The following is a 144,179-nucleotide window of genomic DNA, read 5'->3' on the forward strand; positions in this document are numbered from 1 at the left end:
TCTAGAAACATTACTGCTCTAGTACAGGAGCGAAAGACTAAACGAAATCACACCCACTTTGAAAAAATCACGTTTGACAAACCATAGGATGACGAGAATGGGATTCTTTGGTTGTTTGAGTACATAAATCAAAGACACTGCGTTCAGCATATTCACATCAGGCACTTGGACAGAGATAAACCCAGAGAAAATCTTCTCACATTTTAATCTGTAACTGCAGGATTCAACAAATTGTTAATTATTTCAACTTCACTTACAATTTTTAAACAATTTACAAAGCCCACAGTGGACGACATTTGGCTCCTCCACACAACAGTTGCTTGGAATACCATTGTAATATTTAATTTGCTTTCCCGTCACACCACTTTTATTAATAATGAAGTTTATCAATACACGTTTATTTAAAACATGTCATTTATTATTGATAGAGTTTCATTCTGTCTTAATTAGGAGCTGTATCACAGCTAATGCATGTAAAGCCTTCAGTATGCGATTGTGAGAGTTCAGTTATCCCAGGGAGTGAAGAGAACTGAAATTTAGTAAATCCATATTTTAATAGAGTGTAAATCTTCAAAGTGTTCTGTCACTACAAAAGCAAATTATAGGAGCAGGGATTGAACCCACATAAACATTTGCCCATTGGGCCTTAAGTCCAACACCTTAACCACTCAGCCATCCTGGTCAACAGCTTCAGCTGCTCGATTGCTCAGCCATCCTGGTTTCACCTTTCCAGCTCTGTGTTACACAGTTCATTGAATATATTTGTTCATTGAATATATCAATTTAATATATTTGTTATATTTTTGAATGGAATGAGACTGTACACTGGTGGTTCCCAGGGGAAAACAGGGTTATTGAGCCATTGGGTATTCTGAGAATAAATTGGGTGGGTGAATGTAACCGTGTGGTAAAGTAAAACAGTCCTCTTAGATGAAGCGCTACAGATGCAGCCCCTGAAAATGTATAAGACTTACATTTATAGTACTGCTGACACAAATGGAGCCTCAACATCAGACCGAAATAGCGATGTGTTCGCTTAATTGTGCGTAGGATCTCCTCGTGAATCTGTCTCATTCATCAGTGGAAATAGAAGCCATTACAATACGATATATGTTCACTTTCAACCCCGCAGCTGCCGGACGTGCTTGTTTTGGGACTGTTTGCAATGAGTACCGAATAAAGAGTTAGGTGTTCTTACTGGTATCTTTTAATCTGTGAGGGACATTGGGTTATATACAAACGGGACAGAGACACAGTAATAATCCTATATTAACGTGTCCTGCATTTTAATTTACTGATCAGATAAATTGAAATGTTCTGATTTGTGCTAATTATAACCACAACAATACCCCTGAGTCCTGAGCACCGCACTGAGCACACGTTAAGCTGGGCTCTGAGTTTGTTCAGCACGACTGCTTGTTGCAGTTGAGCTCAGAGCTGGAGATGATCTCCATATTCTACTGCACTAACTAGTCCGAAACTTAGTACACAGTACACACTTTCTAAATGAAGTCAGGTTGTTAAAAAATTTAACCAGCGCCCTGTCACAGAAACGTACCCCGGTCTCTCGCGCGACAAGCGAGGTTACTCAGAACTGTACTAACGAGGAGCGCTTGTTCGCAGCTGAGGGTGAGCTCCGTTTACTGTCAGCAGATGAAGTAATTCATGTCAGTTTGAAGTCTGTCTCTGTTGCCTCAGCTCTTGATGAAGAAAAGCCATGCGTGGGAGACTCCCTCTCTGAAGAACTTTGCCGTCACCCTGCAAGAGCGAAGAGCCATCAATCACCGAGGCAACCACTGAGACAATTAACATTAAACACGTGAAATGCGAGATGTTGTGATTTTTTTCCCACTTAAGGCTTCTATTGTTTCTACTCTACCAAGAAAAAGAGTACTCATTAGAAGTATGATTTGAACAAACGTCTCCAGAGGAAACTGCGACCTGAACGCCTTAGACCACCAGCCATCTTGCCTGTGGTTCATATAATTAATTAATTATATATTTTATTTCTTTCTCCTCGTTGATCATGAAATCATGTAATTAGAGAAATGTCTTTTTTCATGAGGTAAACCAGCACAAGCAAATATAAAGTTTAGAGCAGCACTCAATAAAAACGATCAGAAACCGAAAGCGCTTATTTTGCGGATCAGTATATTCCGATACCGCTGGTTCTGCAGAAGAAATAAGAAAAGCCGAACTCCTAACACTGTGTTGCCATTAAGGCTACTTAGTTAAAATAAAAATGTATCGTCACCTTTCTGAACGTGATTATTAGACACCTGTTGAGAGATCGTTCAGCAAGCGAGTAATAAAAAATTACTTCGCTTCCAATCTCTGCTGTCACTGTAAACTCGGACATGATGTTCTGCAGATGTGCAGTGTGCCTTTCCTCTTGTTGTATTCAAGAGTACTCACTGTGTGAGCTCCTCACTGCATTTCCTTTTCTTTTCCTGTGATTATCTACGTGGAGTGCGGTGACAAAATAGTCTTGAACATTTTCGGTTTGTGAAAGGAAACACTAAAGAAAATACAAGTGATGAACTTTTAAAATATCGACAGTACAGCTAGAAGAGTGGAAGATAGAATACGATTTATAATGAAATTCACAATACACTTAAGGAAAACACAACTGCCCGAACAGGGACTTGAACCCTGGACCCTCAGATTAAAAGTCCAATGCTCTAACGACCGAGCTACCCGGGCTCTGGACAGTGAACAACACGTGTCAGGATCCTCGCAAGTCACATGTCTCTTCTTGTGCCGAAGCGCAGTCATACAGTACCTGACCCGTCTGGAATGTCTATTGACAGACTTTATGTCAGGAACAGTTCTTTCCGGGCCCTATGCGGACGACACGATCCGAAAGGTGAAGAAACAATAGGGAAAAATATCATGCAGGAGTCGGTCAGGAGACAGGGGGGCGTGTCCAAGGTGAGCTGGTGTCCAGGGGAAGTGAGTCCGGGGCAAACAATCCAAGCATAAATCCAAAAAGGGAAATCCAAAACGGGAGGCGAAGTCCAAGACCAGGGTATCCATCCGAAATAACTAAAAACCCAGACAGAACCGGGTCGGGACCGGCGGGACAGGGAATCAGGAACAGGAAACTAAAACCATAACGGAGCCAGACGCAGCAGGACCCCGGGTTCTCACGAAACGGGATTCAATGAGAAGCCCCGAGCAATCGCCTGTGTCTGGCTTTAAAGGTGGAACTAAAGAGGGGCTAGAATAAGAAACAGGTGTGGAGACAGAACGAGGAAGGGCTGGAGCGCCCTTAAGAGGAGGAGTAACGATCGTGACACTTTATCCAGAAGCGACGGCACCACTCCCAGTAGAATGAGAGAGAAATACAGCATGACATGGGGAGGTAAGGGGCTCCCACAATTCCTCTTTCCTCACATTACTGATTTTTTCAATAGCATTTTGACCTTTTTTCACATTCAGATTTTTTCGCATTTAATAAGATCTTTTAATCAACAACATTAAGAACGAAAACAAATGGAACATTTTTTGGAACAACAATTAAAAAAACTTTCAATGCCTTGGTTCTATAAGTGTGCACACCCTTTATAAAGGGAGTTGTAACTATGCTGAAATTTAAAGAGCATTTCTGTAGAGAAAAAACATTTTCTCTGCCTTGATGTTAAGCTCAGGGAGCCTGCCTTTTAGAAATTCTATCTCTAAACACCTTGCGCAGCCTCCCGAGAGACTAACAAATATTGTTTTGAGAAACTGGCTCACACACCGGAAGGCACTAACGTTTCTCTTCGTTAAAGTATGTCAGTAACTGTTTAACCAAAAATGTTTGTAATTGTGATTTTGTTAAAATTCAATAAATAGTCTATCAGCAGCAAGACATTATTATGAAAGTAAGATTTTTTTTAATATCATAAACTGTAAGACACGAAGAGAGTTTACAGGTCATATCCTTCGCTTTGTCTTTTAAATTAAGCGTTCGGGATTCAAACCTGTGTTCGGACGGTTGTGTTTCTTGAGTTTCTTGTAATCATCAAATGTCATTGTTTAGTCCATCAGTTTTTTTCTCGGTTGTACAATGGAATTCGTGCAGTTTTCAGCTCAGTGTGGAGTCCAGAGGGAGGACTCGCTCGCTGAATGATCTCTCAAGAAATCCCGGGTGAGATTCAAAAGGTGTCTTCTTCAACAGCCACGACACGTCTGAAGACCTCTGGATTTCCTGAATATGACATAAAATTAGTTCAAATCATTTGGTAGTTAACAGAACTAAATGCTTTAGAGGTACATTTAAAACAGCAGAGCAACACCGTAGCACTTCGAGTGTACCTGAGTTTAATTGTGTGAACTTGGCTCTCTATGAACACGAGCAAAGAGTTCACATTTAACAGAAGATTGCAATGTGAGCACAGTAATATAAAGCACCTGGAGATGCCGGGACCTTATACATGCGAAGCATGCGCTCTACCACTGAGGTATATCCCCAACAGACTTATTAATGGAACTGAGATGTGCTGATGCTCTCTTAACACAATCCACCACTAACGAAGGATGCCTGCAGTTTCCCACTTTTGCGTTTCCTCTACTACAGAGTAAATTCATAGGAATGAAGAAATAAGGAAGGAAAAATAACCGCATCGAAGCTTCCAGAGATTGGTTAAAATGAATCCATTATTTTTATATCCAGTCACACGGGCGACGATGATTGATTTATCAATGGGGAGTGCTTTTTTACCTCCTCACTCGACTACCTTGATTAAACTACGCATAGAACAACAGCAGTACTGATGATTTTCATGGACCGACTTGTTTTGTACAGCTCGACTGATAAAGTCCTGTCTGCAAATATTGTAGAAGAACGAAAAAGGGCGAAACAACGCTCCAACCACAGGAATGGTAACAGGAAGTATCATGTTATTTAATATGTCCTTTGGAGATGCCTTGTCAACGCACACAGGCGTTAGAGCTGTAATTGATAGTGGTGTTTGTAAACAATCATGGAACATGTTATTTCTAAACCAGGAAGAAAGGAGCAGACTTAAACTTTAAGAGACAGAAACGACACCTTATCACAGCTAACATTAATTAAAATGACATCACAACAAAAGAGCGGAGCCTTGAGTGAATCAAATTTGTTTTCATTGGACGTCTGTCTCTTCATAAATTTGTAGGTGAGAGGGAGGATTGTGGAAATTCGCAGGTGTTTCTCAGAAGTGCGTTGGTGGTATAGGTGCCTTCTAAATAATTGAGCCGGGTTTGAATCCTGGTAAGTGCATCCCCAAATCTTTTCAAGAAAATCTGTGATCCGGTAACATATCTTTTGAAACTAGCATTCAAGGTAGGATATGTGTTCTTAAACACCAAAACACTGTATAAGGAAAAAACAGATCTCTGTACACAAGACGGCAGTGCGATCTTAGAATGCCTGTCTTCTTGACAGATTCAGACTCTTTGTTAGTGGTCATTGCTTGCCAAATAACTTTGCAGCTGAGGAAGAGCACCACGGAAAATACCCAACACAACCAGCGAGCGTGTTGGTTGCTCTAGCTCTTAATCCAAGGAGCTGTTTTTTTTAATCATTATTAACCAAAAACAGCAGCACAGATAGGTCGCATTTATGATTATGTCACTTCTCTGCTTCAGCAAGGTCAATAAAAGACTCTGAAAGTAGTAAAGCAAAACTGAACTCAAAATCATATTAGGAATTCTGAGCGATATATCCATACAGGTAATCCAATAAGAATGTTGAAATATTTGAATATCATCTCTCTATATATTTCGCTGCTTTTTACCCGGAGTAAAACTATTGGATTGAAGGAATGCTATCTGCTGGGTTAAAATGTATAGTTGTTATTTGGAGAAATCTGTAAACTCATGATCTTATATGTTTTAAAAGACAGCACAGGAAAAAACGACAGTGCTGATTATTTTCCGGAGACAGAGCACTGATGACCTATCCGAGCTGATTGATAAAGCCCACCCAGTGGATACTCTAGCAGAACGTCAAAGAACATTCACCTTTGTATCCAAAGAAACCACAAGAACAACATCAGGAAGCACAATCAATTCCCCTTTTAAATCTTTCCTGTAAGGTATGCTATGTGAATTCATGAAGTTAATCCTCTGATCTCTTTTGATCACGAACAAAGTATTTCTGATGGAGCGCTATGAGCAAAGATTTAAAATAAGCTTTACCCCTGCCAACGATTCGGCGTGACTAATTAAAAGTTTCACAGACAAAAGCAGCTCACCACCACAGCCAATATTCAATGTACTTGCCGGTACACTATCATGTGCACTGCCTCAAAAGTGATCTCGGCAGATGTTGTTCCCTACATGAAGCTGAACGTGCCAAAGAGAATTTCTGTTGAGAAAACAAAATATTTTTTCTGCCTTGATGTTAAGCTGACAGCCTGTCTTTTAGAAATTCTATCTCTAAACACCTCCCGCAGCCTAACAAAAAGCGCTTTTACTGATCGTATTGCAGGTCTTAAAATACTGACATTGGGCAGCGGTGGGATTTGAACCCACGCCCCCAGAGAGACTGGAGCCTAAAATCCAGCACCTTAGACCTCTCGGCCACACTACCTTCCTCCATACCCATCTTCCTCACATTGCTGGCTTGGACTGGGGGGGCTTCAGCTCTTGTCATCGGATCTAATGATATCATAACATGTGGAAGTGACTGCACCTTCATCTTCTGAGATGCTTTCAATAGCACAAACGCTACTATCACCGGCACAAACATAGCAATAACAAAGGAAGTGGGATTCATCCTTTGTGCTGTTTGTAGGGGTGCAACTCTATGGCGATCTACTGAGTTGAAGAGCAAAAATCAAAATCCTCTGCTATTACTGTTGCTTTTTTCATAGTTTCTTCAAATCCTTCATTTGAACGTCGATTTTGAAGGATATTGATGATAATACCACATAAATTGTGGTTTTCTTGTGATCGCAAATTTTATTCAAATACCAGCCTTTTTTACAGTTCCTTGCATGTTTCACAAGGTATAATAGCCCCCCTCGCATCCTCAGCTAACATATTTTAAAATGAAAATAGATTATACAGCATGCATGTTAACATTTATATTAAAAATATATAAATAAAATAAAGTAAATATACCAAATAACATACAGTGCTAACCCAATAATTCTTGTCAGGTTCTCCAACAAATCTGCGTTGTTATTTTAACATGTTTCAGCTGAGGGTGCAACAGGAGTATAAATGAATTTTCCCGCCAGCCATTCAAAGACCAAATTCCATGAATGAACATTATTTTCTCAGACGTTGCCGGCATTGGACTTTGCCGGTGGTATTGAATTATGTCCACAACTGTTGTAGTAGTTCCTTCTTGAAGTTCGACACGTGCAAAGCACTCGTAATATCATAGGTGTTAATGTTCGCTGAGTCTATTCGAGTCATGGTGTGTATCCTTGCCTATCATTGGGAGACGGGTAGCTGTTTTACACTCAGATTCCAATCTTCAATGCTTTGTGTGAGAGCTTACATAACTTTCATTTTCTCACATTTTCTGACGACTGTTCCAAAGGGGCACCCTGTCAATTCCGAATACTTTTCAAAAATCTGCCTGCATGTTTGATTATTGTCATTTCATTTAGAAAAAGTTCAATATTGATCATAACTAAAGAAAATAATGATCACGAACAAAAAAGGGATAAAGATGCCAGTCGATCTTGAATCACAGCTCGGTGACACGGGCTTCTGTTCTGATATGGTTGTGTGAGAAACAGGAGGAATCACCAATCTCCTATAGAACATGAGTTGAATCAGGAGTGAGACATTTTGTATACTCGTGCATATGTCAACGCCTGACCTACATCGTAAAACTAACATTAAGTTGTCAGAGACATTCATTTATATACAAACAAGAGACAGACCAAGTAATAATTCTACAGTAGTTCAGGTGGGTAAACCTGAACTAACTAACTAATAAACCTATTAATAATTCTACATTAACGTGTCCTACACTGATCAGACTAATTGAAATGGTCTGATTCAGAGCCTGTGCAGTTCGTGCTAATTACAACAAGGACAGTTCTGAACCCTCATCACCGAACTGAGCACAAGTTCAGCTGTTCTCCAGTTTTGTTACGCATGGTTTTTCATTGCAATTGAGTTCAGAGCTGGAGCTGATCTCCAGACAGTACAGTGTTTTGGGTAAGTTGTCGAAATTCGCATGAGGCTGCAGACAACTTACCCAAAGTGTTTTCTATAGCTTTCAGGTGCAGTTTATTTATATAAAAGAATGTAAGTGGTATAAACGCAACAAGCCAGACGGCAGTCGAATCGATCATTTTCTGACGCGAGGCCTGACGCGTTATTCATTACGCCACTGACCCTGCTATTGTAGTGCTAAAAAAAACACGTTTTCTACATTTATGTCTGTTTAAAAATCACTCTAAAAAAGACAAAGGGTTTGTGTGTCGCGCTAAAATTCCGCTTCATTTCGAATGCAAATAAAAACCGTTTTGTTCCAAGAAATCATAAATTTGTCACATCCTTCATACTATACTTCTCTCTTGTATTAGTAAAGCATTTTGATTTAAACTGAACAATATATGAAAGGTTTCATCTATACACTTACACATAATAAGTACACGAATAAATACTCGGAAGAAGCCGCAGCTCAGGTATTAGAGAGATTTAAAATCGGATCGGAGGATTTAGAGTCCAGACTGCAAACCAACAGCAGACACAGGTCTTTTATAGAACCGTTTTGATTTCCTATACTTTGTCCCCATGACATCATTGTCCTGCTCCCAGCCGAGCCTGACACACGTCTGGTTTCTGTCGCTGGGCGCACATCCTGCGGTCCATGCGGGTCCTAATACCCCAGTACAATGACGGGGACACGAAACTGTAAACAGGTACCGTCCTTTGGCTGAGACGTAAAACCGAGGTCCTGACTCTCTTTGATCATTCAGGAGAATGGTGGTGGTGGAGGGGAGTCCCTATTACCTGTAAAGCGCATTGAGTGGAGTATCCAGAACAGCGCTATATAAGTGTAAGCAATAATGGGTGCCTTCATATCGCCCGTAGCTGCGAGAAGGTTAAAAGCGCCCAAGTGATCTGTAGACGATGTTCGGGGAAGAAATAATTCTGTTTTCAGCACAGGGAGTGAGAATGAGCTCAGTCCGGCTCCCAGCAGAACCCATCCTGGTTTGGTTACAGTGCGTCTGAGGCTCTTTGGGTCGTAACGTAAAAAAAACAATTGCTCACATCGTGTGACTTCCACGACAGGAAGGAAAGATATCACTTAAAAAAATCAGAACTGAAGATTTGGATCCTGGGCCTCAATTTGATCAAATTATTAAAATAATAATTATCAAAATATCAGATTGTGTTTCTGCAACATTTCGTGCACAGTACGCCATTTTAATCTAAAACATTCACAACGAGGGCTTTACACGCAGTGTGGGGTATTTTCCCCTTTTATATTTTTGCCACTTTATATCGAACTTGTTATACTCCCAGAAGTGCACAGTAGCTTGTACTTAATAAAAATGTACAATTCACCGCTGGTATAAACAGATGTGTGCCGTGTTTGCCTTTGTAAGCATTTGTTTAAAAAATAAGTTCACAATACGATAAAAACACAGAAAGTACAAACTTTATAATACAACGATACAAAATCAATACCAAATCATTATGCCAATTAAGTACCTATCCTTTGAAAACAGAGAACACCTTTATATCTACAAAAAAACTGACATTTGTATGTATTTTTGAATTACAAAGCAGACAGTGTAGTCCCTTAATTCAAAGATCAGATCTTGGCCAAAACAAGACAATCAGACGTGGGCTGAATTCGGAACAGGAACCTCTACTTCGTCGTTGATTGAGCTTTTGATCAATGTCTGAATGAAACAGATTCGCTTTTTTAACTCTTTGATTAAATTACACAAAAAGCACCTTTCTTCGAGCCGGAATCGAACCAGCAGCCGAAGGATTCCCTACTGATTCCACTACACTCCTCCGCTCTAACAACTGAACTATCGAAGGGATATCAGTAGGCTCTTTGGCACATACTGCCCAATGTAGTGAAATGTTCCGGATGATTTAAATCCCACTTCGACATCAAGTTTCCAACTCGAACTTGAACTTTATTGCCATTTGTAACCGGTACTAGTACAATGGAATTCTTACTTACAGAAAGTCTCTCGATTGTAAAACAAGTGTAACAAACAAAACAAAGTGTTTTTTACTCTTTTCCTTAGTCTTGTTTACCTTGAATTTAAGCCACGAACCAGGATTCTACTGTATAAACTTCCGGGGATATTACAAAATGTTTGATGGGGCATCAATCATTCCAGGCGGAAATTGACTCCTTTTTTTCTCATATTAAACATATTATCATATTAAACATTTCATTAGGATGGAGAGAAAGATCACCATGAGACACAAAACAAACAGCTTCTTTCTGTCTTTATTAGAAAGTAGCGTTTGTGCTACATTAATAATATTTTCGTATAAATGTTGATTGTTGTAAATATTAAAATTTATATTTGAATTGAAATGTGGGTTTGAGTTAAATATTAGCGTGTTCATGTAATTAGTTTGTGTTTGTCATTACTATATGTATATTGCCATGTTACTAGAATTTGTAACTGAAGTTTACTAGTTGTGGTTTTTATGATGATTAAATTTGTTTATTACAACATTGTATATAATGTATAATTTGAACTACATATTTTTCAGGTGTGAATAATTGTATATTTTCAGAATAAATTTCTAAAACAAATCATTGGCTTGATTTACTCGTTTCTACACCTATAACATCTATCTTTGATGTATAAAAGAGCTTTAACCATTGTAATGTTTCATAGCCGTTCAGGGACGCCAAATATGTAATCATAGCCATAGCCAAAATGTAATGTAGTGGCTCTCTGAAGGCACCAGTTCTGTAGGGTTTGGGCATTTACTGTGACAATTATTAATTGTAGCAGTAAATCACAAAATTGATTCTTGCGATGGCTTTAGAATCCAACCATGCGACATAACTCAGACAACGCACACACACAGGTACTAATACACGAGGATACATTTATTAATACATAGAATATGCATATAAACCTAACAGATCTTATCGAGAGGGTTATCAGAATACAAAAGGTATAGATTCAATCAGTTACGAAGTGTTACACATATCAAGAGGACATACGTTCAGTATATCATTCATTTAGACCGTTTCATAAATGAACTTGGTTATAACTTCTACATTAGATACTTGAAACAAGTACATAACTCTTAGGAATTAAATTGATATCAACTGGTTTGGATAACAATTGAATTCTCGAGCTGTAATGCATTGAAGTTGAATACTCATCCAATCTTTGGGGATTCAGATCTCCTGCGGGCACAAAGAAACAGTTGCAGGCTGTTGCTGTCCAATCCGCGCTCTCTGGCTCCATGCCAGGCTGTGCTGTGCGGCTTGCGACGGTGCGCTGCAGATGCTCACTGACCGGCTAGTTAGTGTTGGCTTTAACTAGCAAAGTTTGTGCACAGGAGAAAAGATGACTGTGGATCCCAGCAAGTCAGGAAGAGGACCGGTTCGTTCCTGGTGAAGAGCTAGTTCTGAATAGTGATTCAGCTGTCCACAGTTCCGACCTGTTCACGAGGCTTGCTGCTGGTGCTAACCTCGGGTGGATCCTCTGGTTATTCTCTGGCAACCTCCGCTCTAGACTCTTAGAACAAAGGAAAGTCTGGCACTCAGACACACTGGCCGTTCCGTGGTTGTCCGGGCTGAGTCTCGGGATGGTCAGGAGGCGCGCTGCGAGAATGTCCTGCCCTTGGGAGCCTTCTGCTCCTGGGCCGTCCTGCCCTGGAATTCTCCTTTGAATTCCCTTTAGAACAGTCCACAGAATCCTCTCCAGAATCTTACTGAATCTCCCGAATCTTAATCTCTCAGGCTCTCTGTGTTGCCTGTTTTTACCTGGAGGAACTTCAGCTCATTCATTGGCTGAAAGTTCCATGGGCATCAGAGTCCCACGTGGGTTACTCGGCCCTACCAGTCCCTGATTGGTTGACCACGGTGAGATATGAGTCACTTACTCCTGACACTTAGGAATGCAGTCCAGATGTCCATCTGGCACTCCCTAGACAGATAGGCGCCAATGGATGACCATTGATCATGATAGCCAGACTTAGCTAAGTGCATCCCCCTTTGGGAGCTGTCCTAGGACCTTAAATCACCCTGCACTAATGGTCTCTCTGTGGCTGCACCACAGAGATGAACAGAGAAATGGGGCCTCATTTGGGAAGCTCAGAAACACTTAATTCTGCCTTATTATTAAGCCTCGCCGCTACACCATATATGTATAATAGTCCTCTAAAGTTATCCGTATAATAGAACTCCAACCATATATGTATAATGAACATATAATCATAGATCTAATTGACGTATAACGATATACGCATATTAGAATTTCATTCTAGACGAATTACGGACCACATTTATATGTCTAATATATGAGTTTAATAGACATATATTCTACAACTTTTGCCCACTACGATGTCCTGATTTTAATTGCACAAAGCTAGATACACATTTTCTAATGCAGCATTAATTACAAGACAGTTTATTTCTCGAAAGCGTGCTATGTAAAAAAGAGAAAAACGAAAATATATGAATGACAATCCTTCAAAGCTGAAGATTTTACTTTTGAAAAATTGACATTTTATGTATGCAGTGGCATTCACTGGTTTTAGACCTTTGCTGTGCTTCCTGAATCATTTTCAGTGTTATAAACTGGGTGTAGAGGGAGCAATCTCTTTGTAGAGCAGTTGATAGGCTGGAGCTGTTCAGACTACTCTTGTTATTTCTCAAATACTTCCATCATTTTTCTTTCACGCTATGACGCGAGTGTGTACATGTGTTTGATTTTCGTTTTACTGATTCTCATTGAAGATTTGGGAATTAACGACGATAGAATCAGTTTCCTCAGAAAGCAGAAGCTTTGATTACCAATGATCTTGAAGACACGCCCATGTAGAGCAGCGGGTGATATTTGTACTATAGAAGACCAAGTGCTCACAGTGACATCTGCGTTTACCGTTTAGACTTTTCATCTCGGGCGCACTTTTAGAAAGCAAAGATAGAGCAGTTGTGTTGAATCTCTCCACAACATCTGTTAGCAGAGTGGCGCAGCGGAAGCGTGCTGGGCCCATAACCCAGAAGTCAATGGATTGAAACCATCCTCTGCTATACACGTTTTACACACGATTGTTCAGCACACCATCAGTTTAATGAAGTAAATAAAAACTGATTTTTTCTCTCGTGTGTGTGCAAGCTTCACACTTACTGTATTCGTTAATATTTACCAATAGCAGATGTCCAAATGTATCTTTGGTTGTTCTGAGATCCTTGATAGTTTCCTAAAATCCTTCAAATGAACATCCATATCAAAGCAATTATGTTTATATTTATTACAATTAAGTTACATATACAAAATATCAACGCACATTTGTATAATGCTCATTTAATAATGATTGTCAAGGATTGTCAAGTTCTCCAACAAATCTGTGTTCTAATTTTAAAATATTTTTGCTAAGGATACAACTGGTGTATAAATGAATTCTCCCGACAGCCAGTTGAAGATAAAATTCCACACGTGAAAATGGTTTTCTTGGACATTGACTTAGGTACTTAATTGTTTACTTGTAGTTCCACACGAGTAAAACGCAAAATTTCCTGCAAAGTTCAAGAGTGATTGCGAAGAAATCCCATCAAGTTCTAGCAGAGATTATGGTTACAGCAGAACAATCTGAAGCTCATCCCTGAGCTCACTCCCATTGCTTTTCACCATTCACACGTTTGTAGATAAAGAAAATAAAATACTGACATTTTCCTGCCAGCCGGCAGTATTTCTCCTGCAGTGACCATGAATAACCAATAGCTTTATTTCATCTTTCGCAGGCTGTAATTTACAGAAAAGGAAGTGAATACTTGTATTAAGCTAAATCAAGCCGATGGAAATGCACTGCCGTTGTTTTTCTCCACTTTTCGTTAAAAGGAGAAAAATCACTGGCATTTTCTTGCGGTATTTCTTCTGTCCTGATAAGCAAGATTTGTATTTTATTTTCAGAAGTTGTATGAATTTCTTGAAGTTCAGAAACAATTTGTTCCAGAAAGGAAATGAACACTTGCTTCAAAGTAAATCAAGACGTATGTCTCTCTCGCTGCGTGTGCTCTTATCTGTCCATCTCTCTCTCCTCTTCTCTCTGGCAGTCTGTGCAGAGTATCTGAAGGGGATGTAACACCACTTGGCAAAGAAGAAAAATTCTGAGGCAGAATAAAAAAAAAAACATTATTCTCTTCTCAGTCAGATTCACAGCTCAGACTCACAATCAGACAGAAGCTCAACTCCGTACTGCTCTCTATCATCACAATCCAGAACCAGAACATTCAGACAATCAGTGCTGCTACATGAACAATATCAGACAGAACAGCCTGGACTCAAGTCACATCTCCCCCTTTTCTCCTTTCTCCCAGCCCTCTTAGAGACATAAAAGAGCTCCTGGTTCTCCTCTCTGTGAATTGGGCTCAGGGGTCACTGATCTGGCAGCTGTGGGCTCTGTTCCAGGGCAGAAGCAAGAAGCTTCTATTAACCCTTTCCAGGACTTCCAGCCCTTCAGTATTACTTTCTTTACTGTACAGATGCAGCCATTCAAAGTGCGCGGTACACACACGTACCGGAGGTAATTGGCTACGGCGTCGCGCATTGTGACGCACGATGACGCGCGGTACTGCGGTACATGATTGGTTGACCAACAGGGGCACTTGTGGTCCGTTGGTCTGTCGTAGAAAGATTTACAGTAAACGTCTTTACTGTGCCCGTTGTAGTATTGAATATTTATATGGAATTTTACCACTGAAGGGAAATCTTAGTACCTGAGCATAAAAAGAATAGGAGCATACTGCAACGCCTGTAAAGGCCATAAACAATATTAATTTTGGAACTTAAACATACAGTATATGGCTGGTCTCGGTACTTTAAAAAAACATACACACCAGTATTCCATTTCTCCCTAAACATTTTAAGCATCGAAGTCTTTAACTAACGTGATATCGGAGTCAACAAGCATACTTTTAGAATTTGATTAAAAGGGAATATAATATGGAATCGCGTATCTAAAGAAATTAATAACGATATAATTATATTAATGTTGCAAAAAAACTGCAACTGACATAAAAACTCCCTTGCTTTTAACAGAGTGTTCCATAATTTCTAACTACGTAAATTATTTAAACTGCGACACTTATCATTCAACCAGAGCTCAAAATATCACAAGGATCCTCTAGAGCACAGCAAAGACTATATTAAAAGAATCGGGTATCTAAAGGAATTAATAAGATATAATTATATTTGTGTACTGTGACAGGGCTGTGTAGGGCTGTTTCAACTCTCTGTTCATGTGACTCCATTCAAAAGCCATTTAGCAAAGAGGGGATGTGAAGAGTGACAAACTAGTATACAGTACTTTAAAACATTAATAAAATAATAATAATAAAAACAGTAATAAAAAACATTGCCACACCCAGACCGTTAAACCAACGCATTAGCACGTCAAAGCCCATTGAGGAGCCGGGCACAATAACTGTTTTGTCCCTTGATTTACTGATCTGCATTAATTACAGAAATCGAGTTCCTGCTCTTTGCAGATGACCTGGTCCTGCTGTCGCCCACAAAACAGAGGCTGCAGCAGAACCTGGGACTGCTGGAGCAGCACTGTCAGACCTGAGCACTGACAGTCAATCTGGACAAGACCAGAGTTATGGTTTTCCAGAAAAAAAGCTGTACCTCCAGTAGTCTTCCTGAAATCGTCGGATTATGAACAAATAAAAGCATCTTATTAAAAACACGTTTGCATTGTTTGGGAGCCATATTATGTATTTTTCATATGTAAGATATAATGATGTGTTCCCGCTTACACATCGCACGACTTTAAAAGCTAGAAAAACAGGTTTTGATTCATATTATCTGGTGAGCCTTGTTTTGTCAAAGGACAGCACAAAAAAAAACAGACATTGTGTGGTACAGAACGGAGCTCAGTCAAAAAAACTGCAACGGACATAAAAACTCCCTTGCTTTTAACAGAGCGTTTCATAATTGCCAACTACGAAATTTATTTAAACTGCGACACTTATCATTCAACCAGAGCTCGAAATATCACAAGGATCCTCTAGAGCACAGCAAAGACTGTATTAAAAGTATACTAGTGACAAACTAGTATACTTTAGATATTTTTTTCTGAACCGGGGAAAATCTGATCATGTTTCTCTATAACAATAATAAAAACATTATTTTACATATCACCTTTATGTGATATCACCTTAAGGACAGCACATACAAGGGTTAATTGCACAATGGACAGCGCAAAGAAATTTAATATAGTCTTCTTTAGGTCTTTAGGTGTGAGGGCAGGAGTGGATCGCAGATCGCACTCCTGCCCTCACACCTAAAGACAAGACGAGTCTTTAGGTGTCTTTACGAGACTTCTGCGAGTGGATCGCAGAAGGCATAATCAGCAAATTAGGAAAACAAAGAACAGGACAGGTGAGACGTTTATCCAGAGAGCGAGTGATCAGAAAAAGGAACAGCTGTTACGCCCAGGTTTTAGCTCTCTCTCTGCTGAATGAATAAAAGCATTTTATTAAAAACGCCTCATTTTGAATTATACGATTGTATAATCAAGGCAACTTGGCTTTATTAATACCGTTCAGGTTCTGCTGCTGCTGGACCTGCATCCCTCATTCTGCAAGCCTGCTGACCTTGTATGTCCATCCCTTCTCATCAAAACTCATATTTTCACAGGGTACCCTTTAGTAATCACTGTACAGAATGAAAAAAATCCTGCAGATCTCGCCCGCTGTCGGTTTTTTTCCTTTAAAAAAATGAATCTCCGGAAACTCACCGAATTTATCAATTTCACAGAGACCGAGAAGTGGTAAGCTGTACTTGAGTCTTTGCGGCTCGGCTTTTAAATGAAAGCATGGTGGTTTGAGCCTACCCATGGATACTGCAAGCCTTTTAATGAACACACCCTCCTCACTTCATTTCTTCAAGACCGGTCCTGTACTGTAATCAAATACACAGTTCGCCGGGGGCAATAGGCTTGCAAATATTGCTCACTGTATATAATGAAGAAGCGGACGTTAGTTTTCCGTCTGCATGTTGCAGAGGGTAACGCAACTCAAACCAACAGCTGGGGTCTGATCCCTGCACAGGCTATTAGTTGAAAGGCCATTATAAATGACATGTAAGAGATTTATCCAGCTGGCTTTTGTGCTTCACACTAAATTGCGATCTTGAAACCAAAATTAGAAATATTGAAAACAACCTTTGTTCCCCAGGAAAAAAAACTGTTTTACACTGATGGGACCCGGTTTTAGGTAATCAAGATTGGGAAGACATCTGCGCCCTAGCAAAGGAAAATGTTACACAAACTTTGGAAAGCACACTCTGAATCCATCCGTATATTTGATTTCCAAGATCTGTTCAAGGCAACTTGGCGCTTTGCAAGCAAATCATTTCAGGGAAGAAACTCAGTTTAGTCAACTACTGGTGCATCCAGCACACCTTTTAGTGCTTGTGCTAGTCAGGACGGCTGAGTGGTCTAAGGTGCCCGACTCAAGGACATGTGTCTTTCTAGCTTGCTTGGATGTTTTGGTCTCCAAATAGAGGTGTGAGTTCAAATCCCACCCCTGACAGCTTCTGTTTTTACCTGTCTTGAATTGTTCCAGTGCTAGCCGACAGTGAACGACTGAAATATAAAAGCAGCAGAAGAAAGCAAGCAACTCAGTGCAATTTGTGAGTATTCGGCGGGTTTTCATACTTTTTTGGAATTCGTAGCTCAAGAAGTGACTCCTGTTTCATTTTCGATTCACCAACTCAATTTGCATTATGCCCTTCACACGTCACAACAGGATAACAAATGGCTTCATAAGCCACAGGATTCCCATGCAGATACAGTTTGCACTATGAATTAGGTGACCCAAATGAAATAGTTTAGTGTTGTCTCAAATGTAAGGAATTTCATGAAACCTCAGAATGGAACACTTGGAGAAAATGCCAGCAATTCAAAGCATGTAGGCAGCATGAACAGACCAAGGCAGCTCTCAGTTAAAGCGATCTGAAGCCGCAATTCCTTATTGCGCTCGGCAGTGCTTTCCGAGTCGACGGCTCTGCATAAGAAATGAGAAATGCTGGACTCCAAATACGATCTTGCCATTACTGCTACTCCTGCTGCCGTAACTTAAAGCTCTAATCAGTGATCAAAGTTGTACAAGGGCTAGACTACTTTGCCCCTCCAAAATACCATTATGTGAAATTAAGAAGCAGAAGCATTGCAACAAAGTGTTGTCTTCAAACAGTAAATGCTCAGATGTTTATACTTACTCGTGAGCAGATCACCCTCGATTTAGAAAAACCTTTGCTTGCCCCTTGCTTTCACAGCAATATCTGAATTGAGCCCCAAAGCAGTAAGAAAGCTGAATTACACAAAGCTCATAAGACATTGGGTTGTCACTGTACACTATCACGTCCTGCTTGCACTGTTCTACTAAAAGATTAAAGGGATCAGAAAAGACACAAACGACCCTTGAATCCACAATTCTGAAATTAAGGGTCGCCAGCTCTACCAACTGCGCTTCTCTTGCTCCTTTATCACAACAGTGATATTACTAGCGTTGGTTGAACATGGTATCGTAGGCTGACAGCTGAAACACGTGACTCACATGCAGTGACAGTGCCATTATTAGATATCGCTGCACCATATTGCTTTGGGAGCAGGAGTAAATTTACCGTGGAAACACGTGTGCCTCCATTTAGGTTGAGCTGGAGCTGGTTTTACTGGAGCACGAAGGCACGGTGCCAAGTGGTAAGGTGTCACCAAAGATCGAAGATCAATGAAAAAGAAGATTATGGGTTTGAACCCTGTCCGTGTCTTCTTCATTCACTGCCACATTTCTCTAGCTAGGTCTTCTTATAACTTGGCAAAACGTTAGTTCTTATAACTCTTTCTCATAAGCAGAAGATTGTTAGTTGAAGTTGCGCACTTCTCGTGATTCACATGTAAACATCATCTCTGCCAAAACTCAATTACTTTTCTCTAAAACATCTTGATTTTTTGAAGAAATGCAAGTGTTTCGCACATTTCTAGCTACAACAAGTAATCAGTTTAGTACCTAAGTCAATACCACCTGGATTGATCAATAATGACCAACATCGGCAACTTCCAAGAAAATCATTTTCACACATTGAATTTGATCTTCATACTCCTTTTGTATTCTCAGCTGTAATATTTCACAAAAACTTAAAATAAACAATTTTCTAAAAATGATCTCATGAAGTATTGCCAGGATCTACATTTAGCGTTTGGTAGCAATAGCACTGCTGATATTGATGGAGTAGAAATGTATGATGTATTGACAGCTTTATCTGAAGTGAGAAGTCCTAGAATGCCGCCCATAAAAAGTGTTAGGATTCATATGAAGAAATACCTTTTTCCACCTAAAATGCTGCTATTATGTGAACATTACCAGTTTCGGTAGCTTCTGGCCGTGATTTTCCAAAACTGAAACTAATAACAAAATTATTGCACCATGTTCTAAAACTGTATATCACGACTAGTAAGAAGACAAGATTTAACAGAAATATTAAAAAAACTATGCAAGCATAAAAAGTAGATTTTTTTGTTTTTGAGAACTGGGTGTGCACACACCGGAAGACACTAACGTTTGTCTTTGTCAGAGTGTGTGTATAACAGTTTAACCTAGAAGGTTTGTAATTGTGATTTTGTTTAAATTCAATAAATCATCTATCAGCAGTAAGAAATAAAGAAATTGTTTTATTTCATAAACTATAAACCATGAAGAGATTTACAGGTCATGTCCTTCGCTTTGTAGGTAAACAATCAGTCTTTTAACTTAAGTGTTCAGCATTCAAGTGGATGGTTGTGTTTCTTGAATCTCTTGTGATCTTCAAAAGTCGTTGTTTTGTCCTTCAGGTTTTTGAATTGTACCATGGATATTTTACACGTTCTCTTTATCATTTTTCTTCCCATACAGAACAAGTTCAAGGTGTTCTTGTCTCTGTGCTGTACGTAGATAATCTACACGAGAGCACATGTAACAGTACAGGACACGCAGTGAGGAGCATGCGCAGTTTTCAGCTCAGTGCGGAGTCCAGAGGGAGGACTCGCTCGCTGAACGAGCTGAGATTAAACAGGTGCTTCTTCAACAGCCAAGACAAATCGGAAGGCCTTCTGTGGCTTTATTGTGGATGACGTTAAATTAGTAAAAATCATTTGGTAGTTATCAAGACTAAACGCATTGGAAGTACCTTTAAAGCAGTAGAGAAACATAGTAGCACTTCGAAAGTATCGACATTTAATTGTATAAACATGTCTCTCTATTAACACAAGCAAAGAGATGTTTGCTATGTGAGGGTGGTAATACAAAACACCTGGAGATGCCAAGGATTGAACCCAGAACCTCATACATGCAAAGCATGTGCTCTACCACTGAGCTACACCCCACCACAGAGCTAAGATTTAGAGACATGCTGAAACTCTCTGCACAAGCAGTTCACCACAGACAGAATACCTGCAGTTTCCTGCTTTTACTTTTTTACTACAGAGTAAATTCATGGGAATGAAGAAATAAGGATGGGAAAAGAATCGCATTAAAGCTTCCAGTGACTGGGCACAAATGAATCAGTTATACAGTCATTGGATGTCTGTGTCTTCATAACTTTTAAGACTTTAACTTTTGCTGTATCCTAAAATATTTACCATTTGTAGCGACTCTTTCGTGTCAGATATTGTCAGTTCCTCATCACCGGGATCACTTTCATAATGGACAGAAAATCTGGAGTCCATCTGGGTTGATGCACTCTCTGGTGTCTGCTAAAAAGAAATCCAAGTGTTGAAAATTACAGACACTAAAAATAGATTGAAACAACAAACCCTCATCAGAAAATATTGTAATAATGTACCACTTCAGTTTCCCCAACAATGTGTTCTTCATTCAAAGAAGCCATGTTCATAGCAGCCAGTGGCTGGTCCTGACAGTTCAGTCGGTAGTTGATGCTGCACACCCCAGCTAGTTTTAAGCATAAACACTTTTAAATTGGTTGGGGTGCTATAGAACACCCCAACCACAAACCCCATGATTTGGGGGAAGAAAAAGAAAATTATGTGCAAAATTATATCAGATTAAAAATGTAAAGCTTTTGTGGAATGTGTAGATCTTTACATTTTACTGACAACTTCTCTGCAGTTGGAACTGCTAGGTCATAAAAGGGTTAGGTTCATATCTCTAAAAAATACATCTCTCAGAACTTTACGGTTTCGGGCGTGGACAGTGAAGTGACCTAAAAACCTACATAAGGACTTGGCTTGCAGTGTCCGAGTCTGTCAGTCTTGGGAGATCTTTGGACTTCAGAAGAATAGAACAGTGGCACGCAAAGAGCAGATACAGACAGTAGAAGACTCCCTTTTTTGAAGCCTTGCACTGCAGGACTTGATGGATGACGATGAATTTTTCTTGGGTATGTACATTCGTCTTTTTGAAAATGAAATTACAGCGTTGTTTGATGCATCCATATCGTTTCCATTACATGCAGCAGATATACACCCGACACAGGCGACAGGCTCAACAGGGAATAAATCTGTGGTGTTGGAGTCGTCAGAACTCTCCGGCATCAGTGTTCTTTCTTCTCTTTCTGAGTCTGGGTATAAGCCAATGGCTGTAGCGAACATAAACGGCGTCACAAGTGTCAGCTTCAGAGAACTTAACACCATTGCTAACAAGAGCATGTCCATTAGATGCTCCTGTTATACAACTGCAGCAGGCAGCAGGCTTGACGGGGAATTAATGTGTGGAAGAGAAGCAGAGCATTTCTAAATAATCTTTGACAAATGGTGTGTATTACTTAAGAGTTATCTGTGATGCATTATAAAACACACTTGTAACAATCACATTTAAAGGGGAATTTAACTAATTAAAAAATGTCCTGCTTACATCCGTTTTCTATTTTCTTGGTAATTTGTGATATTAGGTATCATAGTCAACAGCTAACACCCTTTCTTTTCTTATTTGTAAAGACACTGCTTCAAATAATGTTGGTGGGGCCCAAAACGTAAGGCACAGCACAACCATGAAAAAAGGTTAGTATTATTTAAGCGGTGCCAAGTTGTATTGTAAAACACCTCTTTTATCAGTTGCAATTAAAAGGTTACCCAAAAACAAATATGAACTTGGGTCCAAATCACTTAAACAGTTACTTCTTTTGGAGGAATGTTAACTAATTAAAAGTTCCTAGTTAACGCAGTTTTCTGTTTTTGATGTATTCAGCATTGCTGACTAATCCTTAATACCCATTTCTTATTCACACAGATGCGGCATCTTCGAGAGTGGAAAAAGATGTGGGAGAAATGGGGGAGCAGATGCTAGGCCCAGTGGAGAGCATTTCATCACGGAAGGCCGTAGTTAACAAAACGCTGTCTGGATCAAAACATGTCAGACCTTTGGATAGAACTAATACTGCGTTTAGAGACTTGTCGAGTGGTAATGTTTTAAAGTGTGTGAGCTACATAGCTCAGTTACTAGCTATGGGGAACACTAATGAAACGGATAAAAAGAGAAAATTAGAGCGCCAAAAATCTGTTTTTGCCGATGTACAACCCGATCTACCAAAAAATGTCCAGTCTTTTACCACTTTCCTTTTTGACATAACTTCAACTGGGGATTTAGCTCAAAAGGCAGCATTTCGCGACCTGGCAATGGGATTTTATGGTACAAATGCGCCGAACGCTGATGGATGTAAATGACTAAACATGCGATTTTAAAAGTGGTTAAAAGACCGACCCCTTACCAACATCATGCGTCAGTATGTTAATAAAAGAATTAAACTTGCAAAAGCATTTTTGTTGAGACACAAAAGATTCAGAGAGAGACACAACATTCCACATGACCAACCCGATCCACACAATGAGAATGCTGGAGTAGAAAATAATGTAATGGTCAGGGGTGCTGCAGTAGAACCTGATAACGATAACTTTGAAAACTGAGAGCCGGTTGTGATGAATGATGAGAATCATGTTGGTGGCGATGCGAATAGAGACCTCTTAGTTTTCCTGGAACTCGTGCAACGTTATGACAGTACCGATACAAATTTTAGGGCATCAGAGCACTATAAAGAATTTCGTTTTGTTTATCTTGACAAAGTTGACTCATATGTAGTGGCTATAGACACTGTACATGGAGCAGTCCAAAGAATACTGGATGAAATTTCACCAAGTGTAGGTCCTAATGACTTTGTGCAGTTGTGTTTGTCTTCCAGCAGGTTTAATGACCTGCTTTTCTCGCTCAGAAGGTGTCCCAGAGAATTAAATGAATTAAATGATTTTTTTAAATCACATCTCAGACCTCTTACAGAGCCATACAGATGTTCTAACAGATGACACCCTCAGATTAGTAGTCACAATATAAAGGAATATGGAGGGCGGTGTTCACAGAAGGTTTAAATCCATTTTGTACAGTAGGGTAATTGAACGGAAGGTACACCTTGTCGACTTACATTATCTGGACAGTAATCTGGATTTTGCAGGCTGTGAGTACGGCTTAATGAATACTCATTACGTGAATATGCGATAATGAAAAGTGGCTAAGCAATTTCACCACGATTTGTCTTTTTCAGAGAATCAGAAAATTAGCTTGTCAGATTTTGCAGCTTTTGAAAAACATTTAAAGGTGCTCATTAAAATTTTGTACCATGATCAGGGTGAGTAGAAATATTTTACATCGGGCCCCATGCCGCCAGAATCTAAAATACTTTTTGATCAATAAATAAATGAAAAAGTATATCTTTTTGTGTGTTATTTGTTTTTTTGGGTTCTCTTTATCTATTTTTATGACTCAGATGAAGATCTGATCACATTTTAGGTCAAATGTATGCAGACATTCAGAAATTTTAAAGGGTTCACAAACCTTCTAGTACCGCTGTAGTTATTTTATTTTTATTTTGTTGTGTCCATTGTTCCCCTGCCTGCCTGGCTCTTGACCTGTGACTGTCTGAACGCACACAGGAGACTTTCAGGCAGGGGGTTTGTCCTGAGCCTCTGTGAAAGACCCACACACTCTCATGAATAACTGCTCCATTAGCACATCACTGTACAACTAAACCACTCTGCCAGGGAGAGCCAGGACTGGACTTCAGCCCTGAACCATCCCCCTCACTGCAGCAGGGGCGCAGACAAGATACTGAATCCATCTTTTCTCCAGAAAGCAATGGCCTCACTGCCATTTCTTCCAATCCAAGCAGCAAGTTACAACAGCACCATTTTCAACTCATCTGGGAGTTCCCACTGCAGTATCGACACAAGCCAGTGGACACTGATTTGGGCCAGAGCTGCATTGCTCCTGGTAACTCAGTGCTGCTTAAGAAAACCGGGCCTGCTCTTGTGCTGGGCAGACCAGTCACCTGTGGTGATTTGCCTTCACATGAGGGTACCATTCATGGATCCCTGTTGAAAAGGACCAACCAGTGACCAGCTTGATACCCCAGCAAGAAAGAAACTATACTGATCTCAGGTTCTGTTTTATGTGATTCTGATTGCATGTTAGATAGCAGTTTTTTGTTGTTTTAACAGCTTCTATATTTTAACATTTTTATGTCATAACATTATTTGTTGTTGTTTTGCTTATAGTGTGATATACTGCAGTTCTGTTGTTGTTTTGTTTCAGTTTTTATATAGGAACTGTTTTGCCATTTTTTTATTCTTCCATGTTCCAGTTGAACTGTTTTTCTTAAACCATTTAATCTGACTCAGTTTTGGAATATTCCTGAATGCTGCATTATACAACAAAGGCAGAAAAAAGTTTCCAAAATAAAATTTCCAGATAGGAGAAAATTGTCACCTGTCCAAAGGTTCCCTTTGGCACCCAAAATCCAGCACTGAGTGAAAAAAAATGTATAAGTATAACTTTTTACAGATCATCACACTGAGTATTGGTGGTTCAGTCGTAAAATTTTTGCCTGACTCGTGGGAGGCCTGGGTTTGATTTTCAGCCAACGCAACAATTTTTGCAGCTAGCTGCTTCATCACCTTGCAACTCACAACAAAAAAGGCACTGAACCTGTGCAGCTGTGAACCTGGTCAGTACCTGGATGGGGGAGACCTCCTTTGAAAAACAACATTTGCTGCTAGAAGTGGTGTAAAGAGACTCTTAAGATCTTCCAGAGGTGCCTGTCTAATAGTATTAGTTTCCTTCAAGATTGCTCAAGAGTGTACCTTTCACTGATGCACAAATATTAATGATGGGGGTGTACCTTCAAGGTGCCTTACAACTGTAGACACTGATAACCCACTGATCACTGATCAATCCCTACTACACATCATCGGCTCCCCTGTGGAGACAGCTAGAAGTACTAAGTTTCTAAGCATATCACAGATGACATCACTTGGACATTCAACACCAGCTCCCTAGCTAAAAAAAGCACAACAACTTCTCCACTTCCTGCGGCGACTGAGAAGGACAAACCTCCCCCCCATACTATCCACATTCTATAGAGGTACCATCGAGAGCATCTTGACAAACTGTATCACCGCAAGTCCCTGCAATGAATTGTCAATACAGCAGGAAACATCATTGGAGCCTCCCTTCCGTCCATTCAGGACATCTACCACAAACGCTGCACACACAAAGCCTCCAGTATTGATGATGATCCCTCCAACCCCTCCTGCAACCTCTTTGCCCTCCTACCATCTGGTAAAAGGTATTGCAGCTTTTTTCCACAGGCTGTCAGGCTCCTCAACACCCTGGTACCTACTGCACCTACTCCAAATCTGGAAACCTAGTTCTTTTTTGCCAAATATCAGATATACTGTCTGATGTATTCTTTGCACAATTCTGTAAACTAAATTGCACTATGCACATTAAGTACCCTGTACCCTCTCAGAAATGTGTATGTCTACATTGTCTATAGCATTGTCTTGTCAGTGTCTTGTCTGTATTCGCACCGCAGACCTGGAGAACGATATCTCACTCCTCTGTATACTTGTATACGGCTGACATGACAAATAAACTTGAACTTGAAGTTGATCAGAGACAATTCGTAGCGTGTGATCATTTTCACATACTCCTTGTGTCGGAATGGTAGGATGAAGTAAAATACTGCTTTGACATGTAACGGCGTTATATTCAACTGCAGGACTGAAGGGGTGTTTTTTGTTTTTCATCAACGGCAATTCCTTAATCTAAAACTAGTTAAAATGCTATTGAAACTGCAGCGTGGTGCAGCTTGTAAAATCCTTGTACAGATTTCTCCATTACTGATGTTTTTTTTAACAACGTTCCATTTTCATGTCTAAACAGGGAGACTTTATCATTCTAACTTTAAGCCACCCTTAAATTCTCTGAGGCCTGTCTGTCTGCTCGCATGTATTTTGTACGTTTTGTGGCCAAGTGGTTAAAATGATGGATTTAAACCCGCTGCCTTGGAAATAAATTCTTCAGTGTCTATGAACGACATTTTGCAGGTGGAAGCAGATGATGCTTTTTGCATTCACGTGTCTTGTGCCCTACTTCCAGCCTTTGAAAACCGAATTAATTATTGAAAGAACCGACTCCCTAACTGTTTGCAGTGCACGAGGAGGAGCAGTGACGATAACAGAGGAGGAGTGAGGATGGCACAGTTGGAAACACGTTTTCATGTGCTCCACTGGAAGGAATGAAAATAAATGCTGAAACCCGAAACAATAGTAACCATAAGAGGAAATGCCTCCAAGCAGCAAGCAAGCACCCCTTGTTAGTACAGTGATGAATATCCCTGCTTGTCAAGTGGGAGACTGAGGTTCAATTCCCCCACAGGGAGAGATGTATCTTTTCTTTTCTATCAGATTCCAATATCTCATACATTGAGAGAGCTTATGTAATTTTCCTTTCCTGTCATTTTCTGACAACTGTTCCACAGGGGCACCTAGTCAACTCTTAACTGCTTTTCGAAAATCTGACAATGTGTTTGATAAATTGTTTTTTTTAAAAAACGAAGTTCATTATTGATCATAACAACCTCCAGCGGGGGAAAAAAAGGGATGAACATGCGAGGCGTTCTTGAATCAGAACCAGGTTATGCAGGTTTCTGTTCTGTGGTGGTCAGGACACATTTGTACAAGAAAAAGGAGGAATTACTTCACTCCTATTAAGCACGAGCTGAAACAGGATAAGAACGGGAGATTTTGTGTGTTTGTACATATGTCAACGCATTATCTACATTGTAGTGCCTTTCTCATTTGCACAATACTAGAAGGACCATAGAGCAAGCTCTTTATCAAGGGTAAGATTCAAACCCATGCCTCCAGGGTGACACCACTATTAAAAGCTTTGGAAAATGTGTCAGCTTTTATAATCCATCTTATTTCTGGAGTGAATGTTCTATTTGAGAGAAAAGCTAAGATGCTCATGAAGGTGGGCATGACATAGGTTCTGTGCAGGATCTGTGAATCATTTCATATAAGAAAATAATATTTAATTGCATTAAGTTTATGTGGCTGTTCAAGTGTATATATATATATCGCTTGTCCTCTCCGGATTAAACCAAAAAATAGTTGCATTGAAAAAAACAAAACTTAACATATAAAAATATGGAATTAGTAGTAATGGTGCCAAAATAGATTTTCTTATTAGGACAGATTTATACAATATCTCTTGATTCTTTATTATTTCCCTCTTTATTGGATATATATTTCTTGCATTTGATATTTATCCTCTCTGGGGATACATACACTTTAGATTGTGCAACAAAGACTTTGAACTTTTTGGTAGAATTTAATGAGATTTGTGACTTTTTTTCTTAAGTGTGACAGTTAAGGATCCTAATCTGTTTTATACATGTTTATTGCTTGGTAAGTTAAACATGGTACCATGTTTATAACATGGTAAGTTAAAAGCTGTTACACAATTACAAGCCTATCCAATGAGAACAGTCTTAACTGTAAATTAAACAGGACTAAACTTAACATCCCAAGACTACAAAGAAATAAATAATTAATTCAATTTAGATTTAATTTTAAAATTGTATAAAACTAAAAGTTGTATACATTTTATTATACATATAAATTAAACTTCACGACTAGAACTAATTCCATTTTAGTCAACCATAAGTAAAAGGAAAAATTTAGTTACAAGTGATCTATACTAAATCAAAAGTGGGTGACTACAAAGTGACTATGACTAATAAACATTTTAGGAACAAGTAAAGGTTTATTCCACACTGAAAAGAAAAAAAAGGCAACACAATGTTTCAGCTGTGAAGCTTTCTTCGGATATCACATGCTGACACAGCTACCTACTTGAACTAATAGACATTTTAGTTGACTTGACTAAAACTATGATTAAATCAAACTGGTGACTAAATTGGTGTGTTTTAAGTCACTGGATAAAGACTGGATAAAACTTCCCATTGTGACTGTAGCTGAATGATCTTTCTCCTGTGTGACTGCACTGGTGGACTATGAAGGTCTCTTGTGAGTGTGCTGGTGGCTTTTTAAGTTCCTTAACTGACTAAAACATTTCCCACACTGACTGCAGCTGAATGGTCTCTCTCCTGTGTGAACACGCTGGTGAGCTCTTAAGGTACTTGAGTCAATAAAACTCTTCCCACACTGACTGCAGCTGAATGGTCTCACTCCTGTGTGAATACGCTGGTGAGCTCTTAAGGTACTTGACTGACTAAAACTCTTCCCACACTGACTGCAGCTGAACGGTCTCTCTCCTGTGTGAATGCGCTGGTGGGTTATTAAGTTACTTGACTGACTAAAACTCTTCCCACACTGACTGCAGCTGAACGGTCTCTCTCCTGTGTGAATGAGCTGGTGTCTTCTTAAGTTATTTGAGTGACTAAAATTCTTCCCACACTGACTGCAGCTGAACAGTCTCTCTGCTGTGTGTATGAGCTGGTGTTGTTTTAAGTGGTATAATTGACTAAAACTCTTCCCACACTGACTGCAGCTGAACGGTCTCTCTCCTGTGTGAATGCGCTGGTGAGCTCTTAAGGTACTTGACTGACTAAAACTCCTCCCACACTGACTGCAGCTGAACGGTTTCTCTCCTGTGTGAATGCGCTCGTGAGCTCTTAAGTTACTTGAATGACTAAAACTCTTCCCACATTGACTGCAGCTGAACAGTCTCTCTGCTGTGTGTATGAGCTGGTGTTGTTTTAAGTGGTATAATTGACTAAAACTCTTCTCACACTGACTGCAGCTGAATGGTCTCTCTCCTGTGTGAATGCGCTGGTGTCTTCTTAAGTTATTTGACTGAGTAAAGCTCTTCCCACACTGACTGCAGCTGAACGGTCTCTCTGCTGTGTGAATGCGCTGGTGTCTTTTTAAAAAGCATGATTGACTAAAACTCTTCCCACACTGACTGCAGCTGAATGGTCTTATTATCAAGCCCTGTTGGAGCTGCTGTTGTTCCTCCCTGTTCTGACTCTCCTCTGTGTGTTGTAACTCAGTACTTATCTTATTAACAGGTGCATCAGGCTGCTGGCCTGCAGGGTCAATCAACTGGGGCTCCATGTCCTGCTCTGTAAGATTAAACTCACCCAGTTCTTCACTGTGCTCTTGTACAGACACACAGCCAAGTCCACTACAACCTTCTGTAATATTGTATGGGTCCAGATTGGTAATCTTCTCTATAAAATCATCAGATAGTAGGAATCCAGGTGTCTCACTCTCAGGCTCTGTCTTCATCATGGGCACAGAGTCCAGATCCTCCACTCTCTGTCTGCTCTCTGTGGGCTGCTCATTGAGTTTCTCTTTCCCTTCTGCAGAAGTGAGCTCTGTCTCCTGCATCAGACTGGAGCTCCACTCCTCCTCACTGTGCTGCTGTTCAAGAGGAGCCCTTTCCCCAGCGTCAGGGAGAGCACTGGCCTCTAACCCTGCAAATACAGGACACAAGGACAAGACCTTTAACATGGGATGAAAGTAGTATTTAAAAAGGAAATAACAACATGGAGATACAAGAAAACAAATGTTACAATATAGGGATTTTTAGCATCTATACAGACCACCACAGAATACTAAAACACCCCAATGTTCACTTTATCCTTTCATAGTACACATTTAGTCGACAGTGTTAATTTAGTCGACAAAAATTACGACGAAATGTTTTGCAATTTTAAAGAAAATGAAACACTAAAATAATCCACAATGATAGTGACAAAGACTTGATTGCTTTGCATTTCTGCTTCAGTGCACTAAGATGAGACAAAATGACCTACTGGAGTAAAACTCATAGTGAAATTAATTTTGCAACATGAGATTCACCATTTGTGTATTTACTTTTGTCTGGCAAAAAGCAGGCTGGCTGCAACAGGTACAATCTTAAGTCTGAGGCTGTGTGTGGACTGTGCATTGCCTAAGGGCTACGGATGTGTAAGAATCGCAGTTATCAGGATCTGCCATTTTCTATCTTCTTCTGTTTTACAACTGTCTCCCATTTCTGGATGGTCTTTTCAACACCTCCTGGCATGAATTCTTATTGTGTGTTAATTGACTGCCACAATGAGATGTATACACTAGAATAAGCAGATTAAAGAAAATTGAAAACTAGAGAAGAAAGACATGCTTGTGGTTCTCCATGCTTTCAGCTGGAAAAAAAAGATCTGGAGTCAGGAAGTATTTCATGTATAATCAGACCAAGAAAAACTCTTGTACAACATTACTGAAGATAAACAGAACTCAGCCACATTATGAGTTGAAATCTGCAATAGATCTGAAGTGCCATCTGAGCTACAGCACCCAGACACTGGGATTAAGACATCTCTTTAAAGCCCTGTCCAAATCCAAAGACAGTACAGTTAAAAAAAACTACACATTCCTGTTAACATGGCGGTGCATGTGATCCTTGCCTTTAACCAACGAAACAGGGTGAAAAGTCACATGGCTTTGGGGCCGAGTTTTGAAAGCTTAACTTATCGGCAAAAAAGTGTAACTTACATCATAGGGACCTCAAATTGTCAGTTACACAACTCTGTATGTCGCTTAAGCCACTCCTATTTGCCTTTTTAGTTATGGAGTCGGGAAGACAGAGCTCTGGGGTGCAGCTAAAAAAGGTCCCGTCACCCACAGAATGTAGATGATCCTGAAGACCAGAGTCAGATGAACAAAGGTTGCAAGGTGGGGAGTAGATGGATAATAAATCAGACAAGTACTGAATAAGGATGAGAAAGTTAAAGCTGACTCGAAACCTGATAGGAAGCCAGTGCAAGGACTTGAAGACAGGCGTAATGTGATTGCTTGCTTGCAACCCAGTAAGGATTCTGGCTGCCAAATATTGGAGATTGCTCAGTGTGGATTTAATTACCCCAGTGAACAGGATGTGCATATATTTATTCTAGAAAAATCCCTTTCTTAGTTTGTCTTGTGCTCTTTAAAAGAAAGGGAATCAGTGCGATATTCTACAATGCAGAGTGCTTCTACCAGTATTTACATATGATATTCGTTAAACAAATTAATACAAGCAGTTTTTGAGGATTTATTTGCAGGATGCAAAACTAGAGATGTAGGTAGATAAGAGATAATTTTGGGAAAGTTGAGAAATGCGCTAATAACAAGAACACTTACTAAAAGGGTTAGGCAAACTTTTGACAAATTGACAGGAGATGTTATAGACTGTGCCAGCGGCCATATCACCCTGCAGCTCTCAACTGGCAGCCCACTGAAGCTAAGCAGGATTGAGCCTGGTCAGTACATGGATAAGAGACCTCCTGGGAACCTATGGTTGTTGCTGGTAGTGCTGTTACTGGGACCAGTGGGGTGTGCCCACCTTGCGGTCTATGTGGGTCTTAATGTCCTAGTATAATGGCAGGGACACTACACAGTAGTGGGCACTGTCTTTCAGATTTGACGTTAAACCGAGGTCCTAACTTTCAGTGGTCATGAAAGATACCAAGACATTTCTCGAGAAGAGTAAGAAGTTATCCCAGTGTCCAGGCCAAATTTCCCCCTTAGCCTTTACCATGGCCTCCATACTATCCCCATGTATGATTGGCTCACACTTGCCCTGCGATGGACTGGCTGCCTGTCCAGGGTGTACCCTGCCTTGCACTCGTTGCTTGCTGAGATAGGCTCCGGCTCTTTCCGCAACCCCGAATGGGATAATGCGGTTAGGAGGATGGATGGATGTTATAGACTGCAGAGGAAGATGATGAAGTTAAGAGACAGAATGTTTACACAGCTACTGAAATGAGGATTGCATTTTAGATTTTTTGTAGTTGCTAGCATTGAACTGTGTGTTGGATGCACGTGAACTGAAGGAATGTGCAAACATAGCTGATAGCTGATCCATGGAGCAAGGATCTTAAGATGTTTATATATAGAGTCAATTTGTTTAAATGACTAGTTATGAATATTGATGTGCCAGAGAGGTGGAAAGACTGTTTCCTTAAGCTAGCACTATAAAATAATTTATCCTCAGTGAGATCCTGCGATCTCATAGCAGTTTTTATCACTATGTATAGAGTTGTTACAGTGCCGTTAATCCCCTCCATTTTCTAATCTCTTTATCCAGTACAGAGGAGCTGGAATCTATCCCAGCATGCAACAAAGCACAAGACAGAATACACCCTGGACATAGCACCAGTACATCACAGGGCAGACAAACAGACACAAACACACACTCACAACAGGATCAGTATTCCCATAAGCCAATTAAATCATATCACCTGAAGAAAACCCACGGAACCCAGAGAGAACATGCAAACTCCACAAATATAGTACCCCAGTAATTGAACCTAGGGCCCCAGTGCTGCAAAACAGTAATGCTAACCACTGCACCACAATTAGAAATGGATGAATAGCTTAGTCATCTTTCTAGTTCAAAGAATTGCATGCATAATTTAATTTTGAAAGCCACTGAGACATCTGGTGCTACTGTTGTATTTGTGAGAAAACATGCAAAAAGATTGCTTATAACAAGTGATATGGCCAGCAGCCATATCACTCTGCAGCTCACAACTGATAGCCCCCACTGAAGCTAAGCTGGTGTGAGCCTGGCCAGTACCTGGATGGGAGATGTCCTGGGAAAAACTGAGGTTGCTGCTGGAAGAGGTGTTAGTGGGCCCAGTAGGGGACCCTCACCCTGCGCTCTGTGTGGATTCTAATGCCCAAGTATAGTGACGGGGACAATATACTGTAAACAGGCGCCGTCCTTCGGATGGGACGTAAAACCGAGGTCCTGACTCTCTATGGTCATTAAAAATTCCCAGGGCGTTTCTCGAAAAGAGTAGGGGTGTAACCCCAGTGTCCTGGCCAAATTTCCCCTTACCAATCATGGCCTCCTAATTATCCCCATCTATGAATTGGCTTCATTGTGTGTCTGTTTTGTTTTTAATGTCTGTATCTTGTTCTTTTTGTAATGAAATTGTTGTACTTGAAGTTGTAAAACTCAAAACCTTGGTTTACCAGGAGACTTTAATGTGATTTCTTATTATAACATGCATCTGCAGTTGATATGTTTATATTTCACTACATTTACCCATAATCATTATGCCAGCATAGGTTAAAGCAAAAATGGACACTAGACTCTAGAACCCAGTAAAATAGCAGATAATTTGGATTTGTTGATTCCTTTTAGGATTTTGAACACTTGATTCAGGCCCCTTCATAGCTTTCTCTGTTCAAGCTAAAAATAAAAAGGTTCAGTGTGTAGCAAAGAATCACCAATAGATTGAATGTGGAAAATAAGTCTCATTCTAAGTTTCTTGCTTTTGAGAGCAAACTTACCCAGATCTGCAATATTTTAAAATATATGCCATTGTTTAATAAAAATATCAATGTCCAGTTATATGCTTGAACGAGACAGAAAAATTACGATTATGACCTACATATTAACACACTGACCAGAATAATTGAAAAGCTTTGATTCAGAACCCCTGCAGTTAGTGTTAATTAGAAAAACAACAGTGCTGAAACCTGAGCACAAATTCAGCTGCTCTCCAGCTTTGTTCTGCACGGCATTTTGTTACAATTGAGCTCAGAGCTGTGTGCTCCTTTTGAAAGTTTGTTGCAATTACTCTACTCTCCTCCCCCATTGAAAGCTGGAGTGTGGTGAGCGTTCTTGCGCACTATTCCACCATTGGTGGTGGTGGAGGGGGGTCCCCATTACCTATAAAGCACTTTGAGTGGAGTGTCCAATAAAGCGCTATATAAGTGTAAGCAATTATTATTATTAACAACTGTGCCATCTTAATCCTTAGTTAAGACATTTGATTTTTATGAACAGTTAACATTGATTATTCATTCATTCATTATTCAATCATTTGGAAGTACAATAGGCTTCTGCAAAAATAAATTTAGATGGTGAGAAAGATGTGTAATGATACATCTATACATAAATAAAATACTGACTTAGAAGTCAAAGAAAATTCACATTGTTTAGTTTTAAACACTAAGTTATATATGCAGAAGCAATGGGTGCCATTTGCACTTTAATAATAATTGCTTACACTTATATAGCACTTTTCTGGACACTCCACTCAAAGCGCTTTACAGGTAATGGGGAGTCCCCTCCACCAACACCAATGTGCAGCATCCACCTGGAGGATGCAACGGTAGCCACAGTGTGCCAGAACGCTATCAGTGGGGAGGAGAGTAGAGTAATGAAACCAATTCATAGATGGGGATTATTAGGAGGCCATGATTGGTAAGGGCCAATAGGAAATTTGGCCAGGATGCCGGGGTAACACCCCTACTCTTTTCGAGAAATGCCCTGGGATTTTTAATGACGACAGAGAGTCAGAACCTTGGTTTTACATCTCATCCGAAGGACGGCGCCCGTTTAACTTTGTGCTATAGAACGCTCAGACTGTATTGATGAGCTCGCAACTCCTCTCTGTCTTGGTACTACCTTCCTCCCTGAAAGCGCGCAGAGGGCAGTGCGCTATTTTCCCAGCCTCTGATTGGAAACAAAAGACCTGATGATCTGCTTCACACCACAAGAAGAGAGAAGAATGTGATTTTGTCTGCATGAAACGAGTGTTGCATTTATGAAATTCAATCATTTTAAATGTTTAATTAAAAAGTAAAAAACCTACAGCATACACAAATTTTCTAAGCTGATCATAAGGAAGAAAACTGACCCATTGGTTGCACATACAAAGTGTTTTTTATCTAAACCAATTATATAGATTTTAAAGTCATGCAATGTTTAAGTTAGGCAGGAACACATCATTGTATATTATTTTTTAATCATTTTCTTTTTTATTTTTAAAAAATTGCTTGCCCAGCATGATAAAAAGCACTGTTATAGACTGAAACACAGGCCTGCCATAATACTTATACTTAACATAATACTAGCACAACATGATTAACACTTACACTACTCTTAGACTATGGCAGTTTTTCAACTGAATTATTATGGCATCAAAAGACCTAGTTATAAATAATATCAGTGAGATAAAGAATATGTATATTACTTTTCCTGTTCTGTGGTAATACTTTAAGTAACTCATGCAGTAATTACCCTATAGTTATTACAAATTCAGTATTGGTGGAAGCCTCTACTAAATAAACTGAAAATAATGTTGCTTTGAAACTTAGAAAAAAACTTCCTTTGAAAACATAATTTCAACACAATTTATAGAAAAGTACAAAATTATTAACAGTGATGTAATAAATAGATCTTATTAGGAAAGATTCATACGATGTCCCTCTATAAGATTATTTATTACTTATCAAAAATAAATTACTTATTGTACTGATATTTGACATTTCTGGGGATCAATACTCTTTAGACTGTGCAACAAAAACATGTGCTTTTTGACAATCTTATAAAATGTGTTAAATATTTTTTAGACATACATTTTATTATTTATTGCAATTTAGTATTTATAATACTTTTATACATTTTATTATACAAATAAATAAAAAGGCTTAAAATGTGACTAATTTTGTTTTAATCAGTTTAATTAAGTTAATTAATTAAGACTAATTATAGTGAAAATTGAGTTGACTGGACTAAATTAAAAACGGATGACTAGAAGGTGGCTATGACAGACACTTGACTTGACTAAGACTATGACTAAATCAAAAACTGGAGACTAAATTAACACTGCAAACAAGTATACAGAAAAATAACACACAGAATTAACAACTTTTCTAAACACACATTACATGTGTTGGTATCATATACCTCTAATTGACAGCAACAATCAGCACTGACCAGCAAAGTCTTTTAATAACCACGTTAAGGTTTAAATGTGAAAACGGCATGGTGATTGGTCAAAGCCCAAGCATAGTCCTCAGTGTGCTGTTTAAGGTTGAATTCTAGAAGCAGTAACTGGCTTAGACAGTGAATTCAGAGAGTGGGACAAATGGACCAGGCAGGAAGGGAGACAGTCTGATACAGAACAGTTTAATTACAGAGAGGCTCCCAGCTGAAACAGAAAGAGGGGAGCTGGTGATTCAGAAAAAAAAACAAAGAGGGGAAAAAAGGCAAAAAGGCACAGAGATAACCAGTGGGAGAAAATGAGACCGGAGATGATTTTCCACTGAGTCATTACCTGATATGATAAGGGGGGAAAGGGTTGTTTTGAGTTTACTTGCAAAAAGGGAAGAGAATGCTAACACGAGTGTAAGACACTCAATAACAACAACAGTGGATTGAATCATAACAATAAAGTTTTCTTTTTATTTTATATAACACCTTTAAAAGGGGCTTCTCAAAGTTCTTTACAGAGGAAAAAAGCCACACAGTGGGAGGAGGCAGCAGAATTAAACAGGTACAGTGAGGGTTTGGAAGGGGCAATAAGGAGTTTGATTAAACTGATTGAGATCTAGATTGAGATCCTCATTGAAAAACGGGCAGTCTGAGAGAAAGGTGTCCCGATCTGTTTGGATGGTAAGAATGTGAGAACTCTCATGTTGCCCCTGGCAACTACAGGACACGGGTCGGACCCAGTGCAGGCATGACACTACAAATTCGAGACCCCCCAAAAAAGCAAAGATCCAAACACACAAATGATCTGAACCTGATTCATTACAAAGTGGAGAGCATAGATTCTAAAAAAAACTCCTGGTTATTGTCAACATTTCAAGCTTCACAGCAAAGGGGATGCTCACTGGGATGTGGAAGCCCCAGATTCAGTGATCAAAGCAATTGTAATATTTACCTTGGTTTACATTAGTTAATTCAATTCTGGGTAAATGATTAAGTGTAAATCAATAGTCCAGGAAGTCAGCATAAAAGAAAGGGACAGAGATAAGAACAGAGGAGACAAGAGAACATGAAGGTGAGAGCTCCTTGTTCCAGATCACCTGGAAAGAGCAGACTGGAGCCAAGTATTTGAACCTTGTTAAGATAGCCTGTTATTCCGTAATTTTTAGAGATCTCCGATTGCCAGAGTAAAGGATGTCTTGGTTAAAAACACCTTCTCCTGATTAGTGGGTGTATTTTGAGAATAAGCAGGTAAATTGCCATTAATTTGGTAACATCAGGGTTAAGAGGGGGAGAGAGATTTAACTGCAGGTAACATTGTTTTTAGCTTGGAAGGCAGTTGATCTGCTGGTCTTTGTAGGAGCTATTTAAGAGTTGAATACTTAGCAACAGTCAGGTTTTTCTGGGTAAATAGGAGGTGGGCCTCTGGGTCACCTTATTTATAAATTGCATAACTTGCATGTTGTATGTTTATTGTGTATGTAGTTTAGTGTGTGTATTGTCACTGTTAATAAATATTTGTTAGCCCAGTGTGTCTTACTTCTGACTCTTTTCTGTGTCGGAGCACAAAGAACTCAAGTGTTTGTCAATCTAATTATTTCTATATATGGGGGATATAGATATATAATTTAATTGTTGATTTACCCTCTGGGCCATTTCAGGCTGTTCCTCTAATTTCAAAACTCCCTATTTGTAACCATTGGTGTCAACAATATTCTGTGATGGTATCCTATGCATGGTGTATCCCACACTGTGCCACTTGCATGCTGGGATTGGCTCCGACTCTACCGTGACCCTGTACTGGATAGAGTAGTGAATTCAACTGAGAGGAAACGACTCTCTCTAAAAGACTCATACACATTCTACTGTGTGCCTAATCCAAAGAGGTCAGGAAGAAAACAGTGGACATTACAGTGCTGGTACTCAACTGATCAATAAGAGCAGACAACACTGACCAGACATTGTAGCACAGAAACACCAAGAGAAAAACCCTGGGAACAGAGATTCCTTCAAAATCCAGGACACTCCTCCAAGATCAATGAATACAGCAGAATCCCCAAACTTAAAACACCCCAATATGCTGCAGCTCACCAGAGACAATCCAATATTCACTTGCTCCTGCACCTCAAACCCCTGACAAATAGAAAACATAAGAATGCATATATCTATCGACTGATTGACCATTTTTATTCTGTTTAAAATGTCACGTTTACTTCCAGATTTTATTTGCTTTTGTAAAACCTAAATCACTGAAAAAACGTTTGGCCAAGATTATATTAAAAATAAGTTAAATAAATTAAAAATATATTAAACATATCTCCAAAGATAAAAAACACTAAACAAGCAAGATACCAATGTATTCTGTAACAATGATGTAAATGCAGTAGCTCATCATTTTTTACTCCAGTTACTGAATGATATAGACTAAACAACGTCTAAACAATGTGTTCTCGGCCCTGTTACTGAAATACAGGTGAGGGGATGAGGAGAATGAGGGGTTAATACAGACACAATAACTGGACACTACAGTACATTAACACTGCACTGATAGAGAGAAGGATTAATACAGACACACTGACTGGACACTCCAGTACATTGACACTGCACTGAGAGAGAGGGGGGTAATACAGACACTCTGACTGACACTACAGTACATTAACACTTCACTGAGAGAAAGAGGGGTTAATACAGACACACTGACTGGACACTCCAGTACATGAACACTGCACTGAGAGAGAGGGGTTCATACAGACACACTGACTGGACACTCAAATATTGTATTTGTATTTGTATTATAATAATTGTGTAATATTATATACTGTATATATATTTATTTCCTAATAACATCGGATTACACACTGATTTAGAGAAACAGATGCTGAATCTGAACGAGTTGTTTTTAGCACCATAACCGGATTATAACAATTTCAGTTTCCAGTAAAGCATCCTGTCGCTATATCACACAAGTCTTTCCACTTCCGTATCTCCACTATATTCTCACCAGTGAGAAAGTTAAAGACACTGTTTTTAAACACACACACTCTGACTTCGTACAGGTCACCACACTGACCTGACAGCTCCAGTTTCGTGTCCATTTCTTCCTTTATTCCTGCAGGGACTTCACAGGGAAGCATGTGTCCAACACGATCTGTCTGTCCCTGATCTCCTCCAGCTCCCGACTCCTTCTCCCACAGCTGCAATCTCCACTTCAGGCTCTCGTTTTCCTTCTTCAGCTGCGCCATTTCCCTCCCGACACTGTCCTCCACACACTGTGTGATTTTAAACACGGCCCGTCTCACCAGAGTCTGGGAGACGCTGCGGAGTTTATCTTGTAACTCGTCCTCAAAGTCAGACATCCTGTTTCTGAAAACGTCTGAAACTTCATACACGATCGATTTGAGCAAAACCTGCATGAAAGAGTGAAGCTCAGTTTGCAGATTCAACAAACACTCCGTCATCCTTCTTCAGAGTCGGTCAGAAACAAAGGCTAAATTGTGGAGTTTAAACGGAAAAACGTTCTTATTTTATTCTACACAGATCCTGCATTCAGGCCTGTATTCCGTTCAAGCATTCCGTTCAACACAGCTGAAAAATCGTAGCATAGTAAAAAACAAAATAACTTTATTCTTGATTATTTAGCTAAAACAACTGACTCAATCACTGTCGCGTGGGTGAAATATCTGTTGTGTTGAGTCGCGCAGTATGATGACGTCATTCTTTAGGGCTGCCGTAGCTTCAAAACAACTGAGGAGAGGAATTTTGAGACAGAGGTATTTCTGCAACCCCTGCAACAGATATAAACCTCACCACACCTGCTAGCGCCATCTAGTCAGGAGGAGTGAATCACCTGCGAGTTACGCAGTGTGAATTTTGTGAAACAGAAAATGTATTTCCACGTTTTACTTGCAGGACACTATAATGTACATTATTATCAGCGCAGGTTTTCATGCAAAGCTATTTTTAAATCGAAACACACATCACTAATCACCTGCCCTGCTCAGTTTTGTGATATAATATTAAATGCAATCTCTGAATAAGTCACTGAGTCAGACCAATTGAAAGGAAGGAATGCAGAAAATAACTTAACAGATTTAATTTTTTATTCTTCTATTGCCCCTCCACAACCCACCCAAATTAATCTTTTCTAATTAATACATTTTCCCTCCTTTCATTTTCTTTATACACCTCTCTTTCCCTTCCTTACTATTTTTTCCAATCTTTTTTCTCTCACATCTCTCTATACTTATAGCTTTGTTTATCTTAGATTAAATATGTCTCAACAAGGCCACATACTTGTTTAAATGGAATTTATTTTCTTCCAGGCTATAAACAGTGTTTTCATCTTCAGTCTGTCCAACAGGTTGATTGGCCCCATATTGTTAATCTGTTTCTACAGAACAGCTTTTCCTCCAAAATTTAAGCGTAGCCAAATAGAGCCTGCAGAAAGGAAATATGCCTATTGTAATAATTCTAAGAATTGTTCTAGTGCAAGAGCTTAACCAAAACTGTACCTGTATTTCTAGGTGTTGTACCAGTTCAGTCATATATATATTTTGTGATCAGTCACCTTGGAGTCTGCTTAACCAGTAGAAATCAAATACAAGTTTTTCTTGTTGAGACTTAAACTGTTCATCTTCCGTATCAAGTAAGTGTATAAAAAGTCAGCTGTAACACTTCTTGTCAGAACTTCTCTCCTGACTGTACGGAGGATACTTCTTCTTGGTCACGTATTCAATAAACTCCTCTTCTACTTAACAAAAATGTCTCAAGTGGATTTTTGTTCTACATCTCCATTCACAGGTTTTTGGTTAAATATATCGCTGGGAATTTCTTGCTAGCGGGCAGAATTCCTTCTGCACTAATGAGCAAGATTTGTATTTCATCTTTCACAAGTTGTATGCAATTTTTGAAAAACAAGTTGTTCCAAAAAGGAAATGAATACTTGCATTGAACCAAATCAAGCCATATTTGATTATCAATAATTATGATACCTTCTATAAGACAAAACAGGAATGAAGGCACGGCAGGATTTCAGAAACAGGATCTCCTGTTTATTGAGAGAAGCTTTAACAATCCAAGAGTTTTCGTGTCCAAGGACCTCAATGTGCTTTCCATATGCAACAGACTCAGAAGCTTGGCATCTCCCAAGGAATATGTTGAAATAGCAGGTGGAAGAGGAAAATGACCCTCAAGTACAGGGAAAAGGTGATCATCTTGATCGTGCCACCTCATGACTGGTCCAGTGGCAGTGCCCTGACAAGGTGGCTGAGTGGTTAAGGTGATGATTGCTAATCCATTGTGCTCTGCACACATGGGTTAGAATCCCATCCTTGTTGTGTTCACTGTTCCTATTTTAAACTGTTTAATACGTGTTCTTTGTCAATGGTGTTCCTTTACTAGAGAGCTTCCTCTATATTTAGTTGAGTGAAGGGGGGGGAAGAGGGGGGGGGGAACCGTGTATGTACAGCAAACAATCATCGAATTGATGTTCTGCCCCACATAAGCGATGTCTGAACTTATTGTTGGTAACCTGGAGACCAGACCGACCTCTTCAGTGATGTAAAGGACAGGACCTGCAGTATGTAACATACAGTAAAGTAAAAAATTTCAGTTTTCTGTGGAGCAATTCATATGAAACTCTTAATCCCAGGGTTGTGAATTCAAGCTCCATGCTGGTGTAGCGGCAAGGCTTATTAATAATACAGGAATTAAGTTTTCTTCTCCCTCACCATCGCCTGATCAACGAGTGAACTATGGTCAGAACTGTCAACAGCTGAATCTCATTATTCAGGACTAGCGCTACACCAGGAACAAACCAGTCTTCTTCCCATCAAAAGAGTGTGACTTGCTTGGACCCACAGTCACTTTTCATGTCCACAATCTCTGCTAGTGGAGCCAGGACTAACTAGCCAGTCTTCAGAGAGTCACTGCCAGCACGCTGCAGCAGGAATCTCTCCCTCCTTCTCCCACACCTCACACCGGACCAGGACTGCCTGGCACTGGGCCAGAGGATGCTGATTGGACACTGCTACAGCCTGTTACTGTTCTCTTGTGTCCGTGGGAGATCTGAATCCACACAGATTGGATGAGTATTCAACATTCTGCATTACAGCTCGAGAATTCAATTGTTACCTCAACCTGAGTTGATATTAATTTAATTCCTATGAGTGATGTACTTGCCTTTGAGTATCTAGCATAGAAGTTGTAATCAAAGTTCATTTACAAAACGGTATAAATGAATGGTATACTGAATGTATGTCCCTCTTGGTTTGTAACTCTTTGTGATTGAATATATACATTTTGTATTCTGCTAATACTCACTTAAGATCTGTTATGTTTATATGCACATTTTATGTATTAATAAGTGTATTAGTATCTGTGTGTGTGCATTGCTGAGTTATCCTGCAAGGTCGGTTTTCTAATAGCCATCGAATCATTTTGTGACTTACTGTACTGCTACAATTAATAATTGTCCCAGTAAATACACAAAACCCCTACACATGCATGGAAACCAATATTTACCTGATAATCCAGAATGCAGCAGAGAACAGTTGGACAGAAGGTTAGTATTTGTCGATACTGCATCACAGAGGTCAGTCTCTTCCCCCTCGTTATGCAGGCTGACTTGTTCACGATGAACTGTCCTCCAGTGACAGTCAGCTGCAATCACTGACTCAGACATGGTGTTGATGCACTTTGGCTGATTTGGTTAACATGCTTTCCTCTTAAACAGGAGATCCTGAGTTCAAATCCCAGTGGTGCCCTTTTTCCTGTCTTGTCTTACAAAATTACGTGCGGCTTGATTTGGTTTAATGCAAGTTTTCATTTTCTTTCTGGAACAACTTGCTTTTCATGAAATTCATACAGCTTGCGAAAGATGAAATACAAATCTTGCCTTGTATATTGCAGGCTGGTAAGAAAGAAGCATTATTTTCTTTTTTTTAATCAGAAGCTTGAAAATGGAGAAAAGGGACACACGTGAGTCTCTGTTAAATGAAAGGTTAGTGGTTTGAGCCCACCCAGAAATGCACTTCTCATTATTGCGATGTAAACCTCATCTCTACTTATTTGGATTTCTTAGCAAAACTTTAACCCACTTGATATTTGCAGTAAATTTGAATGTTTTTGTTAAACAATTAAGTACGTAAGTCAATATCACTGGGAATGGCCAATAATGACCAACATTCAAGGACATCATATTCAGCCATGGACTTTGATCTTCGAATGGCTGGCAGGAGAATTCATTTATGCTCTCGTTGCACCCTTAGTTAGAATATTTAAAATTACAACACAGATTTGTTGGAGAACTGAGAAGCAAAAAAGACAGTTGGACAGCATGATTATGTTAGGACTATACATTTTTATTTTAATACTTTTGTATATGTATCTTAATTTTAATATACATGTAACCATAAATGCTGTTCTATGCAAATACATTTTGTTGTATTTTATCATATTTTAGCGGAGGGCACAAGGGGGTCTATTATACCTTGCGAAACTTCCAAGACAACTATAACAGAGGCTCATATTTTAATAAAATTTGCTTAAAAGTAAACCAAAATTTGTACAATATCATCCCTCAATATCGACGTTCAAATGAAGGATTTGAAGAAACAACAGCGATAGGAGAGTACATTGATTTTGGACCAATGTTTGCATCTGAACAATCCTTCCTCCTGGAAAGAAGAAAAAACAGGTCTGTTTTGAGTCTCATGATGATGCTCTTCTGGATCCAAAAAAAGCTGTGCAAATTTGTTTCATATGTATTTTGGATAAAATTATAACTGTCATCGAAGAGAAATTTGATCAGTTGAATGCAGTCGATACTTTCGACTTTTTATATGATGACAAGACCTACATTTAGGGCTCAGTATCGATAACAATGCTGCTATTGATGGAGTTGAAATAAGTGATGTATTGGTAGTTTTTTTTCTGAGGCAAGAAGTACTAGAACACCTCCTATAAAAATGTTAGGATTCAGAGCAAGAAATATTTTTCCACCTCACCCAATGATATTGCATTAACGAGGCTGAAGTTGGCTTCTTATTCGCCAGCTTCTTCTTCTGCCTTAAATTCTGCTGCTGTGATGTTATGACGCCTTTCGCCTGTAGATAGCTCTCTACAGTAATTTTTAAAAGTACTAATCGGAATGGATTACTGTACTTATCCTCAGTAAAGGGGAATATGTAAGTAATGACTATCCAAATAGCATTTTTGTGTGAAACAAGTTTCAGAAAATTGAAAACCAATTTTCAAAACTCACAATAACACAAACACGATAAGTAAGACAAAGGCAAAACGTAAGTTCACAGGCACTTTCTGCATATTTACCACGACCTTGCCTTCTGATCATAAGAAGTCTTAAAATCTTGCATTTTACAAGAAATTGTAATATAAATGGGACATTTAACCGAGGATGAGCAAAGGGTGATTGCACTTTCTGCTTATTGCTATAAACCTACCCCCTGGTTATAAAAACATCTCAAAATTCTGACACTGAGGTGTGAGAGACAATGGAACAGACTATCAAAATCCTGAGCTTTAGGAAATTTTACTGTTCCACTTTTTAAATATGACCCTCTGAACATGGCATGAGAGAATGCATTGGGAATGCACTTTCTGTTGTATTGCTATGGCCCTCCCTCTTGATTATGAAAATGTCTCAAAATTCTGACACTGAGGTGTGAGAGACAATGTAACAGGCTCTCTTAATCCCGAAGTACAATAAATTTTACTGTACCGTTTTTTTTAAATATGACCCTGTGAACATGGCATGTCCCTCCTTCCTCATTACCAAACATCTCAATATTCCGAAACTATGTACATTTGTAATTACAACACTTCACTGTTGCATTTGTTGTTGTGACATTGTGAACATAGCATGTTAAAGTATATAGAAAATCTAGATCAGTACAGGCTAAATGCAATTCATAGTGATTTATCATTTTCTTACTTTCTAAATGAAAACAAATATTTTTTCAGTGATTATGACACTTCAGTATGACATAAAATATGCTTCAATGACAGAATAAATAATCATGGAAAAAATACCCACAGTGGACATTCATATTTGTGATTATAGGAATGTTAAATATCAGGTGAGTAGCTGCGTCAGCATGCGTAGGCTGCAATGGAACAATTAAAGGATTACTCCATGCTGAAAAGAGAAGAAAGGAAACACAATGTGTTGGCCCTGGAGCCTTCTTCAGGTGTGAGAAAGACAGGGCAGTAAGCAAAGATAATTTTCTTTATCTTTGCTTACTGCAGTTTATCTTTGATGACAACATCAAAGACATTAAGTATTTTTTACCGCTAACAGCTCAACATCATCTTCCTTTTCTATCTAACCTCATCAGATCTCTCAACTCCCAACTCTTCCAGTTTCTCACTTCAGAGAAGGATAAAAAACTCAATCGTCCTCTACAGAGAAAAACCATCAACACCCCTACCACCTCCACCAATCCTAACCTTGTTGTTACTGTACCCTCTGACCTTTCCCTTTCACCCCTTTGCATCCTCAGCTAACATATTTTAATATTACAACACAATTACAATAGATTGTACAGTATTTACAGTTTAAAATTAAGGTAAATATGTCAAAATATCAAAATCCAACTGCACAGTGCTAACGTAACAATGCTTGTCAAGTTCTCAAACAAATCTGCATTGTATTTTTAAAATATTTCAGCAGAGGATGTGACGGGAGTATAAATGACGATTCGACGATCATTTTTCTTGGGTGAATATGGTTTTCTGGGGAGTTGCGATGTTGGGCATTATTGGACATTTTTGACACGTGTTGAACAGTCGCATTTCCTACAAATATTAAAATGGCTATGGTTTAGCTGAGAAATCCAATCGACTTATGCGAAAACAATGTTTACATCGCAAAAGAAACCCGTTCCTGGGTGGACTTGAACCACCAACCTTTCGGATAACAGCCGAAACCGGGGTAAAGTTGGCTTGAAGTTCGAAAACGATTTTGGCACGCCTGTAGCGCTTTCACGAAACCTCTTAGAGTTGCGAGAATGCTTGCTTTGCGTATAAAATACATTGTGAATGCTTTCTCAGCCTTTACTTTTTCGTTCTTATGACATTTTTTGGACCAAGCACGAATATTCTTTTGTCCATATCTTCGCAATGGAAGCACAGAACGCCGTCAAACCAAATGCATTTTAAAGACCACGACTTGTGGATATTTCCACAGCCTTTACATCAAACTATCAGTGAGCTAATTATCTTTTTTTAAACCTCCGATTTTTCATCGATGCGTAATTACGCACGAACTGGAACCCGGGGGACCGCTGTGTGCACACGATCACAACGAGAGAAATACTGTTCAACATGGCTTTGTGCGAAAAACCCGTATATGACCATAGGAAGCAGAACAGCGCAGTCTCCAATTACCCAGACTGTAAGCACGGGAATAAAGCTTTGTTTGATTTCTGAAACCCCTCCTTTACGTCCTGTTTTCATTCAGGTAAGGGTCAACTATATTGACAATACTACTGACAGCAGGAAGATTAAAATATTCTTTACTCAGCGGCTTATTAAAAACAGCTCCCATGATGTTCCAAGAGACTTTTTATACAGAACACTGACACAGCTTTGTGTTCTGAATCTTTTTCTCGTGCTTTTATTTAATGTGGCACAATGCACTGGGATAGGGGTATTCTGTTCACAAACCAATAGCATTTAAACCACAGCACCCACAATGCTGCAAGTAAGTGTTTTGCACACTAAGCAGGTCCTCTGACTTTTCCCAGCTTTGTTTTGGGTTGTGGCCCCTTTCTTTATTTTTTTATGTTTTTCTGAAGATAACACTACAGGTGATACACTGGGATAGGTGGGTCTTCTTCATGGCTCAATAGCAATTCAAATACAACAGCCACACTGCTGAAACCAAGTGTTTTACACACCAGACAGGCCCCCGAACCTCATACAACCTTGCTGTGGCTGTGGCCCCTTTCTTTATTTTGTAATGAGTTTCTGAAGATAACACTACAGGTAACACACTGGGATAGGTGGGTCTTCTTCATGGCTCAATAGCATTTCAAATACAACAGCCACACTGCTGAAACCAAGTGTTTTACACACCACACAGGCCCCCTAACCTTATACAACCTTGCTGTGGTTGTGGCCCCTTTCTTTATTTTTTTATGAGTTTTTCAATATGGCACCATTAGACAGGCGGTACATGGGGATAGGGGGGTGCTCTTCACGAGTCAATAGCTCTTCAAGCACAACAGCCACAGTGCTGCAACCAGGCGTTTTACACACCAGACAGCTCCCCTAACCTTATACAACCTCGCTTTGAGTTGTTTAACATTTCTTTCAAATCACTTGGGTTCATCAATCATTTGATCATTTTTCAGCGTGGAATAAACCTATTACTTGTTCCTTGGAGATTACCATCTGCTGATAAGATATGATCGCTATATTGACCATATACAATTTCTTGCATAAGGAATTCATATTTTGCATACACCGATCCCCCCGGAGTCCCAAGTGATTCTGGTTTTGGAAAGCTAAAGGACAATGAGCTTCACGATACCAGGGGGACAGTGGGTGGTCAAGTCTCCCCTAAACAATGTCTCTTGTCAGATTATGATGTCAGTGCATTTAATAATGTTGTTGAACTCTCTTTAGCCCAAATACAGAGGAGCCCAGACCCAGAATGTTACACATACTGACAGAGAGTGGTCTCATTATGTGTGTTTGGATTTTAACAACTATTATTATTGTTTGCTAGAACCAAAACAATCTATGTTAGACATTTTCATCTTCAGCCCAAAATACAAACCGGTGTACGTAGTGTGGTGCAGGTTCTTGTCCCATCCTGCTCTTGGTCCAGGTTGGAGGGTTGCACCGATTCTGAGTCTTGTTAGATGGTATGGATGGGTTTGGGGGTGTTGATACCAGAGTGGTCCAGGAGGGGGGTGCAGGTGTCTCGGGGGCATTCTTGTTTTTCTATGAGTTCAGGTTGATTCTGTTGGTTCTGTCACGAATCTCCCTCACGCAGGCAAGCGCTCCCGCATTCCCTCGAGCTCTCCCCATACCAAACGTGCACGCGTCAATCAGTCCTCTACTTAAACCCTCATCTGTCCCCCGGTCATTGCTCACGATTGAGATTCTCTCCCGGAGCTTACCTACTAACTACGCCTTTGCCTTACTATGACTTCTCCCCTGGACCTCGACCCCACTTTTCCAACAACCGCTTCAGCCACTCGATTTTGTACCTTCGCCTATTTAACGCTTTCTCGGATCCTGACCCCAGCCTGTCTCTTCGTTTACGCCTCTGCCTACCGACGCAACTTCTAGCCCTTCCCGGACTCCGACCCCTGCCAGTCCCTCGACTACGCCTTCGCCTGTCGATTCTGTGCCTATGCCTGTACTACGCCTTCCCGGACTCGGACCCCTGCCTGATTACTCCGACTACGCCTGCGTCTCACGCCAACCCTATCAAGGGCACCGCATTGGACCCCTATCCTCAGCAGTCAGCCCCTGCGTGACAGGTTCTGAGTGTCTTGGTTACATCCGTTTGTGTGTATAGATGAAAAAGCTATTGAAGAGCACCCCCAAACCCCCCACCCGTCTCGGTGGAAGTTGCCATGTTCAAAAAATCCTATAAGATAATTAAAGTTGCACACAACAAAGCATGACTGTGAAAGGTCAGGAGGCCTACCTAGTTAGCACAACACTTGATTACAGTCAAAAAATCATTAAAAAATAAAGAAATGTTCCACAACTCAAAGCGAGGTTGTATAAGGTTAGGGGAAATGTCTGGTGTAAAACACATGGTTGCAGCACTGTGGCTGTTGTGCTTGAAATGCTATTGAGCCATGAAGAAGACCCACCTATCCCAGTGTATCACCTGTAGTGTTATCTTCAGAAAATCATTACAAAATAAAGAAAGGGGCCACAGCCACAGCAAGGTTGTATAAGGTTCGGGGGGCTGTCTGGTGTGTAAAACACTTGGTTTCAGCAGTGTGGCTGTTGTATTTGAAATGCTATTGAGCCATGAAGCCATGAATTTGTTCAAATTATTTTTTTCTGAATCTGGTTTACATCGCCTGGAGGCAGCAACAACAATAAAAGGGATACTTAACAAGGAGATATGCTGTAGCAGTGCGACTCCAACAGATGCTCCTTAAGAGACTTGAGGTTTAAGCCAGCTCCTTAGAGCACTCGGCCGCGTTACTCTCAACAGCGGCTCTTCAGCTCTTGTTGTTTGACCTAGAGGTTTTATAACGCGTGGAAACGACCGCAACTTCGTTTTCTCAGATGCTTTCTCTCACGTGGTGAAATCTCGACCTCTTTGGCATCTCTGGCTTTAGTTCTTCTGTAGAGCAGGCTTTCACACCTCTGCTTATAGTGCCCTTGAAGTCATTTTATTTTTACAGGAAGACACATTGCCTAACGGTCTCTCCTGTTTTAGAAATGCTTCATAAGATGTGTTTGATTCAACGGACAAACAGTATACCAATTGTACAATGCAGATCTAGGCGGCATTCGTACTGGATTTGACTGGGATTCTGAAATACTTCTTGCAAAGGTATTCAGACTTTCTTGAACCTATAATAAAAACACAGACCTGAAACTCCCTACCTTCCAATCTCTGATGTTGCTGTCCTTAAACTCGGACGTGATGTTCTGCAGACGTGTGCATAATGTCCTGTTTTCTTACAGTGTAGACATTTTGCTGTTCACGCTCCGCATTCATCTGCTTTGTGCGTTGTTAGTTCGCACCTGTAACATGTAATGTCAGCCGTCCCCTGTTCTTCTATATCTCTAGCATGACTGCGTCCTGCTGCTCGGCTTTTGTTTGTAAAGTTTGAGCGAGCGCCCCGTTCAGTGTCACTTTGTCACTGTGGTCAGAAAGCATTCTTGATTCTGCTTGAGCTGCTTCATGAATTCTAGCGACTGTAAGAGCTCTTTCTAAAGTCAGCTCTTCCTCCTGCAGCAATTAATAGTCTCTTATGTGCACATTTTTCCACAAGTTGATCTCTTAACATGTCAGTTTCCAATACTCCAAAGTCACAAGATTTAGCCAGTTCTCTTAGTGCAGTCACAAAAGCAGCAACAGATTCGTCCTGAGACTAAGTTCTCTGCCTAAATTTATGCCGTCCCAAAACCACATTTCTCCGCGGTGTAAAGTAAGCGTCTAAGGCAGCTACAGTCTGTTCATATGTACCTTTTTCTCCAGGGAGGTTGACGAAAATCCGCTGCACAGGAGCCCCGATACAGTGCAGTAATGTAGCACGTCTCACGGCATCCTGAGCTTCTGTAGATCCACTGGCTATTTAAAAAAATCTGTACGACTCCATCCATATCTTGTATTCCGTATAAAAATCTGGAGCTCCGAGGTTCAGTAGAAGCGGTGGAAAAAGCTGGGCATAAGCAAAGCTTCTCGGCGCGGCTGCCATATCTTCCATGGCGCAAACTAAACGAAAAGTCCGAAAATTCAGAAGCTCGTTTCTACCAGCAAGAGAACTAAAATTCTGCTCGCTTTGAGTCCGTCAAGCACTCATCTCTCGTCGCCATAAATGTTGTGTATCTTAATAAAGAGACGTTTTTATATTATTTTATCTATTTTTTTAACTACACAGATCATGCCCTTACACCATATATTCCCGCCTTCTACTCTCTCGTTCTGTTGTCTCGCGATGTCTACTCACTATACTACATTTAGCATGACTTCTTGTTGCAGTTGAGCTCAAAGCTGGAGATGATCTCCATATTCTACCGCAGTAACTAGTCCGAAACGTAGTACACCGTACACACTTTTTTAAGTGAAGTCAGGTTGTTAAAAAATTAAACCAGCGCCCTGTCACAGAAACGTACCCCGGTCTCCCGCGCAACAAGCGGGGGTACTCAGCACTATACCAACGAGGAGCGCTTGTCTGCAGCTGAGCGTCAGCTCTGTTTACTGTCAGCAGTCATTTCCTCATTTCCAAAGACTTTTTCACCTGCTCAGCTTTTAAAGACGGTCATAAACGCTCAAGAAGTAATTCATGTCAGTTTGAAGTCTGTTTCTGTTGTCTCAGCTCTTGATAAAGAAAAGCCGTGCGTGGGAGACTCCCTCTCTGAAGAAGTTTGCCGTCACCCTGCAAGGGAGAAGAGCCATCAATCACCGAGGCAACCACTGAGACAGTTAACATTAAACACGTGAAATGCGAGATGTTGTGATTTGTTTTCCCGCTTAAGGCTTCTATCGTTTCTACTCTAACGAGGAAGACCTCTTTATTAGAAGTGAGATTTTACCAAACGTCTCCAGGGGTAACTGCAACCTGAACGCAACGCCTTAGACCACCAGCCATCTTGCCTGTGGTACTTATAATGAAGTATATATTTTATTTCTTTCTACTCGTTGATAAGAAAAAAAGTGAAATCATGTAATTAGGGATATGTCTTTTTTTCATGGGGAAAACTAGCCCGAGCAAATGTAAAGTTTAGAGCAGCGCTCAATAAAAATGATCAGAAACCGAAAGCGCTTCTTATGCGGATCAGTATATTCCGAGACCACTGGTTCTGTAGACGAAATAAGAAAAGCCAAACTCAAAGCACTGTGTTGCCATTACGGCTACTCCATCTGCAGCTGCTTTAAGATTACTCACACTGTGTTGCCATTAAGGCTACCTAGTTAAAAAAAACTTATCGTCACCCTTTTGAACGTGATTATTAGACACCCGTTAAATCTCAACCGAGGTTTCTTGAGAGATCGTTCAGCGAGCGAGTAATAAAAAACTACTTCGCTTCCAACCTCACTGTCACTGTAAACTCGGACGTGATGTTCTGCAAATGTGCAGTGTACCTTCCCTCTTGTCGTATTCAAGAGTACTCACTGTGTGAGCTCCTCACTGCGTGTTCTGTACACTACTGTGATTTAATTTAGATGATTTCGTGGAGTAGAGTGACAAGATCTACTTGAACATTTTCGGTTTGTGAAATGAAACACTAAATACACTACTGTAAATACAAGTAATGGATATTTAAAATAACCACAGTACAGCTAGAAGAGTGAAAGATAAAAGACTATTCAGAATGACATTCACAATAGACTTAAGAACAGCACAACCGCCCGAACAGGGACTTGAACCCTGGGCCCTCAGATTAAAAGTCTGATGCTCTACCGACTGAGCTATCCGGGCTCCGAAACGAAGTCGACACTGTCGGGATCCTCGCAAGTCACGTGTCTCTTGTGCCGAAGAGCAGTCATACCTGACCCGTCTGGAATGACCACTGACAGACTTTATCCAGAAGCGACGGCACCACTCCCAGTAGAATGAGTGAGAAATACAGCATGACATGGGTAGTTAAGGGACTCCCACAATCCATCTTTCCTCACATTACTGATTTTTTTCAATAACATTTTGACCTTTTTTCACATTCAGATTTTTTTCACATTTAATTAAATCTTTTAATCAACAACATTAAAAAGAAAACAAATGGAACAGTTTTTGGAACAATAATTAAAAAAAAAACTTTCAATGCCTTGGTTGTATACGTGTGCACACCCTTTATAAAGGGAGTTGCAACAGTGCTGAAATTTAAAGAGCATTTCTGTAGAGAAAACAGCATTTTTTCTGCCTTGATGTTAAGCTTAGGGAGCCTGTCTTTTAGAAATTCTATTTCTTAACACCTTGCACAGCCTCCCGACAGACTAACGAATATTTTTTGGAGAAATTGGCTCACACACCGGAAGACACTAACGTTTATTTATATTAGAGTATGTAAAACTCAGGCTTTAACAGATGTTCATGATGTTTCACACGGGGTGTTACCTGTTGTAGTGTTTCAAAAGATGTGTTAGGGGACCACAAATTATCTTGAAAAGATTTGGGTTTGTACTGGCGGATTCAAACCCGACTCAGTTATTTGGAAGGCGCTTGTACTACCAACGCACTTCCGAGAAGCACCTGCAAATTATCACAATTCTCTCTCTCACCTACAAAGTTATGGAGACACAGACGTCCAATGAAAACTAATTTTATTCACTCAAGGCTCCACTCTTTTGTTGTGATGTCATTTTAATTTATATAAGCTTTGATAAGGTGTCGTTTTTGCCTCTTAAAGTTAAAGTCTGCTCCTTTCTTCCTGGTATAGAAATAACATGTTCCATCTTTGTTTAAAAACACCACTAAAAGTAAATTATTCAGCTCTAACGCCTGTGTGCATTGACAAGACATCTCAAAAGGACTCATCAAATAAGAACACGATCCTTCCTGTTACCATTCCTGTGGTTGGGGCGTTGTTTCACCCTTTTATGTTCTTCTACAATATTTGCAGACAGGGCTTTATCACTCGAGTTGTACAGAACAAGTGTGCATCGGTCCATGAAAATCATCAGTAGTGCTGTTTTTCTATGCATAGTTTAATCAAGAGCACTTAATAGATGCAAAAAGCTTTCAAATAAAACAGAATTGAAAGACAGTCGAGTAAGGAGGTAGAAAAAAAGCACTCCCCCGTCTGGGAATTAACCACCGTCGCACGTGTGACTGGATACAAAAATAATAGATTAATTTGTGCCCAGTCTCTTGAAGCTTCAATGCGATTATTTTTCCTTCCTTATTTCTTCATTCCCATGAATTAACTCTGTAGTAGAGGAAACGCGAAAGTGGGAAACTGCAGGCATTCTTCGTGAGCGGTGGATTGTGATCAGTGAGCATCTGCACATCTCTAAGTTTGTTCCATTCACTTTTCAATCGGGGATGTAGCTCAGTGGTAGAGCGCATGCTTCGCATGTATGAGGTCGCATGTATGAGATCTCCAGGTGCTTTATATTACAGTACTCACATCGTAATCTTCCGTTGAGTGAGAACTCTTTGCTCGTGTTCAGAGAGAGCCAGGTTTACACAATTAAATGCAGGCACACTCGACGTGCTGCAGAGTTGCGCTGCTGTTTTAAATGTACCTCATTTAGTTCTGTTAAATCCTAAATTATTTGAACTAGTTCAAATTCAGGAAATCCAGAGATTGCTTCACACTTGTCGTGGCTGTTGCAGAAAACACCTGTTGAATCTCACCCGGGATTTCCTGAGAGATCATTCAGCGAGCGAATCCTCCTGAACTCCGCACTAAACTGAAAGCTTCACGAGCTCCTCACTACGTCTCCTATAGTGTTACAAATGCTTTCAAGTAGATGTGAAGCACAGCCATAAACACACTTTAAACTTTTTCCGTTTGTTAAGGAAAATGCAAAAGAGCATGACAAGTATTGATCGTATAAAATTTCCATGGCACAACTCGAGAAAGTACTGAAGGACTACACATCGACTTTTGATGATTACAAGAGATTCAAGAAACACAACCGTCCGCACCTGGGTTTGGATCCTGAACGCTAGAGTTAAAAGAACATAAGCGACGGATATGACCTATAAACTCTCCTAATTGTCTTACAGTTTTTGAAATAAAACAATTTCTTAATAATTTCTAACTGTTGATAGACGATTTATTGAATTTTAACAAAATCACAATTACAAACTTTTTCGGTTAAACTGTTATTCACATACTCTACCGTAAATAAACGTTAGTGTCTTCCGGTGTGTGAGCCACTTTCTTCAAAAAATATTTGTTAGTCTGTCGGGAGGCTGTGCAAGGTGTTAAGAAAAATAATTTCTAAAAGACAGGCTCCCTAAGCTTAATATCAAGGCAGAATCCCGAGGATCCCGACAGGGTCGACTTTGTTTTAGAGCCCGGATAGCTCAGTCGGTAGAGCGTTAGACTTTTAATCTGAGGGCCCAGGGTTCAAGTCCCTGTTCGGGCGGTTGTGCTGTTCTTAAGTCTGTTGTGAATGTCATTATAAATAGTCTTTTATCTTTCACTCTTCTAGCTGTACTGTGGTTATTTTAAATGTCCATTACTTGTATTTACAGTAGTGTATTTAGTGTTTCATTTCACAAACCGAAAATGTTCAAGTAGATCTTGTCACTCTACTCCACGTAATCATCTAAATTAAATCAAAGTAGAGTACAGAACACGCAGTGAGGAGCTCACACAGTGAGTACTCCTGAATACGACAAGAGGAAAGGCACACTGCACATCTGCAGAACATCACGTCCGAGTTTACAGTGACAGCAGAGGTTGGAAGTGAAGTAGTTTTTTATTACTCGCTCGCTGAACGATCTCTCAAGAAACCTCGGTTGAGATTTAACGGGTGTCTAATAATCACGTTCAAAAAGGTGACGATTAGTTTTTTTTAACTAGGTAGCCTTAATGGCAACACGGTGAGAGTAGATCTTAAAGCAGCTCCAGACAGAGTACCCGTAATGGCAACACAGTGCTTTCAGTTCGGCTTTTCTTATTTCTTCTGCAGAACCAGTGGTATCGGAATATACTGACCCGCATAAGAAGCGCTTTCGGTTTCTGATCATTTTTATTGAGCGCTGCTCTAAACTTTACATTTGCTCGGGCTAGTTTTCCCCATGAAAAAAAGACATATCCCTAATTACATAATTTCACTTTTTTTCTTATCAGCGAGTAGAAAGAAATAAAATATATTGTAACGCTTACGGCCGTCAGGTACTGTGTAAGAGCCGGCGTACCAGAGCAGGTGACGTCACCGCCCTTCCCTGTGATAGCAGGACTACAGCTACTGGGCTGTAGAGAGATCTCTCTTTAGCTCACGGGGCTAGGTCGCTGCAGAGAGACGCGGAAGTCCCGGGTTCGAGCCTCAGTCGGGATGGGGCCGACCAGATGCGGCAAGGGCGCCCGCCGGAGCCCCCGTTGCGTTACATTCTACACAGGGCACTCGAATTACTAGGACATTATTTACACAGGTAGGGTCAGCCGCTGGTCATCGTGCTGACCCTCATACTCTCCCCGGCTACCACTCCCAGCATGCCCCGCGGTACTACGAGCGCCTAGGGGCGCTTCCTCCTCACCACCAGGCGAGGGCGTTACAATATACTTCATTATAAGTACCACAGGCAAGATGGCTGGTGGTCTAAGGCGTTGCGTTCAGGTCGCAGTTAACCCTGGAGATGTTTGTTAAAATCTCACTTCTAATAAAGAGGTCTTTCTCGTTAGAGTAGAAACGATAGAAGCCTTAAGCGGGAAAAAAATTACAACATCTCGCATTTCACGTGTTTAATGTTAACTGTCTCAGTAGTTGCCTCAGTGATTGATGGCTCTTCTCCCTCGCAGGGTGACCGCAAACTTCTTCAGAGAGGGAGTCTCCCACGCACGGCTTTTCTTTATCAAGAGCTGAGACAACAGAAACAGACTTCAAACTGACATGAATTACTTGTTGAGCTTTTATGACCGTCTTTAAAAGCAGAGAGCAGGTGAAAAAGTCTTTGGAAATGAGGAAATGACTGCTGACGCTCAGCTGCAGACAAGCACTCCTCGTTAGTATAGTGCTGAGTACCCCCGCTTGTTGCGCGGGAGACTGGGGTACGTTTCTGTGACAGGGCGCTGGTTTAATTTTTTAACAACCTGATTTAACTTAAAAAAGTGTGTACTGTGTACTACGTTTCGGACTAGTTACTGCGGTAGAATATGGAGATCATCTCCAGCTTTGAGCTCAACTGCAACAAGAAGTCATGCTGAATGTAGTATAGTGAGTAGACATCGCGAGACAACAGAACGAGAGAGTAGAAGGCAGGAATATAAGGTGTAAGGGCATGATCTGTGTAGTTAATAAACTAGTTAAAATAATATAAAAACGTCTCTTTATTAAGATACACAACATTTATGGCGACGAGAGATGAGTGCTTGACTGACTCAAAGCGAGCAGAACACTGCAGATTTTAGTTCTCTTGCTGGTAGAAACGAACTTCTGAATTTTCGGACTTTTCGTTTAGCTTGCGCCATGGAAGATATGGGCGCCGCGCCGAGAAGCTTTGCTTATGTCCAGCTTTTTCCACCGCTTCTACTGAACCTCGGAGCTCCAGATTTGTATACGGAATACAAGATATGGATGGAGTCGTACAGATTTTTTTAAATAGCCAGTGGGTCTACAGAAGCTCAGGATGCCGTGAGACGTGCTACATTACTGCACTGTATCGGGGCTCCCGTGCAGCGGATTTTCGCTAACCTCCCTGGAGAAAAAGGTACATATGAACAGACCGTAGCTGCCTTAGACGCTTACTTTACACCGCGGAGAAATGTGGTTTTGGGACGGCATAAATTTAGGCAGAGAACAAAGTCTCAGGACGAATCTGTTGATGCTTTTGTGACTGCACTAAGAGATCTGGCTAAATCTTGTGACTTTGGAGTATTGGAAACTGACATGTTAAGAGATCAACTTGTGGAAAAATGTGCACATAAGAGACTATAAATTGCTGCAGGAGGAAGGGCTGACTTTAGAAAGAGCTCTTACAGTCGCTAGAATTCATGAAGCAGCTCAAGCAGAATCAAGAATGCTTTCTGACCACAGTGACAAAGTGTCACTGAACGGGGCGCTCGCTCAAACTTCACAAACAAAAGCTGAGCAGCAGGATGCAGTCATGCTAGAGATATAGAAGAACAGGGGACGGCTGACATTACATGTTACAGGTGTGGACTAACAACGCACAAAGCAGATGAATGCGGATCGTGAACAGCAAAATGTCTACACTGTAAGAAAACAGGACATTATGCACACGTCTGCAGAACATCACGTCCGAGTTTAAGGACAGCAACATCAAAGATTGGAAGGTAGGGAGTTTCAGGTCTGTGTTTTTATTATAGGTTCAAGAAAGTCTGAATACCTTTGCAAGAAGTATTTCAGAATCCCAGTCAAATCCAGTACGAATGCCGCATAGATCTGCATTGTACAATTAGTATACTATTTGTCCGTTGAATCAAACACGCCTTATGAAGCATTTCTAAAACAGGAGAGATCGTTAGGGAATGCGTCTTCCTGTAAAAAATAAAATGACTTCAAGGGCACTATAAGCAGAGGTGTGAAAGCCTGCTCTACAGAAGAACTAAAGCCAGAGATGCCAAAGAGGTCGAGATTTCACCACGTGAGAGAAAGCATCTGAGAAAACGAAGTTGCGGTCGTTTCCACGCGTTATAAAACCGCTGTTGAGAGTAACGCGGCCGAGCGCTCTAAGGAGCTGGCTTAAACCTCAAGACTCTTAAGGAGCATCTGTTGGAGTCGCACTGCTACAGCGTATCTCCTTGTTTCCAATAAGAACGTTGAAAACTTTGAATATCATCTCTTTATATATTGTGCTGCTTTTTTCTCGGAGTAAAACTATTGAATTGAAGGAATGCTTACTGCAGGGTTAAAATGTATCGTTATTTGGAGAAATCAATGAACTCGTGATTTTATATGCTTTAAAAGACGGCCATACAAACAGGAAGAACGACAGTGCTGATTATTTTCCCGAGACAGAGCACTGATGACCTATCCGAGCCAATTGATAAAGCCCACCCAGTGGATACTCTAGCAGAACGTCAAAGAACGTTCAGATTTGTAACCAAGGCAACCAGAGGAACAACATCAAAACGCGCAATCAATTCCCCAGTTAAATCTTTCGTGTAAGGTGTGCTTTGTGAAAGCATAAAGTGAATCCCCTGATCACTTTTGAACATGGACAAAGTATTTTTGAATGAGCGCTATGCGCAAAGATTTAGCTTTACCCCTGCCGATGATTCGGCGTGAAGAAGTAAAAGTTTCACAGATAAAAGAGCTCGCAATCACAGCCAATATTAAATGTACTTGCCAGAACACTACCGTGTGCCCTGGCTCATAGTGATCTCGGTAGACGCTGTTCCCTATGTAAAACTGAAAGTGCCAAAAAGCATTTCTGTTGAGAAAACAAAACATATTTTCTGCCTTGATAGCTGACAGCCTCTCTTTTAGAAAGTCTATCTCTAAACTCCTTGCACATCCTCTCGAGAGACTAACAAAAAACGCTTTTACTGATCATATTACAAATCAGAGGAAAAAACGTCTTAAAACCGGGATATACGGGAGTACTGGGATTTAAACCCAAGACTCCGGAGTGGAGCTTAAAAAAAATTCAGCTACTTACAATGCTCAGCCACACTACCGTTGACCTTAACACGCTTCTTCACATTTCTGCCTTGGACAATGCTGGGGGGGGTCAAACTGTCTTCAGTTTGAGTGGTATCATGACGCGTGGAAGTGCGTTGTAATTTTAAAATATTTCAACTGAGGGTGCAACGGGAGTAAAAATGTTTTCTCCCGCCAGCCATTCAAAGACCAAATTCAATGGATAAACATGATTTTCTCGGACATACCATTTATGTACAATAGCTAAAAACACAAAACCATCCTCTTCTGGTGAAAAGTAGCTGTTACAGGAGGCTTTTTATGACTTTTAGCTCATAAATTCATCTTACATTTCTACTCCATCAATATTACCAATGTTATCTTTACCTAGCACTATATGTAGCTCTAAATAAATGCAAATTGTAAAATACATTTAAAAATAAATGCTATTCCATATATTGTAACTTTGTGGTATTTAGAATTTTTTATCTTAGGATGCAGGGGAAAGTATTATACAACTGTGAAAGTTGTATAATACTTTACTTTAGGCTCGAATTTTAATACAATTTCGATCAAAAGAAAACCCAAATCCGTATGATTTTACTGTCAATATCCCTCGATATTGATGTTCTGTTGAAAGATTTGAAGAAACTCTCAAAGAAGCAACTGCAGTAGTGGAGAGATTATTTTCTCAGTTATTTCAGTTATTCTTATGTTTGTTGCGTGTTAGTATGGTGAAGAGTTCCAGTCCCTGTAGGATATGGCTAGTTAGGAGAGGGGAACAAAGCTCCTTCTCCCAGATTTTATCCGAGAGGGGACCATCTGGGACAAGGAGAGCACTCTCCTTCCAATGACTAAAACCCTCCCGGTTTTTCTGATGTTCAGGTCTTGTGTAAAGATAGTATTAAGTCTTTTGATCCACTCCCTTTCCTTTTTCTTTCTTTCTATCTCTGTCCAGTTGGGGTTGCTTTCCAGTCCCGTGGTTCCTGATGTACCTGTGTTATGTCAGCTGGGTTCGGATGGAGTTACCCGTTCCCCCCACATAGGTCACCCCGCACTTTTTGCACTGGATGCTGTAGATGGCGTTATTGATGTTTTCTGAGAGTGCCCTTTGCAACTGGAAGATTTCTTTAGTTTTGTTGTTTTGGATCGTTGTTTTCTGTTATGAAATGTTTGGCTCTTGGTGTATATGATCTGTTGTGTACAGGTTTTAGCTTGCTTTGGACTAATTAATGCTGAAGGTTTTTGTTTTTTTCTGTGTGCAGATATGATTTTGTGCTCCCTCAGTATGTTTGTGTTCTCTAATATCATGGTTTTTGGTTGGTTTTTATGGTGAGTTGAGAATATGATGTGTTGAGGGATATTTTCTGTCATCTGGAGTTTTTCTATTTAGAAATGTTTGTGCCATATTTTTGAGGAAACTTTGTGTGTATCTTCTCTGGCATAAAGCTTGGAAGAGTGTGTATTTGGCTTCCTCAAAGTCTTGTTGTTGTGTACAGATTTTGTGGAAGTGTAGGAGTTGTGATTTTACCAGTCCTTTTAAATTATGTTTTGGGTGGAAGCTATCCTTGTGCAGTAAGCCGTGTGAATGTGTCTTTGAAAAATACCTTGATGTCCAGTTTGTCTGTGTTGTTGAAGGAAGAAACCTTGTATGTGGTGGTGTTTAGGAGGTCTATCAGGCTACCATGCTTGGTGTATTTGAGTTTAATGGACCTGTGGTGTGTGTTGAGGGTGTTAATGATTTCTTGTAAGGCTTGATATGTGCTGCCTATATGTTTATTTTTTATATCTTTTCCCTGGGATGGACTGGTGTCCTTTCCAGGGTGTAGCCTGCCATGTGTCTATTTCTTGCCACGTTTTAAAGTGGAGTTACAATCTTACTATTTTTACAGTTTTAAGTTGACATTTACAAATGTATATTGAAGCAGTTACCCACCTGAACTAAACTATGTCAGCATGTGTAGTCTGCAAAGGAACAAGTAATAGGTTTATTCCATATTGAAAAGAGAAGAGAGAAAACTCAATGTTTTGGCTGTGAAGCCTTCTTCAAGTGTGAGAAAGACAGGGCAGATTACAAAGATTAAATAGCACAGAAGAACAAAAGCTGGGAGAGGGGAGGAGGCAGGAGCAGCAGAGAGGCCACTCAGGAAGTGCAAAATGGAGAGAGGTGAAGAAAGGTGTGAAGTCAAAACCTGCAAGAGAATAGAGAAGATTACATTAAAATAAGTCAGTCATTGAGAGATCCTGGCTATTTGAGGTGAAAAGAAAAACTATGGGCTTGGAGAAATCTTTAACCTTCCCAGCCCTAATATGTTCTCTGAAGCATTCTCCCTAGTCTCCTTTCGGTTTCCCAAATGTAGATAGCTGGGCATTTTTTGCAAGAGATACAGTAAATGAGATACAGGATGTTGTCAGGGTTATCCGGAATTGTCCTGTGATGCCCTGAATGTCGTTAGATATGTATTTGGAAGTGATGCAGCGAGTGCTATTGCAGGGGAAGGTGCTGAGTGCGAGGGAGCTGTGAACAAGAAGCTTATGTGGTGGTCAGCGATAAGAGATGATTGGGCGGTCGGAAAAAAGAGTACCAATGGAGGGATCGTCCTGTAAAATGTAGTCATTGTTAATGATGGTCCTGGGGATAGAAATTGGGTTAGGGTGGTAGGGAAGCACCGAGGGAGTAGAATTAAGCAACACCTTTCATCAAACTTTTTGACAGGTACCACGCCCCCTTTTTCAGCCAATGGGAGGCCGCCATGGGCAGATGTCCCGCCCCCTCCAGAGCCAATGGTGTGTCATAATGAGTGTTGTTGTCCCGCCTTCCACCCCGAGCAGCCCCAGGCCTCAGGGTCCAAATGCCCACCACCGCATCCCCTTCGATTTATAAATAAGTGTGTGAAAGCGTGTATTAGCGACGAGGGATGGAAGGTGATCATGTCTGCTGCAGGATTGAATGCAATCTATTATAACCCTAGGGAATCGGCGGTGTGGGAAGTCTGGTGAGGGCCGCGAGTTTCTGGGATGTGAGCACACACACACACACACACACACACACACACACACACACACACACACTGACTGACTAAAGTGTCACAGAAAGACACTTTAGGACAAATAGCATGTGAAATGTGAACCACTTTATTTCATCAGTAGGTTTTAAATTACAGAAACATCCCAGTATACACTTTTAAACTTTTCACACACATTACAGACTACTACTTGCAATCGCCAATTAAATGTTGGTGCAGAAAATTAGTTGTCGCTATCGCCCCAACATTGTTCAGAAACTCAGCAGAATCTGAAAAAGCATTCATAACGCCCTTTCTCTCGCCATTTCTATAGCCGTGAACACCGAACTGGGCGACCCTAACAGAGCAAAAAAATTAGCCTGAGTGATCAGAGGGAAGGTGTTACCACAGGTTCTATGTAAAATCCGTTGTATTTTGGAATACACACCGCTGAATCCGCCAGGCTTCAGTTTCTGATCTGAAAACATCAGAATCGCAGCAATTTCACTCATGTTCTTTACATGCACATCTATCTCTTTAACAAATTCAAGGACATTAGCATTCAGTTAATTGATTTTCATTTCAAGCTTTGCAGAAAGAAGAGTGTAAAGCACTTTTTGTAAGAATTCTTACGTATACATTCGAAATTTTTCATTCTTCTCACGATGGCACACCTGTGTCTGTAAAACAGAGTGAAAGCTCTATTCACATTGCGAGTATTTCACAGCCCTGGTTTTATATAGATCTTTTTTCTTTTCTGTAAAAATAAGTATAAATAAGTATAAAATAAGTTTTGCAACGCACCAAAAGTCACGTGTAGTATTTTTCCATCTACCTTTACAAGTAAGGAGCGTACATACTCATATGGCGAGCGGTCGTCAATTATTTTTCTCAGCAAGTGCTTTATACTCCGCTCAGTATCATCTGTAAAAGTATAGGCACCCAGGCCACTGGTGATGTACAGAACAGCCGATAAAATTCGGGCTAAACTGAGACACTTATAAATTTCTAATGCGGCAAACAACACATCTTTGTACTGTAACATGACCAGGGGAAGGGTCATTCATAACAGGTATTTTCGGAATGACCTACTTAAAATACTAGATATGGACCTTAGCAAAATGGCTGCCAAAAAGAATCAGCTGACCGGTAAATGGAAAGGGTCTACCCTGAGAAACAATGAGACACAGCTGAGCCGCATCAGGAACCGAAATATAAGTGCCCCAGAGGCAGTGAACAGGGCGGAAGCCGATAAGGTGAATGCGGTTTGGAGGAAAAGAGAGGAAAGAGGTGTATGTTAAAGATCGGGCTAAGGAATAACGGACTACTGAAAGGAGAAAAGGTTTATGGTTTTTGGATTATGGACACTGAATAAGGATACATCGCGGATTGGCTTTATTACGGACTTTTGGAACTCGGATCGGATCAGGATTAAGGGAACGGATTACGGACTGTATTTGGAAGATAGTTGGAGGAAGAAACGCCACGAAACTCAGGAAAGAAAAGTGTGGTGTGAGTACTACTTTCATTTACATAAACTTTCCCCCGGAGACACCACAGTACCCATCCGCGCACCCGACAACTAGGCATGTGTGACCCCGTTGACTTGGATGATTAATCAAACAGGCTGCGCATTCATCAACCACAACCCCCTTTAAACAATGGTTGAAGGTGCAACATACCACCGACTTTACAATCTGATCCATAGCATCAGGCTCATAGAGCCATCGTTAGCTAAACTAGGTTGAACATCATCATTAATCACATTTTGGCGAGCACACATGAACAGACATGAAACATTCAAGCTTGATGGTAGTTTGAAGATTGATGCGTCGACCTCTTCGTTATTCTATTAAAGGAAAAAAGAAAAGGAAGGCTTAACAAAATAAATAGGCATGCTTTTTACCTAAAATATTTACAATTGTAATGTCTCTTTTGTGTTAGAGTTTTTCGTTCGCTTCGAACTTGCTGTGGTTTAATATTTACCATTTGTAGCAACTCTTCATCAGTCGTTGACGGACCCCCAACACCTGAATCACTGTCAGAGTTCACATGACAGCCACTATCACACACCACTGAGTGCTGGGTCAGCTTTTGCTAAAAAGAAGACAAAGTGTTGAAAACGAAATACGCTAAACGCAGATTGAAACAACAATTCCACTATCAGAAAAAATATTTTAGCAACCTACTTCTTCAGTTTGCATAGCAGAGGAATCCGATGATTCAGTACTCAAAGAAGCCATCTTCGCAGCAGTCAATATCGGGGCCTGACAGCTCAGGTGTCACACTTCAAAACCGGCAAGTCGGCTAATTTAAGCATAAACTCCAAATTTGTAACCATGCCTACATAGCTCAAGACATTTTTCAAATGGTTGTGATGTTTTAGAACGCCCCACCATATCCCCCCGCCCCAAAATCACACGTGTTTTATCGAGAGTGAAAAGTAATAACGTTGAATTAAAATATGTCAGCTTATTTCAATGACAAATTCTCAACAACTTTTCAAAAGTTTGAAATGATTTTCCACGTAACGTGAACGTAAAGTCTTTAAACCTTAAAAATATTAACATGCAACCCAAGCCTCAAATGATGTGTGTTTCTCTAGAAAAGAAATTACATTGAATCAAAAAATGTAAAACTTATTTTATCTTTTGAGAAGAGCATTGTAGGGCGGGTCTTTATATTTTAGTGGATAGGTCATAAAAGTGTTAAAATAATTGAATAAGACACATTTAGCAGCGATAACTTATAAGCACGAGCAAAAATTGATATTTATAATGCTTATAGATTTTAACAATATAACAGACTTTACTAAAATGTTTACTTTAAAAATAAATATTACATCACAACATGTCCACACCCAGGCACCTGCCGTTAAAGGTTATGGGATGTGGAGATACAGTATATAAGGTTCATGATAAGAATAAAAAACGCTCATGCTAATACACAAGCACCTGTGTCTCACCAAAGCTGACAAATAAAAAGCCAAAAAGCCGCACTGCACGTGTGAACAGGGGAATGAGCGAGCGAGCGGGGATAGGGCGCCTCCTGCGCTTAAAAGCTTACAGCACCTCGTATTCCCAGGCGGTCTCCCATCCAAGTACTAACCAGGCCCGTCCCTGCTTAGCTTCCGAGATCAGGCGTGCTCAAGGGGGTGTGGCCGTAAGCAAAAGCAGGGCTCAATGGCACCCTTCTTATAGAGAGGACAGCTCCGTCACCTCTTTTACGACGCTGCTTTTTTTCCCTTGCGTTTTTCTCTTCTTCCCACGTTCTCTCTCTTCACTGCCTTCGTCCCTGCTCTATTTCACTTCAGCCTTTCACTCTTGCTTCCTTCCAACGAGGACGGAGCTGCGGGATAAAGGGCGCTAAAGAGGATCGCTGTGGAGAGCTGCTGCTGTGCTTTGACATCTGAGCTCTGTGGAAAAGGATCTCAATACAATTCTGAAAAACACGACTCCCAGAACGCCAGGCGAACAAGTCTCCACAGCCGAAGCGCTGTGTCTCTTTTCAGCTGGCGATAAACCTTTCCTCGATCCTTTGCGGACTTGTAAAACTGTTCATGATCAGAATAAAAAACGCTCACGGTAATACACAAGCACCCGTGTCTCGCCAAAGCTGACAAATAAACAGACGGAAAAGCCGCACTGCACGTGTGAAAAGGGGAATAAGCGAGCGAGCGGGGATAGGGCGCCTCCTGCGCTTAAAAGCTTACAGCAGCTGGTATTCCCAGGCAGTCTCCCATCCAAGTACTAACAAGGCCCGTTTCTGCTTAGCTTTCAAGATCAAACGAGCTCAAGGGGGTGTGGCCATAAACGAGAGGAACATTCACTGGCACCCTTCTTATAGAGAGGACAGCTCTGTCACCTCTTTTACGACACTGCTTTTTTTCCCTTGCGTTTTTCTCTTCTTCGCACGTTGTCTCTCTTCACAGCCTTTGTCCCCGCTCTATTTCACTTCAGCCTTTCACTCTTGCTTCCTTCCAATGAGGACGGAGCTGCGGGAGAAAGGGCGTTATAGAGGATCGCTGTGGAGAGCTGCTGCTGTGCTTTGACATCTGAGCTCTGTGGAAAACGATCTCAATACAATTCTGAAAAACGCGACTCCCAGAACGCCAGCCGAACAAGTCTTGAAGTGGAAATCTAATAAGTAAATTGATTCTTAAAATGTAGAGAGCTTTGCAAAAAAATATATTGGGGGTTTTAGATAATATATTTCAAGGATGTAATTGCTGTGCTACAGTACGTGCAGAATTTTAGAAAACAGTGCGTCAACAAAGTACACTGTTTAGGTTACTTTAGAAGACAATGTACCAAAACAATATATGCTGTCTGGGTCGTTAGAATTAGCTGAAAGTAACTGATAAGCTTTGAATAACATATCTAGTACTTCTTCTCTCGCTTTTTGATGTAATCTGTTTTCTCTTAGGGAAAGGGGAAGTTTTAGAAGGGACAAAGCGCTGAGCTTTTTTACAGCGCAACGTCTTATAAAAACCCTGTACTGCTTGTAACAAATTGAGTCTCTGGTTGCACTTTGCGAAGTGGCAGCAGGGCTCGCAATTTTGAAATAAAGACCTTACTCAAGTGAGAAATCTCTCTTGTGGCTTCCTTGATAGTTATATTTCCATGACACCGGTTTTAATGTCTGTAGATTGTATCTTATTTTTATTTTTTGTTTTGTTTCATGTTCATATTATGTGTTTTCACCCAGTTGACTCCAGTTAATAACAGTTCACCCAGTTAATAGCCACTTTTTATGCGCGAAAAACGGGTGATCTTTCTATCTCGTGATCAGCTTAGTATCTTTCTGTAAGTTTTTTTCTTCTTAATTAAACGTTTAAAATACATGAATTTCATAAAGACAACACACGTTTCGAACAGAAAAAATCATATTCTGTTCTCTTCCTGGTATGTATAACAGATCAGCAGGTCTTATTTTCCCAATTGCTTTTTTCCACTGTATTTATCATATTGGCTAGCCAATGTCCGCTCTTAGCTAGGTAATGTTACTTGTGGATGTGCTTCTGCGTTGCGTAGAAGCACATGTATCCATAGAAAGTGTATTATACTACTATTTGAGCTACAGCACATAAAAATAATTATATCGTTATTAATTTCTTTAGGTACGTGATTCCATATTATATTCCCTATTAATCAAATTCTAAAAGTATGCTTTTGTTTACTCCGATAACGAGCACATTCACAGAAAATGTTAATATATTATGACTTTTCACAAAGTATATAAACTTAAGATGGTCAGAAGGAGCATGTAAAAACGTTTCCGAAACGTGGTAAAATCTTACCACATGTAAGACTTTGATGCTTAAAATGTTTAGGAAGAAAGTGGAATACTGGTGTGTATTTTTTGTTTAAACTACCAATACCAGCCATATACAGTTTACACTATATGTTTATGTTCCTAAATTAATATTGTTTATGGTGGTGTATTGTGGTTGTAGAGGTTTGATGGGTTTACTGAGACAATTATTAATTGTAGCAGCAATCACGAGGTTGTTCGTTTGGGCTTTTAGAAAATCAATCGTCAGAACAACTAACAACGCACACACACGGGTTCAATACACGAGATACATTTATTAATATAAATTGTGCACCAAACATGTACTAGTCTGCCTGGATACGAGCGGCAGACCTTACTGTGAGGGTTATCAATATACAAGGTATATAATCTCGAAGAGATGCAAACACAAAGAGATACACAACAGAGAATATATGTCAATATATATCGTTCGGTTACCAAATCGCTAATCAGTGTTATTACCCACTGTTACTTTAAACTCGGAAGTAAATACATTACTCATGAATTAAATTGATAACAACTTGTGTTGAGGTACAATTGAATTCTCGAGACGCAATGTAGAACATGGGGTTTACTTATCCACTGTGTATGGATTTGGAATTTCCCGGCACGAACACCAAACCAGCTGACAGGCTCTGTTGCGGCCTCTGTTCCAGCGGTTGTCCAATGGGCGTTGTCCCGGCGTCCTCTGGCTACTGGCCAACCAGTCAAGGTGCAGCTCGGAGTAGGACGGGCGGAGGAATCTGACTGCGGCGCGCAGGGCAGTCGTTGCTCCGAGGGGATCTACCAGCAGTCTGGCTGGCTAGTAGAAAGTCTCTATGCACAAAGTGTGACCGCGAGTCCTCACAAGTCACTCTTTTGCCTGGGAAAAAGCTGGTTCGTTCCCGGTCCAGCGCTGCTTCTGAATAAGCTATTCAGGTTGTCGACGAGGGTCCAACTGTAGGCTGCCGTTGATCAAGCGGAGCATTCACGTTGGTAGAATTCTGAGTACGTATGGGATCCTCGGCCTCACGCTTAGAACAAAGTCCAAGTCCCTTTGCAGACAACAGCAGTTGTCACGTGATTGTCTCTGAGAATGCGCGAAAATGGCCAAGGAGAGCCCCGATCTGAGCTTGCGCTCCCTTTTTGACCAAGACATAGATGTGTGCTGATTGGTTGAGAGTTTGGTGGGCATTAGAGACCCACGTGGTATTACCATGCCCTGCCAGTCCCTGATTGGTTGGTCAAGGTGAGATATGAGTCACTTACTCTTGACACTTAGGAATGCAGTCCAGATGTCCATTCGGCACTCCCTAGACAGATAGACGCCAGTGGATGACCATTGATCATGATAGCCAGGCTTAGCTAAGTGCATCCCCATCTGGGAGCTGTCCATTATCAAAAGAAAACATCTTAAATCAACCTGCATGAATACTTTCTCTGTGGCTGCACCACAGAGATGGAGGGTGAGATGGGGCCTCATTTAGGACAGCATACCACCGCTTAATTCTGTCTTATTAACAAGCATTGCCGCTACAACGGCATCTCTCCTGTCAAACTTCCTCCTGACGTGTTTGACAGGATCTGGGCCGTGGTGAACAGTGGGAAAGACGCCCTGTGGAGAGTGAGGAACATGGGGCTGTTAAAAGGCATCGAGGTCCCAGTCAAGGCAGCAGGTAGCCTGGCCCTGTTCATCACCCGAGAGAACTATTACCTCAGAGATCTGTGGAGAGAAGGGAGGGAGGAAGCAGAAAATCTGTGGGAAATAGAGAGCATAGGTCAATATCTCAAGAAACTGTGAAAAACATTATCATGTTTAAGTAAAGAATGTGATTTGCACCAGAAAAAAATAAATTGTTGCTATGTAACTGGTACCGTGTCAAAATTTAATGAGATGTGATTATATATACTGTTTTAAGTATGTATATTAATGTAAAGCTTTCTAATTTGTGATGTCCTGTATTTTTTTGTGAAAAGAAAATAAAGTTCTTAAAAAATCGATTCACCCAGGGCGAGGCTCGGCCATTGCACTCCGGCTGTGCTGACCCCTGCGAATTCCCCAAATGTGGGAATCTCGACTGCATAATTTCTGGTAGTGGGGGACTGCGTTCGCGCTCTCCCCTGATGTGCTTGGTCCAATATCAGATACGGAAGAGTTCCGACACCACGAGCTGCGATAGGATCCCAGTTCGAAAGGAGTCGATGCCACTGCTGGTTCCCAGTTTCTTTTAGTTAGAGGTCCGGAGAAGCATTTCAAGCTGGTTACACTACTCCTTCCGGACATTCATTCCCTTTTCAAAGTCAGTCGTTTTGCTGTAGTCTGCATTATTTAGGCTGATTATCGAGGTTAGCCTTTATTTGGTCATGGGGGCCTCGGTACTGTATGCTAATTCTCAAGACAGTTTCACCCGTTTTCTGATTGCTAGGTTCTGTACCAGTGCAGACATGTCAAACAGTGAATGGCTGTACCTCTATTGTATCCGTGCTCAATGAATGAAATCAGTAATAAATGAATATATGTATAGTTATCCGAAAAACAAGTGGTTTATCGACTCATCTTCATTTGCAGATTTAGAGGCAGCTTCGATATTCGTTTTACAAACGGGTTTTTTTTTATATGGGTCACACACATGCCATAGCAACAAAACATCTCTAGAGATGAGGCTATAGATCACCTTTCCATCCTCCAGGTTTTCCTCCCAAAGCCTACAGTACCAACGGCGACCCCTGCTGGCCGAGAGAGCAAAAGCTTGCAGCACCTGGTATTCCCAGGCGGTCTCCCATCCAAGTACTAACCAGGCCCAACCCTGCTTAGCTTTTGAGTTTAGACGAGATCAGGCACATTCAGGTTGGTGTGGCCACAAGCAAAAGCCATGGCGTTTGACTCGCTACTTGAAGCTGTGTGTGGCTGGGGCTCCGTGTCCCCCGAGCGGGACTGAAGGATCGTTCGTGTTCAACTCTTTGGAAAGGAGCTTCTTTCCAAATCGCATTGCGTACCTGGATGTTGGCGAATGTGCTCCCTTGTGTTGGCTTGTCCCGCACTGGAGGAGAACAAACAAACTGCTCGGAGGAGCATAAGGCAAGTCTTCACAAGACAAAAACCTCCAGTGCACAGCACTCAAAACATTTCTGGGCTGTCGCGTGTTTATTTCAGCACATAAAGCGCACCAGTCCAACACGTCGGCCGGGCGCACGGCGCCTCCGCCCTCTTGTGGCCTTGCGGCGTCAGAGCAAGAGGCTCCTTTCCGCTGCCTTTCCGCTGTGTTGCAGAGCCCCGAGAGGGAACCTGGAGCACGCACTTTGTGGGGGGTGGGGGACCGCGTTCGCGCTCTGCCCCCGGTCTCTTGCGCGAGTACTAAATCTCACGGCGCCAGCCAGCGGCCAGGAGACAAGTACAATATCGCGGGACAGGGGGGCCTCGTCATTGATTGTTACATATGAGACGGGGATTGGGAGGAGACCCCGACTGATTGGTAAAGGGGAACACTAACACCAGAGAGACTTTTTTTGAGAGACGCCCTGGGATTTCTTAATGGCCAAGGAGGGTCGGGACCTCGGTTTTACGCCTCCCCCGAAGGACGGCGCCCGTTTGTGCAGCAGAGTGTCGCCATCAGGATGCTGGGGCATAAGAAAGCCACACAGACCGCAGGGTGAGCGCTCCCTACTGGTCCCAGTCACACCTCTTGCAGGAGCGGCAGCAACCTGAGCTTTTCCGGGGGGAATCTCCCGGCTCACACCTGCTGGGCTGCCGTGGGTGAGCCCAGTCGAGAGTCGCAGGGTGAGATCTAGTCACCGGGGAGAAACGATACAAGCGAAGGATTACTCGGCTCCCAGCACTTGAAAAGACCGTCAAAGGACTCGTTCCCGCCGGAGCTGAATGTACCTGCATGTGTTGTGTCGTCTATTTCCCCCGCCCCGCTGTGTTTGCTGTATTGTCTTTGAAGCCGGCCCCCGAGACGAGACAGGCTGTTCCTGTGCCCCAATTAACACTTTACAGGTGCCATTCCCCGGCATTGTGGCCATTGTCGGTGGTCACACGCAATAAGATAAGGTGGAGGAGAGCGGGGCATGCCCAGCGCCAGACATTCAAGGAGGGGGCTGTGCGAGGTGAGGTGAGGTGCGACACGCCGGAGCCCCGACGCTGCTAATGCGGAGCACTTGTTGAACTGGCATTGAAAGGACGTTTGCGCACGGAGCGAGCCTTCCCTGCGGCGGAGCGTGGAAACTTTCTCCCCGCGCTGCAGGGGTTGTGTGCGCTGCAGCGGTGCCGAGAGAACAGCACAGAAGGCAGCAGGCTCTGGAGAGCGGGTAAGAGACGGAGCCTTGTGGGCAGGCGAGCAGGCCCGTTTTTTGGAAATTGCTGAAAAGGCTCCGGTGTTTGTTCGGTGCGTGGCAGGCGCACGACGTGAGCTTGCATAGCGATCTGCCGGTCTGGTGTTATGCAAATGAGGCCGAATTGCGTCCCGGGACATGCTGCGAATGCGCATTGGCGACTGCAGATGTGTAGGAAACGGCGCGCTCGTTTTCTCGTTTTGCCCACCCTTTTGAGTGTTAGTGTGGCGTGTGAGTGTGCGAAAGAGTGGGCCCAGCAGGAGGCAGTGGCGTGCGGGGCGAGGAGCTGGCCTAGGCTGCGCGCTTTGTGCTGTGGGTGCAGGCCGCTTGCAGGGCCTTATACAACTTATACTTACCTGGCAGGGGTGATACCTTGATCATTCTGTAGGTGGAGTAGTTGGATTGTTTTCTTGTTTTGTGGAAGCAGTGTTTGTTTTGCAGTTTACGAAATGGCAACTTTTGGATCCCGCAAGAATGCTGTGCGTTTTGAGCTTTTGGATGACCTCTTCATGGATCGCATGCAGTTCAGCATGTGTTCAGCAGTTCTGTGGTGCTGTGGGACACCTGGCATCGTCCTGCACTGTGAAATGCTGCAAGACCTGTGGCAAACAGGGACATTTAGCCTTTGACTGTTCAATGCTGCCAAAGTGCAATTTATGTGGCTCGGAAGGACACGTTTTTAAGAACTGCCCTCACGCCTACGCCAATAAACTCAATATGAGAAAGGATGAGGCAGTGCTTGTTTCAGCCAAACTGGCCCGAAAAGCCAAAGCAAACAACAAGTCAAACAAAGAACCCTTGTTGGACAAAGACTCTCAGCCTCCAGCCAGGATCAGTCCTGCTGTGGCTCCGGGGCCGGTGGAAGAGAAATCCACTACGCCCCCACAACTGCGGACTGCACCAGACAAGCACGAGGGTTTGAAAACCCCCGAGAACAGCGAGGACCCCTCCCCCACTCCTGCTCCTCAGAACGAGGGCCAGTGTGAGGCCCCCCGGTGGAGCGGGTCCAGCGAGGATACCCAGGATTCAGCGGAGCTGCTTTTCTCAGACTCTGCAAGTGCTACAGATGTCCTCTTCTCCTCCATCCAGTCCATCACGGAGGATCTGCAGCAGCTGGTGGGTGAGGGGGAAGAGGAGACTGGTGCATCGGCTGCACCCCTTTCCCCTCAGTGCTCCCAGGAGCTGGACTTGAGGAAAAGGAAAAATGACTCTGTTTTCTCCCCGAGCGAGGAGGAAGGAGAGCATGGTGATGGGGACAGCTGGAACCCCTCCACCCCTCCCTCTACCCCCTTCCTTGAAATGGACTCCTTGAACGCTTTTACTGCTGCCACCCTGATGAAGGCTCATTCAGAGGATGGCTGGCAGGAAATTGGTAAGAAGAAAAAGAAAAAGAAGTCAATCAAGAGAGGTATAAAAGCTTTGAAGATAGGTGGGATAAAGGGCCTTCTGATTGGTCAGGGGACAATAACAACAGAATCTCTGGCGTGGCCATTCTTTTCAAAGGATGGGCATTCAAATTGAAAAGTATTCAGAGGGTCATAGATGGCAGGTTGCTGTGTGTGGATGTCGAATGGGGGACCGTTAACCTGCGTCTAATCAATGTGTATTGTCCTACTGACGTGGGAGGAAGGGTGGAGCTACTCAAAGCACTCTCTCCCCTATTGTTATGTAGCACAGACATGATAGTGGGAGGGGATTTTAATTGTATCTTAGAGCACACAGATAGGCAGTCTAGCTCTCCGATAAAATTGGATTCCAGCTCACTGGCCCTGCAAAACTTAGTTCAAGACTTTAAACTCTCAGACACATATAGATGTATATATCCCACAACAGCAGGATATACATGGTCAGGGAGGAATAGCAGCTCCAGAATTGACTATTGCTTTGTCTCAGAGAGAGTGAAAGTTGTTGGGGTCACTCTTCAGCCTGTCTTCTTCTCAGATCATCAGGCTTTAGGGTGTAGAGTGGAACTCCAGGGCGGGACTGTCTTTGGCCCAGGCTTCTGGAAACTCAACACAAAGCTGCTAGAGAACAAGGGGGTAGTATCCCGCTACAAGGAGAAACTATCACAGTGGCTGTCCTTGCAGTGTCTGTACAGGTCAGTAGGAGAGTGGTGGGAGGAGGTGAAGGTGAGGACAAAGGCCTTTTTCATTGCTGAGGGAAGGAAGGCTGCTGCCAGACGGAGAGGAGTGCTAGCCAGGAAACAGAGGCAGCTGCAGCGTCTCTACACGAGACAGTGGCTTCGATGTGCTCGAGGATATCAGCCTTTTAAAAAAGGATGTCCGGAGCATAGCGGAAGAAAGTAGTCGAGGAGTGCTGTTAAAAGCTGAGTGCAGTTCTTGGAAGAAAATGAGAAGTGTACTCGCTTCTTTTTCAGGAAAGTGGTAGGCTCCAAGTCTGTCATGGAAAGTGTAGTTGATGAGGAGGGAAGAGAGAGTACAGAGCTGAGTGCTATCCTCTCCTGCATCGAGGCCTTCTTGTCACGGACGTCCAAGAGGACTAACCATGGGGAGCAGGAGGGCGGAAAAAGACCCATATGCGTAGCGGCGAGACGGGAAAAAGGCCCGGGCTCATTAGTGCAAAGAGTTCAGGAATGCCGTATAGAAACCTGTGCCCTCAGGGAGCGGACGTGGGGTGCCCTGGTGTTAGGCGGGTCTCAGGACATCCGAACGTCAGTGCTGAGCGAGGACAGAGTGCAAGACCCGGAAATATTTAGCCCAAGGGAAAGAGAGGGACAGGAAGGACAGCAGACCAGAAACTAGGGACAGGACAGAGAAGGACCGCCCTCTGGCTGCAGAGGGCGTGACACTTCTACTCAAGACTGAACAGCTCTACAGAGGTAAAGGATGAAGAAATTCATTTTTTTACCTCAAAGCTAGAAAACGTTTTGATTGAAGAAGATAGGGAAGTACTTGAAGGGGATTTGACAGTAGAAGAGCTGAGAGGCTATGGAGAGCTTACAGAAGGGGAAAACTCCGGGTGCTGACAGGCTCCCTAAAGGGGCGTCTGCTTTTACTACTTGCACGAATGAAGGCAAAAAACAGCCAATTGATGTGAACGAACGGCGCTTTACAGAGGAGTACTGCCTGACTGGATCGTTGATGAACGACAGAGGCCACTCCGACCTCTTCTCGGGTTTCTTCAATGACTTACTAAGGATCTTCTTCACATTCGCCCATGCAGGGGAAGCCAGTTACACCAAAGCAAACGCAGGAAAGTGCAATTCAAGCAGAGACCAGGAGGGACTTGTTAACACCGAGAGTGGTCAGAGAATGGAACAATGCGCCCAGCCCTGTTGCTGGAGCCGATTCTTGATGAGATCTTGGGCTCACTAAGAAGCCCCCACTGGATGCTAATCTTTCTGTTGTTCTTGCAGGTCCTGCGCTGCTTTTGAGCCGACAGAGCTCGTCCTGGTCTGTCGGCACAGCCCGATTGCAAATGATCGGCTCCGCGTACAGAAGGAACGTGCGTTTGGTACGAGAGTGCATGAAGGCACCAGAAATACATTGGGAACAAATGACCGGTCGCTCAATACCTCTGTGAAGTACAGGAGTGTGCACAACGAGGCTGTTTCCGCCCGGTCTCGAACCAGGGACTTTTCGCGTGTCAAGCGAACGTGATAGCCGCTACACTACGGAAACCTGCAGGGACCGCTGCTGGTGTCTCGCTTGCGTTTCGGGCTGAGAAAGGGAAGCGTCACTTTAGGCAGGGGGCGCTGGAGAGAGGAACAAAGGGCGCGATGAAACAAAATGCTGAAACCCGAACCAGGGACCTTTAGATCTTCAGTCTAACACTCTCCCAGCTGAGCTATTTCAGCAGTGCACAGAGCACACAGCCACCTGCTCCAGCCTTCCTGTGTTGTGGCATGAGCGCACCAAGAGGAGCGGGAGAGTGTTGCAGGAACGTCACTCAGAAGGAAAGCCACCCAGCTGCGCCCTCTGAGCTCTGTCCAGCGCATCTTCCTCGCATGGACTCCTGCCTGCGATGGGCAGGAAACAATTAGCAAGAACAGAACAACACCCCATGGGTGTCTCATGACCACACCTTAGGTTGTGACACGTGCAGGTGTGAGGGGTTGCCGGGCTACTTTGGAGCAGAGCTTGGGCGGAGGGGGGGCGGGAAAGCAGACAAAGAGGTGACACCTCAAGGTCTGCACGATCACAGCTCTCCGCCGCCCCAGGCTTCCGCTCGATAAGCTACTGGACACACCCGCCCCTCCTCACACAGACCGTGGAAAAGCCCCCGAGTGGGAGGGCTCTCTCTTCCTCCCAGGAGTTCTTGGACACGACGCACAGACAGAGCGCGGGGAGCCGCCGCCTGCAAACACGGCTCCAGGCAGGACTCCGCTCCGCAGGAGCCGCAGAGCAGAGGAGATGGGGGCAGCTTAGCTCCTGTGCAGAGACCTGAGCTGTTGTTGCTGCGGATGCTGTCTTTTCTGTTCTCGGGGTAGGAGTGAATGTTGAGTTGCCCTTAGAAATGAAGCAGAGCACTTCAACGGCACGGGTGTGTGTGTGTGTGCGCCCTGGTGATTCTGGGAGACAGATCGAACCTGGGCTAAAAGAGAGGAGGCTTAGCCCTCTTCCATTTGCTACTTCAAAGTTGTACAACCCATTTGTATCTGCTAGGCGGCGCAGTCGTCGTGCACAAAGAACGCTTTGAAAAGCGTCCGAAGCAAGTCATTCCGAGTTGGTCGTTTGTGTTTTCCGTTCAGACGCGAAATGCTGAAATGATCTCTCGGCTCCTCGGTTGTCATTTCTGCTCCGTAAAGGAATCACAGCACGCGTCGCCTTCCAGCACGCTGGGTCGGGACACGATGCCGGGGGTCGAAGAGCGTGATGTCTTCCTTGTTAGTATAGTGGCAAGTATCCCCGCCTGTCACGTGGGAGACCGGGGTTCGATTCCCCGATGGGGAGTAGCTTTTCTTTTACCTCCTTAGAGAAAGGACTGCCTTTCACTTCTCTGTTTTCTTTCACAGCGTCGTGCACCTTTTCATTGCTCTCGCTTTCAGAGCCTCCGCACGGCACACGACTCGACATCAGGAAGCACATTGAAGTGAAAGCAGGGAGCGCTGCGACATGCACTGTGCAGATCCCGCCACACTAAGAGGTGAGTGGGTCTGTTCGATGCACAAAGAACGCTTTGATAAGCGTCAAAGGCAAGTCATTCCGAGTTGGTCGTTTGTGTTTTCCGTTCAGACGCGAAATGCTGAAATGATCTCTCGGCTCCTCGGTTGTCATTTCTGCTCCGTAAAGGAATCACAGCACGCGTCGGCTTCCAGCACGATGGGTCGGGACACGATGCCGGGGGTCGGAGAGAGCGATGTCTTCCTCGTTAGTATAGGACCTGTCACGCGGACCTGTCACCTGTCCCCACCTGTCATGCGGGAGACCGGGGTACATCAGGACGCGCATTGAAGTGAAAGCAGGATGCGCTGCGACATGCACTGTGCAGATCCCGCCACACTAAGAGGTGAGTGGGTCTGTTCGATCACAGCGCTAGGCGAATCCCCAATCCCCTTTTGTGCGTGGCGACAAAAGAAGTCTGTTTCCACCCGGTTTCAAACCGGGGACCTTTCGCGTGTGAGGCGAACGTGATTATCACTACACTACGGAAACAGTGGTAAGATGTGCTCAGCGGCCCAGTGCTGAGCTTCGCCAATGCGATTCAGCTGCTTCCAGTGCCTTTATTGGAGTGCGCTGATGGACCGTGCTCTCTCTCCAGAGACCAGCACGCCTGTCATGGACGGAGCAGGAAAGGCGGTGCCACATTCTACAGCCCTCTCCACGCAATCGACGAAATCAGGCTACTGAAGTGGAGAAAATCGCCTCTCCAGAAAGTGCAAATATAATCTTGGAGAGTATAAATCCTATTGCCGAAGGTCAGCCCTGTCTACCAGAGTAACCCTCCCACCTCCTGCAGCGATGATCAGCTCGTCTCACACGCGAGAAGTTTCGGCTGGAAACAAGCGCCCCCTCTTCTCGCACGTTCGAGTAGTTTTAATGCGGCTCCTTCGTACACGGTGCTGATCTTTTGGAAAGCAGGAGGCAAAACTGACACATTCCCATACCGGGAGTCGAACCCGGGCCGCCTGGGTGAAAACCAGGAATCCTAACCACTAGACCATATGGGAGCGCACACCCCCGCTGTTCCGGGCATCATGCAAGCAAACTACATAAATATGAGAAAACACGCAAGAGAGTTGTCACTCAGAGTGTTGAAGGGTCGATGTATACTGGGACTCAGTTGAAATGCAACGTCAGGACTTTTCCGAATTATGTCACACGAAGAGAGCACAGTTTTTTCCGCCCTGCCACGTGTGTATCGGTAACTCGCCGTGATCGTATAGTGGTCAGTACTTTGCGTTGCGGCCGCAACAACCCTGGTTCGAATCCGGGTCACGGCAGAATAGGGGCGTCTGCTTTTACTACTTGCACGAATGAAGGCAAAAAAAAGCCAATCGATGTGAACGAACGGCGCTTTACAGAGGAGTACTGCCTGACTGGATCGTTGATGAACGACAGAGGCCACTCCAACCTCTTCTCGGGTTTCTTCAATGACTTACTAAGGATCTTCTTCACATTCGCCCATGCAGGGGAAGCCAGTTACACCAAAGCAAACGCAGGAAAGTGCAATTCAAGCAGAGACCAGGAGGGACTTGTTTACACCGAGAGTGGTCGGAGAATGGAACAATGCGCCCAGCCCTGTTGCTGGAGCCGATTCTTGATGAGATCTTGGGCTCACTAAGAAGCCCCCGCTGGATGCTAATCTTTCTGTTGTTCTTGCAGGTCCTGCGCTGCTTTTGAGCCGACAGAGCTCGTCCTGGTCTGTCGGCACAGCCCGATTGCAAATGATCGGCTCCGCGTACAGAAGGAACGTGCGTTTGGTACAAGAGTGCATGAAGGCACCGGAAATACATTGGGAACAAATGACTAGTGGTTCAAGACCTCTATGAAGTCCAGGAGCGTGCAAGAAGAGGCTGTTTTCACCCGGTCTCGAAGCTGGGACCTTTCGCATGTTAGGCGCACGTGATAACCACTACACTACGGAAACCTGTAGGGTTTGTTGCTGGTGTATCGCTTGCGTTTCGGGCTGAGAAAGGGACGCGTCATTTTAGGCAGGGGGTGCTGGAGAGAGGAACAAAGGGAGCGATGAAACAAAATGCCGAAACCCGGGATCGAGCCAGGGACCTTTAGAACATACTCTCACGAATCGTTAGAATACGTGCGTTTGATCATCAATTGCGTAACAACCACATTCATTCGACTTGAGCCATCAAGCTCATAGTTTTCAAATCTTGAAAGCTGTCAGTGAGCACATCATAGTCTGCAGTACGCCCCGTAACTTGCGTACTTCAACAGAAAGAAGAGCAGACAGCTCCATAAATATGCGAGGCGCAGAGAGTGCAAGGCGAGCCGCACACGTTTCGGTGGCTGAGAGAGGGCAGTTTTTGCTTCTGCATTTCCCAAGTAAGGACGCATGACAACAAGCGATCGCGGTGCTCATTTACGACATAGTGGTGATGAGTTTTCAGTACGTGTTCTTTTGAACGAGCAATGAGGTTGCTGCCTTGGACAGCTGACTGCACGCTCTCATTGTGCCACGTGATGAGTATTCACCAGGCTCGTTCAGTCATTAGTCACATTCCATCGTTTGCCATAAGCAGATGCTGTAAGGTGATGTGGATATCAGTTCCCAGTCTTGTGGACGAGGACAAAAAGAGCACACAAGGGCTCATCCGGGAGTTGAACCCAGAACCTCCCGCACCCTAAGCGAGAATCATACCCCTAAACCAATGAGCCACGCCAGCACTTTCCATTTTATTCTGTCAGCGAGCTTGAGGATGGGGGAGAGGCGTCATTCGCTCGTCCAGTCAGACCTTCATCAATAAGTCAAGAAAGCCGCAATTACACGACTGCCTTGCAGACGAAGGGCAGTGAACTGCACCCGGTAAGAGGGGAACAAGCGGCACTAGGCAACACCGAGGCATAACCCCTGCGAGGGGGTTTAGCTTGCATGGTACAGCGCTCGCTTTGCATGCGAGAGGTAGCTGGATCATTTCCCACGTCCTCCAGGTGTGTGCTTAGAGCTTGATGTGCCGAAAGGTGTCCTTTAGCCTGTGGTCACGCCTTGCGTGGAGAGCGTCATGCAGCTGTCAATCATTTCGCAGCCACGCCCCCTCTTCATCTTCTCTCTGCCTTAAGCGTCTCCGCCACTCTCTCTTGACATTTCATGTCAGCATGTCAGAAGTCCAAGTGACGTTTTTAATGGCTGAGTGAGGGCACGATGCTGAAGCAGAGAGGCCACTTCAGCCAGAGAGACTTGTGCTAGGTGAGATCTGAAAGACGCAACAGAAACAGACCAAAAAAGTATCGGTGAGATCAAAAGGCAAATGCAACATCCAGCAGAGGGCGTCTAAAGATTAGGGAACGGGCGACTGAAATCCATATGAGGCAAACTTTCCGGCTGTGTACTGCAGCTGGCCTCGTTGGCGTAGTTGGTAGCGCGTCAGTCTCATCATCTGAAGGTCCTGAGTTTGATCCTCACATGGGGCAGGGCTGCTTCCTCTCTTGCTCTTTTCAAACACTTGCGGCAACTGTTCGCTCATAACCACGTCTGGAATGCGTGACCTTTACACGGGGGAGAAGCAACGCCGCATCCCTTTTCTAAAGAACATTCACATTCAGAAATAAGTCAAGAAATTTGCCATTACTTTCGCTCGCGCTGCTGTCAGCCTGCCCATGTTGCCAAAGAAAGATTCACTCGGCGTCAACATGACAGTAGAGTACCACACTCCGTAAGCAAGAACTTCAGTGTTTGCAGTCACCCGATATGCCGATAGTCAAAGGAGCACAAAACACGAAGCGTCAAAAGACAAGATGAGTTGATGGAAAGAACGTTGAATTGATGAGCACAAAAGTTCAGCTCGTACAATAGGCAACGAAGGTCCCGGCGTCATCATCGCACTTGCAAGGACTGCCTTGCAGACTAAGGGCAGTGGGAGGTTGCTGTTTTGAGATGGAGGCATTGGGATGGTGGGCCGAGATCTATTCTTCTTAAGGAATTCTTCATCGTGAAAGATCGGTCCACAGGTCATCCAAAGAACTTACAAATTTTTTGGACTCAGGGAATCACGTGCTTCCGGAAGGGAGTGAAGTGCTAAAACACATGACATGCCCCCTTGATCTCACATGCACAATTCTGCTGCAACATGCACAGCTACCGTCCACACCAGGCAGTGGGGCTTCAGCAGAATTTGCTACGCCACCTGCAATTACATATCCAGCTGCACACATATACATGGCCCCTCTGTCCTTTTCAGGATCTCAAAAAAAAGCATAGCGTGGTTTTCCTGCAACCTGATTGACCGCATCTCCCTCAGAATGTGCCCCGTTGCATTCATTGCTGAAGCAGGACGGAGGCTAACGGACATGCCAGAACAGTTAGGCTCAGCGATCTCTCCAAAATATTGTGGTTGTAGTGGAAGAAATATGGTTTAAATTGTACCTTGGTATTTCAAACTCTCTCTAGAATGTTATCCATTTCTATTTTATTTTGACAGGAACTGGCTAATGACACTAGATGAAAAGAGAAGAAAGAAAACACAACGTTTCGGCCGTGGAGCCTTCTTCAGGTGTGAGGGCTCCACGGCTGAAATGTTGTGTTTTCTTTCTTCTCTTTTAAGCATAGAATAGACCTATTACTTGTTCCTTTGCAGCCTACGCATGCTGACACAGCTCCCCACCTGAACTGCTAATGATGCCTGGTAGTTTGTGGTACTTGGTTATTGTCTTATGTTTGCTCAAACTGCATATGTGTGATTGCATATTTTTGGGTATTTTCATATGTCAATATTTAATTCACTGACATTCCTGTATGCTTGGAAGAAAGGTAGATTGGATTTGGCACAGGACGCCTGCCCATATTTGTTGATCATTGTTGGGCTGGAAAAACAATGATAAAAAGTGTATGAAAAAAGCTCTCTCCAATATTTCCCTTCTCTTCGCCATGGTTACACTGCCCGTTCTTTCCGTCTTTTGTCCTTCTACAAAGATTCCAGGGCTCTTTTTCCACCATAATATCAGAAGCCAAAAAATAACCATCTAATGTGTAAACAGCATTTGTAATGTTGGTAGCTGGAAGAGGTTAAGTATGTTTGCAAGACCTAGTTGATTACACCACAGACTTACTTTGTTGTTGTCAGTTTTTTTTTCTCTTTTAAAGGCTGTAGGTGGGGTGTGATGGACTGTACCACTATCATAGAAGATTTTTTCAGGACACATCGCAGTTCCATAGTAGAATTTATCAATAGTAGAATTCCATAGGACATTATTTACCAACATATTACCCAGTGTGAGACTCTGCCAGTAAACCTCAGAGCATTGAGTTCTCCACTGATAAAGATGGCTGTCTGAAGTCATGAAATCCACTGCTGGGATGCCTGAGAGACAGTAATTGAATCTTGGCTGGAATTAGGCTTTCTATTAGTGTTGATCTTTGGGAATTATGTGGTAAAAAGGGAAAACTCCTTTACTTTAGTCACTTTGAATGTTCAAATGTACAGAACCTGCAAAACTAAGCAATGAAAAAAATCCATCACCACTCTCATGATAGCATAACTCATTGTCTCTGCTGTTGTGTAACAATACACACTTTCAATTTTCTTATCGCCTGTCTCCAGAGAGAATGTTGTTAGTGCTGATGACCTTGAATTAGACCTTGTTGACTCTGTAAAACAATCTTCTTCTGCTTAGATTTTCACTCAGATTGATTTTGTTCTCAGATTATTCCTGGCAGCACTGAGTTTCTAGGAAATGAAAAGTGAAAGAAAAAGTACAGAAGATCAGCCCTTGAATATACAACATTGTGCAGTGAGATTGTTAAATGTATTAGCTGCTATCCTGTGCTAGAGCCTGTCGTGGTAAGCAGTGGATGACAGGATCTAGCACAGATACTAATGAAACACTGTTAATGAAAGATAAAACACTTGAGTCTTATTTTAGTTTTCCATTTCCCTTTCATTTGTGATGTACTGTACAACAGGCCACAGAACATGCACAAAAACAGATATGCACACATTCACACCAGGCAATGACAGTCTGCCCAGTCAGAATCTGAGCTGAGGTATCAGAATTCTGAATTCCCTGAATTCTGTCATGGATCATCCACAATAAGGGCAATGTTTGAACACGAGGATCCCCAGGAGAGAGCCTAGTAACATAAATCTTGGAGCAAAAGCAGATGATTAACTTCATAGTTTGTGTGGTTGAGCCAAAGTTGAGCATGAGGATATGTGAGTCACCATTCTTAGAAATGGATCCAACTTCAGACAGGCGTCAAAAGTAAGAGTGTACAGTGCTGGGGCAACGACACTTCAATGATCAGAAGGATAACAAGAGTTTTAATGCATTGAAATTGATTTTCTGGTGATGCACACTGTCATGGAACTATTAATTTTTTAAGGATCACTTACTGACGTCAGACAGCTGCCAATTCTCCAGACTGGAAGGATGAACAGTTTATCCCCCTAGGTACCATATTTCCATATTTCGAAGCATTGAAATAATACATGTCATACAGCAACATAAAAACAGGAAGACAAGTATCACAGCCCCTATAATCGGTGTTAGTAACTTAAAAGAAAAACATTCCCCCTGGCCCAAACAGTGATTCTAACCAGGAGAGAAAAGCCGGTGTATCTTTTCTGCCTCTCTCTTTATTCACCTTGTCTTTTAGTTCTTTCAAATGCTGAATAGCGAGCGTAAGATTTCCGTAATCATCGTCATTAGCTGGAATATATGTACAACAGGAGTCTCCTACTAAAGCATAGACTCCTCCAGATGCTGCATTTTGAAGGTCCAGCACGAACCTGTTCTGAAGTGCCATTAATCTAACTCCCCTTAATTCTTGTTTGATAGCGTCTAAGCCTTCTAACGTGATATTAATAAAAGAGTACATTTCATAAAAAGTCGCATGGGTGAGGCTGTAGAATGAGGCATTAAAGCACATATATAACAAGATGCATTAAATTTCTTTAACTTTACAGTATGATTTATAAATTTATACCACAAATTACTCATATCCCCCTCATTATCAGTTTCATTCAGCCAGTTTGTATACAAAGAGGCTTCGTGTTTAGATTCTTCCTCTTTTGGGGTGGTGACAGGCTTCTACATAAAAAGGAAAAAGGCTGTGCACATCAGTCCCAAGCAGGTTATCCCCATCTGTCCTTCTGGAGACATCACTCCTGCGCTTTGCTCAGTTCGTTTGTGACCTTTTTACAGTGGGAAGCATGAATCCAGGGCACCATTTCTGTGACCTTCACAGCAGTGGCAGTGGTCAGCAGCACCTGGTACAGCCCCCTCCACCTGAGTGAACACCATTTCTTTTTCCTGAAGTCTTTCACCAGAATCCAGTCTCCTTATTCACTCATTAGTTCTTACAGCACAGGTAAATCCCTGTGGGCTGGAGCCCAGCATAATCTTAGGCTTTTTTAGTCAACATTGGTCAACAGATTGGTCAACAACTGGGTAATAACTCTTAGAAAAATCTACACATTGTTCCCCTGCCTCAGCTGTGACGTTTTGCAGAACAATTCTAGCTGAAGCTGAAGTTGTAAAATTTCTCTTTGTTCCGTTCCTGCAAAACATCTTATTATGAACAAACCTTTTCCATGAAATCATTTTTTGACCTTCATGATCCCTTCAGGGCGTACAATTAGCACAGAAGCAGCAGCTTTAGTCCACATGTTTTTCAAACAGGATATTAACGATATGATCATAACGAATAATACCAGACCCACAAATATGTATTGAACCAGAGACCCTCTCCATGTTCCTAGCACAGACTGTAGCCATGCACCAATGCCCGAATCATCTGGATTATAATTATGATATATATTTTTCTTCATAATAGATGTGCTTTGCTAAGTCCTAGCAACCTACAATACTACAATAGAGAATTAGCAAATTCAACAATCCATTAGCTAAATTCGTCCCTCCAGGAAGTTTCATTGATTGGCCTGTGATGATATCAAACAGGCTCTGTTACACAGTTCTGTTTGATCCAGCCCGCATCCCATGGCGTTCCTTCAGTCTGATGTCTAGTCGATCTTTCAGAGATCTGTTCCTTCATTCCACTGTTCCAGCAGACTGAGGGTGATCTCAGTCCATCTCACCCCTAACAACGCAGCCACAGCCTGACACACCTTCCCTGTGAAGTGTGTTCCTTGATCATAATACAAGGGGCAGGGCAGTGCCCACCGAGGGCTTATCTCTGTTATCGCTTCTCGGCCTTTTGGCTAAGATCAAGTTCAAGTGGCATGCCCGCAGTTCTTGTCTTTCCAAAGGTCTAGAAGGCGATCGAAGATCCTGAAGAGTGCTTGAGCTGGTATCGCTCTAGGTTGAGCCTAGGGGGTTAAGGCCAAGCAGCAGCTGAGCTGGGTGGGATCCGGCAGCAACGTTCTCTCTCTCTGCTCTCTCCTCTCCTCTCCCCTCCCCCTTTCTCTTGCTCCGCCTCCTTGGCCTCTTGGCTGGGAGTAGGTATACGTGGCCTGCCCGCGGTGCCTGCTTTCTTCCTCGAGACTCGGAAGCGCTATCCGCTCCCTCTCTCTCTCGCTCTCTCTCTCTATCCCTCTCTCTCTGCCTCCTTGGCCTCTTGGCTGGGAGTAGGTACACGTGGCCTGCCCGCGGTGCTTGCTTCCCACCTCGAGACTCGGAAGCGCTATCCGCTCCCTCTCTCTCTCGCTCTCTCTGCCTCCTTGGCCTCTTGGCTGGGAGCAGGTACACGTGGCCTGCCCGCGGTGCTTGCTTTCCACCTCGAGACTCGGAAGCGCTATCAGCTCCCTCTCGCTCTCTCTCTCTCTCTCTCTGCCTCCTTGGCCTCTTGGCTGGGAGCAGGTACACGTGGCTTGCTTTCTTCCTTGAGACCCGGAAGCACTTTCCGCTCTCCTCTCTCTCTCTCCTCCTGCGCCTGCACCTAGCTGGGCTTTGCCCACAAGGACAAAGGCCAGGGCTCCCTCGCTGCTCCTTTTGCTCTCTCTCTTTCCCTCCTTTTTTTTCCCTTTTTCTCCCTCAGAGATGGCAGACAAGAGGACACTGATCCGGTTCCACTGGACAAAGAAGACGGAGCCGATGCCGACTGCAAAGTCATTCTTTATGACCTTCCTGCGAGGGATCTTGCAGTTGGTGGCAGGAGATCTATACTGCCTCCAGGACAACAAGGCAGAGAGATACATGGAGGCATACATGGCCACGGACGCCTCATACGAAAAGGCAACGAGACTGATCAGGGAGAAAGGTAAGCAACCTGGTTTTTCTGATTACAGGCCGGAGCCTATGAGGAAGACGAATCAGAGGACCATCACGGTTTGCACATACAATCCCTACGTACCAACGGAACGGGTAACAGCGTACCTAGGGAGGTATGTAACCGTGGTGGGAAAACCGACAGAGGTCAGGGACGAAGGCGTCTGGTACGGCAAACGCCAGTACCGAGTCCTCCTGAAGGAGGACCCAGAGGGCGTTGACGGTTTCCAGCACCCCCCGGCTCGCTTCAACATCGGAGCCGACAGGGGGTACCTCCACTACCCCAGGATGCCGGATTTTTGCAGCAAGTGCAGACGGTCCGGCCACAAGGCAAACACATGTGACATCGTCAGATGTCACAACTGCAACGAGGACGGGCACCTGGCAAAAACCTGCCGGGCAGCCAAAAAGTGCGACGGATGCGGCGCCGAGGGACACCTCCTTCGCCAATGCAAGGTAAGCAAACCTTCGTTTGCGCAGGTGGTGGAAGCCAGCAGGCAGAAACCGGTCTCCAGACAAAGGGAGAGGGGTGAGAACAAAGAACCTGCACCTCCCCCGCTGAGAACCGAAACTGCCGAGGCCACACCCCCAGCCACATCGGCGCCACAAGATGGCCGCCAGGAAGAGGGACAAGATGGCCGACCGGAGGAAGGGCCCTGGATAACTCCCAGCAAAAAGGGAAAACGAAAGCGGGAGAAGAGACCCAGGGTGGATCCACCTTCGGAAGGACAGAAAAAGAGAGTGGTAAGGGAAAACCGTTTCCTCGTCCTAGAGGAAATGGAACTTTCTTCCCTTGAGGCCCAGGAACAACCGGAGGAGGCGCTTCAGGAAATGGAAACCCCCTCCCCCGAGGCCCAGGAACAACAACAGGAAGAGGCAGCCCAGGAATTGGAGCCCCCCTCCCCCGAGGCCCAGGAGAAACTGGAGGTTCCCGAAACTCCCGGAAAAAGGGAAGAAAGGAGTCTTCCCGAAGCGATGGCGGAGAGTATCCTCGAGGAAGACGAGGATTAATTCGAAGCCGCCCTGGAGCCCGGACTGATGGTAGGGCTGGACCTGTCCAGCATGTTTACATTTCAGTCCCCAGCGAGACCTGGAGGGAGCCCAGCATATTCCCCCCAGGACCCGAACGAGAGGAGTTACATCTAGGCTAAACAGTGCCCAGATGTAGACTCCCAAGTTTCAACTGTAAGTACAGAGAGGAGGTTTAACTTTCACTAGTTTAATCATGACTGTGAAACTAACCTTCCTAACAACTAACGTGAGAGGGCTGAGAGACCCAGTGAAAAGACGGGGAGTCTTTCATGATCTGGCCTCAAAGTCTTTCTCAGTTTGTTTCTTACAGGAGGTCCATCTGAAGGATGAAAGCGACAAGCTGACATTCACCAGGGAATGGACGAAGGGAGAATCATGCTGGAGCGTAGGAGGGGTCCACTCTTCCGGAGTGGGAATCCTCCTCGGAAACCCAGAGATGGCGCTGGTTTCCTCCTTCTCGGTGGTGCAGGGCCAGATCCTGGTCGCAGACATCGACTGGAGGGGGCAGAAGTTGAGAGCGATTAACGTCTATGCTCCGACGGAACCCTCTATCCGGAAGGAAGTGTTTGCTGACCTGGCCAGCTGCTGCACCACCAACAGACAGGTGGTGCTCGGCGGGGACTTCAACGTCGACCGGGAGAAGGGGAGCGATGCTAGCTCGGCAGAGCTGGAGTCGCTACTCAAGCAGTTCTCCCTGGTAGACGGCTTCAGACGGTGCCGCCCTAATGACGCCGGAACGACCTGGAAGAACTCCCGGGGAGTGTGCAGCCGCCTGGACTACATCTTCCTGCACACGACCTGCTCCCTGGAGTCGGCGACGGTGTCCCCGGCGTGCTATTCCGACCACGAGCGCTTGACGGTGGTGGCTAACACCAGCCTGCCGGCATTCGGTCGTGGGTACTGGAAGCTGAACCGGGAGATACTGGAGGAAGACGACTTCAGGGCACTGTTCCGGAAAGACTACGCGAGCTGGGTCGACCTGAGGGACGGCTACAGCTCCGTGGTGGAATGGTGGGAGTCAGTGAAGGACAGGACCCGAACCCTGGCGCAGACGTACTGCAGACGGAAGGCGGCCAGGGAGAGGAAGGAAGCTGCACGACTCCAGAGGCAACTCGAGGAGGAGTACAGCTCGGCTAATGGGGGAGGAGCCTTCAATTCAGCCCGGGCACGGGACCTGAAGGAGAGGCTCCGCAAACTGCACACCGAGAAAGCCAAGGCTTTCCTGGTCAAGGCACAAAGGGAGCATTATGAGAATAATGAAACCTGTTCCTCCTATTTCTTCAATCAGGTCCGAGGAGCCCAGAAAAAGAGGGTGATCCACAGCCTGAGACGGGGAGATGGAGAGGAAGTGCTGGACGAGAGCGACAAAGTAGAAGCGGCCACCGCTTTCTACAAGGAGCTCTTTTCAGAAAAGCAGACGGAGGTGGAGGCAGGCGATGCTTTTCTGGAGGGGCTGAAGGCATGAGTACCGGAGGAGGTGACGGAGGACTTGGAGGGTCCGATTACAGCCGAGGAGCTGATGGCGGCGCTCTTGTCCATGGAGAATGGCAAGGTGCCGGGGCCGGACGGACTCCCCAAGGAATTCTACACCTGCTTCTGGGACACCCTGGCGGCAGATCTGGTGGAAGTGGCGCAGGAGATCTTCCGCCGGGGGAAACTCGGAGACACCATGAGGGAGGGCGTCATCTCCCTGCTCTTCAAGGGAGGAGACGCCGCCGACCTCAAAAACTGGAGGCCGATCACGATGCTCTGCGTGGACGTAAAGATCCTGTCCAAGCTCCTGACCGGCAGACTGAGAACCGCCCTCCCCCACATCATCCACAGCGACCAGACGTGCGGGGTGGAGGGGGGATCCGTCAGCTGGAACCTCCAGCTGACCAGAGACGCCATCGCCTGGGCCGAGGACCGGAACGTGCCCATGATGGTGGTCAGCCTGGACCAGGAGAAAGCCTTCGACAGAGTGAACCACAGCTATCTGTTCAGGGTGCTGGAACGCTTCGGTTTCGGAGAGAGTTTCAGCCGCTGGATTCAGATTCTGTACTCTGACGTGGGCAGCAGAGTGAACGTGAACGGAAACCTGGGGGAAATCCGGAGTACGACAGGGCTGCCCCCTTTCACCCCTTCTCTATGTTCTCTTCACAGAGCCCTTAGCAGAGGCGGTGAGACGGGACCCTGTCATCGACGGCCTGGAGATACCGGGAGGCGCGGGGGAAACCCTGAAGATCTCCCAGTACGCCGACGACACGACGCTGTTCCTGAGGTCGGACAGGGGGTTGAGGAGGGCCCTGCAGGTCATGGAGCAATACTCCAGAGCCTCGGGGTCGAAGCTCAACCGCCGAAAGAGCAAACTGAAGTTCTTCGGGCCCTGGAAGCACAGGACGACGGCGCCGGAGGGTCTCGAGCTCTGCACGGAGCCCCTCAGAATACTGGGGGTTTCCTTCCAGAGCCAGGACAACGAGACCAACAACTGGACCGAGAGGATCGCCAAGGTGAACGCGAAGCTGGGTCTGTGGAAAACGCGGTCGCTGTCCTACACGGGGAAAGTGATGGTGTTGAAAGCAGACGTCCTGCCGGCTTTGGTTTACCTGGCGGTGGTGTACCCGCTGCCGGCCAGACTCAGACGAACGCTGCAAGGGATGATCTTCGGCTTCGTCTGGGGCGGCAAGTACGAGTACATCACGAGAAACCGGATGTGTCAGCCGGTCGAGGAAGGGGGTCGAGATGTCCCACATTTCCCCCTGAAACTCGACTGCATCTTTTTCTGCAACCTCTGTCGGGCGCTGCGGGAGCCCATCGGCCACAAGTACCAGTACTTTGTCAGGCTGTGGCTCTCCGTCCCGATGAAGCACTTGGTCCAGTGGTCAAACACTGGGCCCAAGGCAGAGAGGCGACCGAAGTTCTACACCCACGCTGTCAATTGGAGCAGGAGGTACGAGGCCACGAGACAGCCAGAGCTCTGCACCAACCACAGAGCTCTGTACAAAGAGGTGAGGGGGCATCTGGTCGCCGACGAAAGGCTGCAAGTTCCCAGACAAGTCTGGGAAAGGACGCAGCCTAAAGAACTGGACAATCAACTGAAGGACCTCAACTGGATGGCCGTACACAAGAGACTGGCAACCAGAGAGGTCCTCTACAGACACTCGCTCACCAGGAACCCGCATTGCCCCCGGGACACGTGTTTCGTCGAGGAGACTCAGGAGCACATGTTCTGGAGCTGCCCCTTCGCCAAGGCGGTGTGGGGCAGAATGGACAACACCATGCAACTCCTGGAGACGGGTGCGGTGCTCAGTTACCAGTACATTCTGCTGGGGCTGGCACCTACCGGATTGGACAAGGGGACGCAGTTCCTGATGTGGCTGCTGCTGTCCCTCACAAAGAAAGGCCTGTGGGACGCGAGGAACAATCTCATCCGGCACAACATCAAGTGGGGAGCGAGGGAGCTGGAGGAGAGGATCCTGGCGGACCTCAGGAGGAGGATGAAGCGCGACGTTGCCAAATGGGGTTTCCCTACGGCAAGGGAGCGATGGAAAGGACTATGGACCCTGTACAGGGATTAATGTTTGACAGCAAGCGGTAGGGTTTGGAGGGACTCTCATAATAGCGCAAATCCGCCCACCCTTGCAACGATTGATAACGGACAATCACCGCCGTTCCGCCATCGTTTTTTGGAGAGTTAATGTGTGAGATGGTTACTTTTGCGATGTTTTTTTTCTGATTAAAGTATATTTTATAAGAAAAAAAAATCTCTGTTATCAAGTGTTTGGTAGACACAGAGGCAGTGGCAGCAACCCACTGGGAAAACAGATTATAAGAGCCCAGGTTTCCCTTTACAATTTTCAATTTCCCAGGTTTGAAAGGTTCCTCAGGAGCAGGCCTTTTGAGCTGTTGCACCCGCACCTGAACTGTAGTTGAGTTCCTCTGATAAACATTACATCCAGATACCACATAAGTGGTTACTGCTTCAAACCCGGTTCTCACCCAGTTTTGGGTAACCGGCACACCATTTGACTCCCACCTGGGTGTCCAACAGAGTGCATTTGTCGGGCTATAAAGGGCATTAGGCTGTGAGGGCATGCAGGGCGTCTGGTGTGCTGTCAGCTCCACACCCCATCATCATGCAGCCCCACAATGTTTTCTAACCATGTTCATTTCTGTGCTTCACAGAGGTCTCAGACTACTGTTCTACAAGTATTGCTCACCTGACAGTTGCATCTGCAAAGTTGTTCCCTCGAGTTACTGGAAACATTTCTTTATTATATGATTTACACATTACCACAGCTACTCCAGTCAGTAGCTGCAAAGCTTCTAACAGTTCAGAGATAAACCCAGCATTCTTAACTGGAGTCCCTGCCTTGTTGAGAAAATCCCTATGCCTCCACCACCATCCAAAATTGTGGCATGCACCAAATGTATATATAGAGTCTATATACATATGCAGCCATTCAAAACAAGCGGGGTATGCTGCAGTATAACACGGTGGGCGTGTTGCAGTATACCGCATCATACCGTATGCAAATTAGATTATGTTAATAGTATCTGGAATCACCTTGTAAAACTGCCAGGTGGAGCTAATAAAGGTTAACCTCTCCTGTACAGCATTTGAGCTGTCACCAGAAAACGTCGGTTTCAAATCCCGATCACTGCTGAGGGACAATCTTTATTCAATTAAGAATTTAAATTGTATACTCTTTAGACTTTTAAATTTAAACAGTGTATTACAGCATGTTAATCATTAAACATTAAAAAGGCGGTATATTTTATATAAGCAAGATTGTTCTGTTGGACAAAAGTACACAACCTACCACCTTTATCATAAATATTTTAATTATGCAGGAATATTTTATGCATCAAAGTCTTTACCGAAGATATTACTAATAGTATTAATAATGAATGACCTTGGACAAGTTGTAAGCTCAAAGTATTACCCTGGTCCACATTCTTTGTAACAGTCTTTGTAAACGAAAAGAGTTTATTTTTTCATTGACAAAAAGTAACACCACAGCATTTAGTTGATCCGATCACGCATTTGTTTCCAATCATACAAAGTAATTCTTGAGAATCTCCGATTCACCATGCCTTTCACATGCTCATAAACGATATTAATTTAGGAACATAAACATATTACTATATGTAAACTGTACTATATATTGCTGGTCTTGGTAGTTTAAAGAAAAAATACACACCAGTATTCCATTTCTCCCTAAACATTTTAAGCATCAAAGTCTTACATGTTGTTATTTGGGAAACGTTTTCACGTGCTCCTTCTGACCATATTAAGATTATATACTTTGTGAAAAGTGATAGTCTTTTAACCTTTTCTGTGAATTCGCTTGTTATCTAACAAATGCATACTTTTAGAATTTGATTAACAGGGAATATAATATGGAATTGCGTATCTAAACAAATGAATAACGATATAATTATATTCATGTACTGTCTGGCGGAATAAACTTAAGAGGTTAGTTAGTGCGACACGGAATTATTAAGAATTATCACCTCTTTTTACACTTGAGAACAAATGAGAACATTCCACTCAGTGGGCGGTGCATTGTTATCTCAATCACCTGCTAATTAGTTTTACACTACTGGACGACAGAAGAATGTGACTGTACTATATCTGTACAGAATGTGTGATAAAATCAATACAGTAATTGATTAAAATCGCAATTGCATGTTTAATTAAATGCCTTTTTTGATTCACAATCTGAAAATGAAAACCGCGGTAAAGTCACCTTGAATTTAAAAAAACGATTTTGGCACGCCTGTAGCATTTTCATGAAACCTCCTAGAGTTGTGAGAACACTTGCTTTGTGAATAAAGTACATTGTGAATGTTTTCACAGCCTTCACTTTGTCGTTTTTATGCCATTTGTTTGACCACGCACGGATATTCCTATGTCCGTATCTTCGCAAGGGAATCAGTGCAAATTTTAATACTAATTAAATGACCGCGGGTACTTTCCACCCCCTCTACATTCTCAGAGTAGAACAGACTAACCTTCTAATGAAAGACGGTCCACCCCCCCCACCCCCCACGGACAGGAAAAGTGCCCACAGGCACTTAAACTTAAATGGTCAGTAACAGTTAACAGTAACATGGTCAGAAGGAGCACGTACAAACGTTTCCGAAATAACCACATGTAAGACTCTGATGCTTAAAATGTTTAGGGAGAAAGTGGAATACTGGTGTGTATTTTTTCTTTAAACTACCAATACCAGCCATATACAGTCTGTAACGTAGGGATTTCTATATGTCTTTATTTAGTGGTTACATTAGTGACAAAGGCTAAACTTTTAGCTTCAGTAACGCGTAAGCCGTATGGCATACATGTTTGTTTTGGGTTTTGCTTGTTCACATATCTTCCCTATTTATAAAACGACATGGTTGAAAACTGTTCCAGAGCCACTGTTGTTTCATCAGTGAAAAGTACATCATGAAATGCCTCTCCCTGTTCAATCCACCGGAAAAAAGAAAAGGAGCATAAAGTGTCTGATGGTCATAAACGATATTCACTTAGGAACAGCATCAGAGATATGTTTTTAACTGCACTGCATCGGAGAGAATATCATAGTGTGTTTTTTTTTACTCCCTGGTGGAAACTGGCTTCCATAAGAATCAGTATGGCTCAGAGATTAAATAAAACTTCACTCGCACCAAACAAATGTATATTTCTAAATATCACATAATGATTTAAGTCATTTTAATAACAATGAATAGTCACCTATGCGTTACAATATAAACATTTATATTGATTTAAATCGCATTTAAATCGCCTTGATTTAAAACCCATAAATAAAGCTGATACTGTTTAGACTTTTAATTATTTAAAACTGTATTACAGCAGCACAATGCACAATGCAACGTAAATCGCTATCTTTGTCTTCTGTGTAATAATGTTCACCTCTCTGTCCAGCAAATTAACAATAGTAATAATGAACTTTATTGTATATGGCGCCTTTAAAGATGGCTCCTCAAATCGCTTTACAGGTTAAAAACAATAACAACAATACTGTTAGGCTGGGCAAACGATTTTTTTTTAAGAAATACAAAATGAGATATAATGATGTGTTCCGGCTTAGACATTAACGAAGAGCATAACACGTGGGCGGCGTAGCGGTCGGCTCTGGCTTTCCCATCTACTGGGCTAGAATATGTTACTGTATACCGATGCACTGCAAATACATCCTCCCTCTCTCCGGGAGTGCTGGCTGTGACAAATTAAACCGGTTTCACAGGTATTTTCAAAGTAGAAGGGGGCGAGATTTCCAGCGAAAGACACCTCCCCCCTTCAAAAACCCAGTAAGTACAGTACTTACAGATGCAGCCATTCAAAATGCGCGGTAAAAACCCGCGGTACAGTAACCTACCCACAAGCCACCGCAGGGCACCGGAGGGCACCGCAGTAAGTGATTGGCTGGCCAAAATGACCGACAGGGGCACTCGTGGTGCATTGGTTGGTAGTGAAAAGATTTAATCATTTAATGTCTTTACTGTGCACATTTTAATCCACTTAGTTTTGAATATTTATATGGAATTTTACCACTAAAGGGAAATTTTAGTAGCTGAGCATAAAAAGAAGAGGAGCATAACGCATCTGAAGGTCATTAACGATGTTAATTTAGGAACATAAACATTACTGTATGTACATAAACTGTACTGTGTATGGCTGGTCTCGATAGTTTAAAGAAAAAATACACACCAGTCTTCCATTTCTCCCTAAACATTTTAAGCATGAAAGTTTTATGAAACGGTACCCAAATATGCGATTGCTGTATAGAATGAATTTTAATTTTAAAAAATTATTTAACACAAAAATTAAGCTGTTTACGTCTTCCACCTGAGAACAGTCACCCGTTGCTACCCAACGCAGAAACACAGCCACTAACTAGCAAAGAGAGGACATTAGCTAGCCAATATGATAAAGAAATAAATGATTATTTTGTTTATTTCTTTTGCACATTTATTTGAACATTTTCATCGATTGTACAAGCACTTGGAAACTGTCCAATCCCTAGTTCATCAGGCATTTTCTTTTACTCTGCGGGCATTCTCCCGGTCTGGCGCCGGTCTGTGTCTTCCAGGATATAATGCCAGTGAACTCTTGTTTTTATGTCCACTATAACAGACAATCTCCTTTGCTTTTAACCGAGCGTTTAATAATTTCCTAAAATGAAAATGATTTACTTTATTTCCCTCACGGGATCAATAAAAGTATCTATCATCTGTCTAAACTATGGGACAGAATTCTGGGGTCTCCCCATACCAGAGATTATGGTAGGGCTTCAGAATGGTGATTGGCTGACACCATCTGACACCCCTCTGATTGGAGAAAAAAGATGTGCTGGTTTGCTATACATACAGAACTGTACGAGGAAAAGGATTTTTTTCTATTCGAAACGTGTATTTTAAAAGTTTAATTAAGAAGTAAAAACCTTACAGTGTACACAGATTTCTAAACTGATCAGGATCGTTATCTTTGTCTTATGCATAATAATGTTCACCGCTCTGTCCAGCAAATTAATAATAAACTTTATTTTATATAGCGTTTTAAACAAATAAGTAATTAGATTGCTCATAAACCTAATCATTTGCTTTTTCTTTTTATTTAGGCTCAGATTTCAACTATAGATCGTATTATTAATAACCATAATAACAACCAACCAACAAAAACAACCATATAAACATAATACCAACCAAAAACATAGATAACAACCACAATACAAAATCAAATATATCAAACCATTATACTCTCGCAAATTCCTCCAATTATCATAATCCCGCCCCTTATGCAAAACCAAACCCACCTCCCATCCCAGTTTATCCTGTTTATCATAAACAAAATCCACCTCAATTTTCAACATAAAGCATTACACAAAATCAATACCTCAACACTCCATACTCAACAACGATAATTCACAAACAGCCAGAACATGTAACTCCACATTCCCAAACAGACCTCATTTCCATAGCCCCGCCCCTTATGCAAAACCAACATCCCTCCCCTGTTCTCTCTCTCTCCCCTGGCGTTTGTAATCGTTTTTATTTTCAAATAAATTTTAGCAAAGTCATGTATTTTAAAAATCTTAAGATTTTTATATTTATGTCTTTATTTAGTGGTTTCATTAGTGACAAAGGCTAAACTTTCTTGGAAAAATGTCTTTTATGTAAACCATGTTTGCTATTAATTCATTCAGGGCTAAAATATGTTCATTGTCTTCTAATGAAAGAAGGGTTCCTTTCGCCGTAGTTGGGTTGAAATTAGAAGCTTGCCACGCCCGGACTGTTACACCAACGCATTAGCATGTTAAAGCGATTTCATTGAGGAGCCTAGCCTTTAACTAGTAAGTACTGTACTTACTGGGTTTTTGAGGGGGGGAGGTGTCTTTCGCTGGAAATCTCGCCTCCTTCTACGTTGAAAATACCTGTGAAACCGGTTTAATTCGTCACAGCCAGCACTCCTGCAGAGAGGGGGTTGTACTTGCAGTGTATACAGTAGATGGGAAAGCCAGAGCCGACCTCTATGCCGCCCACGTGTTATGCTCTTCGTTAATGTCTAAGCCGGAACACATCATTATATCTCATTTTGTATTTCTTAAAAAAAAAATCGTTTGCCCAGCCTAACAGTATTGTTGTTATTGTTTTTAACCTGTAAAGCGCTTTGAGGAGCCACCTTTAAAGGCGCCATATACAATAAAGTTCATTATTATTACTATTGTTAATTTGCTGGACAGAGAGGTGAACGTTATTAGACAGAAGACAAAGATAGCGATTTACGTTGCATTGTGCATTGTGCTGCTGTAATACAGTTTTAAATAATTAAAAGTCTAAACAGTATCAGCTTTATTTATGGGTTTTAAATAAAGGCGATTTAAATGCGATTTAAATCAATATAAATGTTAATATTGTAGCGCCTAGGTGACTATTCATTGTTATTAAAATGACTTAAATTCGATCATGTTGTGATATTTAGAAATATAAATTTGTTTGATGCGAGTGAGGTTTTAATTAATCTCTGACTAAGGAAACGTTAAATTTTCAAAGAAATGTTTGTTAAAAAAGAATCTAGTGAGATTTGATCACAGACCATGTGACATGGGAGTCAGGAACCTAACCCACAGTGCCACCGGCAAAGTCATGTGCAGAGTGCTTAAAAAGCACTACAGAAACATTATCAACAGACAATGTACAGCGTGTACTATTCTTGTGTTGTGGTACATGAATATAATTATATCATTATTAATTTCTTTAGATACGCAATTCCATATTATTTTCCCTTTTAATCAAATTCTAAAAGTATGCTTGTTGACTCCGGTATCACGTTAGTTAAAGACTTCGATGCTTAATGTTTAGGGAGAAATGGAATACTGGTGTGTATGTTTTCTTTAAAGTACCGAGACCAGCCATATACTGTATGTTTAAGTTCCAAAATTAATATCGTTTATGGCCTTCACACGCGTTGCAGTATGCTCCTATTCTTTTTATGCTCAGCTACTAAGATTTCCCTTCAGTTGTAAAATTCCATATAAATATTCAATACTTAAACGGGCACAGTTAAGACATTAAATATACATATACATACTGTATAAAGTACAGTTTGCATACGGTAATATGTTTATGTTCCTAAATCAATCTCTTTTATGAGCATGTGAAAGGCATGGTGAATCAATTCTCAAAAATTACTGTACTTTGCATGATTGGAAACAAATACGTGATTGCGAAATGCTGTGGTGTTTTTTTACAAAGACGGTCAATGAAAAAAAGAACGTGGACAAAGGCAATACTTTGTTTACAGCTTGTCCAAGGTCATTCATTATCAATACTATTAGTAATATCTTCGTTAAAGACTTTGATGGCGACAGCTCAAACATGAGAGGTTGAGCTTTACTAGCTCCACCTTGCGGAAATTCCGGATACTATTATTTTGCTTGTGGTATTATAGGAGAATTTACGGTAACTCGCGGTAGACCGCGTAAAGCGCACTGCAAAATAATGCAGTATCGCCCGCGCATTTTGAATGGCTGCATCTGTACTAGTTAAGAAAGCTAGGCTCCTCAATTAAATCGCTTTAACATGCTTATGCGTTGGTGTAACAGTCCGGGCGTGGCAAGCTTCTAATGTCAACTCGACTATGGCGAAAAGGAACCCTTCTTTCATTGGAAGACAATGAACATATTCTAGCCCTAAATGAATTAATAGCAAACGTGGTTTACATAAAAGACATTTTTCCAAGAAAGTTTAGCCTTTGTCACTAATGAAACCACTAAATAAAGACAAAAATATAGAAATCTTAAGATTTTTAAAATACATGACTTTGCTAAAATTTATTTAAAAATAAAAACTATTACAAACGCCAGGGGAGAGAGATAACAGTGGAGGGATGTTGGTTTTGCTTAAGGGGCGGGGCTATGGAAATGAGGTCTATTTGTAAATGTGGAGTTACATGTTCTGGCTGTTTGTGAATTATCATTATTGAGTATGGAGTGTTGAGGTATTGATTTTGTGTAATGCTTTATGTTGAAAACTGAGGTGGATTTTGTTTATAATAAAGAGGATAAACTGGGATGGGAGGAGGGTTTGGTTTTGCAAAAGGGGCGGGATTATGATAAGAGTTTAATGGTTTGATATATTTGATTTTGTATTGTGGTTGTTATCTATGTTTTTGGTTGGTATTATGTTTATATGGTTGTTTTTGTTGGTTGGTCGTTATTATGGTTATTAATAATACGATCTATAGTTGAAATCTGAGCCTAAATAAAAAGAAAAAGCATTTTCAGAGAGAAATTACGCTGTGTTTATGTAGAATAAGTGATTAGGTTTATGAGCAATCTAATTACTTATTCGTTTAAAACGCTATATAAAATAAAGTTTATTATTAATTTGCTGGACAGAGCGGTGAACATTATTATGCATAAGACAAAGATAACGATCCTGATCAGTTTAGAAATCTGTGTACGCTGTAAGGTTTTTACTTCTTAATTAAACTTTTAAAATACAAGTTTCGAATAGAAAGAAATCCTCTTCCTGGTACAGTATGTATAGTAAACCAGCACGTCTTTTTTCTCCAATCAGAGGGGTGTCAGATGGTGTCAGCCAATCACCATTCTGAAGCCCTACCATACTCTCTGGTATGGGGAGACCCCAGAATTCTGTCCCATAGTTTATGTAGATAGATGATCCCGTGAGGGAAATAAAGTAAATAATTTTCATTTTAGGACATTATTAAACACTCGGTTAAAAGCAAAGGAGATTGTCTGTTATAGTGGACATAAAAACAAGAGTTCGCTGGCATTATATCCTAGAAGACACAGACCGGCGCCAGACCGGGAGAATGCCCGCAGAGTAAAAGAAAATGCCTGATGAACTAGGGATTGGACAGTTTCCAAGTGCTTGTACAATCGATGGAAATGTTCAAATAAATGTGCAAAAGAAATAAACAAAATAATCATTTATTTCTTTATCATATTGGCTAGCTAATGTCCTCTCTTTGCTAGTTAGTGGCTGTGTTTCTGCGTTGGGTAGCAACAGGTGACTGTTCTCAGGCGGAAGATGTAAACAGCTTAATTTTTGTGTTAAATAATTTTTTTACATTAAAATTCATTCTATACAGCAATCGCATATTTGGGTACCGTTTCATAAAACTTTCATGCTTAACAGTTTAGGGAGAAATGGAAGACTGGTGTGTATTTTGTCTTTAAACTACCAAGACCAGCCATACACAGTACAGTTTACGTAGATACAGTAATGTTTATGTTCCTAAATTAATATCGTTTATGACCTTCAGATGCGTTATGCTCCTCTTCTTTTTATGCTCAGCTGCTAAAATTTCCCTTTAGTGGTAAAATTCCACATAAATATTCAAAACTAAGCGGATTAAAATGTGCACAGTAAAGAGATTAAATTATTAAATCTTTTCACTACCAACCAATGCACCACAAGTGCTCCTGTCGGTCATTTTGGCCAGCCAATCACTTACCGCGGTGCCCTGCGTTGGCTTGTGGGTAGTTTACCGTACCACGGGTTTGTACCGTGCATTTTGAATGGCTGCATCTGTAAATCGCTACAATTTTCCATTTAGCATATTTACAAGTTTCAATTGAATCTTTTCATTCGGTCTGCTAGTTCTACACCAGATTATTCACAGTTTATACAGCCAGTCAGGTAGCCTGCACAACACATAAACAAGGTCCCTTGGCCACAGCATCGAGGGGTCCTGAATAATAATAACCCACCAGACGATGCCTATCTCCATGCTCCTGCACCAGCACAACAGCTCACAACCCATTTCTTTCACTTACAGACAGATTACATACAGATGATCCGTCTGAGGGAATCCAGTCCAGGGCAAGTGCCTGCAAGAAGGCTTGTTTCAAAACATTAAAAATGGTTTCTGCTGCTGGGGTCAAGGCAATTTTGTCTTTGGACTGCACTACCCTCCTTAAGCTAATACGTCACCAGACAAGCTTGTTCTGAGAAGGAATTCCCATCCTCGAATTCACCCTGGCTTTATCATGTAGTTGGTTTTATACCCCTTTTTTCCCGTCTGAAGATCTAATACTTGGAGTAGCCCAGCCTTATGGATTCCCTCATTAGGTAAAACAATCACAATATCACATAACTCTATTGAGATAGTTCACATAAATGCTATTTCATACAGTTATTCCTTATAAATGCTGCAGGGTATCCCAGCCCAATAGGTCTGGGGTGTCCCCCACCCACATCAGTAGTTGAAACTGTACATCTTTTCCCAAGCATACTGTGACAGCTTTTATTCGTTTTAAACACAACCCTTGCCCCCCTTCTCCTGTAGCCTACTGTTACCTATTAGAAAACTTTATATCACATCTTTATGCCGTTTTAGTCTAAAAACAGGACAGCTGTGCTCCTGTGTCCCCCAGTTACTGCACACTGTAAGATTATTTCACTTTTATTTTAATCCTGAGATAAATTTATGAAGGCTACAAAGGGGCTTACTAGATTAAATCTATTAGTTCTAGCACGGCTCTCGTTTCAGCTTCTGACATGTTCTCAAATTGTGAAATCAAGCCTCTTTCTTACAATTTCTCCAAAAAACACCCTTTTTTTTAGTAACTGCACACCAGTGTAGTGGTTTGATGGGTTTACTGAGACAATTATTAATTGTAGCAGTAATCACGAGGTTGTTCGTTTGGGCTTTTAGAAAATCAATCGTCAGAACAACTAACAACGCACACACACGGGTTCAATACACGAGATACATTTATTAATATAAACTGTGCACCAAACATATACTAGTCTGCCTGGATACGAGCGGCAGACCTTACTGTGAGGGTTATCAATATACAAGGTATATAATCTCGAAGAGATGCAAACACAAAGAGATACACAACAGAGAATATATGTCAATATATATCGTTCAGTTACCAAATCGCTAATCAGTGTTATTACCCACTGTTACTCTAAACTCGGAAGTAAATACATTACTCATGAATTAAATTGATAACAACTTGTGTTGAGGTACAATTGAATTCTCGAGACGCAATGTAGAACATGGGGTTTACTTATCCACTGTGTATGGATTTGTAATTTCCCGGCACGAACACCAAACCAGCTGACAGGCTCTGTTGCAGCGGTTGTCCAATGGTTGTTGTGTCGGCGTCCTCTGGCTACCGGCCAACCAGTCGAGGTGCAGCTCGGAGTAGGACGGGCGGAAGAATCTGACTGCGGCGCGCAGGGCAGTCGTTGCTCCGAGGGGATCTACCAGCAGTCCGGCTGGCTAGTAGAAAGTCTCTATGCACAGAGTGTGACCGCGAGTCCTCACAAGTCACTCTTTTGCCTGGGAAGAAGCTGGTTCGTTCCCGGTCCAGCGCTGCTTCTGAATAAGCTATTCAGGTTGTCGACGAGGGTCCAACTGTAGGCTGCCGTTGATCAAGCGGAGCATTCACGTTGGTAGAATTCTGAGTACGTACGGGATCCTCGGCCTCACGCTTCGAACAAAGTCCAAGTCCTTTTGCAGACAACTGCAGTTGTCACGTGATTGTCTCTGAGGATGCGTGAAAATGGCCAAGGAGAGCCCCGATCTGAGCTTGCGCTCCCTTTTTGATCAAGACCCAGATGTGTGCTGATTGGTTGAGAGTTTGGCGGGCATTGGAGACCCACGTGGTATTACCACGCCCTGCCAGTCCCTGATTAGTTGGTCAAGGTGAGATATAAGTCACTTAATCTTGACACTTAGGAATGCAGTCCAGATGTCCATTCGGCACTCCCTAGACTGATAGGCGCCAATGGATGACCATTGATCATGATAGCCAGGCTTAGCTAAGTGCATCCCCGTTTGGGAGCTTTAAAGAAAACATCTTTAAATCAGCCTGCATGAATAGTTTCTCTGTGGCTGCACCACAGAGATGAACAGAGAGATGGGGCCTCATTTGGAAAAGCACAGCTACACTTAATTCTGTCTTATTAACAAGCATTGCCGCTACAAGTGAAAGACTGAAGTGAAATAGAGCGGGGACGAAGGCAGTGAAGAGAGAGAACGTTGGAAGAAGAGAAAAACGCAAGGGAAAAAAAGCAGTGCGTAAAAGAGGTGACGGAGCTGTCCTCTCTATAAGAAAGGGGCCATTGAACCTTGCTCTCGCTTATGGCCACACCCTGTTGAGCACGCCTGATCTCGTCTGATCTCTGAAGCTAATCAGGGATGGGCCTGGTTAGTACCTGGATGGGAGACTGCCTGGGAATACCAGGTGCTGTAAGCTTTTAAGCTCAGGAGGCGCCCTATCCCTGCTCGCTCGCTCATTCCCCTGTTCACACGTGCAGTGCGGCTTTTCCGTCTGTTTATTTGTCAGCTTTGGCGAGACACAGGTGCTTGTGTATTAGCGTGAGCGTTTTTTATTCTGATCATGAACAGTTTTACAAGTCCGCAAAGGATCGAGGAAAGGTTTATCGCCAGCTGAAAAGAGACACAGCGCTTCGGCTGTGGAGACTTGTTTGGCTGGCGTTCTGGGAGTCGCGTTTTTCAGAATTGTATTGAGATCGTTTTCCACAGAGCTCAGATGTCAAAGCACAGCAGCAGCTCTCCACAGCAATCCTCTATAGCGCCCTTTCTCCCCCAGCTCCATCCTCATTGGAAGGAAGCAAGAGTGAAAGGCTGAAGTGAAATAGAGCGGGGACGAAGGCAGTGAAGAGAGAGAACGTGGGAAGAAGAGAAAAAAAAAAGCAGCGTCGTAAAAGAGGTGACGGAGCTGTCCTCTCTATAATAAGGGTGCCAGTGACCCCTCCTCTCGCTTACGGCCACACCCCCTTGAGCAGGCCCTCTGATGTCACAGGGGGCGTGGTCAGCGTGAGAGCAGGAAGAAGGAGAGGAATAGAGGATTTGTTTGTCTCAAGTAAGACTTTGTTTTTTGTGAATTTTTGTGGTTTTTTGGTGTTTTTGGTTGATTTTCGAAGCCCTCCCCTTCAGCCTAGCGCTGTTTGGGGAGGGGAGAGACTTTTGGTTTTTTGTTGTTGCTTTTTTGTTGCTTTCTGAGTCCTGTTTGTGTTTTAATGGAAGGAAAAAACATGGAGGCAGAGAATGTTATTGTAGTGGAGGAGGAGAGTGGTGTAGGAAAGAGAAGGATGAGGAATTCAGACCGATCCCCCCGGCGGGTTTTTGCAAGGGCGCATACTGTTGTGGTGGATGTGAGCGGCGTGGAGAAACCATCTGCGGGTGCTATTATCGCAGCGGTGCACGGCGTCTGTGGGGAGGGCTCTCTTTTTGCCTGCCACCCCCGGACGCCAAAAGAGTTTGAACTGACTCTGGACTCAAAAGAACATGCGGACACGGTGGCTGTGGGACTGGATGTGCAGGGCACACCCTGCTACTGCCGCTGGCTGGAGCGGAAGGAGGTAGTGGTTTCCTTTCTCCACCTCCCGGCATATATCTCAGACGAGACTATCAAGGAGAAGCTGAGTAGCTGGGGGGTGAGAGTGATTTCGGACATCAGGATGCGCCACTACCCTGGGACCACCATTGCTGATGGCACGAGGTTTGTTCGGATTTGCTTTCCCGAGCATGTAGCCTCGTTGCCGTACAGCACCCGCTTCGCCACGGCAGAGGGGGAGCAGTACTTCAGGTACCTCCACGACCAGCAACAAAGGGTGTGTCATGTCTGCCTGGACTCGGGGCACATCGCCAAGGACTGCCCCGAGTTCCTCTGCTATGAGTGCAGACAGCCCGGCCACCGCGCCAGGAACTGCACCGCTGCCAAGTGCCCGGACTGCCTCCACGCGCTCATGAGCTGCAACTGCGAGCCGGAGCCGGAAGATCCAGCCGCCGCAGGAGCAGCTGCCCGCAACGCAGAGGGGGTTGAAGATGGAGTACGGGTGGCCGCTGCAGCTGACCATGGAGAGGTACCAGCAGCGGCGCCCCAGGACCCCAGTGAGCCAGCAACGCCCCAGCCGGTGATGGGGGAGAGGCAGAGGGAGGCCCCTCCAATCCTGGGTACAGCGCAGCAGAAAGGAGCCGGGGACCAGCCAGCATCTCCACCAGCAGGGGCGCTCCGTTGCCCTAACAAACCTGCTGCGTCCCACTCTGTGCCGCAAGAGAAGCGGAGGGAGGTTGCTCCACAACAGGTGGCGGTGCAGCATGGTGCAGCTGAGATCCTCGGGGCACCACCACCACCAGAGGCGGCCCCTCAGCATACCAGTGGGCTTATTACACCCCAGCCTGTGCAGGGAGAGCGGCAGAGGGAGGAGGTGACGGCACCAGCACCACCACCACCATCACCGTGTAGCGGCGAGGCTTATTAATAAGGCAGAATTAAGTGTTTCTGATTTTTCCCAAATTAGGCCTCATCTCTCTGTTCATCTCTGTAGTGCAGCCACAGAGAAACTATTCATGCAGGCTGATTTAAGGTTTCCTTTGATAAGGTTTCCTAGGACAGCTCCCAAAGGGGGATGCACTTAGCTAAGCCTGGCTATCATGATCAATGGTCATCCATTGGCGCCTATCTGTCTAGGGAGTGTCAGATGGACATCTGGACTGCATTCCTAAGTGTCAGGAGTAAGTGACTCATATCTCACCTTGATCAACCAATCAGGGACTGGTAGGGCCGAGTAACCCACGTGGGACTCTGATGCCCATGGAACTTTCAGCCAATGAACGAGCTGAAGTTCCTCTAGGTAAAAACAGGCAACACAGAGAGCCTGAGAGATTCAGAAGAGATTCAGGAGAATTCTGTGGACAATTCTAAAGGGAATTCAAAGGAGAATTCCAAGGCAGGATGCCCAGGAGCAGAAGGCTCCCAAGGGCAGGATATTCTCGCAGCGCGCCTCCTGACCATCCTGAGACTCAGCCCGGACAACCACGGAACGGCCAGCGTGTCCGAGTGCCAGAACTTTCCTTTGTTCTAAGAGTCTAGAGCGGAGGTTGCCAGAGAGTAACCAGAGGATCCACCAGAGGTTAGCACCAGCAGCAAGCCTCGTGAACAGGTCGGAACTGTGGACAGCTGAATCACTATTCAGAACTAGCTCTTCATCAGGAACGAACCGGTCCTCTTCCTGACTTGCTGGGACCCACAGTCATCTTTTCTCCTGTGCGCAAACTTTGCTAGTTAAAGCCAACACTAACTAGCCGGTCAGTGAGCATCTGCAGCGCACCGTCGCAAGCCGCACAGCACAGCCTGGCACCGAGCCAGAGAGCGCGGATTGGACAGCAACAGCCTGCAACTGTTGCTTTGTGCCCGCAGGAGATCTGAATCCCCAGAGATTGGATGAGTATTCAACTTCACTGTATTACTGCTCGAGAATTCAATTGTTATCCCAACCAGTTGATATCAATTTAATTCCTAAGAGTTATGTACTTGTTTTGAGTATCTAATGTAGAAGTTATAACCATGTTCATTTATGAAACGGTCTAAATGAATGATATACTGAACGTATGTCCTCTTGATATATGTAACTCTTTGTAACGGACTGAATATATACCTTTTGTATTCTGATAACCCTCTCGATAAGATCTGTTAGGTTTATATGCATATTTTATGTATTAATAAATGTATCCTTGTGTATTAGTACCTGTGTGTGTGCGTTGTTTGAGTTATGTCGCATGGTTGGATTCTAAAGCCATCAAAAGAATCAATTTTGTGATTTACTGCTACAATTAATAATTGTCACAGTAAATGCCCAAACCCTACAGAACTGGTGCCTTCAGAGATCCACTACATTACATTTTGGCTATGGCAACGTTACAACCGTCATCGGTTCCCCAGCTTACCGGTGAGCCAGCAGAGCCCTCTTCTGGGTCCGGGGATGAGAAGGCTGCTGGGATCAGCAAAGGCGCTGCTGCGAGGCGTGTGACCAAGTGGCAGCGGCAACGGCGACAAGACCCTGGCGACGTGGACACAGGCCCAGACGAACAGACGCCCGAGGACCCAGAGGAGCCTGAGGGGAAGCGCCCGGTTGCCCTACAGCGGCCACAAGACACCACCCTGCCAGGTGAGGGAGCCTCTTCAATACTTGGGCAGGCACCGTTGGCAGAGACTGAGGAAGGGAAGTTGGATATGGTCGTGAGAGGAGAGGTAGGGGAAGTGGTGGAAGAAGGAATGGAGGATGGGTTTCTGCCCATGCAGAAACGTACAGAAGGAACACAGACCATAGGATACAAACTAGCCCCCTGGGAGGAACTACAACACACCGCCCCTTACAAAAAAGGATAAAAACAGGCCAGCAGGGACACTGCTCCAGAATGAAGCCTGAAGAAGACCCAGGCAGAAACATAGCGACACACAGAAAGGCAAGATTGTCTTCCTATGGAGCCATAGATTCTACAGAGGTAAAGCTGCCAAACAGTGGAAACCTAACGGTGTCAATGAAGCTTTAGGCATTTAAATGGTAAGTATGGATCAATATGGTATGTATCAATCCAGAGTTGACAAAGCACGCAACCGTCCGGTCACCCTCCACACTGCCTACACACCAAACATGTCAAACAGACAGGATACCTTCCAACAAGGAACCAGGATCATCTACAAAATGATCCAAACAGTCCACCATTTACAAAACAGCAGTTTTTTTGGCCGGGAGAACCGAGCACCCGCCAGCCTACGATGGAAGACCGAGGAACTCAAGCACCTCATAAAACCTGCCAAGCCAACCAAATTCACATATTTGAAGCTGGTAAGCAATGCCAAAAATTGGCTTCACACCACACTGCAGATCCTCGAAGAGCACTACGAGGAAAATCTGTCAAGACAACTAGAGGATCTTGAGCTTCCCACTGGGAGGAAGCTTTTGCGCTTGTTTCTAACTGAGGAAATTACAGAAGGACACCTTTGGACCCTTTAGTACCCAAGCTATCAATACTGTGTTAGGGAAGGACATTCAGGCATATCAAATTATCACAGCAGTTCATAAAGTCTACAACAGCTTCTATTGCAAAGACTGCGACCAAGACCAAGTATGAGTTTAGTTGTTTTATAAAGTCATTTTAGAGCAAGGTATAATTCTGATAAAAAATACAATAAACAACACGGTGAAGCTATTGGAGAATAAATTAAGGCTCAGTTAATAAACTGAAACAGTCTTGACTTGTTTCTATACACAAAAGTTATTTATTTTCAAAAGAGACCCATGAGAATTAATCTGGTGTGCAAGACCTGCCTGAAGACATTTGACCAGTTTCCTCTTCACCTAAAGATGGTGTGTACGAAATGAGCCTCGGGGGAGGAGATCAGCAAGGTCCTTCTCCAGGCGAGGAAGGACTTGTTGAATCACCTGAGGAATGGGAAGGTCAGGGATTACAAGAGCATAGGGCTCATGTGTGGTGAGAATGTGAGACTGGCGGAGTCCATGGACTGATTTATGTGGAATCCTGAAGACACATCAGCAAGGTAAGATATTTATAATTTATAAGGCTTCTTCTGTTTCATTTCTAACCTTTACCTTTATGTAAGGGTATGTTAAAATGATATACCAGTGGTCCAGATGCCCTGAGCAAGAGGCTGCTGTCCAGGAGGAAGAGATGCCAGAGACTGAAGTGGAGGAGGAAGGGGAAGATGTGAGTTCTGGAGAGCTTTCTATTTTTTCCAAATGTATCTATTGTTTTATACTTGTATTCTAGTTTGCCTTATAAGTAAAAATGTTTAAATGTGTATTTTGTATTCCTACTGTCCCCCAGTTCTTAAAAGCCATCAGCAGGCTCTCAGGAAGACGGTGGCCCAGGCTGGACTGGACAGAAAGCACTCCCTGGATGCTCCTCACCGGGCTGGGTTTAAACAGGACCTTACCAAGGATCTTGGAGTGGCAGATTGCTCTCAGGAGGCATTTATTTTTTAAAGGCATTTAAAATTGAGCAGTGATATTTCCATAGCACATGTTTTTACTCCTTAGCTTAAAATTCACCCATGTGAAATGTCAGCCATAAACATTGTGACTTAACATTTTTCAGGTAGAAAATGTTTCCAGATTCCTGTTTCTTTATGGATCCATCTGCATCTTCCTTACACTTTGTAAAGGGCCTAACCAAAACACAGTTATTGTAACCAAATGAAGACCACTGGACTGTCTCACCAAACCATTGCTTATTATATCAAGAACATAAACCGTTTTTCGCGCTACATCCTGAATGTGGTCAATGTGAAGGTAGATGATCCCAGCTTGGCTAACCTCATCATCAACTTCCATAGTAACAGTAAGAATGTCACCAAGAGATTACCAGAAAGAGGTACTTTTCATTTTTTAACTTTATTCAACTATACTTTTTTTAATTTGAATACAAAACAAAAGATGTTGATAGCATTACTTTCTCCCACAGATATAGGCAGATGCAGAGTCCAGACCCAGGGTTTTTATTTTCTTGCTATTACAGGTCAAGGAATGGATACAAAGAAAGTGTTGTTTCAACAAGTGGGCAAAAAAATGGTAATAATTGCTGTTAACAAGCACAATACCCCATCACAGCAGCTGGCTTCCTTTGCATTGAGTGAAAAGGAACATTGATATACCCCTCTACCCGATTCAGGTTTGTAGTGGAACTGGAACCATCCTGGAAAGCAGTGGGTGCAAAGCACAGTATCGCCCATAATGTGACACCAGTTCATCACAGGAGTCGCACACTCACACTACGGCCGAGTTTCATAGAAGCCCATTAAAATCCATGTTAATACAGAACAAAAGACCTCCACTTGCATAGCTCCCATCATGTATAGTATTTAAGAAAATCTCCAATGTACCTTAATTGCATTTTATTTGTGTTTTATCAGCTGTTTCATCTTTACTTCACTAAACTAAGCTGTAATGCCCAGGTCAGCAGCTGTGAAGGGAGACAAAGTTTTTCAGTTCATCTGCGGGAGAGCCAATTCACAGTCCTTCCAACGACTTGAGAAGACTGCATGAGAAGTAAACAGAATAATATATTACTTTATATTTCTGTGGGTTGGAAACAATCACAAATGCTTGCTTGTTTGTTTTGTAGATACCTCCGGCCATTCATTACCAGCCAGGAGGGCAATTGAGATGACAGCAAAAAATGTAACCGATGCACAGAAGAGCATTATGGCGGATTACTTAGCCCATTCCAATGTGCCCGCAGAGAAACATTATAGAATACTGACTCAGCCAGCATCTGCTCGGCAATCAAAGTAATTGAAGGCTTTGCAGGACAAGGAGTTTAGTAAGCATCATCACAATCTCAAAATAAGTTTCTCACAAGACAATCATTCATTTCTTTTTTTTAACTTCAGGTCAAGCAATCAATCATCAGACTCTGGACAAAAATGCACGCCTGCTGTGGAGTAAGTTTGAATACACCTCTTCAGTTATTTTTTGACATTGTGTTACACAGACCTGTGATATTTTATTTAAAATGTTTACAACAGTGGATCAAGGCCAAGATCCACAACAGCAGCTGCAGGATTTACATGTCCAAAGATTGATGATGCTACAGCCTTCCAGCCTTCCAGATGATCAGAAAGTGGATAAATCCATCAAAGAAAAAAAAAAGACACCAAGGCTGTAAGAGGGTCATTTATAATAAATGAACAGCCTGTCATAATTCTGTCTGTGACAAAAAAGGACATTGTTGAGGGAGAAGAGCTCCTCTTTGATTACAGCATTTCCAGAAAATCATTTCAGGGCAAAGGACAAGCTTTGGAGTGGTTGGATCACTAACCATTTCCAAAACAGAAACTCAGTAAGTGTACTAAAGTGCATATTTTGAAGATATATATTTTCTTGTAGCTTAAAATTAATGTTAGAATTATGTTTGTGTTTTTGTCTTAAAAATGGCATTTCTCATTCTCACCAGCAAGGATATAAGGAAGGGATATGGGACTGCCAAAAAGATACATAATTTTCAGAAGAGCATAGAAGGCAGATAACTATCCCACTCAATTGTTACTGCAGAGAAATGCCACATCGTGTAAACAAAAAAGGTTTTGAGAAGTGAACCATTCTTGAAATTTATTGACAGAATCTAAATAGCACAGCATTCCCAGACCAGGCACTGGAGTTTCCTGCAGCGTTAGATGGGCAGTCTCTTGGTAAGAGAGAGATCGACAGAGTACTGGAAGTCATGAACGACACCTTTCCAATTAATCGAGAACAGAGCCCACAAGATGTGTCTAGAGAACAATTTCTTACAATTTAAGTGGTAGTTTCTGAATAGGTTAAAGACAACATGGCTCTACAGCTATCTTATAACTTTTAAGAAGTTGCAAAAGTGATTACCATATTGTCAGTGGTTTATATTTAAAATCTAAAGATTTGAAATTTAATCTGTTTCTTAAACAAAGGACATGGTTCACAGGAACAGCAGCCCAAATCATTTGATGACTGTAAATATGACAAGCTCGTGACAGTGTAAATTGTGCAAAACACAGTTGTATTGTTTTGGTTTTGTCTTCAACATAATCATATTGGTAGGCATGTTATTTTTATAGCAGCAACCTGCCATTCACCACCAGCCAAGATGCCACAAGGTACAAGAGATGACCCAGAAGTGCTTAATGATGCAGAGAAGAGCATATGGGTGAACAAAAAGAAGACAAGAAATATCCATTAACACGTGCATCTACAAATCAGAAGATGGGTGATGGTCAGCATTTCAGGAGTGACACTGGAGATTAAATTCAAGATTCTTACAGCGATTTTCTATGTTTGGCTTCAACACAAATCATATTAATATGCTCACATTATTAATTTGCACAAAATGCCCGATATTCAATACAGGCCACGTTCAGAGGAGTACACACAACCCAGCCAGAACGTGGCTAGCTGAAGTGCGGCGGACCACAGGGAAAGTACTCTTGCCCACATGGATGTCTCTGCTCTGAAAACCAGTGGATAAAGGTATATGACAGTCTGTTCTTAGCTGTTGATTTTGTGCAAAACATTGAATATGAAAGATTGAAGTGTCACCATTCTATGAAGTTCAGAAATAAGTATTATATTGATAAGCTAGGTCTGTTCTACTAATACCTGAAGAACTTTTATATTGCACTGTTTGCTTTGGTTTCCTTCACGGGCTCTGGTTTTCAGACATCAGTCCAAGATCATTGGTGGGTTCATTGGTTTCTGGTAAAATTGGCCGTAAGTGTGAGTGTGTGTTTGATTTTCATCTGGCATCCTCAGAAGATGTCTTTGTTTTCTTTTCTTAATTGCTGTTGATTACTAGAGTTTATTTGGCATAATACCTTTGTGATGAATACTTTCTTTTTTGTCACTAGTCTTATTTTAATCAACAATGTCAATGAGTTAGTACCTTAACCTTAAAGAACAAGCAGTAAAAAAATAAAAACTAAAAACACACTTCAGATGGGTTATAAGTTGAAGTTTTTGTAAGTGAACCGAGATTCCTGTGCAGTGCAGAGACCCGTCTTTAAAACATTGCATGTATATATGGTGGACTTAAAATTTGTCCAATTTTCTCACAATGTAAAAGTATATTAAACAGGTGACATACTCTATCTATAAAGATTTGACTAATTTTAATTCCATACTTCCACTGACTGCTTTGGAATACATTCCGTAAATTTCCCTGAGTAATCATTGTCTCACAGAGAAGACCTGGGTGACACAACAGGGGTCAGGGTTGTGCTGAAGGGAGGTTTGTGTAGACTGGCCAGTGTCTATGGGGGACTGTGGGATCACCGGGGGTTCCCCCACCACCTGTAACATTGCCAGGGGGTGTAATCACAGACAAAAGCCAAGGTTTCCTTCATTGAGGGGTCACTATTTGTCACATCCTGGCTGGACAAGAGACAAAAAATAAGCCTCCCACTGTCACAGACAGAGCAGTCTGGGACACTCCAGGCTGGACTGGACCATTGTCTTTGGAAGATGGGGTAACAGGAGATGAAATAGATCACACAAGACTATCAGTCCTGCCTAGCTGTTATGTGACTGACGGACTCACCACCACATTGAGAAGAGACAACTGGCTTCTGTGTAGAAAGCAGACCATTTCACTTTAACTGGTTAATCAGATCTAATGAGCTGTAATACCCTTGACAAGACTGGACACTTTACATCTAACTTCCTCCAGCCCCCCCTCCTCTACAAATAGCCCCACTTGTTCGCAGTGGAACCAGCCTGGAGCAGCAGAACAGAGGTTTTTGTTTCTTAATATTGTCTGCTGTTGTAAAACAAGTCATCCCTTGGGGATAAAAACTCTCCTTTGAGGCTGGTGGGTGTCTCCTGTATTTGCCCAATATTCCCAGGGCTTCTCAGCTGAGTGATCAAAAGCTGAACTGCAAGATGCTGAATTTCACACTGGGGCACAACAGACCCTAGTGGGAGAGTGGGCAGAGGAAGGGACTCCCCTCATAAGGGGACTCTATTATCTTTATCTCACGTAGCACATTATCGCGTACGGAGTTTACGTGAGTGAGGTCAATAACGAGCAAAATCAGACCCAATCTACTGCTTTCACTAACAACAGCCCTTTATCTTGGGTTTTAACCTCCACCTATTACCCCTCAGACTCAATCTTTCTGAAAAAGGGGTTATGATCGAAACTTTGCCCAGCACTGTTTGAGCAGAAGAAGGAAATATTCCCGACGGTCTTACACAGTAACCACCAACACCAATAACTTTAACGAGAGGAATAAACCCAGCTTCTGTTCAAAAGGAAAATTTTAAATGTTAAAGTTTTTATTGATACACAAGCAATAACAATTTACACTATTAAGTTCTACATAGAATTAGATACAAAAGCGAAGAATAAAAACACTAGACAGATTTTGTGCAAGGCAAGAGGCATCACAAAAAAAGTTTCCAACATGACCTGCTGAAACATGACTTGTGATCCATCACCATTTGATTGCAACATGCTTGGGCCATAATGTCAACTTCCAGACCCTCTCAGTATCTTTCTCCCCAAATCTTCTCCGGTGGATCAAAATGTAGTCTCTCAAATAAGACAGCCTTCTGTATCACTGACAGAGGGCAAATTTTTTCCATTCTATATACCAATGTAGATCTAGTATTCCATAAAGCTTCCCTTAGGCAACAGATGACCTGCCAGGCTTTGCTTTCTTCCAATTTCGATAGCTTCTCAAGTCCATATCCATAGAGCACTACCTGGGGGTCACTTATACCGCAAGCCAGAAAGCACCTTATCCAGCTGTTAGCCAATGTCCACACCTCTTTTGCGATGCCACAGTCCCACAGGACGTGCCGGATGGATTCTTCTTGTCCGCATCCTTCCACTGGACACCTTGATGTCTTCCCCATGCCTCTCTAATGCATCACAGCCCTTGTTGGTAAAACTTCATGTGCAATCAACCAGCACATGTCTCTGTGTCTATTCAAAAAACCATGTGGCCAACCCTTTTCCAAACATGGCTGGGATCCCCAGCCACGAGGCCACGAATATGACATACTACATACTGCACCTCTACCTCACACAACAAGTTCCAACCTTCTTGCACTTGTCAACACATCCAGTGCCTCATTTTCCAAATTCCATTCCCTTAAATTTCTTTATGATAAAATATGAATATGGGAGGTTAAAAGCAACTTGTGCTGTTAAAGGGATCTCTAAAACTTTCAATGTCCTTAAATAAAAACCACACAAAAAGCGAGACATAAAGGATACTTTCCCCCTGTTCCCTACCGCTAAAGACAAATGTAATGATACATACAGTGGTGTGAAAAAGTGTTTGCCCCCTTCCTGATTTCTTATTTTTTTGCATGTTTGTCACATTGAAATGTTTCAGATCATCAAACAAATTGAAATATTAGACAAAGAACACAAGTAAACACAAAATGCAGTTTTTAAATGAAGGTTTTTATTATTAAGGGAAAAAGAAATCCAAACCTACATGGCCCTGTGTGAAAAAGTGATTGCCCCCCCTGTTAAAACATAAATCAACTGTGGTTTATCACATCTTTGGAAAGCTGAGTTCAATTTCTCTAGCCACACCCAGGCCTGATTACTGTCACACCTGTTCTCAATCAAGAAATCAGTTAAATAGGACCTGCCTGACAAAGTGAAGTAGACCAAAAGATCCTCAAAAGCTAGACATCATGCTGCGATCCAAAGAAATTCAGGAATGAATGAGAAACAGAGTTATTGAGATTTATCAGTCTGGAAAAGGTTATAAAGCCATTTCTAAAGCTTTGGGACTCCAGCGAACCACAGTGAGAGCCATTATCCACAAATGGCGAAAACATGGAACAGTGGTGAACCTTCCCAGGAGTGGCCGGCCGACCAAATTACCCCAAGAGCGCAGCGACGACTCATCCAAGAGGTCACAAAAACCCCACAGCAACATCCAAAGAACTGCAGGCTTCACTTGCCTCAGTTAAGGTCAGTGTTCATGACTCCACCATAAGAAAGAGATTGGGCAAAATGGCCTGCATGGCAGAGTTCCAAGACGAAAACCACTGCTGAGCAAAAAGAACATAAAGGCTCGTCTCAGTTTTGCCAGAAAAAATCTGGATGATCCCCAAGACTTTTGGGAAAATACTCTGTGGACTGACGAGACAAAAATTGAACTTTTAGGAAGGTGCGTGTCCCATTACATCTGGCGTAAAAGTAACACAGCATTTTGGAAAAGGAACATCATACCAACAGTAAAATATGGCGGTGGTAGTGTGATGGTCTGGGGCTGTTTTGTTACTTCAGGACCTGGAAGACTTGCTGTGGTAAATGGAACCATGAATTCTGCTGTCTACCAAAAAATCCTGAAGGAGAATGTCCGGCCATCTGTTTGTGACCTCAAGCTGAAGCGCACTTGGGTTCTGCAGCAGGACAATGATCCAAAACACACCAGCAAGTCCACCTCTGAATGGCTTAAGAAAAACAAAATGAAGACTTTGGAGTGGCCTAGTCAAAGTCCTGACCTGAATCCGATTGAGATGTTGTGGCATGATCTTAAAAAAAGCGGTTAAGGCTCGAAAACCCTCCAATGTGGCTGAATTACAACAATTCTGCAAAGATGAGTGGGCCAAAATTCCTCCACAGCGCTGTAAAAGACTCATTGCCAGTTATCGCAAACGCTTGATTGCAGTTGTTGCTGCTAAGGGTGGCCCAACCAGTTATTAGGTTTAGGGGGCAATCACTTTTTCACACAGGGCCATGTAGGTTTGGATTTTTTTTTCCCTTAATAATAAAAACCTTCATTTAAAAACTGCATTTTGTGTTTACTTGTGTTATCTTTGTCTAATATTTCAATTTGTTTGATGATCTGAAACATTTCAGTGTGACAAACATGCAAAAAAATAAGAAATCAGGCAGGGGGCAAACTTTTTCACACCACTGTATTTGTACATTAGGAAAGTGAACAGTTCAGGCATGCCTTTTCCACCCATTTCCACCTTTTTTTCTACAACCACCCTCTTTACTCTCTTTCATTTTGACCTCCAGAAAAAATAAAAAATAGCCCTCTTTGAAACCAATAAAACAGACCTTGATGGCATAAAAACAGCACTGACAAACAGTAACGGTAAAATTACAGTCTTAACAATGGAAGGCAAGGTTTTAGTTGTCAATTCCCATAAACTCCACAGACCGATCTTGCTTTTGACTTTCCCTACCACCCTCTCCCAATTCCTACTCCCCATCCCATTTCTGTCAAAGTTTATTCTCAAGATCTTTATTTCATCTCTACGAACTGTGATTCCCACATTTTCCTCTTCACTCCAGTTTCCATATTGCATCAGCACACATTTGTTTTTATGCAGCTTGGCCCCTGATGCTCCGCAAAACTGGGTTGTCACCTCCAAGCTATTTCTGACTCCCTTATAACCTGTACAAAAGACATTTACATCGTCCATGTATAGTACAGTTCTCACCTCTTGGGCCCCACTCCCAGGGATTTTAATGCCTTCAATCCCATTCTCCATTCTTAAGGCTTGTGCCAGTGGTTCTATGCAGCAAACAAAAAGGAGTGGGGATAACGGACAGCCTTGGCGAACACCGCAATTCACATTAACCACATTTGACATGCTTCCATTAATCATTATTCTACTTCCTATACCCTTATATAATAACCTTACCAAGTGAGGAACCTGGTTGAAAGCCCCATCTTTTGTAGTACTCTAAACATATACTCATAAGAGATACAATCGTAAGCTTTCTCAAAATCCAAGTTTAAGACGCTAATCCAATATTCCTCTCTCTCACATAACCTATGGTATCTCAAATCAGTATCAGGCTGTCCGTGATCCTCCTCCCTGCCACACCACAAGCTTGATCTGGATGAATGACTTCACTCAGGACAGATTTTAATCGAAGCGTTAAACACTTGGAAAGCAGTTTAAGATCACAATTCAATAAAGTTATCGGTCGCCAATTTGCCAGGTCTGTGCGATCATTCTTTTTGAATAGTAAGATCACAACTCCCGTCTTAAAGCTGTCCGGCAGTTCTTCTAAAAACTCAAATTCTTTAAAAATGGTTAAAAGATCCAATGCTAAAATATCCCAAAAGGCCCTGTAAACCTCAATGGGTAGACCATCCAACCCTGGAGTCTTGCCCGTTTTGAAGGTCTTCAAACTTTCCATTAACTCTTCTACAGAAAGGCCTTTTGATAAAACAGTATCGTCTTTTACACTCTTTGGAATGACTTGCATAAATTTTTCTAACAAATCCTTAGACACTTGTTTCTTTCCAAACAACTCCCCACAGAAATCCTCAGCTACAGTCAACATGTCTTCCATACAAGTTTGCAAAACCCCCTCTCGTCCCTTCAATGCTGACATTAGTCCCCTCCCTGCAACCCTTTTCTTGAAAAAGAATCTTGTACATTTTTCACCTTCTTCAAGCTCTTTCACTTTGCTTTGAAACATGATTTTTTTAATCTTTTCTCTAGAGAGATTTAAAAGCTCATTCTTAAATTCTTTGATTTCCTCACTGAAGTCCCACCCCTCTTCTAATAACCTAACATACCTCTGCAATCTCTTTTGTAATCCGTTTTCAACCCTTCGTATCCTAGCCTGTTTTCTCCTCCCCATCTCTATGAAGAATGCTTTTGTACGCTCCTTCACCTCCTCCCACCACTGTGCTCTTGTGCCAAACAGGTCATACAAAGACTGCCATTCCTTATATCTTTCCCTGAACCTGCTCCTCACTTCCTCATCCTCCAGAAGTGAAATATTCAGCTTCCACACACCCTTCCCCACAGTAACAACCGTTGGGATAGCAAGTGTACATGACAGTAAACAATGGTCAGAGAAAAAAACAGGGGTTAAGCCTGCAGTTGTGCAAGTAAAATCACGTATCAAAACAAAATCTATACGTGAGGCTTGGGTCCCATTAGACTTGTGCCATGTGAAACCTGCCTTCCCCTGACTATGAAGTTTGAGGGCATCTTTCAGTTTAAAATCTTTACATACCGTTTGCAATAATATTGATGATTTACCAAATTGGACCTGTCTCTCACCCCTCATTCTGCCTTCTCTTTCTAAAAGGCAATTAAAATCCCCAGCTAAAACCAGTGGTTCCCGTCCCAATAAATATTCTCTCAATTCCTGAATTAGGACATATCTGTCATGTGGGCAACTCGGACAATACACATTTAAAAGTTTAAATTTGACATTCATGAAACCCAGATACAACACCAGTGCTCTCCCTGGTTTCACTACAAGGTACTGACGTACCTCTACCATCTTATTTTTAATTTAAACAGCTATACTATCAGATTTATTGTCATTGGACCCACTCCAAATTGATGGGCCCAAAGTCCACAGTTCTTCCATATCCTTATAGCTGTTTTTAAAAGGTAATCCACACTCCTGTAACAACATAATATCAGCATTTACCTTACTCACAAATGATAATATAGTCCTTGCCCTAAACTTGGATCGAATGCTTCTCACATTTATGGACACAATATTCAGAGCCATACTTAAAGTTAGACCAGGGAAGACTAAAAGCTCTGGCTAGAATCATTCAGTCTGTGACACCTACTATACAGGCCTTTTTCTTTTTCCATTTTCTCTCCTTGCCTCCTCCTCCACCACCCCCGCCATCAATAGGATGGTTCTCCACCTGCCCTCCTTGAGTCTCTAGTTCTAAAGCTGGATCAGTAGGATTGGAGAGAACTAATCCCATGGGAGAACCTGCCATCTGAGGACTCTGAAAATGCTCTTCCCTCACTTTTCCACTCGGAGTTAGATCACTTTATAAATCGGATGTCTCAGCAGACATTTTAGACTGCACCCTCTGTTCTGTACATTCCATTTGAGCGCTTTCAGTCTCCACGGGTGGCAGACGATCAGGAGAGATGCTACCAATCAATTCAGAGACCACCTCACTTTCCACATCATTATCATTCTCTTCTACCTCAGCCTCATCTCCTTCACTCCATTCTGAACCCTCGCTCTCTTTTCCACTACTTTCTTCAACGTCAACCACATCCAGTTCCTGATCCAGAACCACTGCTCCAGCCCTAAATACCTCTTCAAACTCTGCCTGTTTTTGCATCGGTCTTCCCAATTTTGTTCTATTTGCAAAGGAATTTGGACAGTCTTTAAACACATGACCTTCACACTCACATAGATTGCATTTCCTCACGCTTGTACATTCAGTATATGCATGTCCAATTTCCTTGCACTTACCACACACCACCTTTGTACAGGCATCCACAAAGTGACCCAGCTCCCCACACCTCCTGCACAGTTTTGGCTGCCCTTGGTAGAACACAAGGCCTCTATTTTCACCTAATCCAATCAAAGAAGGAATGTGTTTAAATCCACCATAACCATTTTTGTCTTCATGCAACGAAATAGGTACTCTCCATGCACAGTTCCAGATCCCATCATCATCCAAGACTTTCTGAGGCTCACCTTTCACTAAACAATACTTAGACAACCATGTCACAATATCTTCCTTCATCACCATCTCATTAAACATGCAAACAATCACAGTCCTATTAGAAAGATCCGTCAGCTTCTGCCATTCAAACATTCTAATCAGGCCCACATCTTTCTCTTCTATTTTTCTCCAAAATTATTCCAATAACTTTGGCGATTTGAAACCAATATCAAAACCAATTCCCTTCGGCAAAGTAATTAAGCAATTGACATCTAATGCCTTAACCTTTAACTCTTTCTGTAACACCTTCCTTGAAAAATCACCCGAGTGAGCCGAGCCCTCACCACTCTTGTACGCCAAACGCGCGCAAAAGTAACGGCTCATGCCGACTCTACAGGCCGCCATGGCCGTTACAAATGTGTCAAAAGGAAACCAAACCAAACCAAACCTAAACCTCTTCTGTGCACCAAACCCTATTCCCTTAATCTTATACTCATACAAAAACTCTACTCTCAACTTCTGGGCTTTAATCCTGTAAATCTCCAACACTGGCTGGAGATTGTGTGTGTCCGGGCTCAGCGGTTATTTAGGACAGGACTCGGCGAGCTGCAGGTGAAACTCATTGCTCTGCGCTCCCCGTGCGGAATGCGCGTCTCCTCCCTCCTGACCCGTCACACCGCCTTCATACTCTACAGCGGGGGAAAAAAACCTCCCCTTTACTGTCTTCATACATCCCTCTTAAATCCCAGAAAGACAGAAACTCCGGGGCGTTTCTGTGAGTCAGTACTGGGTTTCTCTGTTCGAAGTTACAAGCAGAAACAATAAAAGCATTGAAAGCAGGAAGTTATTTCTGCTCGTAGGCATAAACGTGTATAAATAAATTTTCTGATTCCTAAAACCTAATAAAATCCATGTAAGTCTCCCTTTTGTTCCCAATGCACATAACTGAATATAAACCAGTCAAGTTCAGGTACTTTTCTGATGTATATGAATACACTAGTTCTGGCGCAGCTGTTACAACAAAGATACTTAAGAACTTTTTTTTCATACGAGCTCTTGCCGTTTTTAAATTGAATATTTTTTCAATTCGCTAAATCACACGAAACACCAGCAACACTCATCGTAAGCATCTGACCAATCACATTCCTGAATTTAAAAAGTATTTAGTATTTATTTTTAACTTGTTTTATTTTTAAAAAAAAATTATACACCTGTTTTACATATTCTTGCCATTTTTGGCATATTGTAAGTAGATTGTAACTTCAAATTGATAATCCCTGATCTTTATAACTGTGTATCATTTCCTTTTACCTTGTTTTAATATGTTTTAATTATTTTTGCATTTTATAGAACTTTTTTTAATAAATTGTGAACATTTTAGCATAATTTTAAAATAGGACTATCAATGCTCCTGACTTTTAAAACTGTATTTATTCTGACATTATTCTCTCCAACTGCAGATGAGGAGGGATGTATTTGATTTTAAATTGGTTGATTTTGGGGGAAAATGTACATTAATTTCTTTGTACGTATCATCAGTGGGAAACTTGGTATTTTTGGATGAATTGCAATCTTTACTGCAAGGCCTTCAGACTGATATAGAAATGACGGGAGATTTAAATGACACGTTTGATAAATCAGACAGGCACAGTACAACATCTAAAATGGCAGAACCCTCTAAAGTACTGAAATATTTTAGGCACATTCATAATCTACAAGATGTTTGGTGGTTACTGTGTCCTGCTACCCTTTTGTATTTTTTAGTGTGCATGAATCTGTCCCACTTCTTTTACTAGTTTTTAAGGAAGATTAAGAAAGATCAAGCCAGAAAAAAAAACTATGACAATTAGTAGGAAGAAAGATACAATGTATTAACAATGTAATATGCTTTAAAGAATTAAAAGGAAAATAAATACTTTATCTACGCAAATTAATTCAACTGAGCTCCTCTAAAAACTATAGCCTGAAGAATTGCCAAAGCACAATGTATCACTTTGGGTGACACTAAGGGAAGAGGAACACAACACTCAAAACCACAAACCACTTATTTTCAACAGCAAAAATATGCTTGAAAATATTTGACAAAAAAAAGAAACCTTACACGCATGGAAACCAATATTTATCTGCTAGGGTAGAATGCAGCAGAGAACAGTAGGGCAGAAGGTTAGTGTAACTCTATAGTGCATCACAGAGGCTGGTCTCTTCCCCTCATCATGCAGGCTGACTTGTTCACAGTGAACTGTCCTCCAGCGATAGTCAGCTGCAATCACTGACATCAGACATGATGTTAATACTCTGACAGCACTTTGGCTGATTTGGTTAATGCGTTTTATTAAACAGGAGATCTTGAGTTCAAATCCCAGTGGTGCCTTTCTTCCCGTCTTGTCTTATAGAATGTATCACTATGGATGATCACGTGCGGCTTGATTTTGTTAAATGCAAGTTTTCATTTTCTTTCTAGAACAACTTGCTTTTCATGAAATTCATACAGCTTGCGAAAGATGAAACACAGATCTTGCTTATCAGTGCAAAACAAATATCACAGGCTGGCAAGAATAAAGTCTTTTTTTTTACCAAAAGCTTGCAAATGGAGAAAAGGGATGCATGTGAGTCTCTGGGAGCTGTTAATTGAAAGGTTAGTGGTTCGACTCCATTTCTCATTATTCTACTTAATTGGATTTCTTATTAAACCTTAACCCACTTGATATTTGCAGGAAATGCAGTTGTTTTGTGCGTCGAACTACAACAAGTAAACAATTGAGTACATTAGTCATTATCACTGGGAATGACCAGTCATGGCCAACATTCAAGGGAATCGTATTCAGCCATGGACTTTGACCTTCAAATGGCTGGCGGGACAATTCATTTATACTCTCGTTGCACCCTTAGTTAAAATATTTAAAATTACAACACAGATTTGTTGGAGAACTTGAAAAGCAAAAAAGACAGTTGGACAGCATGATTATGTTAGGACTGTAAATTTCTATTTTAATACTTTTGTATATTTATCTTAATTTTAATATACATGTAACAATAAATGCTGTTCTATATATATATAAAGATTGTTGTATTTTATAATATTTTAGCGGAGGGCACAAGGGGGTCTATTATACCTTGCGAAACATCCAAGACAACTATAATAGAGGCTCATATTTTAATCAAATTTGCTTTAAAAGAAAACAAAAATTTGTATGATATCATCCCTCAATATCGACATTCAGTTGAAGGATTTGAAGAAGCAACAGCAATAGGTGAGTACATTGATTTTGGACCCATGTTTGCATCTGAATAATCTTTCCTCCTGGAAAGAATTAAAAACAGGTCTGTTTTGAGTCTCATGATGATTCTCTTCTGGATCTGAAAAAAACAGTGCAAATTTGTTTCCGATGTATTTTTCAATTTTTTCAGGTGAATGCAGTCGATACGTTCAAGTTTTTATATGATGACAGGATCTACACTTAGGGCTCAGTACTGATAACACTGCTGATATTGATGGAGTAGAAATAAGTGATGTATTGGCAGCTTTATCTGAGGCGAGAAGTCCTAGAACACCTACAAAAATGTTAGGATTCAGAGTAAGAAATATGTTTCTACCTCACCCAATCCTATTGCATTAACGAGGCTGAAGTTGGCTGCTTATTCGCCAGCTTCTTATTCGCGTTTTTTGTTCCACCTTAAATGCTGCTGCTGTGATGTTATGCCGCCTTTCGCCTGTAGATGGCTCTCTATAGTCATTTTTAAATATACTAATCCGAGTGGATTACTGCACATATCCTCAGTAAAGGGGAATATGTAAGTAATGGTTATCCAAATTGCATTTTTGTATGAAACACATTTCAGAAAATCGAAAACCAATTTTCAAAACTCACAATAACACAAACTGGCATGTTAGACAACAAGTAAATAAGACAAAGGCAAAACGTGAATTCTCAAAGTCTTAAAATCTTGCATTTTGCAAGAACTGTTATTATAGCAGTTTACAATGAGACATTTAGAACATGGCATATGAGAATATATGGTTAACGGAGGATGAGCAAAGGGTGATGACACTTTCTTCTTATTGCTATGACCCTCTCTCCTGATTATAAAATTGTCTCACAATTCTGCCACTGAGGTGTGAGACACAATGTAACAGACTCTCAAAATCCTGAACTTCAGGAAATGTTGCTGTACCATTTTTAAAATATGACCCTCTGAATATGGCATGAGAGAATTCATAGGGAAAAGCTAATTGCTCTTTCTGTTGTATTGCGATGGCCCCTGTTTAGAAAAAAAACCATCTCAGAATTCTGACACAAAGGTGTGAGACACAATGTAACAAATTATGAAAATCATGAAGTATAAGAAAATTTACTGTACCATTTTTTTAATATGACCCTCTAAACATGGCATGCGAGGATTTATAGTCGACAAAATAGCACCCCTTCTGCTGAATTACTTTTTCCCTCCTTCCTTGTTACCAAAACATCTTAGTATTCTGACACTAAGGTAAGAGAGACAAAATCACTCATCACGAACATTTGTAATTACAAAACTTCACTGTTGCATTTCTGCGTTGTGACATTCTGAACATGGCATGTTAAAGTATATAGAAAACCTAGATCAGAACAGGCTAAATGTAATTCATAGTGATTTATATTTTTTTAATTCTTTCTAAATGAAAAATATGTTTTTCAGTGATTATGACACTTCAGTATTACATAAAATATGCTTCAATGCCAAAATAAATAATAATGGAAAAAACATCCATAGTGGACATTCATAGTTGTGATTATAGGAATTTTATATATCAGGTGGGTAGCTGTGTCAGCATGCGTAGGCTGCAAAGGAAAAAGTAAAGGATTATTCCATGCTGAAAAGAGAAGAAAGGAAACATAACGTGTTTCTTCAGGTTTGAGAAAGACAGGGCAGTAAGCAAAGATAATTTTCTTTATCTTTGCTTACTGCAGTTTATCTTTGATGACAACATCAAAGAAGTTAGGAAGTTTTACGGCTAACAGCTCCACATCAACTTCCTTTTATAACTAACCTCATCAGATCCCTCAACTCCCAACTCTTCCAATTTCTCACTTCAGAGAAGGATAAAAAACTCAGTCATCCTCTACAGAGAAAAACCATCAACACCCCTACCACCTCCACCAATCCTAACCTTGTTTTTACTATACCCTCTGACCTTTCCCTTTCACCCATTTGCATCCTCAGCTAACATATTTTAAAATTACAATAGACTGCAATACTATATACTATAAATACTATACTGTATAGTATTTATGTTTAAAATTAAGGTAAATATGTCAAAATATCAAAATCCAACTGCACAGTGCTATCGTAACAATGCTTGTCAAGTTCTCAAACAAACCTGCATTGTATTTTTAAAATATTTCAGCAGAGGATTCAACTGGAGTATAAATGAAGATTCGACGATACTTTTTCTTGGGTGAATATGGTTTTCTGGGGAGTTGCAATGTTGGGCATTATTGGACATTTCCCGGTGACCCTGACACGTGTTAAACACTCGCATTTCCTGCAAATATTAAAATGGTTATGGTTTCGCTGAGAAATCCAATCGTCTGAAGACAACGTTTACATCGCAAAAGAACCCCGTCCCTGGGTGGACTTGAACTACAAACCCTTCAGTTAATAGCCGAACGCGCTAACCGATTGCATCACAGACACTGACTGGCGGGTCCTTCTCTCGAATCACAAGTTTTCGGTTAAAAAAAAAATCTCTTACCGTTTATTTTGCCAGCCGGTAATATTTCTTCTGCACTGATAACCAGGAATTGAATTTCATTTTTCGCAATCTGTGTGAATTTAATCAAAAACAAGTTTTCCAGAAAGGAAATGAACACCTGCATTTAACGAAATCAAGCCCTTTGTGATTGCAAGAAATGGCACGTTCTGTACTACAGGATAGGAAGAAAGACACGGCTGGGATTTGAATTTCGGTTCTTTTGTTTAATAGAGAGGCGCTTTAACCAACTAAGCTACGGTGACAGGACAGCCATACCCTTTTACAGCCACTTGGACACACCGCTCTGAGACATCTGCGTCCAGTAAGCGCTGAACCTGCGCTCAGAGCAAATTGCCTCTTTTACATAGCAGCCCCGACACTGAGAAACGAAGAGAACTGGCTTTTATTTTTCATGTCCAATGCGTTTGACATCTCCCAAGGGCGACAGAATTCTTTTGCGACACTATTTCTTATTCTTTTTTATTTCTGTGCGCTTTGATAAAAAATGAGAAATAGTGCAAGGCAACAATGTCTTTTTTTTCATAGAGAAAATGTGCACCAGGAAATGTTGTGTTGAGAAGAAATGATTTAACATGATACGTGACCTAATTTATCGGAGCAATTGCTCAACCAGCAAGGTCTGGAGAGGTTGGAGAGTCTGGTGGATGTGATAATTATACGGTGTTGTGGAAGAAAACAGTCTTTCTTTGAATTCTCAATCGGAATTTCAGTGCGAAACATAAACCCCTTCTCTGATTTAAAAAGATTATATTTTAAAACTCATAAAAAATCAGAAAACACATGTTTCTCACTTTGACATTTTAGGCGGAGAGGTGCATTACTAGTAGCGGCGCTGAGCACACTTTGGGGGAATTCAGGTTATGTGAAATGGCAGCGGTTTAATAAATAATGCGTCTGATTTTGGATCATAAGATTGTAGGTTCGACTTCTACCTGGCTCGTGTAAGTTTTATTCAAGCTCCTCAGTAATAGATGTCTATTATGTAATGAACCGCACCTGAAAGCAAACGTTGGGTCTGTTTCCTTTGTTTTCCAGCATGAAATAGCAAATCGTTACAAAAAGCACCTGCTTATGTCCAATAGCGGGTTTTTTTTCAAATTACATTTTTAGGCTTCAGACACTTTTTAATAAAACAAAAGTGTCCGGAAACTTATTAACTTTCAGGTTTGCTTGAACCTGTATTAAAAAAAAAGTTATCTGAAACTTCCGGGATTCCATTTTCTGATGTAGCTGTCTCTAAAGTCGGACATGATGTTTAGCAGATGTGAACTGTGCCTTTTCTCTTGTGTTCAAGGGTATTTGCTGTCTGAGCTCCACACTGCGTGTCCTGTACTGCTCTATTTTGTTTAGATTATCTATGTGGTGTACAGATAGACCTCAACTGCATGGTGTGAATTCCGTGTTCAGGACCAGCAGAACCTGAAGAACCAATAGCTGTCAGCGCCTTTGAATTCCCCAAAGGAGATAAATCAGCTTCACAAAAAAAAAAATCTCCTGTGAAGAGCGCCGCTCTTCCGAAGAGAGTCTCTTCTTCCCAGACCACATTTTATTCTTCCTCTGCAGCTCTTGTGCAGGTGTTGTACTCAATTACAGATCCAGGAACACTGATTTTTTTTTCTATTTTTTTAAATTAAGTACCCCATGGTGCAACTGTAGCACGTCTGACTCTAAATCTCCAAGTTCATTTTCAAAGTATATCGGAGTCAACTGATACTGATCAGGTTCTGCTGCTGCTGAACCCGCAGACTTCACCTTAAAGTTCAATTCCCCAAGCCTTTTGACCTTATATGTCCATCCCTTCTCGTCAAAACTCGTATTTTCACAGGGTACCCTACAGAAATCGCAGTATAGAATGAAAAAACTCCAGTAGATCTCGGCCGCTGTTGGTGATTTTCCTTTAAAAACAAATGAATCTCTGGAAATTTTACGAAGTGTATCACTTTCACTGAGACCGAGAAGTGTTTAGCTGTACTGTTTAACAGTTGTTAACCAAAAGGGTGGTGGTTTGAGCCCTCCCAGGGACGCTATGAGCCGTTTAATGAACACACCCTCCTCACTTCATTTCTCCACGGCCGGTCTTGTACCGCAATCAAATACAGAGCCTGTAGGGGGCAGTAAGCCCGCGTATATAGCTCACTGTGTATATAATGAAGAAGCAGAGGTTAGTTTCTCATCTGCATGTTGCAGAGCCTTACGAAACTCGTACCAACAGCTGGGGTTTGATCCCTGCACGGGCTATTAGTTGAAAGGCCATTGTAAATGATGTGTAACAGATTTTCCAGCTGGCTTTTATGTTTCACACTAAATTGCGATCTTGAAACCAAAATAATTAGAAATATGGAACACAACCGTTGTTCCCCAAGAAGGAAAGCTGTTTTACACTGACATTACTCCTTTTAATATTATCCAGATTGTGAAGACAAAGGAAAATATTACACAAAATTTGGAAAGCACACTCTCAATCCATCTGTATATTTGATTTCCGCCATCCATTCAAGGGTGCTTGGTGCTTCGCAAACAAATCATTTCAGGGAAGAAACTTAGTTTAGTGAACTACTGTTGTATTTTCACTGATTGAATTTGATCTTTTTACTCTCTTTGCATTCTCAGATATAATATTTCAGAATTACAGTTCAAATGTGTTGAAAAACTTCACAGGCATTATTAGGTTAGCACTGTACAATTGTATTTTAATATCTTGATATATTTACCTTCATTTTAGTATAGAAGTAACCATAAATGTTGTTATTTTGTACTTTTGTCGCACTTTTTAAAACATTTTAGCTGAGGATGCACGGCAACTATTATACCTTGTGATACATGCAAGACATCTGTAAATGAAGATGTAATTACAATAAAATTGGCAATTAACAGAAAATCACAATTTGTATGATATTATTCCTTGATATCGATGATCAGTTGAAGGATTTGAAGAAACTATCAAAGAAACAGCAGCAATAGCAGATGGTTTTGTTTTTTGAACCCATCTTTACACCTCAATAATCCATTAGTCCTTGAAAAAAAGAAAAGACAGGCATGTTTTGAGTTTTGAGAGGAACGATCCTCTTCTGGATCGAAAAGAAACGTATAAATTTGATTGCTTCAGTAGAATTTTGGATTTTCTTTCAAAGATCTCACAAAGTATTGCCAGGATCTATATTTAGCATTCGGTAGTGATAACACTGCTGATATTGATGGAGTAGAAATCTATGATGTATTGACAGCTTTATCTGAAGCAAAAAGTCCTAGAATGCTGCCTATGAAGTTTTGGGATTCACACCAAGAAATACTCTTTGTTTTCCACCCCAAATGTTACTATTACATTACACATTATGCAAACATTACCAGTTTTAGTAGCTTCTGGGCACAATTTTCCAAAACTGAAACTAATTACAAATTATTTAAGATGAACCATGTCCAAAAATTGTAAATCAGGATTAATATAATATCAACTGAAATTACTACAGAAGAAAAGATTTAACTGAAATATCAATAAGACTATGCAAGCCTAAAAAGTAGAACAGTTCAATTCATATAACTTATATTTGTTATTTTTTGACACATTTTTTGACTCACACACTGGAAAACACTAACGTTTCTCTTTATTAGAGAATGTGAATAACAGTTTAACCCCAAATGTTTGTAATTGTGATTTTGTTAAAATTCAATAAATCATCTATCTATAGTAAGAAATTATTAAGAAAGTAAGAAATTGTTTTATTTGATAAACTATAAGACAATGAAGAGAGTTTACTTCGCTTTTGTTCTTTTAACTTAAGCGTTCAGGATCCAAATCCATCTGCGGACGGTTGTGTTTCTTGAATCTCTTGTAATCATTAAAAGTCGTTGTTTTGGGCTTCAGTTTTTTCTCGAGTTGTACCATGGATATTTTATATGATCAATACTTTTCATGCTCTTTTGCATTTTCCTTCACATACAGAAAAAGTTCAAGGTGTTCATGTCACTGTGCTGCACATTTACGCTGGACCACCTGTAACAGTACAAGACACGCAGTGAGGAATTCATGCAGGTTTCAGCTCAGTGCGGAGTCCAGAGGGAGGACTAGCTTGCTGAATGATCTCTCAGGAAATCCCGGGTGAGATTCAAAAGGTAAACCTGGCTCTCTATGAACACGAGCAAAGAGTTCTCACTCAACAGAAGATTGCGATGTGAGTACAGTAATATAAAACACCTGGAGATGCCAGGGATTGAACGTGGGACCTGTGGAGCAGTAAGTGACTTGTAGCGCTGACATAAGAGATACTTACATAAAGTGCTTTTACTGACCATATTACAAATCACAGGAAGTAAGGTCTTAAAACATTGGGTAGTCGTGGAATTTAAACACACGCCCCTGAGAGAGTGGAGCCTAAAATCCAGCATATTAGACCATTCAGCCACGCTACCTCTGGTCTCCTCTCCATTCCTCACGTTGCTGAGTATAGGTGCCTTCATGCAATTGAGCCAGGTTTGAGTCCCAGCCAATGCATTTCCAAATTTTTTCAAATTAATCTGTGATCTTGTAGCACATCCTCTGAAACCAGCAATCAAAATTGGAAACGTCTTCTTCAACACTGAAAAGCTCAATTAGGATGAAGCAGTAATACACAGGACAGCAGTACCATATGTGTTCTTGATTGATTCAGACTCGTTCTCAGTGGTTCTTGCTCACCAAATAACTTAAAAGCTGAGGAAGAATGCTTCGAAAAATACTAATCAGAATATAAAATAATAATTATTAACCAGAAACAGCAAAAAAACTGGTCACATTTGTGATTATGTCGCTTCTCTGCTTCAGCAAGGTCAATAAAGGACTCTCTGAAAGTAGTAAAACACTAAAGAACTGCAAAACTGAATTCAAAATCATGTTAGGAATTCTGAGTGATGCCTGCTGACATGCAATCTAATACGGATGTTGTCTTTAAATAAGAATTCTCTATGTTTCCCTGCCTTTTCCCTGGAGTGAAACTATTAGATTGAAGGAATTCTTACCACAGGTTTACAAGGTGCCGTTGATATTTGGATAAATCTATGAACTCATGATTTTTATATACTTTAAATAACGGCCATAAGCACAGAATAAAATGACAGTACTGATGATTTTTCCTGAGACGAAGCACAGCTTATCTTTCCAAGACAGCTGATAAAGGCAAGCCAGTGGATACTCTAGCAGAACATGGAAAAACATTCAGCTTTGTAACCAACGCAACCACAAGAACAACATCAAGAAACAGATTCAATTCCCCATTTAGATCTTTTATCACAATCACAAATGCGACCAGTTGTGCTGCTGTTTGTGATTAATAATGTTTATTGCGAGGAAAAAAAAAAACAGCTCCTTGGATTAAGAGCTAGAGCAACCAACACGCTCGCTGGTTGTGTTGGGTATTTTCCGTGGTGCTCTTCCTCAGCTGCAAAGTTATTTGGCGAGCAATGACCACTAAGAAAGAGTCTGAATCTGTCAAGAAGACAGGAATTCTAAGATCGCACTGCCGTTTTGTGTACAGAGATCTGCTTCTTCCCGGCATCTCCAGGTGCTTTATATTACTGTGCTCACATTGCAATCTTCTGTTGAATGTGAACTCTTTGCTCGTGTTCATAGAGAGCCAGATTTACACAGTTAAATTCAGGCACACTCAAAGTGCTATGGTGTTGCTCTGCTGTTTTAAATGTACCTCTAAAGCATTTAGCTCTGTTAACTACCAAATGATCTGAACTTATTTTATGTTATATTCAGGAAATCCAGAGGTCTTCAGACGTGTCATGGCTGTTGAAGAGGAACCGGGGTAAAGTTAGCTTGAAGTTCGAAAATGATTTTGGCACGCCTGTAGCGTTTACACAAAACCTCTTAGAGTTGCGAGAATACTTCCTTTGTGTATAAAATATATTGTGAATGCTTTCTCAGCCTTTACTTTTTCATTTTTATGACATTTTTTTTACCAAGCACGAATATTCTTTTGTCCATATCTCCGCAATGGAAGCACAGAACGCCTTCAAACCAAATGCATTTTAAAGACCAGGACTTGTGGATATTTCCACAGCCTTTACATCAAACTATCAGTGTGCTTATTATCTTTTTTTAAACCTCTGGTTTTTCATCGATGCGTAATTACGCACGAACTGGAACCCAGGGGACCGCTGTGTGCTCACGTTCACAACGTGAGAAATACTGTTCAATATGGCTTCGTGCGAAAAACCCGTATATGACCATAGGAAGCAGAACAGCGCAGTCTCCAATTACCCAGACTGTAAGCATGGGAATAAAGCTTTGTTTGATTTCTGAAACCCTTCCTTTACGTCCTGTTTTCATTCAGGTAAGGGTCAACTATATTGACAATACCACTGACAGCAGGAAGATTAAAATATTCTTTACTCAGCAGCTTATTAAAAACAGCTCCCATAATGTTCGAACCGGCTTTTTACACAGCACACTGACACAGCTTAGTGTTCTGAATCTCTTTTTCTCGTGCTTTTATTTAATGTGGCACAATGCACTGGGATAGGGGTATTCTGTTCACAAACCAATAGCATTTAAACCACAGCACCCACAATGCTGCAGGTAAGTGTTTTGCACACTAAGCAGGTCCTCTGACTTTTCCCAGCTTTGTTTTGGGTTGTGGAGCCTTTATTTTTTTATGATTTTTTGAAGATAACACTACAGGTAATACACTGGGATAGGTGGGTCGTCTTCATGGCTCAATAGCATTTCAAATACAACAGCCACACTGCTGAAACCAAGTGTTTTACACACCAGACAGGCCCCCGAACCTCATACAACCTTGCTGTGGCTGTGGCCCCTTTCTTTATTTTTTTATGAGTTTTTCAATATGGCACCATTAGACAGGTGGTACATGGGGATAGGGGGGCGCTATTCACGAGTCAATAGCTCTTCAAGCACAACAGCCACAGTGCTGCAACCAGGTGTTTTACACACCAGACAGCTCCCCTAACCTTATACAACCTCGCTTTGAGTTGTGGAACATTTCTTTCAAATCACTTGGGTTCATCAATCATTTGATCATTTCAGTATGGAATAAACCTATTACTTGTGAACTTGAACTTGAACTTTATTGCCATATGTAACCGGTACTGGTACAATGGAATTCTTACTTACAGAAAGTCTCTCGATTGTAAAACAAGTGTAAAAATCAAAACAAAGTGCAAACAGTGCATCAAGACAATGTACAAACAAACAAGAGACAATGTGCAAGTAAACATGTAGACAGTTTGAATGTAAACAATACGGACGTGTAAACAATGACTGGAGATGTGCAATAGATAAGAAATCATAAAGAGGTAGATGGTGTAGGTGTGGTCCGAAGGGGGTGGCTAAATGTGTTCGCCAGTCTCACTGCTTGTGGATAGAAGCTATTGAAGAATCTAGTGGTAAGTGTCCGTATGCTCTTATATCTCTTGCCTGAGGGCAGTGGGGTGAAGAGCTCATGCCCGGGGTGGTGACTGTCCTCTGTGATGGCCAGAGATTGTTCCTTGGAGATTACCATCTGCTGATGAGATATGATCACTATATTGACCATATACAATTTCTTGCACAAGGAATTCATATTTTGCATACACCGATCCCCCCGGAGTCCCAAGTGATTCTGGTTTTGGTAAGCTAAAGGACAATGAGCTTCACGATACCAGTATGAATAATGTTGTTCAGGTTGATTCTGTTGGTTCTGTCACGAATCTCCCTAACGCAGGCAAGCGCTCCCTCGAGCTCTCCCCATACCAAACGTGCACGTGTCAATCAGTCCTCTATTTAAACCCTCATCTGTCCCCCGGTCATTGCTCACGATTGAGATTCTCTCCCGGAGCTTACCTACTAACTACGCCTTTGCCTTACTATGACTTCTCCCCTGGACATCGACCCCGCTTTTCCGACTACCGCTTTAGCCACTCGATTTTGTACCTTCGCCTGTTTTACGCTTTCTCGGATCCTGACCCCAGCTTGTCTCTTCGTTTACGCCTCTGCCTTCTGAATCCACACCGACGCAACTTCTACGCCTTCCCGGACTCCGACCCCTGCCAGTCCCTCGACTACACCTTCACCTGTCGATTCTGTGTGACAGGTTCTGAGTGTCTTGGTTACATCCGTTTGTGTGTATAGATGAAAAAGCTATTGAAGAGCACCCCCACACCCCCCACCCATCTCGGTGGAAGTTGCCATGTTAAAAAAATCCTAAAAAGATAATTAAAGTTGCACACAACAAAGCATGACTGTGAAAGGTCAGGAGGCCTGCCTAGTGAGCACAACACTTGATTACAGTCAAAAAATCATTAAAAAATAAAGAAATGTTCCACAACTCAAAGCAAGGTTGTATGAGGTTAGGGGAGCTGTCTGGTGTGTAAAACACCTGGTTGCAGGACTGTGGCTGTTGTATTTGAAATGCTATTGAGCCATGAAGACGACCCACCTATCCCAGTGTATTACCTGTAGTATCTTCAAAAAATCATAAACAAATAAAGAAAGGTTCCACAACCCAAAACAAAGCTGGGAAAAGTCAGAGGACCTGCTTAGTGTGCAAAACACTTACGTGCAGCATTGTGGGTGCTGTGGTTTAAATGCTAATGGTTTCTGAACAGAATACCCCTATCCCAGTGCATTGTGCCATATTAAATAAAAGCACGAGAAAAAGAGAATCAGAACGCAAAGCTGTGTCAGTGTTCTGTGTAAAAAATCGGTTTGAACATCATGGGAGCTGTTTTTAATAAGCTGCTGAGTAAAGAATATATTAATCTTCCTGCTGTCAGTAGTATTGTCAATATAGTTGACCCTTACCTGAATGAAAACAGGGCGTAAAGGAAGGGTTTCAGAAATCAAACAAAGCTTTATTCCCGTGCTTACAGTCTGGGTAATTGGAGACAGGGCTGTTCTGCTTCTTATGGTCATATACGGGTTTTTCGCACAAAGCCGTATTGATCAGTATTTCTCGCGTTGTGAACGTCTGTACACAGCGGTCCCCCGGGTTCCAGTTAGTGCGTAATTAAGCATCAATGAAAAACCGGAGGTTTTAAAAAAGATAATTAGCTCACTGATAGTTTGATGTAAAGGCTGTGAAAATATCCACAAGTCGTGGTCTTTAAAATGCATTTGGTTTGAATGCGTTCTGTGCTTTCATTGCGAAGATATCGACAAAAGAATATTCGAGCTTGGTCAAAAAAATGTCATAAAAACTAATAGTAAATGCTGAGAAAGCATTCACAATATATTTTAAACACAAAGGAAGTATTCTCGCAACTCTAAGAGGTTTCGTGTAAACGCTACAAGCGTGCCAAAATTGTTTTCGAACTTAAAGCTTACTTTACCCCGGTGGAGGACGCTTGCTCAGCCAGCAGACTCAGCGCTTACTGAACGCAAATGGCTCAGAGCGGTGTGTCCAAGCGGCTGTAAAAGAGGAGAATTCTCCCGGCGCCGTAGCTTAGTTGCTTTAAGTACCTGTCTCGATAACTGGAGATCCTGGCTCCACATCCCATCTGTGCCTTTCTTCCTGTCTTTTTGTGCAGAAAGTACTGTAACGCTTACGGCCGTCAGGTACTGTGTAAGAGCCGGCGTACCAGAGCAGGTGACGTCACCGCCCTTCCCTATGATAGCAGGACTACAGCTACTGGGCTGGAAAGAGATCTCTCTTTAGCTCACGGGGTTGGGTCGCTGCAGAGAGACGCGGAAGTCCCGGGTTCAAGCCACCTATACTTTGGGCCGACCAGATGCGGCAAGGGCGCCCGCCTGAGCCCCCGTTGCGTTACATTGGTGTCAGAAGTGGGATGGGATAGCCCTTCGCCGGGGACGGCGATTTAAGCGGGGGAGAGTGTAACGCTTACGGCCGACAGGTACTGTGTAAGAGCCGGTGTACCAGAGCAGGTGACGTCACCGCCCTTCCCTGTGATAGCAGGACCACAGCTACTGGGCTGTGGAGAGATCTCTCTTTAGCTCACGGTGCTGGGTCGCTGCAGAGAGACGCGGAAGTCCCGGGTTCGAGCCTCCAGTCGGGATGGGGCCGACCTGATGCGGCAAGGGCGCCCGCCTGAGCCCCCGTTGCGTTACATTGGTGTCAGAAGCGGGGTGGGATAGCCCTTCGCCGGGGACGGCGATTTAAGCGGGGGAGAGTGTAACGCTTACGGCCGTCAGGTACTGTGTAAGAGCCGGCGTACCAGAGCAGGTGACGTCACCGCCCTTCCCTATGATAGCAGGACTACAGCTACTGGGCTGGAGAGAGATCTCTCTTTAGCTCACGGGGCTAGGTCGCTGCAGAGAAACGCGGAAGTCCCGGGTTCGAGCCCCGGACGGTGTGGGGCCGACCTGATGCGGCAAGGGCGCCCGCCTGAGCCCCCGTTGCGTTACAATATGTTGGGTCTCGGCTGATCGTCCTGTTGATCCAAAAGAAAATTTTAAAGTTGATACATTTTCGATTGTAATTTGCATCTAACTACAACGTCCCTGGAAAAGAGATTTTATTCGTTGCGTGCAATCGCTATCTTTTACTTTACGTATGGTAGTGGAAATAGTTTTAAAAATGTTTTCTAAAGAAGATTGTATTGCCAGGACCTGCCTTTAGCGCTCAGTAGCGATTACGCTGTTGATATAGATGGAGAAGAAATGTAAGATGAATTGATGATCTAAGCTAAAATATCCCTAACACGCCTCCTGTAACAGTGTTTGTATTCATAGCAAGTAATATTCTTTTTCAAACCCGAACGTTGCTTTTGCATTAAGTGTTATGTAACCATTAGCGGTTTCGGTAGCTTCTGAAGAGCGCACTTTTCCAAACTGAAGCCTAAAAGAACTTTCAAGATGTACCATGGCCCAGAATCTTGCATCGGGACAAGGATTAACATCAATTGAAAGTACTCCCAAATAAAAGACTTGACGGAAAAATTGAAAGAGTAGGCAAGTATTAAAAAAACACCATAACTTCTCGGCTTCCAATCTCTTTCCTGGTTCAGGCCATGTAAAATGACATGATCAGTGGAGTCATGCCGCGGTTGTGAGTTCAAGCCTCACCTGGAGCAGCCTGGTTTTCTGTCTTGACAGGTAAGCAGTGTTTTGTGTTATTTGCTAAATGGAGAGAGGATTCTGTGTTAATTGTGCTCCTCCTGGGAGAGGTCAAGATGAGAAGTTCACGAGGCTGGTGGTAAATATCCTGTCCAGGAATATCGGGGCTGTAGGGGGTCAGATCTATAGATGTAGTAAACACATCAGTGGAGACGGTGTGTCTGCTCTCTGTGAGAGAGCCGGACGGAAAGAATAATCTGTGTTCTGGGAAGAAGAGACCCTCGTTGGAAGAGCGGCGCTCCTCACAGGAGAGAATGAAATAGAAATCTTTTTCAGGGACGCTGATTGTTCTCTTTGGGGGAATTAAAAGAACTTGCGGCGAGTGACCTCGTGGCGCAACGGTAGCGCGTCTGACTCCAGATTAGAAGGTTGCGTGTTCAAATCACGTCGAGGTCAGCTGATGTGTTTGCAGGTGCTGCTGGTGCCGATCCCGGAAATTACACCATGCAGTCGGGTTTTATCTGTACACCACATAGGTAATCTGAACGAAAAAGCAAAACACCCAGTCAGGAGCTTATGCAGCGAATCATCTCAAACACAACAAGAGAAAAAGCACACTGCACATCCGCGAAACATCACGTCCGGCTTTAGAGACAGTAACATCAGAGAATGGAAGTTCCTGACCTCCTTTTTGTTACAGTTCCAAGCAAACCTATAAGTTAGGGAGTGTTTGGTCACTTTTGTATGAAAAAGTTTCTGAAGCCTGTAATTATAATTTGCCCTTTTTTAATTGTGGTAGAAATCCACTCCCATGTACCAAGACCTACAATATATTCATGTTTGTTTAAATGACTAACGCTATTGGACATTAGCTGGTGTTTTTTGTAACGATTTGCTATTTCATGCAGGAAAGAAAGGAAACCAGACCCAACGTTTGCTTTCAGGTGCGGTCTATTTACATAAGGGACATCTATTTCTGAGGAGCCTGATTTAAATCACACAACCCCGGTAGAAGTCGAATCGACAATCTTATAAACCGAAATCAGATGCGTTATCCATTAAACCACTAGCCCGTCACGTAAATTAAATGCACTTTGGTGAGTTCAGCGCCACTACTAGTACACCACCCCATCTACAATTACTAAGTAAGAAACGTGTTTTCTACATTTTTATCAGTTTTAAAAAATCATCACTTTTAAACAGACAAATCCTTTATGTGTCGCTCTGAATTTCTAATTGATTTAGAATTCCAAGAAAATAGCGTTTTGTTCCACAACGGCGTGAAATGATCACGTCTTTCACTCTTCTTCTCTCTTGCAGTAAAGCAGATCTTGCTAGGTGAGTATTTGCTCCGGTAAATTAGGTCACTTTTCATGTTACAAAGGAACAAGTAATAGGTTTATTCCATGCTGAAAAAAAGAAGAAAGAGAACACAACGTTTCGGCCGTGGAGCCTTCTTCAGGTGTGAGAGAGACAGGGCAGTAGGCAAAGGTAAAGTAGCGGGAGAACAAAGGTTGGGAGGGAGGAGGAGTGAGAGGCGGGAGCAGGGGACAGAAAGAGAGGCCAATCAAGAGGTGTGAAGTCAGAATGGGTGCAGAGAGGTGTGAAATGAAACTTCCAATGAATGGAGAAAATTTAAAAGAACAGTAGTCTGTCGTTAAGGGAAGGGAGAAGGTGTGATCCTAGCTGCAGAATAATTTTAGTTTCGGTGGTCTTTCTGATGTATGAGTTTGGAAAACCGTCTTTGAGAACACAGACGGAGAGATTAGAGTGGTCGTGGCCGTCAGAGGTGAAATGAGAAACAATGGGCTTGGAGAGATCTTTAATCTTTACAGCCCTGACGTGTTCTCTGAAACGGTCTCCGAGTCTCCTTCCTGTTTCTCCAATGTAGATGGCTGGGCATTTACTGCAAGAGATACAGTAAACAAGGTTGCTGGAGGTACAAGATGCTGTCTGGGTGATCCGGAATTGTCCTGAGGGGCCTTGAATGAGTGTGGTGGTGGCTGTGTATTTGCAGGTGATACAGCGAGCTCTGTTGCAAGGGAAAGTGCCTGGTGTGGATGGTTGTTGAGGGCGGTCAAGGGAGCTGTGAACAAGGAGGTTACGCAGATTAGGTGGTCGGCGATATGAGATGATAGGGCGATCAGAAAAGAGGGCCCCAATGGAGGGATCATCCTGTAGGATGGAAAAGTTGTGGTTAATGGTCCTGGGGATAGGAAGTGTGTTAGGGTGGTAAGGAAGCACCAGAGGAATGCGGTTGTTACGGCGGGAGTTCCTGATCGGGTTGATGGTCCGGGGGGTGTTTTTGGCTCGGGCAAGGGCCATGTCAATCACACTGCTGGGGTATCCTCTGTTGATGAAAAATGAGTACATTTCGAGGGCTTGGTTCTCGAAGTCGATGTCGTCGCTGCATAATCGTCGTAACCTAAGGAACTGTGAAAAAGGAAGAGAGTTTTTAGTGTGGTTGGGGTGAAATGAGCTGTACAGGAGGTAGCTGTGTGAATCCGTGGGTTTGTAATAAACTGAAGTGGACAGTCGGGGGTAGTTGATAGACAAGTGGATGTCTAGAAACGGAAGAGTAGTGGAAGATATGTTAATCGTATATTTGAGGGACGGGTGGAAGTTGGTGAAATGGTGCAGGAAGAACTCAAGCTGATCGTTGGAGCATGTGGCGGCACCGACGCAGTCATCAATATATCGTTTGTAGAGGTCAGGGACATAGCCAGTGTAGGAAGCGAAGAAGCGTTCTTCTACCCAGCCGACAAAAATGTTGGCATAGCTGGGTCCCATTCTGGTGCCCATGGCAACTCCACTGACCTGTTGGTAAAAAAGATTATTGAAAGAGAATGCGTTCAGTGTGAGGACCAATTCTGCAAGGCGTACCAGGGTGTGGGTCGGTGGATCAAGCACTGTGCGTTTGTCCAGCATGTGCTTGAGTGCTGTAAGGCCGTCATTATGGGGAATGACGGTGTACAGAGATGTGATGTCCATGGTAAAAATGTAGCATTCGGTACCCTGAAATTGGAAATCATTAAAAAGTTGGAGCGCGTGGTTGGTGTCTTTGATGTATGAGGGAAGATCTTCAACCAGCGGTCTCATGAGGCTGTCGAGAAAGGCTGAGATGTAAGTAGTTGGACAGTTACATGCTGATACGATGGGGCGTCCAGGGGTGTCCGGTTTGTGGATTTTGGGGAGGAGGTAAAATTGAGATACCTGTGGATGTTCCATGATGAGCCGGTTTGCCTCCTGGGGGAGCTCATTACTGCTGATAAGAAGAGAAATGGTGGATACCACTTCCTTTTGGTAGTCAGTGGTAGGGTCCTGTTGGAGAGGGAGGTAGGCAGAAGTGTCAGTTAGTTGTCTAGAGGCTTCAGAGATGTATAGATCCTTACGCCACACCACAACAGCGCCTCCTTTGTCCGCTGGTTTGATGACGATATCATCCCTGTTGCGGAGAGACTGGAGCGCCTGATTTTCTCCTTGGGTGAGGTTAGACCTATGTTTACTGGGTATAGAGAGTGCCTTGGGAGCTTGATTAGTGCATTGGTTGATGAAATAATCAACTGGTGGAAAACGGCCAGAGGAGGGAGTCCAACAGCTCTGTTTGGGATTAATGTTGTTAATGACATCAATAACCGGGTTGTTATCAGCTGCCTGTGAAGAGGAATTGTCGGCAAAATGTGCTCTGAGACGGATCCTGCGGTAAAAGCGGTTAAGGTCGACATTGGTCTGGGGGATGTCCAGCTTCCTGGGAACTGGTACAAAACTGAGCCCTTTGCTGAGGAGGGATCGCTCATCCTGTGAAAGGGAAAGGTCAGAAGGTATGGTGACAACAAGGTTAGGGTTGGTGAGGGTGTTCGGGGTGTTGATGGTTTTCTTCTGTAGAAGATGACTGAGTTTTTTGTCCTTCTCTGTAGTGAGAAACTGGTAGAGTTTAGAGTTGAGAGATCTAATGAGGTTAGTTATGAAGGGAAGATGATGTGGAGCTGTAAGCCGTAGAAATTCCTTAGCCTCTTTGATGTTGTTGTCGGAAAGGATAATCTGTTTTTTGAGGGAGAAAATGGTAGAGAGCATTAGTTTCCTAGAAAATTGTTTTAGAAGTCTCTGAGTGTTACTCTGGGTGGTATCAGAGTCAAAAGAAAAGGTATTAAATTTAAGGCGAAATCCTTTAGGGATGATATTATGTCGACGACATCTGTAAAGGAATAGAAGGTGGTTAGAAAGCCTGGTCTTGGAACAGATAGCTGTGAAGAGACGGAATGCTGGTTTGGTGAGAGAAGAGGGCAAGTGGCCCAGGGAGGAAGAGAAGGTATGACGAAGAGATCTAGAAAGAGATTTGGAGGAAGGCATAGTGGGTCGCAGCAGCTGTAGGTGGTAGTAGTTCAGGTGGGTAGCTGGGTCAGCATGCGTAGGCTGCAAAGGAACAAGTAATAGGTTTATTCCATGCTGAAAAAAAGAAGAAAGAGAACACAACGTTTCGGCCGTGGAGCCTTCTTCAGGTGTGAGAGAGACAGGGCAGTAGGCAAAGGTAAAGTAGCGGGAGAACAAAGGTTGGGAGGGAGGAGGAGTGAGAGGCGGGAGCAGGGGACAGAAAGAGAGGCCAATCAAGAGGTGTGAAGTCAGAATGGGTGCAGAGAGGTGTGAAATGAAACTTCCAATGAATGGAGAAAATTTAAAAGAACAGTAGTCTGTCGTTAAGGGAAGGGAGAAGGTGTGATCCTAGCTGCAGAATAATTTTAGTTTCGGTGGTCTTTCTGATGTATGAGTTTGGAAAACCGTCTTTGAGAACACAGACGGAGAGATTAGAGTGGTCGTGGCCGTCAGAGGTGAAATGAGAAACAATGGGCTTGGAGAGATCTTTAATCTTTACAGCCCTGACGTGTTCTCTGAAACGGTCTCCGAGTCTCCTTCCTGTTTCTCCAATGTAGATGGCTGGGCATTTACTGCAAGAGATACAGTAAACAAGGTTGCTGGAGGTACAAGATGCTGTCTGGGTGATCCGGAATTGTCCTGAGGGGCCTTGAATGAGTGTGGTGGTGGCTGTGTATTTGCAGGTGATACAGCGAGCTCTGTTGCAAGGGAAAGTGCCTGGTGTGGATGGTTGTTGAGGGCGGTCAAGGGAGCTGTGAACAAGGAGGTTACGCAGATTAGGTGGTCGGCGATATGAGATGATAGGGCGATCAGAAAAGAGGGCCCCAATGGAGGGATCATCCTGTAGGATGGAAAAGTTGTGGTTAATGGTCCTGGGGATAGGAAGTGTGTTAGGGTGGTAAGGAAGCACCAGAGGAATGCGGTTGTTACGGCGGGAGTTCCTGATCGGGTTGATGGTCCGGGGGGTGTTTTTGGCTCGGGCAAGGGCCATGTCAATCACACTGCTGGGGTATCCTCTGTTGATGAAAAATGAGTACATTTCGAGGGCTTGGTTCTCGAAGTCGATGTCGTCGCTGCATAATCGTCGTAACCTAAGGAACTGTGAAAAAGGAAGAGAGTTTTTAGTGTGGTTGGGGTGAAATGAGCTGTACAGGAGGTAGCTGTGTGAATCCGTGGGTTTGTAATAAACTGAAGTGGACAGTCGGGGGTAGTTGATAGACAAGTGGATGTCTAGAAACGGAAGAGTAGTGGAAGATATGTTAATCGTATATTTGAGGGACGGGTGGAAGTTGGTGAAATGGTGCAGGAAGAACTCAAGCTGATCGTTGGAGCATGTGGCGGCACCGACGCAGTCATCAATATATCGTTTGTAGAGGTCAGGGACATAGCCAGTGTAGGAAGCGAAGAAGCGTTCTTCTACCCAGCCGACAAAAATGTTGGCATAGCTGGGTCCCATTCTGGTGCCCATGGCAACTCCACTGACCTGTTGGTAAAAAAGATTATTGAAAGAGAATGCGTTCAGTGTGAGGACCAATTCTGCAAGGCGTACCAGGGTGTGGGTCGGTGGATCAAGCACTGTGCGTTTGTCCAGCATGTGCTTGAGTGCTGTAAGGCCGTCATTATGGGGAATGACGGTGTACAGAGATGTGATGTCCATGGTAAAAATGTAGCATTCGGTACCCTGAAATTGGAAATCATTAAAAAGTTGGAGCGCGTGGTTGGTGTCTTTGATGTATGAGGGAAGATCTTCAACCAGCGGTCTCATGAGGCTGTCGAGAAAGGCTGAGATGTAAGTAGTTGGACAGTTACATGCTGATACGATGGGGCGTCCAGGGGTGTCCGGTTTGTGGATTTTGGGGAGGAGGTAAAATTGAGATACCTGTGGATGTTCCATGATGAGCCGGTTTGCCTCCTGGGGGAGCTCATTACTGCTGATAAGAAGAGAAATGGTGGATACCACTTCCTTTTGGTAGTCAGTGGTAGGGTCCTGTTGGAGAGGGAGGTAGGCAGAAGTGTCAGTTAGTTGTCTAGAGGCTTCAGAGATGTATAGATCCTTACGCCACACCACAACAGCGCCTCCTTTGTCCGCTGGTTTGATGACGATATCATCCCTGTTGCGGAGAGACTGGAGCGCCTGATTTTCTCCTTGGGTGAGGTTAGACCTATGTTTACTGGGTATAGAGAGTGCCTTGGGAGCTTGATTAGTGCATTGGTTGATGAAATAATCAACTGGTGGAAAACGGCCAGAGGAGGGAGTCCAACAGCTCTGTTTGGGATTAATGTTGTTAATGACATCAATAACCGGGTTGTTATCAGCTGCCTGTGAAGAGGAATTGTCGGCAAAATGTGCTCTGAGACGGATCCTGCGGTAAAAGCGGTTAAGGTCGACATTGGTCTGGGGGATGTCCAGCTTCCTGGGAACTGGTACAAAACTGAGCCCTTTGCTGAGGAGGGATCGCTCATCCTGTGAAAGGGAAAGGTCAGAAGGTATGGTGACAACAAGGTTAGGGTTGGTGAGGGTGTTCGGGGTGTTGATGGTTTTCTTCTGTAGAAGATGACTGAGTTTTTTGTCCTTCTCTGTAGTGAGAAACTGGTAGAGTTTAGAGTTGAGAGATCTAATGAGGTTAGTTATGAAGGGAAGATGATGTGGAGCTGTAAGCCGTAGAAATTCCTTAGCCTCTTTGATGTTGTTGTCGGAAAGGATAATCTGTTTTTTGAGGGAGAAAATGGTAGAGAGCATTAGTTTCCTAGAAAATTGTTTTAGAAGTCTCTGAGTGTTACTCTGGGTGGTATCAGAGTCAAAAGAAAAGGTATTAAATTTAAGGCGAAATCCTTTAGGGATGATATTATGTCGACGACATCTGTAAAGGAATAGAAGGTGGTTAGAAAGCCTGGTCTTGGAACAGATAGCTGTGAAGAGACGGAATGCTGGTTTGGTGAGAGAAGAGGGCAAGTGGCCCAGGGAGGAAGAGAAGGTATGACGAAGAGATCTAGAAAGAGATTTGGAGGAAGGCATAGTGGGTCGCAGCAGCTGTAGGTGGTAGTAGTTCAGGTGGGTAGCTGGGTCAGCATGCGTAGGCTGCAAAGGAACAAGTAATAGGTTTATTCCATGCTGAAAAAAAGAAGAAAGAGAACACAACGTTTCGGCCGTGGAGCCTTCTTCAGGTGTGAGAGAGACAGGGCAGTAGGCAAAGGTAAAGTAGCGGGAGAACAAAGGTTGGGAGGGAGGAGGAGTGAGAGGCGGGAGCAGGGGACAGAAAGAGAGGCCAATCAAGAGGTGTGAAGTCAGAATGGGTGCAGAGAGGTGTGAAATGAAACTTCCAATGAATGGAGAAAATTTAAAAGAACAGTAGTCTGTCGTTAAGGGAAGGGAGAAGGTGTGATCCTAGCTGCAGAATAATTTTAGTTTCGGTGGTCTTTCTGATGTATGAGTTTGGAAAACCGTCTTTGAGAACACAGACGGAGAGATTAGAGTGGTCGTGGCCGTCAGAGGTGAAATGAGAAACAATGGGCTTGGAGAGATCTTTAATCTTTACAGCCCTGACGTGTTCTCTGAAACGGTCTCCGAGTCTCCTTCCTGTTTCTCCAATGTAGATGGCTGGGCATTTACTGCAAGAGATACAGTAAACAAGGTTGCTGGAGGTACAAGATGCTGTCTGGGTGATCCGGAATTGTCCTGAGGGGCCTTGAATGAGTGTGGTGGTGGCTGTGTATTTGCAGGTGATAC

General features: G+C 42.5%; 1 protein-coding gene, 8 non-coding genes and 3 pseudogenes across 9 annotated transcripts; 6 read left to right on the top strand and 6 right to left on the bottom strand.

The window, feature by feature from the left end:
• Window positions 1-28,425: 28,425 nt before the first annotated feature.
• LOC148825679 (uncharacterized) lies at window positions 28,426-39,669 on the bottom strand. The gene is made up of 3 exons (XM_088926214.1): window positions 39,282-39,669; window positions 29,253-29,933; window positions 28,426-29,186 (listed from the first exon to the last, which is right to left on the bottom strand). The coding sequence occupies exons 1-3, from the start codon at window positions 39,667-39,669 to the stop codon at window positions 28,507-28,509; spliced, it is 1,749 nt and encodes a 582-aa protein (XP_088782340.1). The 3' UTR covers window positions 28,426-28,506.
• Window positions 39,670-52,289: 12,620 nt separating this feature from the next.
• trnak-uuu (transfer RNA lysine (anticodon UUU)) lies at window positions 52,290-52,362 on the bottom strand. Its single transcript has one exon. It is a non-coding gene; the product is annotated as a tRNA-Lys (tRNA).
• Window positions 52,363-54,904: 2,542 nt separating this feature from the next.
• Window positions 54,905-54,977, top strand: trnak-uuu (transfer RNA lysine (anticodon UUU)). Its single transcript has one exon. It is a non-coding gene; the product is annotated as a tRNA-Lys (tRNA).
• Window positions 54,978-65,223: 10,246 nt separating this feature from the next.
• On the bottom strand, window positions 65,224-65,332 carry LOC148825682 (5S ribosomal RNA; annotated as a pseudogene).
• A 4,083-nt stretch (window positions 65,333-69,415) lies between these two features.
• On the top strand, window positions 69,416-69,580 carry LOC148825683 (U1 spliceosomal RNA). Its single transcript, XR_016092127.1, has one exon. It is a non-coding gene; the product is annotated as a U1 spliceosomal RNA (small nuclear RNA).
• A 623-nt stretch (window positions 69,581-70,203) lies between these two features.
• On the bottom strand, window positions 70,204-70,322 carry LOC148825684 (5S ribosomal RNA; annotated as a pseudogene).
• A 5,034-nt stretch (window positions 70,323-75,356) lies between these two features.
• Window positions 75,357-75,429, bottom strand: trnav-gac (transfer RNA valine (anticodon GAC)). The gene has a single exon. It is a non-coding gene; the product is annotated as a tRNA-Val (tRNA).
• Window positions 75,430-77,846: 2,417 nt separating this feature from the next.
• On the bottom strand, window positions 77,847-77,918 carry trnae-uuc (transfer RNA glutamic acid (anticodon UUC)). Its single transcript has one exon. It is a non-coding gene; the product is annotated as a tRNA-Glu (tRNA).
• A 201-nt stretch (window positions 77,919-78,119) lies between these two features.
• Window positions 78,120-78,191, top strand: trnar-gcg (transfer RNA arginine (anticodon GCG)). The gene has a single exon. It is a non-coding gene; the product is annotated as a tRNA-Arg (tRNA).
• Window positions 78,192-80,267: 2,076 nt separating this feature from the next.
• trnam-cau (transfer RNA methionine (anticodon CAU)) lies at window positions 80,268-80,340 on the top strand. Its single transcript has one exon. It is a non-coding gene; the product is annotated as a tRNA-Met (tRNA).
• Window positions 80,341-102,735: 22,395 nt separating this feature from the next.
• On the top strand, window positions 102,736-102,854 carry LOC148825689 (5S ribosomal RNA; annotated as a pseudogene).
• A 33,611-nt stretch (window positions 102,855-136,465) lies between these two features.
• Window positions 136,466-136,537, top strand: trnaw-cca (transfer RNA tryptophan (anticodon CCA)). Its single transcript has one exon. It is a non-coding gene; the product is annotated as a tRNA-Trp (tRNA).
• The last annotated feature ends 7,642 nt before the right edge of the window (window positions 136,538-144,179 follow it).

The sequence above is a fragment of the Atractosteus spatula genome, chromosome 10 (genome assembly GCF_055471065.1).
Source record: "Atractosteus spatula isolate fAtrSpa1 chromosome 10, fAtrSpa1.hap1, whole genome shotgun sequence".
Classification (NCBI taxonomy): Eukaryota; Metazoa; Chordata; class Actinopteri; order Semionotiformes; family Lepisosteidae; genus Atractosteus; species Atractosteus spatula.

Bases quoted from the DNA above. Each gene is read 5' to 3' on its own strand.
- LOC148825679 (XM_088926214.1), bottom strand. From the start codon at position 39,669: ATGACGGAGTGTTTGTTGAATCTGCAAACTGAGCTTCACTCTTTCATG. The intron at 29,934-39,281 runs GTCAGTGTGGTG...CTGTATTTGCAG, and splicing joins CACGAAACTGGAGCTGTCAG to GGTTAGAGGCCAGTGCTCTC. The intron at 29,187-29,252 runs GTCAGTGTGAGA...TACACACAGCAG, and splicing joins AGAGAGACCATTCAGCTGCA to AGAGACTGTTCAGCTGCAGT.